General features: G+C 34.9%; 1 protein-coding gene across 1 annotated transcript; it reads right to left on the bottom strand.

Annotated features, from left to right (window-relative positions):
- Positions 1-28,142: 28,142 nt before the first annotated feature.
- LOC145255637 (lysophospholipase D GDPD1-like) lies at positions 28,143-126,543 on the bottom strand. Its single transcript, XM_080114166.1, has 10 exons — positions 126,072-126,543; positions 69,173-69,215; positions 59,452-59,587; positions 54,196-54,241; positions 50,029-50,150; positions 47,480-47,569; positions 44,735-44,868; positions 44,556-44,618; positions 31,611-31,662; positions 28,143-28,690 (listed from the first exon to the last, which is right to left on the bottom strand). Exons 1-10 carry the CDS (start codon positions 126,199-126,201, stop codon positions 28,556-28,558), a joined length of 951 nt encoding a protein of 316 aa, XP_079970292.1. The 5' UTR covers positions 126,202-126,543; the 3' UTR covers positions 28,143-28,555.
- Positions 126,544-144,179: the final 17,636 nt, after the last annotated feature.

Here is a 144,179-nt window from a genome sequence, read left to right as displayed (position 1 = left end):
TATATAACTACTTCATTTACTCACATAAAATTAATATACGAAAGTATAGATTTATGGGTAAACTTTAAGTATTTACTTCAAAAGTGCTCAATACGTAGGTACAGCTAGTTAGTAATTTGTAAAATATATATGGCGATATCGCCATATATATTTTACAAATTACTATATTATTTTTAAAATGTAATTATCCACTGACACGTGTTTCGTCGTCTATGACTCATCAGAGTGGCTGTATCTAGCGAGATTCGAAATCGGGACCATATATATATATATATGTGTGTGTGTGTGTGTATATATATATAGTAAGTTATGAAAATATATATGGCAAAAAAGAAATAAACAAGAAATTAGGCGCAAGGCCACTCAAAAATTGGGGAGGGGGTGTCTATGGTCATCCTCGTGCCTGTACCTTTGCTCGTCTATGCTTGATCCTAGCTAAAGTTCTCATTCACCACAATACCTCAAAGGTCAAGGGGTCATCTTACCTAAAATTTCCAAATCATATTGTGTGTGTTATTTTGTTAACATAAAATTTTTTTAAAAGTCATTTTTTTTTTAATCCTGGCCCGAAGGCCAAGAAAGAAAAAAGGCCATATCTTGCTAATGTTACTTATATTTATAACTACTTCATTTAATCACATAAATTAATATACGAAAGTATAAATTTATGCGTGAACTTTAAGTATTTACTTCAACAGTGCTCAATACGTAGGTAGAGCTATATATATTTTATAACTTACTATATATATATATATATATATATATATCAAAACCCTTGTAGACTATTTTGCAATGTCTCAATGAAGCACAAACATACAAAACACTCAACTTTTTGCTTATGCCCTATAAAAAAAAAATATTGTCTACCATGTAAATCAAACAAATATATATTTTTCAAAATAAAAACCTTATTATTTCAACATCGTAACAAAAGTGTATAAGTACCAAAAAATATTTATTGTTAATTTTAGATGGCGGCATGCTGAATGTAAGCAATAGGCAGTTGCAATCTGGAGGTAGCTGATATGTACCTGGATACTGAACTAATACGTACAAGGCGTGTTTGAATCAATTCCCACTTTATTTATGCTGTTATATTCATTTATTTATCCATCTCATCATAAGCCTTGAACCCCTTGGAGGGGCATAGGCCTTCTACAACTTTGTAGATGATTTTGTAGTGAGGAGTTCTTTTTTTGGAGTGACGATGCTGGCCCCACGCCCAACCTTCCATACATACAGCACCTAGTCTTCCCAAATGGTTATCTATCTTGTACTGGCCAAGCTCAACGTTACTTAACTTTGATGATCTGGTGATAACCCCGATGTGTCAACATGATTGTGCCGTACTTCATTTATTTATGACTGAACAAATTAGTTTAGCTAGGTCATAAAGGGTTAATTCCTAGGAAAGTCACTTTTCAAAAAGTCATATAGATGATAGCACGATATTTTATTTCTAACTAGCTGGGGTACCCGGCGTTGCCTGGATGTTTGGAGGTGTGTAAAGTAAAGAATAAGCGAAGTAAGAACCTGTTTAAATATTTAAAAAAAAAAAACGATGTTAAACTTTAAAAAATCGGAAAAACCAAAACAAAAAAAAAAACAGCGAACAAACGTAAAACTTCTTTTAAAAATAAATCGGGGGGGGGGAAGCAAAAATAAGGGAAAAAAATGATGAACATGTTCGGAAAAACAAAACAAAACACAGCGAAAAAAAAAATAAATAAACTGGCGTGAATAACCCTTCGATTTGGTTAAGTCAATGGTGCGTTTCATCCAGTAGAAAGCATAGAACGAAAAGGAACGTTAAAATTCCATTCCAGTTTTTTTTAAGCAACTACAAAACGAAATAAATCGAAAAAAAATGGCATAAATAACCCTTCGATTCGGTTAAGTCCATGGTGCGTTTCACCCAGTAGAAAGCATAGAACTGGAAAGGCATGGTAAAATTCCATTCCAGTTTTTTGAAGCAACTACGAAGCAAAGAAAACCCAAACCAGTGTTCCTTCATAACTGTCTCTTGTGAATGATCCCGGAAATGGTGTAAGTGTAGCAAGATCTCTGGCCATACCAGATGGTCTTGCTTGTCAAATAGAGGAAGAGAAGGTAGGAGAGGGGGGTGTGATATTTGATCAAGAAAAAAAGAAAAATGTCCCTGGGACTTTTATTAAGAGAGGAAAAATATAATAGATAATAATTGTTCTTTAAGCGGTTTTAATTTCCATTTTGTACTTATGTGGCGATAAGAAGAGGCAAAAATGTCCATAAAAAATAAAATATTTCAATGGAAAAAAAAAAAATAAATATCATAATGAGATTCTTGAGTTTGGCAGAAAAACAATACAGGATCGTTTTCTGGTTGAGTTTTGAAAAACAATTCAAATATTATGGAAACAATGACTTGGGTTCAAAATGTCTGCTTTGGTGTCTGGGAGATGTTGTCATTTGGGTCCACCTGCTGTATTTAACTACCAGGCCACCAAGCCAGTGATAAATTAGTTAGACAGATAAATAAATAAATTGAACCTAGGGAGAGATATGGTCACGAAAGAGAAAGAAGAGGTTCACAAGAAAAGAGAACATAAAAAGAATATAAAATAAGGGGATAGAGAAAGGAGTTTACGAGAGAAGAAAAAGAATAAGATAATGGGAAAGAGAAAGAAGAGGTTTAGAGGAAAAAAGAAAAGAAAAGTAATCTTCAAATGACAGAGGAGGGAAAGAGGCCAGTTATAAAAACGATTGGCTTTTTAGAATTAGGGTCTTTTTGCTGGCTGGCATTGGGACGTGCACATCGCCGTTGCCCGTCTGGGGGGGGGGCGAAACCCTCATAAGAGCTAAGTTGAAAAGCTCTTGTTCTTAGCTGGGAAATTAATTAGATGAACTTAAGTTCTACAACCTGCATCATGAAGCTCGGATCAAAGAACTCGACTTTAAACAAGTATAAAATCTGATAGGCCCTGAACTGGCATCTAAGCTTCAGCCTCTGTCCCATCGACGAAACGCTGCACCCTCTGCTTGTTCTACAAGTATTTTAATGGTGAATGCTCTGACGAACTGCAGACACTTGTGCCCCCATGTCGCAGACACCCTCGACAAACCCGACAGGCAGCTAAATCCCACCCCCACACAGTAGAGATCCCTAGATGTAAAAGATCTTTCTACTCCAGTAGTTTCTTCCCCAGAACCGCTAGACTCTGGAATTCCATTCCAGGATCCTGCTTCCCTAACTGTACTGACATGCAGAAGTTCAAGTGCAACGTGAACCGACATCTTGCTGCCCAAATCCCTACATAGTGCCCCAGTAGTTGCTGACCCTGATAGTAGCCCCCTACACCAAAGTGGCAATGTGCCTTGTTTGGGGTGAAAATGTAAAAAAAAAAAAATAATTTATGAATAATTATTTTGTTGGTTTTTACGAAAATGAACCAGAGTTTTTCTTTGTTTCTCGATTGCCGGCCTGAATGAAGATGCAGTTTATTTCAGGTATGCCCTGATGCCAGATTATGAAAGAGATAGACTGGATCCAGCACGAAGCCAGAGTCACGGCCGAAGTGGACGATGTTGCCACATGGACTTAGGGTGATGCACATTTCGCGTGCCCTGAGCAGCAGAGAGATATTTTCCAGTGACCAGTGAGAGTCTGGTCACCCTTGAGAGGCCCACCACTAGACAAGTAAGAATGTAGCCCTGCTGGGTTGCATCTATGGTCCTGTGAGCTGGGAGCGATGAACACGGCCAGAAGTACATCACAAGTATGTTTACGTGAACCAGGATAGCGACGGATGCGGCCCGGCCTTTGGACAACAGAGGGCGTTAGGGTTATATAAGTGGTGGTGGGGTAAGTAGGAATTAATTATAGAGAAAAGATTTTACTACTTCCATTGATTTTAATCGATTGTGGCAGTTAACTCTCAGCAGAAAAAATATAGGAATCTACGATTATCAAGGAAGTGGAGAGGTAATATGCCTGTAACACACCTCAGATATTGTGCTGCAGATCGTGCATATGACATTCGCATGAAAAGTCTTGATTTTTAATCCTATTAAGGTCAAAATCATAGGGGAAAAATGAGTTCATTTTATATATATAGGGATGTTAAGTGTTGTGAGATTATGTTGAACAAAGATGGCGGCGTAGTTCAGATCAGATCCTGACTGTAATTGGCAGTAACCAAGATGGCGGCCAAGAATCAAATGCGGCCCGTGACGTATTTAGCGGCGAACTGATTGAATCCAAAATTCAACAATTTTTATGCGAACTTTGGAAGGTTTTATTTGTTGTTCAGCACAGCCGGTGGTTATAAAAATGATTGGCAAATTTATTCGTCTCATAACCCCATTAGGAGTCAAAAATACTTTACAAGGGATTATTTTCTCTTCTTCCTATACTCAACAAGATAGGGAACTTTTACACATTTGAGGCATTTTTCCAAACCAGTACGGTCCGTGTTTATTTTTCATTACAATACATTTGCCATTAGTTCTTTTCAATATGTATGACATAATCGTGTTGACACTGCAGTTCTTGTCAGATCACCGAAGTTAAGCAACATTGAGCCTAGTTAGTTCCAGATGGGTGACCATTGGAGAATTCTAGTCGCTGTCTGTGCTCTCTACTTATCTCGGCATTTGTTTCCAGTCGTCCTGAACATACACTCCACTTGCCACTCGTATTTAACAACGTCGACTAAGGAGAGGTGTGGTTGGAGATTGTGCACCTCCTGCCACAAAATTTCCATAGTCTGTCAAAGACTGAAGAAGCCTATGCAGTTCTTTTCAATTAAAAGCTTAAGAACCCTCCCTTCAAAAATTCCAGGCAATTTCATTGACTGACCAGATGTTATATTTTGTAATGGGGGGTATCTTATCTACTTAGTTGCTTATGTTTCTTTTTAAATTTTTTTTTTTTTATGGGGGTCACCACTTATCAAGGCCCGAAGGCCACTCAGGGATAAAGGTTATTGTGTGTACAGTAATCAATGAGATAGTATTGTAGTAATCATTAGTATTGGGGGTTTTGATAGAGTGTCTTACTTAAGAGGGCGGTTTGTCAGGAGTTTGTTTATGTTGGACTTGAAGACGTCCAGGTTGTAGTCAGGTGGGAAACAGGCAAATGGCAGAGAGTTCCACTGGCGTGCAGTTCTAAGAAAGAAGCTTTGTTCATGGAATCTACGTTTGGATTTAGGCACAGATAAAGAGTGGGGAAAATTATTGACAGTAGTTCCAGACGGGCGTTTCTCGTAAAAGATTGGCGAGGGGTGACAAGGGATTGGAGTTCAGACGAGCACCTGCCATGGAAATAGCAATAAAACAAAGACAGGCTCGCAACGTCTATTCTGTGGGAGAGAGGTTGCAGGGGAGAGAAAAGGGCATCCCCCACTAAACCACGAAGTCTATTTTGTACTCTGTCAAGGCAGGATAGGCTGTTTTTAGCAGCTCCTACCCAGATGCGGCAGCGGTACTCCATCTTTGGACGTACTTGGCTTTTATACAGATAGAGAATTGCATCAGTAGTGAGATATCTTCTGGAGCGGTAGAAGGATCCCACCATTTTCCCAGCGTCCCTGGCAACAGATTTGATGTCCGTGTTCCATTTCAGATCAGGAGTAAAGGTCTAACCCAGAAGCTTGTCAAAACATGGAGCTTCTCCAAGACGAGAGCCATGCATTTCAATTGATGCCAGATGGGGATCAGAGCGTTGATGATGTAAAGATAGAAGCTTGGTTTGGGATGCATTAAAAGTGACCAGCCACCTCTTCCCCCATTGTACCATGTACTCAAGATCAGAGGAGAGAGAATTAGAGAACTTTGTCATTTACAGCCTTTAATGTGTTGCCATAGATAGTCGTGTCATCAGCATAGATGTCAGCGAATGATTTAAGTATGTGTTTTGGGAGATCATTGATGTAGATCAGGAAGAGAGTTGGTCGCAGGATGGACCCCTGAGGGACTCCAGCATTAATACTGTGGGCCTCTGATTTCTGCCCATCAACCACTACTCTTATGAATGTATCGGAGAGAAATGATTTAATGATTGAGAAAACATTTCCAGTAATACCGTAGCTGGAAATCTTGTGAAGTAGGCTCTTATGCCATACCTTATCAAAGGCCTTTGATATGTCAAGAGCAATTGCCCTAGAAAGGAAACCTTTGTCAAGAGATTCACTAATCCTGTGTGATATAACCGTTAGCACATCTGCTGTAGATCTTGCAGAGCGGAAACCATATTGCATGTCACTAAGAAGGTTGTTTCTGTTGAGGTGGTTGACTACTTCTTTATTTAATATGGATTCCAACAACTTACTCATGACACACAGGAGACTTATTGGTCTGTACTGAGAGGGAGATGACTTTTCACCTGAATTCTTAAATACAGGGCATACTGATGAGGTTTTCCATGGTGTTGAATAGCACTTCTCCTTAAGGCAATGCTTAAACAGTTTTGTAAGTATGGGGGCAAGTTCTGGTTGGAGCTTTTTCAGTACTATAACTGGAATGCCATCAGGGCCAGTTACTTTACTGGCAGTCCTGAAAGCAGCTTTAGTCTCAGTACATCTATTACGTTGGTAGCTATGGAAAAAGTGATTTCTATGCGCGATGGCAGCAGCACATTCAGGGGAGAACCATGGCTGGCTGTTAGGTTTTTGTAGGAAGTTTTGGATGGTATGAACCGGTCTATGCCTATAATTAACCATTTGGTCAGGTCTGATACTATAGAGGACACATCCTTTTTAAACATGGAATGCAGAGGTAGGTCAGATATGAATGTACGGAAGCTATCCCAGTCAGCCATAGAGTATCGATATACAGTACGGTGGAGAGGTATGTCTGAAGACTTATTACATTTCATTTTTATCTTAACTGTCAGAGGATCCCAGAGGAGATAGAACGGAATATGAACACAGCTCAGGGGAAGTTGTGAGGAAAAGGTCTAGAAGGCTTGCATATTGACCGGGTGTATCGGGCACACGGGTGGGTTTGTGAACAATCTGAGTGAGGTCATAGGCAATGGCAAAATCCTGACAAAACCTCCCCTCGTCATCGGTTTTATTTGAGTGGGTCAGCCATTCCACATTATGGACATTGAAGTCATCGCAAATGTGAATGTTAGCCGAAGGATGAGCAGACAGGATGTGGTCAATTTTCTCAGATATGCTCTTAAAGATAGTAACTCCACTGTTGTGGGGGCGATAGAGGGCAAATATAAATGCAGTGGTGCAAGCTAGTGCAACCCGGAAGAACATATAAAATTCTTTAACTCTTTTGTTATCAGCTTCTTATCAGCCTTGTGACCGTCTAGTGGTTGTAGACGTCTAGTCTCTTGAGTGTGGATGTGTGTGTGTGCATCAGATGGTTGGTTGCTTTTGTTTTACGGCACATCAACCCTTTTCAGGTTATTTAATGCCGAATCCAAAGATTGAAGAAAATTTTTTTAATAACATATATTTGTTGTTTTCAACCCTAACAGGTACTACCACTCTGAGTCAGAGTGGACCTGGGAGCAATGGCAATTAAAGGGTGGCTCCACACTTCCCAAAACCTGCAAGCTGGGACCTCACCACTGGATATAGTTTAAGGTCATATCCAGGACCGTGTGTCCATCAGAACATAGAATGACACACACATTTGACGAATGTGACGACATACCTGTTTTCTGCTGTCTCTTGGGAGCTGGTTCTGTAAACAAAGACGCTTTCAAGATGAACGCAAGACGCTGGTTGTTTATTTCATTTTTTTTTTTTAGATATTTCATTATAGTTTTGATTTGTTAGGCAAAAAAAAAAGTTTAGTTTCTCCTTCTCTTGATTTTCTGATGTGATGCCTGCTACTCTGTTGAAAGAAGTTATTGAAAAAAATGGTCGCATCAAATTCAGTGTCTGTATTATTTGGATTCTTCGAATTACGATTCTCATCTTGAGTGTTATTTTCACAACGTTTCAGTGAATTGTGGCCTCTGATCTTAGAAATTCTAACTAGTCGTGGCTGATAGAATGGGAGCATGTTACCTCTGTGGATTAAATAAGAGATTCCATTCAAAATTCCATCCAAATTCCTGAGTGCGACAAGATACACCTGAAGAAGTTGAAGTTTACATCAATCAAAACGTTGCGGAAACGACACTTAAGATGAGAACAGTAATCCGAAGAATCCAAATCCAAATAATTATCGATCCTCATCTCCAAAATTAATCATTTGTTTTAAATTGTATTTTAACTCTGGAATAAAATGCTTTTTTACTTTTTAAAGTTATTAAAATTGAACTTTAATTCAATGTTGTAATCGCTGGCAGCCATTCTCTTGTGGTAGGTGTTAAGGTTCAAACAAAACTACCTACCAGCATAAATAAATACTAAACGTAACACAAGTACAATAGACAAATATTTATTGACAAACACGAACAAATGTGAACACTGCAATACCAAACAACACAATAAAACATTACTCACTTCAATAGTGGGTTTACCGGCTGAGTGGGGGGGAAATCAATCAGTCTAGAGTCCTACTCTGGTTCATCCGAAATTGTTTCACAAGGAAAGAATTTACGTGCAGGCTCTACACGTCCAAACTCTGTGTCTCCCGTGGGCGTGTTCTCTTGTCGATGCTCAAACTCATTCTCTGTTGTCTCTTTTCAAGGGACATAACTCCTTAACTCCTTACTCTATACCATAACCCGGCGTTGTTTCTTTTATTCCTGTACACTCTTTTTCTTTTTTTTTTTTTTTTTTTTTTACACAGTGATCACCACTTATCAAGGCCCGAAAGCCACTCAGGGATAAGGGTTATTGCAAGTACATTATGTTAGTGTGGAGATTTGATGAAGTGTTTAATTAAGGGGGCGGGTCATTAGGAATTTGTTAACATTGGACTTGAAGACATCCAAGTTGTAGTCCGGAGGGAAGCAGGCAGACGGAACAGAGTTCCACAGGCGTGCAGTTCTAAGAAAGAAGCTTTGTTCATGGAATCCGCATTTTGATTTAGGCACAGATATAGAGTGGGGGAAATTTTTCACAGTGGATTCAGCTAGACGGGTGTTTTTCGTGAAAGATTGGCAAGGGGGGACCAGAGATTGGAGTTCAGGCGAGCACCTGCCATGGAAATAACAATAAAACAAGGATAGGCTCGCAACGTCTCTTCTGTGGGAGAGAGGTTGCAGGGGAGAGAAAAGGGCATCCCCCACTAAGCCACTTTTCTGCATTAAAATACTTTTTATTGTTCGACAGTCGTCAGTGAGAAAATGACGATCCGGCCATAAGAGGAATAGTCGAACGAAAAATCCACGTTTCATTTTTTAAATTTTTATTGTACACAAGATTATTTCTTTAATTTAGAATTGTAATAATAAAAGATTAACCTTAAAACACGAAACAATAAAATTTCCACAAATGTAAAGCAAAAAATAAAACATCTGGTCTGGTGCATCTTCTACTAGTCTCTCCCTCGTGAACAGGGTCCAAAAAAGAGTCTTCAATGTAATACGTCCCACTTTGTCCACTATAACCAGATGTACGTGGCCCCCGACAGATCGCTGACTCTCAACGTCGTGTGTCATGGATTTTTCATTCAACTACTCCTCTTATGGCCGGATTGACATTTTCTCACTGGCGACGTGGTTTTTCAAAGTAGAAATATTAAAATAAAACAAACACGAAAAACACAGCACCAATGCTTCACATACATATCTGTTGGAATCTGGGTGTGTGTGACACTATAGTCCTCACCCGCGTACTACCAAGGCTAGGCTCGTCTGTCAGTCGCAATTTGTCTCTATCTCTGTTTCGCAGTCAGCTCTAAAAACTATCCATACGTGTCGCTATCAGCTCTCAACTGTCGCAACTGGCAGCTCGATGTCAACTAACTGTCTTCTATGTGTCGGTATCTGAAGTTGCCCCCATCCTCGGTCACCTGGAAGCTGCCCTTCTCTTGTCATCTGTAGGGTTCCATTGTCATTGTCAAATCTGCAGGCTCGATCTAAAAATACCTACACATTCATTGTTTGCTACTTCCTATTTCATTGTTTACTGTAGGGCATTTCCTATTTCATTGTACATTTGTATGACACTTCCTATCTATTGTACACTTGTATGACACTTCCTATCTATTGTTTCCCCCCGCACTTAGTGACTCCTGGGTCACCTTCATAGTATCACACTACTAAGCTCCAACCCCTGTCCCATCACTGCAATGTTGCATCTCTGTGCCTGTTTTACAAGTATTTTAATAGAATGTGCTTCCATTGATTGAGATTCTCGGACTGACTTCCTCATCTTGTTTGTTAACGTAACAACGTTTCGGCTGTTTTGCCCTCCGGCCTTCATCAGGTGTTTCGTATCGAACTGGGGAACTGTTTGTTAGGAGTCTCGAACCCAACCCTTTATTATTATTACGGGGGTACCGTGTTCGGACTCCAGCTAGGCTCTGGGACATAGTTGCTGATTCTCTGTTTTGAATGTTACTTTTTCACTGCCTTCATTTAGGATTGAACTCAGCACCTTTTGGGTAACTGTAAACTTTGATACAACGTCTAGGACCACTCGGCCATAAGTGACATATGGCCGAGTAAGTATTTTAATAGAATGTGCTTCGTTAATTTTTCCTAGGCATGGTTCCAAATAGTAGCCCCTTACATCCAAGTTGCGATATTCTTTGTTAGATTGAACGCAAGTAAAAAAAACAAAAAACACACATTGTCTATATAATAAGAATATCTGTAAACTGATTTGTTTTTTTAAATAAACTTTTTTTTTTTTATATATATATATATATATTCACAGAAATAATGATTATTGAATGCAAAATGTTATGAATTCTTTTTCATGCCAATCGCTCCTGACAAAACATAAGGCCACTTGATCTTAAAAGCTAAAAAAAAAAAAACCCACAAAAACAAAACATAAACGATGATTATCACAAAGGCAGGTAGATACCTACTGACCTTAGTCTTTTGAAGACTAAAGCAGAAAGATAAGGTAGGAGGAAGAGAGTTCCACAGTCTTGCAGATAATAACACAGGCTCCGTCAGCCTTTGACAGACTATGGATACCCATGAAGGGGTGCCTGCGCATGAAATATTTGTGGCAGGAGGTACACAATCTCCAACCACACCTCTCCTGAGTCAACATTGTTAAATACCAGTGGCAAGTGAGGTGTATGCAGAGGACGACTGGAAACAAATGTTGAGATAAGCAGAAAGCACATACAGCGCCTAGAATTCCCAAATGGTCACCCATCTGGCACTAACCAGGCTCAATGTTGCTTAACTTCAATGATCTGATGAGAACCTATGCGTCAACATGATTGTGCCGTGTACAGATAATACTGGAAGAAAAATATCTGTTTGATGGATGATGCAAGGCACCTGTAAGGGAACCTGCAGATGCATTGGACAAAATCATAACTTTCTGTTCACTAGATAAACAATACACAGTAAATGTCAAAGGTCGCAGAGAAAACTAAAAAACTAAAAGAAAAAAATTAGTATAGACATTAAAAATGGTTTTATGCTGTTTGTTAATGAATAATCATTTTGAGTTAATCAATGGTTTTATGCTGTTAATCAATGAGTTAATCAATGGTTTTATGCTGTTTGTAATGAATAATCATTTTGAGTTAAAACTCGGGTTTCGTTGTCAAGTGAAATTCAATGGCCATTTTGTTGCTTTTTTTTTTATTAAGCTTAATCACATAATGTAGATGCTTTTCAAGTGTGCTTTTCTCGATTTTACATGCATAATACTAAACTGATTTTTAAATGTAAGCGATTCCTCATTTAGTAATATCTAACAAAAATATAACCATTTGTAATCTTTACGGAAGTTTTTTTGTTTTTTCACATGCTTCTATGACTGCGACCGTTACTGTTTACTCTTGAATTGGAAGCCATGTTTAATTTCAGAAGAGTTTCTGATGGGTAGCTATTCTATGCAAGTGCTGGATATGAAAAATTTTCAGTTGGTCGCTGTTCTGTACAGGTTCTGAAATTTATAATTATGCAAGCAAAAAGCAAAAGATTCTTCTTGCGTTGACACAAAAATCATGTGCTGGAATGTTACAAGATTAAATTTTAATGGAGCAATTCTGGTTTCTGATTTGTTGATAACAGAACATGATCGGCAGCGTTTATAAATAGAATCACCCAACTTCCAGAGAGCATACCATATTACAAATGAAAAATATTGCAACGTTACCCAAACACATCTGAAAGCCACATGCTGTAGAGGTGTGACTACATTGACTTGATTGACTCGATAGGCAATTTCGCCTATCGAGTCAATGTAGCACCACCTTTCGCTCTATGACACATGACTTCCAGCTGTGTATTGTTTGTCTTCCCCCCAAAAGAGAGCATCCTATATGTTTACAAAGCCACAGTTTGAGAATTTTTTTTTTTTTTTTAACCCTCTCAACCATCAAGCTGTGCAAGGGTGGGGATGGAGTTTCGATTGTTTGGCTGGACTGCACTTTTTAATTGATTAATCCTTCCTCTCGTCTGCTTACTGGCGTGGCTGAGAGGGTAGTAATCAACTGAGGGTGAGGAAGGGGGTGTTTGAGGAAGGCTTCCTCCTGAATTTCCTCCCAAGCGAGCAGTTGAGATTCTTGAACTCGTGTGTGTGTGTGTGTGTGTGTGAAATACAGGGTAGTCACTAGAACAGCGAGAAATTTGAAGGTCAGATTAAATCATGAATAAAATATGTGATTGCTATTTTCTGATTGGTTCTTTTATTGGTTTTCTTGGCTAAGACGCTGCAGTGAAGTGCACGGACGAGATTTTGAGTATCTATGAGTATAATATAACATTTGTCTTTGAAAAACTTTGTAAAAATTATTCTTTGTAAAAATAAATTGTTGTTTGACAAATTTCCTGCTTTTCTAGCGACCACCCTGTATAAATGTAAATCCGGCCAGAAGAGAACAAAATGTTCTCGGCTGTCTCCAGTATTTTGGAAAGAAGATTCTTTCCGTCTGGAATAGAGAAAAAAAAAAAAAAAAAAAAAAAAAAGAAATTCCTTTATCTCATGAAAATTTCTAAAAGTTTTTTTTTTTTTTTTTTTTTGTGAAAAATGACGAGAGAGTCATACCCAATCAATTTCCACATATTTTATTGCACTCCCCATTAATTTAAGGGCAAATAGACGCTACCAACGGAAATTATTTATTTGTGTCACACATTTAATTAGATAGCAAAAAGGTATACTGAAAGGTGATATTATTTGAACTATCCTTCAAAGAAGGACCGTTTTTATTTCAAGAAAAAAAACAAAAAAAAAAAACATTAGTCCCAGAAAATTGAAAGAGCGCCTCTCAAAGAGAAAGACTAACAGAAAAAGACATTTTGAAAAAAAAAAAAAGATTTTGTATTTTTTCATGTACCTTTTTTTACAGTATTATTTACAATATCATTTCTTAGTTTGAGTAGGAAAGCAAAAACTTTCCTGTTTTTTCTCTTTACCTTTACTGATCCAGTCAAAACTACTTATTTCTCAGAGACACCCCCCCTTTCTTATGCATGTCTTTCTGTATTCTCCTTTTACTTATAGTCTATATGTTTCATGTTTTAATTTTGTAGTTGGTACTTAAGGGTAACTTAACCCTTGCTTTGGGAAATAAAAGCAATGCCTCCAATAAAGTTTGGACTAAATTAATTTACATTATGGGTCTAGATTTTATTTGCTCCTTTTTTTATTACTCCCCCTTGCCCTTTTCATTTTTTTTTTTTTTCATTTATTGTTTTCCAGAAGAGGGAATTTGATGCAAAAGTTAATTTTTCCCCCCTTCAACAGTTCGCCTCATGCATGGAGTATTGTTGCCACATCTGGACTGGCGCATCCATCATTAATCTCGCTCTTGATTGGCGTAGCAAAGGGCTTATCCCAGCCGGCACATGCCAGTGGGCAGCATTTTGAGGGGGTATAAATACTTTTTTGTTTTGAAAAATCTTTGGTTTTCTTTGATGACGGCTGTATACATATATTATCATAACATGAAACTCTGGGACTAATAATGGCAGTCTAAAATTAGATCCTTGATTGTAATTCCATGAAAATAAATATTTTGAGGACTTTCTGGAATTTTGAAACTTAACAAATTATCAATGGCCAAAAGCAAGAGGGGGGGGGGCGAAAATCTTACAACCACTCCTGGTGGCAAAAATAGTCGCTATGCCACTGTCACTCTTAAACAAGGTCCAAAAAAGATAGGCTTCACACTATCAATCAAACTCCAACCCCTGTCCCATCGCCACATCCATGTGCCTGTTTTACAAGTACTTTAATAGAAAGTGCTCAGATGAACTCGTAGCACTTGTGCTCCCTTAAATTACAGGCCTCAGACTAACCTGACAAACAGCAAAATCCCACCCCTTCACTGTTTAGGTCCCTAAATGTCGGAAAACTCACTATTTTCTTCCCTTGAACTGCTATACTTTGGAATTCCTTCTGTTTTCTAATTTCCTTACTGTACTAACCTGCAAATGTTTAAATGTAATGTGAACAGACATCTGGTTGCTCAACTCCCCAGTCCTCTGTTAGGCATGATCCCAAATATTATGCCTTGTTTGGGTGAAAAAGGGTAAGCAAAAAAAAATAAAATAAATATAAAAAAAAAAATAAATAAATAAAAAATAAATAAATAAAATACAATGTTAGATGCATTTTGCTAAAACGCATCCACTTTTATTGGCCATTTTTCAATAAATATACAAATATAAATAAAATGTTGGGGTCGTTAACATACAAATAGCATATTCTATTTATTATTTGGCACTTTTGCATTTTTGTTATTTTGAACAATTTTTTTTTCAATTTTTAAGAACTCCTTTCAGAACAGGGGGAGATAATTCAAGAAGACCCAATCTGAAAATGCCAAAGTTTTGTGTAACTTTTAGTTAAAAAAACTAAACCAATACACTAAAGTAATACAATAATACAAAATATTAATTATCTGAACATTTGTTGAATTAAAATTAAATTAAGAAATTTCTGAAAATGCTTTCGTTTATTATGAAAGTTTAAATTTTGTAAAAAAGAAAAAAAAAATTAAAAAAACAAACAAACTTTCTAATAATAACTGTTCAAAACTATAAATTTTATGTCAAATTTTCATATAGTGAAGTTATCATCCATTATGATTATGCTATTCCTACAGTGCATACCTAAAAAACAAAACAAAAAAATAAATAAATAAATAAAACACATTTAACCTGAGAGTAATGTGGGACAAAAAAAAAAAAAAAAAAAAAAAAAGAGAAAGAAGCAACCTTAGAAGTTAGTGTCCCCAATGATGCGGAGTTAAGCAGAGCTCAGATGGAAAAGATAATGAAATATCAAGGTCTTATGTATGACATGAAAAGAAATTGGAATCTTAGGAAGATCTCCATCATTCCAGTTATTATAGGAGCAATCGGACTTATGAAAAATAATTTTAATAAAATTACCTGGTAAATATAACCAGTGAACCAAGTGCAAGAGATAAAAGCAATTGCACTTAAAAGGAATGGTTAGAATCTTTAAAAAATCTTTCAGTTGGAATGTATGAGATAATGGGTGAATGTCTTGGTAGGATACCTAATTCCCTGCTAGAACAAAACAAAAAAAAAAAAAACTTTCGTCCGTTTCAGAATTTTCTTAATTACATTTTAATTCAATAAATGTTTTAATAATTAATATTTTATTTTGTGTTACAGTCAAATCTCACTACTATGCCACTTTTGCTTGGTCCCGACAAAATTCAATATAAAATAAATTTACTATGCCACCCCATAATCTCGCCACTATGTCACTATCGTGTGTTGTGTTTTCGAATTAAATTTTTTTTTTTTCCTTTTTTTCTTTATTCATTCATTTTTCAGATTTAGTCCACAGGTGTTTTTATTTAAGAAAATAAGATCGTTTTTTTTTTTTTACAAACCCTCGGAACTATGACACACTGGCTCAGTCCCGACGGGTGGCAGAGTAGAGAGATTTGACTGTAATATGTTACTTTAGTGTACGGGATGAAATGATAAAATTGTTCTCCTAAAAGAACACTACAGCTTTATTTTGAAATTTATTGAAAATAATCAATTCAGGTAATTTGATTGAATAGAAGTCAGTTCTACTACACAATGTAGCTGCCTTCAACCTCAATCACTGCCTCAATATGGGTCCAGAACTGGAAGCATACCTTTTCCACAAGCACTGGCAAGAGCTCGATGAATACTCGGTAGATGGCAGTGATCAGGCTGGCTTTGGTGTTGTGGGAGGTTATGTTGGTGATGTTCTCGACATCTGACCAAATGAAGTAGTCCATTGGGTTCAGGCTAGGGGTCCAGTGAGAGAAGGGTACAAAGTTGTTGCACTCTTTCTGAAGCCAAGCCCGAGTCTCTTTGGACGTATGGATCAGCGCAGAGTCCTGCTGCCATACCCAAAGTCTGCCATGTTATTGCACCAGGGGATCACTACACTCTTCAGCACATCCAAGTACACTTTGGTGTTGACTTTTAAGCTGACTTCTAAGATGTGAGGTGGCATGCTGTAGCTCTCACTTGACAACTAAGACCATAACTATGGCCGGAAACTGTTCTCATCACCCTGAGCACATCCCTGATATTCATAGCAAACCAGTGATACATTTTGAGGGTCCTGTTATCATACCTTGGATCGGTAGAGAGCATGAGTTTAACAGTGGCACATCTCTGATCTCGCTTGTTGAACACTGTGTCACTTTCAGACATGATAGAAGGCTCCCATCACTCTTGGAATTTGTACACAACTGGCCAACTAATAGATGGTCTGCAACGAAAAAAAACAAACAAAAAACAAAAAAAAAAATTGGTTTTCATCAAACGGAAATGGAATCATATCTTTTATAGGATGATAATTTTATCATTCCACCCTGTATTTATTTTGTTTTTAACTGAAAGTTACACAACACTGATATTTTCAGATACTTTTTTTTTTTTTCTTGATTTGTCCTCTTATCTGGAAAAAGTCTAAAATAACAGTAATGCACAAGTGCCTATTTTTTTTTTTTTTAAATCACAACCGATGACGTCATAAAATAGTGTAACCTCTACTTTTGCTGCTATTGATTCGACACAATAGTGTGGTCCATAATTATTCGAAATTTGTCCAAGTACCTGTCTGTCAAAGTTAGAGAGTATAATTATAATATCTCAAATATAGATTTGAATCATAAATTAAAATCACGTTAACAGCATTGAATATAAACTGTTTTTTATTATCCTTTTAAAAATAATGTATTAAAAATAAATATGCGATTATTTTCAAGGAAGAAACGATTATTTCCTTTCTTCTTCATCTCTTATATTTCAGCCCTTTTTTCTCTCCAGTGGGTCATACTAATTTACAGAATATGAAATATATACAAGTAAAATTATATAAACATCAGAAAATCCCTACAAAAGATCAACAATGGATAAAATAATTAAATGAAATAGTAATATAATAAATAAAATTAAAAGAAAATAAAAATTGAATTTTTTTTTAATCAAATAAAAAAATTAAATAAAATTATAGAAAAAAAAAAACACCTTTTAAAGTTATTTATTTAAAGATGACATGTCTAAAATAATATCACTCTATTCTGCCTCCTAATATATTTGTCAGACATACACATAACAACCAACTTTGGAGGTTTCTGATGTTTACAGAATGTTACTTATAAAAGCTGTACATCTGTTAATTTTATTTATTGTAGACTTATCCTCATCTTTTCTTTGTTCACAACGTTTCGGCCAACTATTCCTCTGGCCTTCGTCAAGTGGTAACCGCGACAGGATAGGAACTCTAAATTTGACTACATCCGCTGCAATTATTGCCGTCTGTAGTTGTTGTCGTCTCACCACGTTTTTTTGGCCAAGTAGACGACAACAACTACAGAAGGCAGTAATTGCAATGGATGCAGTCAGGAGATTCAGAGTTCCTATCCCGTCGCGGTTACCACCTGACGAAGGCCAGAGGAATAGTTGGCCGAAACGTCATGAAAAAACAAAGAAAAGATGAGGATAATAGTCCACAATAAATAAAATTAATAAATAATACTCATCTCAAAAATGAATTACAACTAAATAATATACTCTACATCTGTATTGAGCACTTTTGAAAACGATTTTTATTTAATATATATATATATATATATACTAGCAAAAGTACCCGTCGTTGACTGGGTTCAAAAACAGCCTACAGAAAATGGACTCTGATTTATGAAAGTATGATAGGTTATGAAAAGGAAAGGTTGTTGTAAAGAGATAGCTTCGAATTTGGGGGTATCAACACCAAAGCAAAATATGATGAAGGTAAAAATAAAATAGATAAACCCCATAATTTATTATACCATACCTGTTCACACTGAAACACTTATCACAATATTTTGTGGATTTATATTAAGAAACATTGTTAAACTTTGTGACATATTTCCATTCTATGGAGGTCAGGTGCGAACGAACACTCCATAATTTTATTATACCATATTTCTTCAAACTGAAACATAATTATCAAAGTATACTTACGCAGATAGATATGAAAAGTCTTTATTAAAGTTTGTGCCTATTTTCATTCCATGGAGGCCAGGCACGAACGCAGACTCCACAATTTTATTATACCATCCCTATTTAAGTTAAAACATACTTAAAAAGTATTCTTATGTACATCTATATCAAAAACACATGTAAACGTTTGTTTTTTCATTTAAAATTTTTTATTTCCATACTTCGTGGACCAGGCGCAAACGCAGACCCCACAATTTTAATGAACCACTGTTCTGCCAGATCAAACATACCCATTCCTGTGTCTCGATACATCTATCATTATATGTAATCAGTTTTTTAAAATAGTCAACCATATAGGAGCCTATTCGTGACCAGACATACACACACACACATTCAGCTTTATATTATAGATATATATAGTACTGAAAGAGACTTTAAAAAGTCAAGGTATATGCTTTCTTGTATATTTTATTTCTATTTTTTGGAATCTTGAGATGAGGATTCATAATTTATGTATTCATTTTTTGTGGACTGTTATCCTCATCTTTGTAATTGTTGCTGTTTCACCACGTTTTGAACAACTCATCCTCTGGCCTTCTTCATGTGGTTAACCACGACGGGATAAGAATGCCGAGTCTTGTAACTGTACCCCCAATAATTACTGCCTTCCATAGTTGTTGTCATCTCACCACGTTTTGGCGAACTAATCCTTTGGCCTGCTTTGGATAGGATGGAAACTGCTATTTCAGACAATGCTCACCTGGAACTGTAGAGACTCAACGCCTCTATCTGCGGTGCCACGTGAGCATTGTCTGAAGATAGCCGTTTCCATCCTATCCAAAGCAGGCCAAAGGATTAGTTGGCCAAAACGTGGTGAGATGACAACAACTATGGAAGGCAGTAATTACTGGGGGTACAGTTACAAGACTCAACATTCCTATCCCGTCGCAATTAATCACCTGAAGAAGTCCTGAGGATGAGTTGGTCAAAATGTGGTGAAGTGGTGAAATAACAACTATGAAGATGAGGATCACAGTCTGAAAAAAAAAAAAAAAAACTAATATATAAATATACGCTTTCTTTTATTTCATAGATTAATCTATGAAATTTCAGAGACTGTCTTCCCTTATTTTGTCCTTTAGTCTCATATTCCATGGGTGATGTTTCTGACAAAGAGGGAAGAATTGCTGTCTTCCGGGTCAGAATCTATTTCATCTAACACTTATTGTTAGCAAGTTTTTGATTTTGAAGTGGTAGTTTTTTTTTTTTTTAGCTCCTTACATCAAATGGCTACATGCCTTGTGTGGAGCGAGTTCAATATTTTTATTTTATTTTATTTCTTTTTCTTATCAGAATTGCCTTTTCTCAGAGCCAATTTTTTTTTTCATGGACAGTGATTTAACCGTGGAAACCATTCTCTTCTAAATCTTAATACATTGCTTGCTTACTACCTAGTAATGGTAGTAGTAGTAGTCCGCTATGATAAGGAGGCTACTCTACAAGCACAAACTAACATATCTATGTCAATTACAAAATAAAACTGGAGAATAGAAGGACGAGTCTCATTATTTGAACACTGTAAGTTCAGTCCCTGTACAGAGCAGTGTATTTTAATTTTCAATTATCTCTACCTCAAATAGTTTGAATATAAATAAATTTTATTTAGATATAAAAAGTATTGTCCATTCATTTTCAACTTGTGTGCTTAGCACCAGGTGGCATTTCTGAGGACAGCATTTTGTATGGGACTGCTTCCCTGCATGTTACAACATGGTGATATTCAAATCCAATGTAAACAAATACTTGTCACAAACTGTTCCCCAAAAGTAATCATATTTTTTGTCTTTCAACTGGCAAATAATTCCAGCTAATTGACTTATTTTTGAATGGCCTTGATAAAACAATTTAAATGACCAATTATATATATATATATTATTCCACAACTGGAAATGGATCTGATGCGAGTGGTTTTGGTTCTTTCTGAATTTTATTTATTACATAGTTATGGATTTTTCTCTAAGATAAGTTTGTTTTTTCTGATGAATCCACAGAGGAAATACTCATAACATACAAATATTGGTTCTCTCATGAACAAAACAGATCTGTAAAATGTATTGAATTTTTTTCAAAAATTCAAAAAAATGATTGGTAAGATAAATAAAATCCTGAACTTTGGAATAAAATTATGTATTTATATATACTCTGTTGTTAACTCTAAAACATCGATCTTTGGATAAAAAAGGTTGGTATACTTGAAGAGAAAATCTATGCAAAAGTGTACATTTTCACAAACTACATACATACATACATGATGATTGCTACTTCTTGACAGAAGTTTGCTATCTCTTCCTGAAGTGTTATTCTGTCCGTGTGCACGTAGATGACTCTTTAATCCAGCTTTAGTTCTACATGAAAGTTCACAAATGTGGCATAAAAACTTTCCTTCTTGTACAGGTGATCTATGGAAAGCAGTAATTACTGGGGATACAGCTATGAGACTTAGCATTCCTATCTCGTCGCAGTTAATCATCTGAAGAAGGCCATACATACATACATACATACATGCCATATTGATTTGTTATCAAGCTGTTGTAATAATAACAAAAACTTGTAGCATGCCTAGATATAAATATATAGTTACTTATGGCAGACATTGCATACTTTAAGTGATTTTAAAAAAAATTTTAATCTTTGTTTTAGTTTACAGTTAAAATGAGATACTCCCTCCATCTCCTCCCCAAATTACTACTACTACTAGGTAGTTAAGAATATAAATGAGATGTGAACGTTAAAAGAAAAGAGAGAGCGGTTAGAAAATAATAAATTTGGGCCCTATCTAACCATTTGTTTCCATGGTTGATTTAAGAAACTGTCCATTAAAAAAGAACTGCTGAGATTAACGGGCAGTTTAATGAGATTTTTTTTTTTTAACCATATAGTTACCACTTATCAAGGCCCGGAGGCCACTCCAGGACAAGGCTTAATGCATACCGTGATGGTTGGTGATGCTGAAATTGATTTATTAATTCGTTTTAGAGGATGGCTCATCAAGAATCTGTTTATGTTGAACTTGAAAACAACCCTGTTATAGTCAACTGGGAAGCAGCTCTGCAGTATTGTGTTTCACAGACGAGCAATTCTAGGAAAGAAACTTTGCTTATGGAGTTTTCACTTAGTTTTAGGCACAGATAGAGAGTAAGAGAAATTGATGATAGTGATTGTAGCTCGTTGGGCGTTTCCCCGTAAATAGAGGGGAGAACCAAAAAGTGAAGTTCAGTTGAGTATCTGCCATGCAAATAACGATAGAGCAGAGATAAGCTTGCGACATCTGTTCTATGAGAAAGAGGTTGCAGAGAGGAGAAAAGAGTGCCAGCCACAAGATTTCAAAGTTGGTTTTGTTCCGTGTCACGGCAGGAAAGAGTGTTAACATCAATATTGATTTAATGAGAATTAAATATGAAAACAGGAAAAAAAAAAAAAATTACAAAAAAGATGAAAATTAATCAACTATTAAAATGAATAGGAAGTAATTTATTGGGAAAAACAAAACAATTTTAGACCAATAGTTCTCACACACACACAAAGCAGAAAACAAAACTGATTTCCACACACACACACAAGTCAAAGTTGTGTTTTATAAGCCAAATAAACACAATATTATGTAAAATAAACAAATATTTATTTGTTTAAAATTAATAGGAAAAAAAAGAATATATAAAATTCTTATGATAGTGTACATCACAAAAATATTTTAAACAAATGTTTATTTTACATAATATTGCATTGTAATTTGCCTTATAGACGTATTTAGTACATTATTTTTAAATTTAAACAATGCTTATATCATAAAAAACACAACTTTGATTTTCATATCATGCGCACCAAGTGTAATCTTCCGGCATTAGAAAATATCACCGCTGATGAACAACATGCAGATTCTTCACTAACTTTTTTTTTCTTCCATTCACCACCATGGTTAGGAAAAAAAATGTATAAAATTCTGATGATGGCATATATTGCCAAAATATTTGTTTATTTTACATAATGTTGTGTTGTCACTTGGTTTATAAACATATTTCATACGTATTTTGTGTGTGTGTGCATATATGCATACCATATGGATTTGTTAAAAATAAAAATTAACTGTTCTGTCGAGAATGACAGAAATATTAGTGTACGATACAGACACACAGATTGGGCAGATATTTGTTTCTATTATTCTCACCATATATATATATATATATATATATATATATAGTAATATTTGTTTATACAAGCTTTGCTAAACTGGCATGAAAAGCTTTCGATCTGTAGTTATTAATAAATCAAAGTCCGCCAACACCAGACAAATCTTTAATAATGTCACACGGGATGACGTTATCCACTAAAACAGAACACACACGACCCATCACCCAAAGAGTAACGAGTCGTCTATGTCAACAGTGACCATATATATATATATATATATATATATATATATATATATATATATATATATATATATATATATATACTAGACAAATCGTCTAGACCTGGAGGGTCTAGTATACTATTAAAACTTTGGATATTAATCGATATCATGTTTGTTTGTAATGGATGACATCACAAACGTATGCCGTCATCCACTAAAACAAGTTGAACATATTAAGATTCTTTTTGACATCCTAAATTCTGAAGTAATAAAAGGAAGATATCATTCATTAAAACAGAAGATAGATGACCGGTGTTATATAAACGAAGCAGAGGGTCTAGTATACTACTAAACCGAGTATTTCTTGCTTGTTTGTTCCTGTGCACACTGGATGACGTCATCAAAATGATCACGTCATCCGTTAAAACATATGGGGGATAACTGTCCACAGCAGATGACGTCACCATAGAGTGACATTATAGACGGACGTCTAGATCCTGGGTGTAATACTAAAAGTAGTTTGGAGCTTGTTGTCTTGCTTGTATCTTGTCACCATACCCATTGGATGACATAATAAAGCAACCATTCCTTCCTTTATGACGTCAGCCATTTTCCTTAAATCCTTCTAGATTAAGGCAATTTTTATTTTTGTTCCTATCAAGAGTGCTCTTGTTTGGGGAGCTGGATTTTCCCCACATTAAAAACCGACTTAGTGTCTAACTCTGCCCTCATGAGGAGGCAAGTGAATAGGAACATTCAACACATTAATTTACAAAAGGTTTTCAACAGAAAATTTTGTGCTGTTAAATTTACTTACGGGAAGAATTTTGTTTATTCTGTTTTTGCATTGTCTCCTTTTAATTAATATTTAACCCTTTCAGATGTTTTGAATTCTTTCATGGCCAATATTTTTTGTCATATTTATTCATTATTAGCAGGGATAACTGGTCTTTCCTCGGGCAAAAGTGTTACATAGTTCTATCAAAACTTCCAGCTCTCCCTTTCCACTTCCAGAGAGAGAGAGAGAGAGAGAGAGAGAAAAGAGAGAGATAAAAACACATACAAACACCTCCTCTTTATATTGATTCGAGGAATGGAAATAATTCCTTGATAAAAGAAAAATCAGTTACTTCCTCTTAATACATAAAATTGCCCCCCCCCCCCCAAAAAAAAAGAAAAAAAAAAAAAGAAAATTCTGATGAAATCCATACCAGTTTAGTGTCAAAGAACAGCATTTTTTTTCAAGTTTTAGATATCCGGGGCAACACTGATCAAGAATATATCAACTTTGTGGGATTTTGTTTTTGTAGTTTTTGACTTAGTTGGACATCCATACACAGACAACTGCCTTTTCATATAATAGACTAGAAGGTGTTGCCCGGATCAAAAGTGTGATATATTTCTATTAAAACTTCTATCTCAACCTCTATTCATCTACATCTTTCACTCTCACTCATTCTAACCTGACCCTGCCCTCTTCCCTCCATTTATTTATATATCTAGCCATGCACATAATTTTTTCTCATAATAGACTCTAGGAATGAGTCAGCATTTCCTTTACAAATTAGTACATAATAATTTTGAGTTAAAATCTATTGAGAAATACCCACCTTAAATATAAAAACCTTAGGTAAAGAATAACAAGTTATCCAAAATGGTTGTCTCATTTGGGCCATATTGGATAACTTTGCCTAATGCTTACATATTTTCTCAATACAAAATGTGTATTTCTCAATAGATTTTAACTGAAAATCATTTCTCATACAAAAAACAAAACAAAAATAGAACAAAAAAAAAAAAACCACACACATTTTTAATGTCTACACAGAATTATATTTTCTTGCAACCAACTCACACCGTAATTTAATGACCTTACAGATCTTTAAATTACATCCTACCTAGTCCTAAAGCTAATTGGCAGTCACTGGGTTGGTTGGTTTTTGTTTTACGGCATATCAACCCTTTTCAGGCTTTTTAATAGAATATATTTGGGTTTTTTTTCAAGTCTGTTTCTATTTAACCCATAGTTGGGACCCTAACAGGTACTACCACTCTGGGTCAGAGTGGACCTGGGAGCAATGGCAATTAAAGGGTGGCTCCACACTCCCCAAAGCCCGTGAACAGGGGCCTCACCATCGGATATAATTTAAGGTTATATCCAGGACCCAGGCAGTTACTGGGATTTGGGTTTTATGATATAAAAATTTGGAATTGATGATGGCTAAATGGTTAACAACACAAACTAATAACTTGAATGTGTTAAGTTTAAATCCAGTTTTACAGAAACACTTCCACTTAGGATGTTGACAATCGTGTGGTCCCTCCTGTAAGTATCTGATGTCTTAATTCTAACTGGAAAGATATCAGGGAAACGAATGCCAACAATAATTAAAAGACTGAATGAAAGAAATAAAATAAGTTTTCATTGATGAATTATCTGGTGATTAGATTAGCAATATAATGGCTAATGACTATACGGTTAGAACTGCTGCGTCATCATCTATATGTATGGATAAAGGACGATCACGGGCAAAAGTTGAATGAATAATCTGCTAATTAGGTTACTGAAAATATGCAACTTTGCTTAAATGACATACGCGTGTGAAATATAAAGATTTGATATGCCTTAACGTGAACAGAGTATATAGATTTAACGAAAATTATAAATTCTTTATTGCTCCCTGTTATGTAACACTAGAAAAAATTCTAACCAGAAAGATACCAGAAGAAACAAATGCCAATTGACACTAGAGTAGAATGGCTACCTCCAATAATCATCTCATTACTAAGTTCTACAAACTCAATGGCTATTGGCTACAAGAATTTAAAAAAATAAAATAAAAGATTTTCAATTTAATATCTTAATTAAAAATATGCTTTTTATTAAATTTAAAAACATTTATATTTCCAAAATTATTTTTTAAATTAGAAAAAAAAAAACATCTACAGTGTATAAATGGGCATGAAATAAGTGATGAATACATAATTAAAAAAACAAAACAATTAAAATATTTAAAAAAAAAAAAAAAAACAATTAAAATATTTAAAAAAAAAAAAAAAAAAAATGAGCACTTGTACATTTGTGTTATTTTGAACAATTCTTTTGCTTTCATTTTTTAAGATGAATGAATTAATCTCAAGCGAGGTCGGTCAAATGAATACAGACACCCTACAACAGAATTGCCATCTCCAACAACCATCTCATTATCAAACTCTGCAAACTCATCAGCTCTAGAAAAGCTGTTTTTGAAGATACATAACTAATCTCAAATAAACTCCAGAAAGGAGGTCAACACTACCGGGTTATCTATACCTAATGAGACTCTCATATAGAGTGATCCCAATGGCTATTGGCTACAAGCATTTTCTAAATGACAAAATTTTCAATTTAATACCTTAATTTAAAACATTTTTTACTTAAATTTAAAAACACTTTTTGATAATTTCAAAAATTATTAAAAACAAAAAAAATCTACAGTGATTGAATAATCCTGAAATAAGTGACGATGAAAATTTAATTTGAAAAAAAAAAAAAAAAAAAAAAAAAAAAGTTTTAAATTTAAAAAAATGTTCAGATATAATTGTTAATATATGTTTAATTATTTGGATTCATCAAACTATGTTCTCATCTCAAATGTTATTTTCACAACGTTTCGGTCGATGTACCTTCCAATCTTCTTCAGGTGTATCATACAGAACTCTGGAATCTTTATCAAACTCAGGAATCCGCACGGAATTTCAAACGGAACTTTTTATTTAATATTTAAATTTATGTAGCATGCTCTCGTTCGATTACTCATGTTTAATTGTATTTTGATTGTCGCTTGCATTAATTCAGCAAATTCTCTGAGTCTGACAGAGAGGTTCCAGAGTCTGACAGAGAGGTTCCAGAGTCTGACAGAGAGGTTCCAGAGTCTGACAGAGAGGTTCCAGAGTCTGACAGAGAGGTTCCAGAGTCTGACAGAGAGGTTCCAGAGTCTGACAGAGAGGTTCCAGAGTCTGACAGAAAGGTTCCAGAACTACACCTGAAGAAGGTCAGAGGTTACATTGACCAAAACGTTGGGAAAGTAATAAAGATGAGAACAATAGTTTGAAGAATGAAAATATGAATAATCAATCCTTATCTCAAAAATTCAGAAAATGTAATAAAAATATGTTGATAAAAATAAAAGCTAAACAAAAAATGAAATGAAACATTAAAATCAATTTAAATTATAATTCAAGAAAACGAAACTAAAAATATAACATTTCTTTTGTCATTATTAAAGTTTGCTGATAAAAATAAATTAAAAAATAGAAACATTTGTATATAAATTTATTCATATTTATGTATAAAAATGTATTATTTCAATAATTTAATTAAAACTCACATTATGCTCACCCTATCTAAATGAATATTATTTTTAACTTTCAAAAAAAAAATTTTTAAATAAAAAAAATAGAAGCTCAACATTTCTTGATAAGATAAAACAGTTTAGTCAACCCGGTTTGTTTCAAATCCAATCTCAAATCCATTCTGTAATCCTGAGAATTAATGATGGTTCTCATCCCTTTCATGGTACTGTTTCATAAATAGATCCTTATCAAGAACTCGTTCAACCAACACTAGATAGAACTCTTCTGTATATGTATACGCAAACGAAATTTCCATGAACAAAGTTTCTTTCCAAGAACTTTCCATCTGTGGAACACATTACTGCAGGAGTGTATTCCTAAAGACTACAACATGGTTCTTTTCAAGTCCGTCATCAAATATCATTGTGCGAATTAAACAGTACTATGATTAATCATACGACTAAATCTTACTAACACTTATCCTTGGGTGGCTTTTGGTCTTGAGAAGTGATGAACCATTAAAAAAGTGCCTGAATAATCCACATTACTAATTCTCAAACAGTTTAAAAATAAATAAATAAATAGAATATAAATAGTTTAAAAAAATCTCTCAAAAGTTTTGTTCTCACTGGGAAATTTTTGTCCAGAATACCCCACCCCCACATCCGTGGAAAATAAAAACAAAAAACAAAGAAAAATCAGTATGACCTATGTACCAGTGATGGAAACAAAATCATACACCAAATGATCAAGTCATTTTATTATTAAATTAGAAAATCAAATTTTGTGGCTAAACGAACAGCGACAATATCGCAACACTATTTTAAAAACGGATAGAAGGAACAAGGGAGATAATTCAAAATTATTCATACTCGCAAGATGTTAGGAAGCCATTCTTAACATGGAGAAGGTTGGGACAGGACATTAGAAAAACTCAAATATGCTAAAAAATGATTTTCTTTATAAAATAAAAACTACTTCATCAATTTACGTGATTTTAGGAATATGATATTTTAATTTCATCATGCATACACATCGTACAGATTTTTCTTTATTTCCGTTTTTTTTTTTATTGGAAGTGGGCAAGTTCTGGACAAGCTCCAATTTTTTCTTCGTAAAGCTTTTTTAGAAATAATATTAATATGTTCAAAGTCCCCCCCCCTCCCCGAGTGCAACATAAATATGATAATGGCCAATCAAACAAAGGGTGGACAAAATATGTGGATCAGACCAGGAGATTCTTGAATTAGTAAGAGAAGGAGGCAAAGAGAGGGGGAGGGGGTAACAGGTCGGTGGTCATTCTTTTGATGGTTTGACAACATTTAACGATTCTGGTACTGTGGATTTTTTTGAAGGAATTCCTGCAATTTTGTTGGATAGTCCGTCATGATTCCTGTCGCTCCAAGACTAAAGCCCCGGGAAAATTCTTCCTCGTCGTTCAGAACCCACAAGTAAACCTGTTTAAGAAAAAAAAAATTTTTTTTAAATTTAATTTTTTTTTTTAAGTAAAAGATGGTCACACACTTTTAGAAGACCTTATTTTGAATAAAAATTAAATGAGAAATTTTAAAACTTTTAAGTGTCAGAAATAATGATAAAATCATTTTATTTACTTTTATTGTTGTTATAAGTCTGATATATTTTGCTAAAAATAACTTCAAGGTAGAAAGTCCGATCCAAGATTGTGTGTGACCATCTTTTTACTTTAAATTTCTTGCTTAAAACTAGAGCAAAACACACGCGGAACCAACAGAATAACACATATTTCTCTTCTACTCCAAGGCATTACCTCCTCCATAACACCAAAATGAAGAAAAGAAAAAAAAAATCTCAGACCGGACTTCCTACCCTGATGAAACTATTTTTAGCGAAATATATCGGATTTACGACAATAAAAGTAAATAAAATGATGTTATTATTATTTCCAACATTTCAAAGTTTTCAAATTTCTTATTTAAATTAAAAAAATTTTTTAGCATTGTTAACTATTAAAATTTTAAATTTTAATGATAAATGTTAAAGTTTTTTTGTTTTTTTTTAACAGGTTTTTTTAAAGAAATGTAAATAAATGAATAGTTTCATTTAAATAAATAATTTCTCCCACTTTTAGTGGTAGTTTTGTTTGCTTAACTAGTAGAACACCGGATTTAACTTGTGACACCATATGGCCCCCACCGACAAGTAGCCAACTCCATTGCCGTGCACTGCGGACTTTTCGTTCATCTTATCACTTTGGCTCTTATGGCCATGTCATCTTTTACACATTGGTTACTGCCAAGAGAAGCACACGGGTTCGCAAGAATAAAAATAAAATAAACACAGGAAAACAAGAAAAAAACACAAACTGACATTTTACATACTTCCAGACTTTTTTGTACAGGCATTTAAAAGAATCAAACTCATGAGAATTCAATATGTTACTGCTATACATCTTATGACCAATCGTTGGTCGGTAGATCATTTCTATTCTTGCTGACTCATAGCCACTCTTCAAATCTAAAAATATCTAGGGTCCATTGCCATCTGTCACACCAAAATTTAAACCCTACCCTTGCCTCTCTTTAGTCTCTCTTAGTGAACAGCTTCTCATCCACATTGTCTATTGATAAATCCTTTTCTTATTTGCTAAACTTACTTCCTTTTCATTTGTCACCAATCCTTTTTTCTTTTACTTCCCAGCATAGTATCAAAATTCCATATGATGTTTTGGTATATATCATGTATCTTTGTAAGATATGAAAAGAGATGTTTTCCATAGGAATCTATAAAACCTATACTAGTAAATAACACCAGAACATATGACTAATGTATTTGTTAGAAATCCGATATCACAAATAAGACATGATTTAGTAAACTCAGGACTGTTGTAAAAACTCATTGGCTGTCATTAAGTCCAGCCTTGTCATCCTTCAATAGTTTCTATTGCTGCTGACTCATAGCCACTACCGAAGGTGGAGCAAACTAAATTTAAATATATCTACAGGTCTCTTGTTCGATATCTTCATTACAGTCATTTGTCACACACGACTTTAAACCCTACCCTTGCCTCTCTTAGTAAACACCTTGTCTATTGATAAAACCTTTTGTTATTCGCTAAAAAACTTCCTTTTCTTCATCTTTTTTCTCTTATTTCTTAGCACGTAATGGCAACGGGTCGACCATAGTATCACAAACCACTGAAGTTACGAATCTTGCTACATCTAGCTACACTGACGAATAATAAGAGACAAAAAACAAATGTTTATCATATTTGATTTGATGTCGGTTTTACATGCTGGCATACATTGGACAGCATGACACAATCACGTTGACACACTGGTTCTCGCCAGATCACCGAAGTTAAGCAATGTTGAGCCTGGCCAGTACCAGATGGGTGACCATTTGGAAAGGCTAGGTGCTGTATGTACCTTCTGGGAAGGTTGGGCATGAAGCCAGCAGCCCCGCCCTGTAAAAAAGACTCCTTGCTACAAAAGAATCTACAAAGTTGTAGATGGCCTATGCCCCTCCAGGGCATGATGGATGCATTGGACAGCTGTTAGATTAGTTTGGAATTAAATTTCTATCTCTGGCCACGTCTTTATTTACCATTCCTCTTAAATCCATTCATATCCTCTCCTATTTTCCTTGGCTTTCCTCTGCCAACTGATCCTGCTATCTCAACTGTTCTACATCTACCAACCCAAGAATTCTCATCCATTCTTCAAATGTGACCATACCATCAAAGTCTCCTGTTCTGCACACATCTTATTCTGCCAAGATTTCATCTTCCTCTGAGATCATCAGATCTAAGCCAGTTTTAAGATTTGCATTACACACCCATCATATCAACCCTCATTCTCCAGGTTTCTCTTCCATACATCATCACATTGCATACGCGTTGCACATGCCCGATAGATTCCTCCTTTGATCAACTGGTAACACTGCTGATTAGCAATTTCTCTGAACTTATTCAATCAACTCATAATTCTTGCAATCATACTGGCACCTGCTCCACCTTGTGCTCCAATGGTAACACCGAATTGAAACTTGATACATTAAATATAAATAGGAAAGCAAACATCCTTCTAAAATCTGAAATATTAAAAGAAATCAGGGAATTTTTTTAAAAACTAAATAGTTCACCTCTGCAAGAAAAAAAGTAAATAAAATGCTTTGTTTCTGTTAATTTAAAATTGAGATAATTTAATTAGAAGAAGAAAAAAAACAAACAAAAAAAAAACAGCAAGATTCTAAAATATTTAATAGTCATGTAATTTGTTTTATAAATTATTTTAGAATTTTCAACTTAGAATCATCTCATGGTTGTAACCTTACAAACGGTTCATAACATGAAATACATTTTTTTTTTTTTTTTTATGTCAGTTTTCAGCCACGTACCTGAATGCCTCGGTTTTCTAAATGTTTGAACAAAGTTGGTCTCATAAGAAGTCTATTAAAAAAAAAAAAAAAAAAAAAAAAAAGAAGTTAATTCTTGCAATTAAAAAAAAGGAAGAGAAAAGAAATCAAATGTTAATTCATATTCAAAAAATGTTGCGACCATTCCATTTCATAGTGTGCCCATTATCGCCGAAAATGAAGAAAACAAAAATTACTGTCTGAGAAAGGTTGAGAGTGGACTTTAATCGTCTTACTGAAAAGAAAAATGATTGGTGCTTTTGCACTTTTGTTACCATGCTAGTTTTTTAAAATAGTATTTTCAAGTTAAATTCAAGTTTTACGATATCTTTTATTAAATTAAGTAAAAGTAGAGAACAGTTAGAAAACACTCCTTTCCCCATGTTAAGAATGGGTTTCTAAAAATTTTAGCACAGTGATAAAAGTGCATAAGTACCAAAAAAACTTTTTTTTCTTTTAATAAAACTCAAATTGCAAGAGTTTGCACTGGAATGACCTCATTTGGACTTATTCGGCAAAAAAAAACAAAACAAAAAAAAAACTCATTGTTGTCATCATTACTTGACTAAAATTTATCGTCTGCCAACGAGAATTTTTTGGAAGTACAATTCAATGTTTTTACTTTCTATAATAGACTATCATGGGTGCCCGGCATTGCCTAGGTGTTTGGAGGTGTATGTTGAGCAAAAAAAAAAAAAAAAAAAAAAAAAAGTGGTAGTAGGAAGGCAAGCTCGAACCCATACTGCGAAGGAGGAAAAGAACGGGAAAAAAATGACATCTTTGCTGTTACGACCACCGCCAAACCGGAAGTGATGTAGGTTTAAATTAAGGCTAGACAATCGAAAAGAGGGGATGACTTTTGAAAATGTCTGTGAAAAAAGCGACTTCTCCCTGTAAAAAAAGTGCCCAGTTGAGGGTGAAGAAATTAATGTTCTTAGCCAATTTTTCAATATTTGTTGTCTGATGAGTTGAGCTTTAAAACTATACTGATCTTGCGAAAATTCGTCGCCTCTGTTGAAAGTTTTAGGCAGACATGCAAACACACATACATTTATATACTTGTAGCTCAAATTTTCGATCCAAACCGATTAAAAAGCTTGCCCTATCTCTGAATACCCTTTATGGAAAATTTCAAATGTTTAGCCCAGAAATTGTCTGAGTAATTTGGTAGAGACCACAGAGGTCAATTTTTAAAAAAATACTTTGACCCCTATGATGACTCCTTAACATTTATTGTTTTGGGCTCAAATCAAGTTATTAAGTTAGATCCATGTTCAAGGAATCTATATCTAAAAATTTGAATTGTTTATACCCAAAATTGGCAGAGGAGTTTGGTAGGGTTCTCAAACGTGAAATCGTTGAACTTTGACTCCTCAACAGCCAAATTTCTGGCTGAAAACGGATTACAAAGATTTTCTAAAATCTCACTACCCTGTATATCAAATTTCGAGTCTGTATACTGAAAATTGACAGAGTTATTGTGTAGGGAAATATACACAGAGAGACAGACACTTTAACCTTTATAGATATTCTAGCATGGGTGCCCGGCGTTGCCAGGGTGTTTGGAGGTGTATGCTGAGCAAAAAAAAGGTCAATTTTTTTTAACTTTGAGCTCTATTATGCCCTTTAAAATTTATTGTTTTCAGCTCAAATCAAGTTATTAAGTTAGATCATGTCTAAGGAAAAATTTCAAGTGTTTAGACCCAAAATTGTCGGAGGAGTTTGGTAGAGTTCTCAAAAGTCAAATCGTTGAACTTTGACCCCTTAACAGCCAAAGTTCTGGCCGAAAACCGATCAAAGATTTTCCCAAATCTCAGTACCCTGTATATCAAATTTTGAGTCTGTAGACTTAAAATTGAGAAAGTTATTGCGTAGGGAAATGTACACAGACACGGTCACTTTTATAGATATACTAGCATTTCAGCCTGGCGTTTCCTGGGTGTTTGGATGCGTCTTGAGCAAAAGAAAAAAAGTGGTAGTCGGAAGGCAGGCTCAAACCCATACCATGAAGGATGAAAAGAGCGGGGAAAAACCTGATGTCTATGCTGCTACGACCACCGCCAAACCGGAAGTGACATTTTTTAAATTAAGTCTAAACAATCGAAAGGAGAGGAGGACTTTCAAAAATATCGCCGAAAAAATCGAACCCCCCACCACTGTAAAAAAGTTCCTAGTTGAAGGTGAAGATAATGTTTTTAGCCAATTTTTCAATATTTTTCGGCTGAAAACGATACTGAGCTTGGTAAAATCCGTCGCCTCTATCAAAAGTTTTAGGCAGACATGCAAACATGCATACATACATTTATATATTCGTAGCTAAAAATTTGACCCAAACTGATTAAAAAGCTTGCCCTATCTCTGAATACTCTTTATGTCAAATTTCAAATTTTTAGACCAGAAATTGTCCGAGTAATTTGGTAGAGACCGCAGAAGTCAATTTTTTTAAAACTTTGACCCCTATTATGACTCCTTAACATTTATTGTTTTGGGCTCAAATCAAGTTAAGTTAGATCCATGTCCAAGGAACCTATATCTAAAATTTCAAGTGTTTAGACCCCAAATTGTCGGAGGAGTTTGGTACAGTTCTCAAAAGTCAAATCGTTGAACTTTGACCCCTTAACAGCCAAATTTCTGGCCGAAAACCGATCACATAGATGTTTCAAAATCTCAGTACCCTGTATATCAAATTTCGAGTCTGTAGACTAAAAATTGACAGTTATTGCATAGGGAAATGTACACAGACAGACACGTTCACTTTTATAGATATATAGATAGATTAAACAAAAATATATATGTATGTATAAATATATATGGAAACAATGTGTATCCTGTAAACTTTTTACGCAAATATTATGCAAGTATAAATCATGTAGAATAACTGCATGAATATAATTACACATAATAATTAACTAAAGATGTTCATCCCATAAGAAAACCGAAAATAGGGAATTAATTGAAATGAATGTTTAAAAGAATATACAAATTAGCTAGATATTTTACCGAAGAATTCCATGACCCATATATAAGAAAATTGTATTTTCTTTTTAAATAAATAAGAGGGTTTTTAATATGAATATCAATACACACAAAAGAAAAACGAATTTATAGGAGTATAGATAGATAGATAATCACGTTGACACACTGATTCCCGATCACCAAAGTTAAGCAACATTGAGCGTGGTCAGTACTAAAATCGGTGACCATTTGGGAATTCCATGTGCTTTGAAGCCTGGATTGAGATGGAGCCTGCATGAAATAATGCAATATACGCACGACCTCAGCAGGTTAAGAGGACTCATCCATCATCATCCACTGAGGAAAAATAGAAATTATTGCAGTTTTGCAAGCATGTTATCTAATTTCTATGATACTATATGGCCCAACGAATTAATAACCAGAAATTCAATTGCCAAATTTGTGGAAATTTTTAACTTTGCTTAGCACTGGGCTAAAATACCCAGTCTTATATCACTCGTCTGTAAACCAAATGCCCCTTCTCATCTCAAATTTATGTTTAGACTGCAAAAATAGCTTTATAAAGTTATATGCATTATTGGCACTTATGTAGAACACAGACTGTTATCGTCAGCCGGTTGTATGCATGTATATGTATATATATATATATATATATATATATACACACACCCACACATGGCATAATCATGTTGACACACCGGTTCCTGTCAGAACACCGAAGTTAAGCAACGTTGAGCCTGACTAGTACCAGATGTGTGACCATTTGGGTAGGCTAAGCACTGTATGTGCTTTCCGCTTATCTTGGCATTGTTTCCAGTCATCCTGAACCTCCACTCGCCACTAATATTCAACAATGTCGACTCAGGAGAGGTGTGGTTGGAGATTGCACAACTCTTGCCAAAAAAATTTCACGTGCTGGCACCCTTACCGTGGGTATCCATAGTCTGTCAAGACTGAAGGAAGCCATATATATATATATAACTTATGGGAAAAAAAATAAAAAATAAATAAAAAGAACCCTTCAATCTCTGCTGACAGATTTTCTAAAATCCGAAATTAAGATACATTTCAACTACAAGAACTATAGAAAAACAAAAATGTTGAACGAACTATAGAAAAACAAAAATGTTGAACGAACTATAGAAAAACAAAAATGTTGAACGAACTATAGAAAAACAAAAATGTTGAACGAACTATAGAAAAACAAAAATGTTGAACGAACTATAGAAAAACAAAAATGTTGAACGAACTATAGAAAAACAAAAATGTTGAACGAACTATAGAAAAACAAAAATGTTGAACAAACTATAGAAAAACAAAAATGTTGAACAAACTATAGAAAAACAAAAATGTTGAACAAACTATAGAAAAACAAAAATGTTGAACAAACTATAGAAAAACAAAAATGTTGAACAAACTATAGAAAAACAAAAATGTTGAACAAACTATAGAAAAACAAAAATGTTGAACAAACTATAGAAAAACAAAAATGTTGAACAAACTATAGAAAAACAAAAATGTTGAACAAACTATAGAAAAACAAAAATGTTGAACAAACTATAGAAAAACAAAAATGTTGAACAAACTATAGAAAAACAAAAATGTTGAACAAACTATAGAAAAACAAAAATGTTGAACGAACTATAGAAAAACAAAAATGTTGAACGAACTATAGAAAAACAAAAATGTTGAACGAACTATAGAAAAACAAAAATGTTGAACGAACTATAGAAAAACAAAAATGTTGAACGAACTATAGAAAAACAAAAATGTTGAACGAACTATAGAAAAACAAAAATGTTGAACGAACTATAGAAAAACAAAAATGTTGAACGAACTATAGAAAAACAAAAATGTTGAACGAACTATAGAAAAACAAAAATGTTGAACGAACTATAGAAAAACAAAAATGTTGAACGAACTATAGAAAAACAAAAATGTTGAACGAACTATAGAAAAACAAAAATGTTGAACGAACTATAGAAAAACAAAAATGTTGAACGAACTATAGAAAAACAAAAATGTTGAACGAACTATAGAAAAACAAAAATGTTGAACGAACTATAGAAAAACAAAAATCGAATGCTTTTTTTATTTTGTTTTTTTCTCATTCAATAAAATGTTTGCACCTTTAAGTGATTTTTTTTTAAATCACGTATCTGTTCATTTAAACTTTTTAATACACACACACGAAAAGAATTTCTTGCATGGTATGAAAATGGTTAAAACGTTTTTTATAAACTTTAAAGATTAAGGTACAAGATTCAATTTTAAATTTATCAATTTTAAAAGTGCACTTTTATACACTTTACAACAAGATATAACAATTTAATTTAAATTGAATCTATAAATTACTGCAGATGTACATTTCATTGCACTTAAAAAAGTTAAATTAATCTATCATTTAGCAATTAATGATATAGATATAATTTTTAACTAATAATTTTTTTAATCGAATTATTCAGCTTGAAAAAAAAAATCAAGAATCCATATCTAATTTGAAACAATAGTTTTCCTTATTTTGTTCTTTAATCCTCAATTTCATGAGTGATGTTTCTGACAAAGGGGAGAGAATTGCTGTTTTCTAGGTTGGAATCTTTACATTTAACACTTATTGGTGCCAATTTTTAACCTTGAAGTGGTATTTTATTTTGAAGTTTCTTACATCAGGTGGTTTCACGCCTTGTCTGGAGCAATTTTCACATGTGACAATGTTGACAGATAAAAAGGGCCGATAGGCCATGGAGAAAATATTGGGATTCAGATAGTGAAAAAGAAAAGGCAGAAAAAGATGTGGAAAGAAAGAAAAAGTTTGCCAAACTGCATTGAATACTTGTAGGGGTTATATAAAAAAAAAAAGGATTGATAAAAAAAATATTCTGCTCTTAAAAAAAAAAAAAAAAAATCTTTGAATTATTTTGGTTGATAAAAAAGGACATGAAATCTGATAAGGAAAAGAGAGCCTTGTCGGATTCACTTTTCCTAAGGATTTGTGAAATAAAAATCGGTTGATGTTTTCATAAAAGTAATAGCTTTTATTAGGTATGGGCAAAAATAAACGAATAAGGATTGGGGACCTAGTTTTGAAAGCCGATTTATCATAAATTTTTTTGTAGGTTTCCGACTACTTTTTGATTGTATTTGAAAGATTAAGGACTAAACTTAATTTCCCAAAGAAAAAAAAAAAAAAATGTTTTCACGGCGAGCTAACCAATTGAGCTAAATTTTGAAGTTAAATTCATTGTAAAAATCCTTTTAGAGATAAATATAAGTTGCTGGGTCTATTTCAAAGATAAATCGTAAATCCTAAGATATTGAATTAAATAAAAAAAAAATAAAAATAAAAAAACTTGTTTGCACAAAAAATAGCTGAATTAGACCCAAAACCGAGTGTTTTTGCCGTTTACAAAATCACAACAAACCATACTAACAGAATATACAGAGGCCCAAAATCTGAGACAGTCGAAAAGCTGTCTGAGAATGACGTCAAGGAAGGAGGGATGCTGGGTTTCTTTTTTTCCCCCCCTAGACGGGCATCCATACATTTCTATTGTAAATGTTTGTATAAATTTTACCATTTTTTAATTTAATTATTTTTCTATGTTCCTGTTTTTAAATGAATTTTATTTTTAAATTATTGGCCAATATTATATAAAAATTATGTTACAAAAGTTTCACATTCTTGCAAGCAAGGAAGTTAAAATCTTTCATATAAAAATTATGCGAAATCTGTAATTTAAAAAAAAAGTAGAAATATTTTTGCTATTATAATTTTTTTTGTGAAAATATTAAATAAATCATACTTAATTCAATGATAATATTGGTAGTTTGAGAAATTCATTTTTCTTCGAGTTATATCGAATTCATTAATACGGACTTTAGGGGCTTTTTTCGTAATGTTCTTGTAAAAATTATTTTATTTTTATTGTTACGAATTATGATGCTTTATTTATATAAAAAAAGCAAAAATAAATTCTTGCGTTTTTTATTTACTACTGAAAACAATAACTTTAGTAAAGGTATTTTTTGTTTAAACAAAATAATACATTTCCACTAAGATTTAAAATAAAAATAATTAGTTCATTATATTCCGCGATCATTCTTTGATAAATACTGAAAATTTTTGGTGAATTTTTAAGTAAAGGAAGGGTTCAAAATACATTTTGAGCATCCGCATTCATTTTGCCAGTACCTAGCCTTTATCTAGGCATGTTAAACATCTTCCACAGAGGGTGTTCATATCAAGCAAATCTGCTGGGGTTCTGATCTCAGAGGGAAGAGAGAAATTTAACCATTTTTTTTTTTTTAAATTATAAACAGAACAAGAATCTTAACAGAGTTTTCTAAAATGTTCCAAATGGTAAGAATTGCTTGTCAAAAATTAAAAAGGACTACACACATTGCTGTGTTGATAATTAAATTACCTACCAAAAGACCCTTTCCCATGGTTAGAACTTTGATAACAAAGTAAACAAAAAAGCATTGCGGTTAATGGCAATTAAGCAAATGCATTTGTCATTTTGGGGGCCCGGCCCAAAGCATGGAGAACCTCATCCCTTGTCATGGTATCAGGGAGAGATGAAAAATAGAAAAAGAGCATGTTGTAAACATGTTGATCATTGATTCTAGTTTCAGAAAAGGCAGATCTTTACATATTAGAAAGAGTTGTAGGGGACTAGGATATATAAATACCCCAATCCCGTTACAAAAGAATAATGAAACGAATGGGAATTGAAGGAAACAAAGACTCAAGTAATGGATAAGATAAACATCATTTATTTGCTGTTGAAAGAAATGAACATTTCAGTTATAACATGTCAGCGCATATGTAACCAATGTCCGTTGCAAGACTGGTGTTGTAGCAAGAAAAGGAAATGTGTTTTCATCTCAAGTTTGGGTCACTATTGTTTGTTCGCGCGTGGGAATTGAAGTGAGTGTTGTAGTGGAAATGAGAATCCAGCGTGTAGGCAAGGAAGAGGATATTAGAGTTGTCATCAGTTAGTCGTCAGCTACGCGAAGGTGTCCTTAGTGGCCAGTAGTAGATGGAGAGAGAAAGAGGGAGAATGTATACATACAGTCATTAGCTCGTGCCCCATACATGGTAGGAAGTGGGCGTGAGGTGCGCGTGCGCCGAAACGGCGGCGGCTTGTTCGCCCAACCTCTCTAGTTGAGAGTTGGTCCTAAAAAGAGGATTAGAAACAGCTTGTCTCCATGTTTTATACTCGCTTCTGGAGTGTCTTTTGCGCATGTGTATTTCCTTAGAAAGCGGAAGTGACGTCGTCCATGTGTGTGTTCGTGTGTGTGAGTACATGTGCATACGTAAGCGTGTGTGTATATATATACGTGAATGTGAGTGTATGTACGCGAACGTGAATATGTGTACATGTGTGTACGTGGGCGCGTATGTTTGTGTGCGCGTATGTATATGACAGCTTGAAATATGAATGTGTGTTTTGTGTGAGACTTGAAAAAGGCTCGTACAGAGAAAACATGACAAGAAATTAAACCAATAAGGTATATTTGAGAATTATGAATTAATTTCTGGGGGGGGGGGGGCATCCCCAGGTATTCTATGTACATATAAAATTGATTTTTTTTTATCACCCTGACATTGATATTAAAAGCTTACTTTTTCTATTTAAAAATTAAAACAATATAATCAGATGGCCCATCAGGAGGTTGGGATGGTCGGAAGAGGGATCTGCTCTGAATGGAGTTGGACACCAGGTTCGAGTCATCTCTGACCTGGCGATTGGCCCAGAATATGTTGCCTCTCAAGGCTATACAACAGTTCCAAAATAGTGGATTCACCCGGGTGTCTCTGTTGTGGGACTACAGCAGAAGAAACACCTGAACATGCTTTCTTCAAATGCCACAAACTCTAGCGATACTGGGAGTATGTCAATGAGATAACGGCTTGTACCGATCCTGAGCATCTTTGCTTGCTAAATGTACCTTATGTAGTGGGGCCACCATGGGACGGGGAGAGACAAATGGTTTTTCTCGCAATCGCAATCCTGACCATAGCATTTGAAGAATAACAAAGAGGTCTGAATCTTTTGTTAATCAGGTTCTGATCGCATTTTTCAAACACAAATTGAAGGTCAATATCAGATGTAATAGAAAGAGATTACATTCTGCAGTTTTTGAAAGAAGGTGGATACAAGTAGTGAGCTTCTTTTCCCTGCAACTATCTTTCTCGTTGAGAGCCTGTTTCTGTTTCATCGTTATTTTCATGGCAAGTGGTCGTCTGAGCTCTAATCTATAGTTCCCCCTCGCCAAACTTCACAAGAAACACTCATTTGGCTGAAACCACTATCAATAATTTCCTCCACTCTTTATCTGTGCCTAAACCTAAATGTAGATTCCATGAACAAAGCTTCTTTCTTAGAACTGCACACCTGTGGAACTCTTCCGTTTACCTGCTTTCCAGCTGACTACAATATGACCGTCTTCAAGTCCAATGTAAACAAATTCTTGATGAGCTGTTCCCCCTTAAGTAATCCAATTTACCAAATTTATACTTCTAATGATTACTTTGATATTGTCCTTTTGGCCAATGAACACTCTTTAAACCTTATCCTCGAGTGGCCTCTGGGCCTTGATAAGTGGGGACTCCTTTGTAAAAAAAAAAAAAGAAAAAAAAAAAAGAGTATGTGTTCCCTGGCTGAGCATGGTGCACACAGTTCCTGGTCCTCTTAGACCACAGCCCTTTGAATAAGTTTTTAGCCTCTTAGCTAGTAGAGTGAATGAAACCCCTGCCTTGCCAATAGGAAGCTTCAGAGATGCCCACTCCCCTATCTAAATATTTTCTTTTCACCCATGGCCTTTTCCAAAGTGAATTCATCTTGGAAGACTCACTCTTAAAAGTTCCTCACACCATTTTTTCTTGTTCTTTCTCATTTAGATGAAACCCCCTCCCGTTAGAAACTGGCCTGCTTGTTTTCATACAAAAACCAAAAAAACAATGGGCAGTCTATTATTTGGAAAGTGTTGGAAGGGTCTTATTAGCCAAGTTTTTTTTTATTCTTTGTTTTTTTCCCCACTCCACACTAATAAAATGATTGTGTATAAACATCTTTATAGTCAAAATACTTTTTTTCGATTTTGGAAATTTAAGATGGGCCCTGGAGTAAATGTGGTATTATAGTGATTAATGACTAGTTAAGAGTAAGATAAACATTTTCTAGTTATCGTGACAAAGGATGACCAAAGACACCAATTTTTTACCCACACTTGTTTTGCAAATTTTTTTTATTATTTTGGCAAATAAATATTTGAAAGTGTATTATCTATTCCATTCTCTGTCAAAGAGAGATTCATCTTGACTGGGGCAATTTTCATTTTTGACCCATTTAGAGTAGGGTGTGTATATTTACTCCACATAAAAGAAAACCTGTATCTAATTGGGAGGCAAGTAAAAATGACCTAATGCCATCCTTGGCCTATATAAGAGTCATATACATCTCAAGATGGAGTACCGCTGCCACATCAGAGTTTTCTTACCTGCCTTGACAGAGGACAAAGTCGACTTCACAATCTAGTCGGAGATGGTCTTCTCTACAATCCCTTTCACACAGAAGAGATGTCCATAATCTTCCTCTACTCTATCTTTATTTCTATGGAAATTACTCGACTGAGCTCCAATCTCTAGTTCCTCTTTGTAAAATTTTCCCGCAAGAACTCTTCTTCTTACCACCACTGCAAAGAAGCCTTCCTTCGTTCTTGTACCTAACATCAAACAGAATTTTCATGGAAAGAACTTCAGAAACTTTTCATCTGTGGGACAGGTTAAGTACATTTTTTTTTTTCAAAATACTGAGCAAAGGTTTTTTTCGACTTTTGTTTGTTCCGTCATCTTGCAGTGAGACATGGGCTCTTAACACTTTTCACTTGGAACAGCTTCCGCATAAAGGCCGTGCTACGATTGGGTAAATGTACAGCATCAGGCTACAGTCAGCTGCTGATTTGGGATACTTTATGCACTCAGCGTCTCAAGTGGTTTGGCTATATATAACGTACTACTTCATACATCAACACGCATGAATACCACAGGCACCAGGGTGTATAGGAGATAGAGTAAAACCTTGCTTTAGTGCATACAAAGTGATTTCACTTATTACAACATGACTGATATCGACCCTATGGATCAAACCGCATAAAGAGTAGACGTTAAATATTACCTAATATTGCCCACTCTGGAGTCCAGGACACTTGCAGCACCTTAACTACCAAAATCAGATACTACTATTACTTCTACTACTGCATACAATACGCACAAAGTTTTATGCAAACTATGGCTTTCTCTTCAAATTTTGCATAAAAGTATTAAGATTAGTTCTTAATATATAGGTTGGTTGGTTGGTTGTTTTTGTTTCACTGGATATAGTTTAAGGTCATATCCAGGACCAAATATGTAGGAAAAATGAATCCAACGCGTAACAGTTTCTGGTTCCGGGCGATATCAAGCAACCTTGCTGATAGAGCAAGAGTCAGGTGTGGTAGTGGGTATTTGACACTTAGTGAAAAGGATCTTAGATTGTAGAGAAATGATGAAACAATTTCTAGTTGGACATATCAGAGGGGTAAAATCTCAGTGTTAAGTGGGAGTTGACAGTTTTTGGAATGGCCCTGGCGAAATATCACCAGGGTTGCCACGATGTCAGTTATGTGTCTTATGTTGGAGAAGAATTTAAAGACAAAGTCTAGTTTTGATAATGGCTTAAAAAAGCAAACAAAAAAGAACCATTGTCATGTTTCAGTAGATCAGGTTAAAAGGACCAACTGATATCAGTGAAGGCATCGTTCACAGCTTAGTACTATAAAAACAAAATGTTCAATAATAATAATCAAAAAAGTTCCGACTTCATTTTTCCAATAAGGGAATCAGCGGCGGACGTGTGTCAACTGATGGACCCCACCCTCTGCATGAGTTGATAATAAAATTCTTTAGAACAAAGGAAAAAAAAGGAAAAAAAAGGAGAAAAAAGGAGAAAAAAAATTCCAGAAGATGGGAGAGAAAGAGAAGGATTTTGGGAGAAAGAAAAGAGAAGGAAAAAGAGAATAGAAGAAGAAAGGGTAATCTTAGGATGTTGGGAGGGGACATGGTGTTTTTCATAAAACTTGATGCCAGGAGGAAAAAAAAGTCTTTTGGTGAACTGACCAGCATACAGGTCTCTGCCCTGTCTTGGCTTTTTACCTCCGATCAACTGGGGATGCAGGTCTCTGCCGCCCCGTGAACATAAAAACCAAGAGTTAATCTTAATCCTTAAATTCAAAAAACTAATTGAAGAATTTGATTTCAGCTGAAAACCCTGCACCCAGAAAATAGTCCATTACCTTAAACACAAAGAGGCTCAAAATTTTTACTTTCCTTCGCACAAAATGCTTAAAAAATTATTTTATGCAAATAATTATTTTTGTTAAAGAAACTGATCTCTGGTGTTTTCATTTATTATAAATTGCCGGGTAATTTGAGAATAACCGTTTCCAGATTTATCCTGATACCCAAACTGCAGTTGAAAGGAGCACATATGAACTGTTACCAAAGCCTCTGCAAAGAAAGAACTAAACCACAACATTTGACAATGAAGGCCAACCAACGAGTTAAAGGTATTGCCACTCAGACTTAGGGTTGTGTATATTTTGTGTTCAGAGCAGTATTTTCCAGTGACCAGTGAGTATCTGGTTACATTTTCAAGGGTCCATCACTAGACGAGGTAAAAGTGTAACCATTGGGACTTAGGGTTGGCGCACATCATTTTGCTGTGTATCCAGCCCATCGATCCTAGCACTGTTAAAAAATGTGACCCCCCCCCAAAAAAAAACAAATTTCAATAAACGCTTTCTTTCCTTCTGAAATCAAGTCAAGCATTAAAATCTGCGCATTTGAATGATATATAACAAGTTTTGTTTTAATAAGTAAAAGCTGCTCGTAATGAGAGAACTTACATATCACAGAATTTGATGAACAGCCTTTTCTTCCGACTGAAATCCATTAATGATTTGGTCTCACTGGGGGGAAAAAAAACAAAAATGAATTAATTTGGAGATTGGACTGTGAGAACAAGTTTAAAGAATTTGAACAAATCATTTTCTTCAAAATAAGAAACCGACGGCATCTTACTTACTCTAAGATAATGCTTGGCATGACTATCTCCAAAAAGGTCTCCCTTAAAGGTACAAATGGAAGCAGACCACTGTAGTATAACGCAAGCAGAATTAATACTCGCCTCATTGAGAAAATCAATGGAATGGATGGGTTCTGAAATTAAAAAAAAGATTTAAATTTTTTTTTTTTATCTGTTTTCTTTTTAGTTACTTACAGTTTCATGCTATTGAGATCATCAAAAACTAATGAGCTGGAAGAAGTCAAAGTATTCATTTTTGGTGTTTATTTAGTTTACGGCAGAAGTTTCCAAACTACAGCCATGGGCTAAATCTGACCTGCCAAAGTCTCTAATCCAGCCTGCAAAGTTTTTATAGGAAACTTGAAAATATTCAGGGAAAACTTTTTAAATGGAAATTTGTGAAAATAGTTTGGTGATTTTTCTTTTTGTTCAGAAAAAAAAAAAAAAAGAATGTCTGGGAGAATCAGTTTCACTAAAAAGCAAAGTGAATTAGCAAAACAGTATAAAACACAATACAAAAAAATGTGCAGGTCATTTTTTTTTTTTTTTTTGATCCACATAGACCCAAAAAGTCAGTAATATGCCCCCCCCCCTCCGAGACCCCCTAGCTTATGGCATATCAACTGGTTTCAGTCATCTTGGTAAACCTTTTTATGCTTTGAGTTTTTAATATTTTCATGATGTTAATTTATATCGACCCAATGACCTCAGGGTCACAAAGTCAAAGTCAGACGTTTTGGAAGGTTGGTTGGTTTTGTTTTACGGCATATCAACCCTTTTCTGATTATTTAATGCCGAATCCAAAGATTTTGAAGAAAAATTTTTTTTAATAGAATATATTTGTTGTTTTCACGTTGGTTTCTATTTAACTCATAGTTGGGACCCTAACAGGTACTACCACTCCGGGTCAGAGTGGACCTGGGAGCAATGGTAATTAAAGGATGGCTCCACACTCCCCAAAGCCCATAAGCTGGGGCCTCACCACTGGATATAGTTTAAGGTCATATCCAGGACCGGTTTTGGAAGGAGTCAGACTCATAAAAATGCCAGGTGCTATACTCATTACATTTCTAAAATTTTTAGATGGAGATTGATTATTTGTATTATATAGATTCAGACGACTATATTGAGAATTTTTTAGATGAAGATTGAATCCATATAATATGAATAATCAGACGACTATATCGAGTGTTATTTTCATGTTTTGTCCGATGTAACCTCCAACTTTCTTCCATCACTCATGACTGGATAGAAGTCCTAAGCAATTTGCAATTGTATTTTGAGGATTAAACCTTCAATCTCCAGAAGAGTAACTTTAAAACTGAATTTTATCAAGTATTCTATCCGCTACACAATGGGTTATACTCCTGTGGAGGTCGAAGGTTTATATTCTCAAAATACAATTGCGAATTACTTAGGAATTCTACCCAGTCATGGCTGACAGAATGAAAGCATACTATACCCATGGATCAAATAAACAGTTCCGTTGGAGATTCCGTGTAGATTTCCGAGTTCAACAGAAGAAACATACTAGCTAGTCAGAATCAAATATCGATTTGACATATATTGCTATAGGAATGTAATTTCACAGTAATTTGACAGATTTAATTTTATTTATTAGATGAATTCAGCAAAACAAAAATGCCAAGTATTGATATTGTGGAAATTTTAAGCACAAAAGTCATGATTTTTTTTTTTTTTTTTTTTTTTTTTTTTTTTTTTTTTTTTTTTTTTAAATCATACATCCACTGGGAAAGTAAGTGAAATATCGGATAAGAAATTGGCAAGGGATGTGAATGAAATGCAGAGAGCATAATCTTATGGATTTTAATATCTAAGATTATATCTTGGCAAGTATTCTTATGGAAGAGTCAAACGGTAAAAATTTACTAAAAACAAACACTGAATAAACTTGTGGCAACAAGCCAACTCTTCTTTCCTTATTGAGCTTAGGTTTGATTGTTTTGTTTTATGCCATATAAACTTTTTTTTGGGGGGGGGGGGTTATGTAATGCCGAATCCAGTAATTTAACAAGTTTTTAGGCTTCAAGTTTTTTTTTTTATATCTATCTTCAAATATTTATTCAGTGTTTGATTATTTTGTTTTATGACACATCAACCCTTTTGGAGCTATTTAATGCTGGATCCAATAATTTTTGGAAAAGTTTTTATATCTTCAAAATGTCACTACTTTGTTCTGGTCTCAAAATACTGTTAGCATGACCTTGCCATCAGAGGGGTTCACCTTTGCCTTCTTTGGGAGTCTAAGTGCTTCCACTGCATTGACTGGCCTTTGGTCCCTGGATCATGGCAATAAACCCAGGTTTCATCCTGTGTAATCAGTCTTTTCAAAAACTGACTCGTCTTGGTACATCTCCAAATTTCTCCAGAAGCATTAGACGCATTCTTGCTTCTGAGAAAAATGTCAATATAAGAATCAATCCGGCAGCCACTTTGCACATGAATAATAGTTTCCACAGATCTTGTACTAATACTGACATCTTAGGTTAATTAGCAAATAGTCATGCACCAATCTTCCAAAATGGTAGCCTCAATTTGATTGACAGTTACCACATCAATGGCCAAAGAAGTCTGGTGACCAAGTCTAAGAGCCATATTTTAATTTTATTCTTTTATGTAATTTTATCTCAAAGTAAAGTTTATTCTGTGTATTCATGGTTTGCTATTTCCTTTCTATTGGTTTAAGCAATACAAAAGAATCACAAATAAAAAAAGGTTACTTACGCATTTGTAACACTTTGCACTAATAATTTGTTGCTTGTTTCCCCACACAGTGATTTCTTCTCTCCTGTACTTCTGGATAAGTGATGAAACCTTAAAAAAAAAAAAACAAAATTGTAAATGAAAAAAAAAAAAAAAACAAAATTGTAAATGAAAAAAAAAAAAAAAAAAACAAAATTGTAAATGAAAAAAAAAAAAAAAAAAACAAAATTGTAAATGAAAAAAAAAAAAAAAAAAAATTGTAAATGAAAAAAAAAAAAAAAAAAAATTGTAAATGAAAAAAAAAAAAAAAAACAAAATTGTAAATGAAAAAAAAAAAAAACAAAATTGTAAATGAAAAAAAAAAAAAAACAAAATTGTAAATGAAAAAAAAAAAAAACAAAATTGTAAATGAAAAAAAAACAAAACAAAATTGTAAATGAAAAAAAAACAAAACAAAATTGTAAATGAAAAAAAAAACAAAACAAAATTGTAAATGAAAAAAAAAACAAAACAAAATTGTAAATGAAAAAAAAAACAAAACAAAATTGTAAATGAAAAAAAAAACAAAACAAAATTGTAAATGAAAAAAAAAACAACAAAATTGTAAATGAAAAAAAAAACAACAAAATTGTAAATGAAAAAAAAAACAAAATTGTAAATGAAAAAAAAAACAAAATTGTAAATGAAAAAAAAAACAAAATTGTAAATGAAAAAAAAAACAAAATTGTAAAAAAAAAAAAAAACAAAATTGTAAATGAAAAAAAAAACAAAATTGTAAATGAAAAAAAAAACAAAATTGTAAATGAAAAAAAAAACAAAATTGTAAATGAAAAAAAAAACAAAATTGTAAATGAAAAAAAAAAACAAAATTGTAAATGAAAAAAAAAAACAAAATTGTAAATGAAAAAAAAAAACAAAATTGTAAATGAAAAAAAAAACAAAATTGTAAATGAAAAAAAAAACAAAATTGTAAATGAAAAAAAAAAACAAAATTGTAAATGAAAAAAAAAACAAAATTGTAAATGAAAAAAAAAACAAAATTGTAAATGAAAAAAAAAACAAAATTGTAAATGAAAAAAAAAACAAAATTGTAAATGAAAACAAATTGTAAATGAAAACAAATTGTAAATGAAAACAAATTGTAAATGAAAAAACATTGTAAATGAAAACAAATTGTAAATGAAAACAAATTGTAAAGAAAAAACATTGTAAATGAAAAAACATTGTAAATGAAAAAACATTGTAAATGAAAACAAATTGTAAATGAAAAAACATTGTAAATGAAAAAACATTGTAAATGAAAAAACATTGTAAATGAAAAAACATTGTAAATGAAAACAAATTGTAAATGAAAACAAATTGTAAATGAAAACAAATTGTAAAGAAAAAACATTGTAAATGAAAAAACATTGTAAATGAAAAAACATTGTAAATGAAAAAACATTGTAAATGAAAAAACATTGTAAATGAAAAAACATTGTAAATGAAAAAACATTGTAAATGAAAAAACATTGTAAATGAAAAAAATATTGTAAATGAAAAAACATTGTAAATGAAAAAACATTGTAAATGAAAAAAATATTGTAAATGAAAAAAAAATTGTAAATGAAAAGTTTTTTAATAAATAAAATAAAATGTTATTTTTATCCCAAAGTTTATTCGGTGTATGCATTGTTTGCTATTTCCTTTCTACACTTTTAAGGTTTAAGGGATTTTTAAAGTTTTGAATTTCAAATTTCTCATTCAATCTACACAGATTGTTTAAATTTTTACAAAGACTGGCCTGTTGTACTATTTCCACTTGACTATTGGTTTGTGTCTGTTTTCTTTGACCTTCCAGCAATAGGTTACTAGCTGAATAAAAACAGCACTAATGACCTATTACTGGCAGCTCAAACAAACTGCACGCTCACTGATAGTCGAGTATGACAGGCTAGTATTTGTATTTCAAGCAAACAATAAAAATTTGATTTTCCTTAAGTTATTAATAAAGTTAAAAAATTTATTTCGGATTTAAAATAGCTTTGTATATAAATTTAACATAAAATGATTACCGATTTCCATGTCAGCAGTTTCTATCTGGATAATGTTTTAAGGACATACCTTTCTAAGAAATGTCAACAGGCTGTTTTAGAAGAAATGTATTGAAAAAATTTGCTTGAAAAAAGAAAAGTAAAAAAAGCCATTTTTGACAAAATGTAAGATGACTGTAGGAAAGGAGGAAAACCATTAACCTAGTTTGGATGGCAATAGAAGAGAAAGCATAAAAACAACTGTCCAATATACCCACATCTACAATTGATGTTCAAGAAATCTTTTAAAAAATGGGCAAGATTAACTAAAGGTAAAAAAAAAAAAAAAAAAAATTAAAAATACAACTCGTCCTTAAAATACTATCTGGTTAGAAAGTTGATGAGAATTTTATGCTAAATTTATATAAAAAATGTTTTTACATATAATAGAAAAAAAAAAGTAGAATCTCATTTAGGTGAAGTACCATATCATATACTGATACAATAACACCAAGAGATCTTTAAAATAACATTTAATTGGAAATCTGAAAGTGTTACCTTTTCTATAAGATTGTCATCGTTGATTTTGATGTCAATATTAATTGGCAGGTTGGGGAAAGTTTGGAAGACTTCCTCCAATAAAGGAATGCGACGGTCAGTTGAACCAACAATCATCAAATCTGAAAACACAAATTTGAAACATCAACTCATTCATCATCATATAAGTCCAAAACAAAAATCAACGAAAAGCTTAACCTGATCTTATAATTTTATTTCAATATTAGGGCCTTCTCAAATGAGATGGCTAGTCAAGTTTTATTGCCAAAATCAGACGTAGCTTAGATAAATCTTTGTTTTTACAGGTAATGAATAACAATGGAGATACATGAGAACTCAGATGTGGAGAAAATACAGGGTGTTCAAAAAAAACAAACAAAAAAACTGACGGATTTGAAATTTGAATTCAACTGATGCTACCATTATAATAAATACCCACTCCTTTGTGGTTTAATGGCTCATGACTTTGGTAGGATTACTCTAAATGCTCTGAAATCTTTTTTCACTGGTTTGCTGCTTCTGCTGTTTCATTTTATATTTGATCAATTCAGTTTCTTTTGAAACACCCCGTATACCTGGATGGTGAAGATATTGTGGTTGAGAAGTTTTGTTACCTAGGTGATACCATTGGAGCACAGGGTAGAGTAGGGCTAGTATAATTTTGCTAATTAAGATCAGATGAAGTTAGTTAAGGGAACCTCTACCATTACTAACCAGCAGTAGATATCACTCATACTGGAAGACGAAAACACCAGGCATGTCCTCTACCACGTTGCTCTCGGTACAAGATGTGATAATGGCAATCTGTTGGTCAACTTTGCAACTGCTAATCACTTTGTGGTAACCAACATCTGCTTCCAGCCCACACGTTATCATCTTATCACTTGAATGACAGCCAATCAGATTATATTTGCTGTATGTGCATAGGCCAAATTCTGTTCTTGACTCCTGCACTTTTGGAGGCATGGTTACTGGTAACAGATTCAACTCAGACCACACACTTGTTTGAGTAAGTCTTCGCCTTCAGGTGAGGCGAATGACCAAACAGCCAAATCAGGTCACCATCACTAATTTTAAGTTGGATGCTGGTGCCCAATTCAGAGTAGAAGTTCATAACCGGTTCTCTCTTCTGCTGATGAATGGAGATTATCAACCCAGGACAGAATGACAGGTTCTTAAATCTTCTGCTATCAAGCACCTTGGTGTTACAAATCGCTGTCATTGGGACAGGATAACGAGACTCTCCACCTCACAGAGCAAGTGTGTGAAGCAGAGGTGTGCCGAATTCTTGTGATCTGCGATGCTGTGTTACTCGGTCAATCCATGCTGATAGAAATGCGTACTGGCGAGTTTGCAAAAGAAACCGAGCATGCAACTATCTGTAGAGACTCCCAGAAATTTTATCAGATGGTTAAGCAGACAAACTGAGGAGCGACAGGTGTCAGTGAAACAGTGTTTGCATGACAGTGCTATTATTACTGACCTAAGTGAATGATTGAAGCACTGGAAAGAGCACTTTGACAAATGCTATTCCCAAATGGTCACTCATCTGATACTGACCAGGCTCAATATGATTATGCCATAGTTGAGTGTTCAGAGAAACAGAGGTGGGTTAGTAGATGTAGAAGAGTTAACAAATTCAGTTAATGGGGGGAAGGAAGTGATAAAAGTGAACCTGACAGGAAAATAAAGACTTGATCAGAGATAGGTTGGAAGTTAACTTTTTAAAGTTATCCAATGCATACAAGCATATAAAAACTGACGTTAAATCAAATATGATGAATACAATGAGAATGAATTGGCAAATATTTGTTAATACTGAACTTGATAATGAGCATGTGGTAGCCTATAGGAAAATATTCCTGTGGTAACATGCTTCACAGATGACCATTCAATGTAATAAGGTAGGGAGGATTGCATTACAAATTAACTTCTCCTTCCTAGCGCTGAACTGAACAAACATCAATACAATAGAAAAGATAACAGACTTTAGATTGAGGTGTAGGTAGAGAACAATAGAGATAGGGTTGACTCATTGGCAAAGTGTAACAGAGCCGCTGACGTTGGTAGCAGCAACAATCATATGCAAATAACAAAGCCGACTGTGTGATGTGACATCACAGTTATAAAAGGATACACCTGAATGGAAACGAGTGTCCAGAGAAAGAGAGGTGTTCAAGACACGGGAGTGACGTCACAGAACAGAAAAAAAGTCACATGAAGCTAGAGAAGGAGATATGAACTTTAACAGATTTAAAAAAACAAGTCGAGCATGTGGGGTTCCCCTTCACGAGTGAATAAATCTGTTCTGGTAAAAATTTACTTTCACTATGACTAATGTTTGTGCAAAATTTCAAAAACATTCAAAGCTTGGTTATTGAGAAAAGTGCAAACAAACGAGAGTGAATTACGAGGTTCAATCCCTCCTTTGTCGGGGGGACCAAAAATGCGTTATTTTTGTTAAAGAAAGTCAATTTTTTTTCCTTCTGTTTCCTTGCGATCAAGTCTACGTGTTGGGTCCATTAAAATGTAACAATGTTAAAAAAAAAGAAGCTATAAAATGTTGGCAATGCAAGTAATTGTCAAAAACTTTCAGATTTGCCAATCAACCACTCATTAACCATGTCTTGCAGTTATAGAGGAGGATCAACTAAATGACAGATTGGGTGACATTGTGATATTTTAATATGATCATAATGACCCTTTAACAGGCACAATGATAGATTAAACAGCCACAACTTGATTAAATAAGTGTTTATAGAAAGAATTTTTATTTTTCATCCTTGCATCATGTATTTTGCTTCAATTTCTTAAAAAAAAAAAAAAAAAAAAAAAAAGACTTATACTGACTAGGAAGATTGTTAAAATGGAGACATTTGTTTTCAATAATAACAACCTCAAAAGCATCAGCAGCTTATCAAATTAAAATAAAATTCTACATTGCTGTATTTGTTTAAAATACATTTTAAATGTTTAATTTATTAAAATTACTTGTATATTAAAATAGTTGATAAAATAACTTGATTTAAGATAACTAATTAAAAATGCTATTTCAATGAAATAATTGGCTGTGATCAAGCTCGATGTAAATCAATAAATGCAATAGCTGAGGAGGGCCATATTTAAGTAGAAAAATAAGCAACAGTTTCAGGGAATAGGTGATCCCAAATGAAACTCATGAGATTATGTGATGTGATGGAGATTTTCTGTTTCTTGACTAGTATGACTTCAAAGAGTCAAGATATGTTTAGGGTGCCATCCACAATAATGAGGGGAGGGTCATGAACAATGTAACTAGGTGTAATGTGACGGTATTATTGGATTGAAAGGGTTAATGAAAACTTGTTTTGTTTTTTCAGAAAAAAATAAAAAAAACTTATAAATTAGAAAAAAAAGCAAAAATCTAGCAAAAAACAAGTAGGTTTTGTGTTAAGATTTTGGTGAATAAGAAATTGGCAAACTCACTGCTGGTATTGTGTAAATGGGAATTGGACCAGCTGACTTTTGTAACTAGCGCAGGTCATTTAATTTCATGAATGGCAGTGATGACTAACCTTAGAAAAATATCTCATAATTTGGAAATGATTGAATAAATTCAATTTTGGAAAAGTGCATTTGTTTAAAAACAAAAATACAGAAAAATCTTCAATGTATGTACCCACCATGGAATAAAAAATGTCATATTCCAAACATCATAAACTGATCAAGTAGTTGTTTTATTAATTTATGCCAAAGCAAGATGTATCTTGATCTGCCATAGGGAAACAACTCAATGCAAACTAAGATTTTAAAATCAGTTTTGTAATAGCTACAACATACTATTGATTAAAAAATCATAAAAAAACTGATTTTCGACATAATAAAATGACCTGACAATTGACATTTTCATTCCATGAGTATGTACATCATAAGGATGTTTCTGTATTTTTTAATTTTTTTTTTTAATTAGGTTGAATTCTGGATAAGAACCCAACATTAAAGCTATCGATGACAAAAAAGAAATGATATAAAAAAAATGATTTTGATTCATATATTGATTTATTTTATCAATTGGTCCAAAAATACCTTTATTGGAACAAAACTGACCCCAACAAAAGTGACGTCACAAATTTGGAGCCACTAAAAAGTTTGTTTGAAAAAAAAAAAAGATACAGAAAACAGACTTACTAGGATTAAAATCTAGTGGTAACTCCGGTTTTAACAATGGTAAATCCTGAAATAAAGAAAGAAATATTGAATTGCAAAAAATCTTACAAGAAATTTACTTTTACAAATAAGTCCATACTTGGCTTGCTAACATTCAACCAAGATGGGTTTAGCTGCTTCTTCCATAGAATACACAGCATCTAAGATGAACACAGACCATGCATGACGGTTCAAAGAGGCCAGAATAGTTATAGGCAGCCAGTTCCAGGACCAGCAGCAAACTCTGTAGATCTGTGGATTGGAGGTATGTTCAACGTAGACTTTGATGGTGTATAACTGTCTTCAGCTGGCCTCCAAGCATCTTCGTCTTTGCCTTCATTACCAAACCGGAAGTGGCCTTTCGAAAATATTGGTGAAAAAAGCGACCCCTCCCTGTAGAAAAGTGCCCAGTTGGGGGTGAAGGAATCAATCTTTTTGGGCAGACATACAAACATACATTTAAACAGACAAGTGAGATTTATACTATAGACAACATTTTACAAAATTAGTTGTCATCAGTTCTTATGCAGTCAAAATGCTATGAAGAATAAAATTGAAGATGGTTCTCATGGGAGAATGATATTTTATTTCCAGTACATTTAATGCACACAACGTCAAATAAGTTTCACATAATTAAATACATATTTTAAAGAACATTTAAAATTGCATATCTTAAGCATTAAATTATTTCACTTTCTGGTGGAGCAAGTTTGTTGATGGACATCTCGCACAACATTACACTTTAAAGACATCTTGCATAACATCACATCTTACTAAAGACATATCTTACAAAACATTTTAAAACGCATGCAGGCATATCTATAACTGGCTTCATCTGGCTTTTGTCAATCAATTATGTCTAAGTTTGACATAGCACTTTTAGAGGATTGTGAAGCTTCACTTGAAAGTACTATTTTGTACCAGTGATTACACATCTCAACAATAGACTTTGTTAGTTGGTTGGTCCATTACGTGCAAACTGTGAATAGCATAGTCATTGTTAAACCCCAAAATGATTAAGCACATTTAAAGAATACACATTCTTGTTTAAAGACCCCTAATTTCTGGCTCCCATCTTATCTCGCAATTACTTATAACGTCACCAACTAACTTCGGAAGAACCCCCCCCCCCCATCCGATTTTGTTTTATATCATAAGTTGTTTAAAACGTGATTAGTTAAAGTTCAGAATAAAATCACGCTTTCTCTTAACGGTTAATTTAAAAAAAAAAAAAAATCTTCTGAACGCTATTAAAAGTTAAATTCTTCACTAGTTTGGAGACGGAAGCGTTGTTGTGATAAGTGATTTTCTCTACTAATTCGCACTTTTTATTTTAAGATTCAAATATTAATAACTACATTTTATTTCAGTATTTAATTTATGTATTTCTGTTGTATTAAATGCTAGCTTTTTTTTTTTTTTTTTTTTTTCTCGTCCATAAATGTTTATTTATCTACCGAGTTGATTGCAAAAATAGATTACCTAATTGTACTCATTTTTAGTTCGTGGGAGGGGAATCTATCACCATACTTTTCCTTAAACATGTCCGTTGGATTTTTATTAAGTACAATACTCAATAGTTTTTTTTCTTTTTTTAATGGAGAGTAGAAAACGCATTGTGGATGCATTATCGGCAGCTCCTGTTACTCTCGCTTCTTCTTATTTGTCCCTCAGTCCTCATTTTTAAATGAGTGATTTTTCTGACAAAGGGAGAAGAAAAAGCTGTTTTCTAGGTTGGCAGTATTTTTGCACGAACAGTTGGCAGAGTTGGTGGAAATTTTCTGTTTCTATGTCTATCCTTGTAGCCATGTCACTAGTAAGGGTGCTGGAGGTAAACGTTTTGTCTGGGCTGACGTTATCCGCCTGATAGTCAGGGACCCGAACTTTGGATTAACCACTAAGGAGGCTGTCCTATCAGCAGGTGCAAAGTACTGGGGCTGCTCTATTGCCATTTGGTGAATGGAATCTGGACCATGCAGTAGCTTCTGGTGGGGCCTCTCGATGCCATACTAGTCGGTAATTGTTACGGCTTTACCTTATCATGTGGTCCAAAAAATAAAAAAAAAATTCTTCGTTTCTTTTTCTCTCTTAGTTTCCCCTCTCTGTCCTGCTCTAAGTAAATCTGTCGACCTAGTCCACAAATTCCAAAATTTCATCATGACAAGTTTCAAGAAAAAATACACGATTAAACCCGGTTCTCCAACTTCCAACGTAGACCCCTACTACCATGTCTCCTTCTCCAACATCAGGGGTCTACGTTCTAACCTTCCAGAGGTTGAAACCCAATTACAGGAGACTAAACCAGACCTTTTATTTTTAAGTGAAACTGGCATTGGACAGGCTATTTCCCTAGATGAGTTTGCAATTACAGGATACTCTAACTTAACTTCTAAATCTGACCCCCAAGATCGCCATGGGCATGGAATATGTGCCTATATTAAAGATAGCTTTCCATGTGGGAGGGACATCTCCAGGGAAGATCCTAACTTACCCTATATGTGCTTCCGGGTTGCTTTAGCTCACACTACTGCATTTATATTTACTCTCTATCGCCCCCACAACAGCGGAGTTACTATCTTTCAAAGCATATCTGAGAAAATTGACCAAGTCCTTTCTACTTATCCTTCAGCTAACATTCACGTATGTGGAGACTTCAATGTTCACAACGTCGAATGGTTGACCCACTCAAACAAGACCGATAATGAGGGGAGGTTCTGTCATGATTTCTCCATTGCCTATGACCTCACTCAGATTGTTCAGGAACCTACCCGTGTGCCCGATAATGACGGCCAGTATGCGAGCCTACTAGACCTTTTTCTCACAACTTGCCCTGAACTATGTTCAGTTTCTGTTCTGTCGCCTCTTGGATCTTCCGACCACTCTGTTGTATCAATTAAGATAAAAATGAAATGTAATAAGTCCCCAGACGTACCTCTTCATCGTACAGTATATCGATACACTAAGGCTGACTGGGATAGCTTCCGTACATTTATATCTGATCAACCTCTGCATTCCATGTTTAAAAAGGATGTGTCCTCTATAGTATTAGACCTAACTGAATGGTTAATTGTAGGTATTGACCATTTCATACCCTCTAAAAAGTTTCAGCAAAAACCTAACAGCCAGCCATGGTTCTCTCCAGAATGTGCTGCTGCCATTGTGCACAGAAATCACTTTTTCCACTGCTTCAAACGTAATAGATGTATGGAAACTAAAGCCGTTTTCAGGACTGCCAGCAACCATTGTAAGAAAGTAATAAGGAACGCAAGAGAGTTGTATGCTCAATCTGCTAAGTCCAAAGTAGCTGAGCAGCGGCTTGGTTCCCACCAGTTTTGGCAAATAGCAAACAGAATCCTGAACAGAAGCGTGTGCTCCATCCCAACTATTATCAATGGACCTGAGGTAATCTCGTCAGCATCAGACAAAGCCAAACTCTTTGTCAAGAACTTTGCAGCTAATTCTACCCTTTGCGACCAAGACCGCCAACCCCCAATATTTCCTCCTGTATCAGAAAACACGCTATGTGATATACGTATATCTGTACATGATGTTGCAAAGCTAATCAAAAACCTTGATTCCAGTAAAGCAACTGGCCCTGATGGTATTCCAATTATAGTACTCAAAAAACTTCAACCTGAACTAGCGCCCATACTTACAAAACTGTTTAAACGTTGTCTTAAGGAGAATAGTTTCCCATCTCCCTGGAAAATCTCATCAGTATGCCCTGTATTTAAGAATTCAGGTGATCGCTCATCCCCCTCTCAGTACAGGCCAATAAGTCTCCTGTGCATCATGAGTAAGTTGCTAGAATCTGTGTTAAATATAGAAGTAATCAAACATCAACAAAAATAACCTTCTTAGTGACACTCAATATGGTTTCCGTTCTGCTAGATCTACAGCAGATGTCCTTAAAGTTATATCGCATAGGATTAGCAAATCTCTCGACGGTGGCAATCTTTCTAGGGCAATTGCTCTTGACATATCTAAAGCCTTTGATAGGGTATGGCATAAAGGTTTACTTCATAAGATCGCTAGCTATGGTATAGCTGGAAAAGTCTTCTCAATTATTAAATCATTTCTTTCTGATAGGTTCATAAGAGTAGTAGTTGAGGGGCAAAAATCAGAAGCTCACAGTATTAATGCCGGTGTCCCTCAGGGATCCATCCTGGGCCCAACTCTTTTCCTGATCTACATTAATGATCTTCCAAATCATATCCTTACATCATTTGTAGACATTTATGCTGACGACACTACCATTTATGGTAGCACATCTAAGACAGTAAACGAGCAAGTTCTCTCCAATTCTCTCTCCTCTGATCTTGAGCACGTAGTACAATGGGGAAAGGAGTGGCTGGTTACTTTTAATGCATCTAAAACCAAGCTTCTCTCTTTACATCATCAACATTCTAATCCACATTTGTCATCAATTGAAATGAATGGCTCTCGTCTTCAGGAGGCCTCAAGTTTTGACAAGCTTCTGGGCTTGACCATTACTCCTGATCTTAAATGGAACACGTATATCAAATCTGTTGCCAAGGCTGCTGAAAAAATGGTGGGATCTTTCTATCGATCCAGTAGATATCTCACTGCTGATGCTATTCTCTATCTATATAAGAGCCAGGTACGTCCAAGGATGGAATACTGTTGCCACATCTGGGCAGGAGCTGCTAGAAAGGCCTTGTCCTGCCTTGATAGAGTTCAAAATAGACTTCGTAGCCTCGTAGGAGATGTCCTTTTCTCCTCCTTGCAACCTCTATCTCACAGAAGAGATGTTGCGAGTTTGTCTCTGATGTATCGTTATTTTCATGGAAAGTGTTCAACTGAGCTTCAATCTATGGTCCCCCCCTCTCCAAACTTTCACAAGAAACACTCGTCTAGCTGTAAACACTATCAATAATTTCCCCCACTCTTTATCTGTGCCTAAACCTAAACGTAGATTCCATGAACAAAGCTTCTTTCTTAGAACTGCACGCCTGTGGAATTGTCTTCCGTTTTCCTGCTTTCCGGCTGACTACAATATGGTTGTGTTCAAGTCTAAAGTAAATAAGTTCTTGATGAGCCGTTCCATATAAGTTATTAAATTTACCAAATTTTCATTACTAATGATTACTATATTGACCAACTTCTACTGTACACTCTTTAACCCTTATCCTTGAGTGGCCTCTGGGCCTTGATAATGTGGTGATGCCTTTGTAAAAAAAAAAAAAAAAAAAAAAAAAAAAGACTGGTTCGGATTACCTTATAATCTGTTTGTGAGATGAGCATTTCACAACCACAAATACGCAGGAGAGAATTGTCATGAGAGACAACGACTTGACCGTCAAGGGTCAAATGGCAGTCAAGCTCCAACATTTGAGTCCCAAGGTGGTTTGCACTACAAAAAGAAAAAATTATTAAAGACATCTTCAACAATAAATAAAATCCATATTTCAATAATAATTACAATTATTAATTGATTTGGTTTCTCATGGAAAGAATAAAAATGAATTGTGGAAAACCATATCTATATCACTGTTACAATTTGAAATGTAAATTATTTAAAAACAGACATTATCGACTTCTTTGTTCATAGATTTTTTAAAATTACTAACTATAATTTAGTCTTGTCGAATTTCTACATTGTATAATTAAACCCCTTCCCATCTTTAATTTTATCATACTTACTTTTGTAAGTTGGCTAATGTAGTTTCAGAGTGTGTGAGTTTATATATATATATATATATATATATATATATATATATATATATAGGGAGTGAAGGCGAGAGAGAGAGAGAGAGAGAAAGTGCGCGCGCGAGAGAGAGAGAAAGTGCGCGAGAGAGAGAGAGAAAGTGCGCGCGAGAGAGAGGGAAAGAGACACAGAAAGCGCGCGAGAGAGAGAGAGAGAGAGACACACAGAGAAAGTGCGTGCGAGAGAGAGAGAGACACAGAGAAAGTACACGAGAGAGAGAGAGAGAGAGAGAGACACACAGAGAAAGTACGCGCGAGAGACACAGAGAAAGTACGCGCGAGAGACAGAGAGAAGGCGCACGCGCGAGAGACAGAGAGAAGGCGCACGCGCGAGAGAGAGAGAGAAGGCGCACGCGCGAGAGAGAGACAGAGAGAAGGCGCACGCGCGAGAGAGAGGCAGAGAGAAGGCGCACGCAAGAGAGAGGCAGAGAGAAGGCGCACGCAAGAGAGAGGCAGAGAGAAGGCGCACGCAAGAGAGAGGCAGAGAGAAGGCGCACGCAAGAGAGAGACAGAGAGAAGGCGCACGCAAGAGAGAGACAGAGAGAAGGCGCACGCAAGAGAGAGACAGAGAGAAGGCGCACGCAAGAGAGAGAGAGACAGAGAGAAAGCGCACGCAAGAGAGAGAGAGACAGAGAGAAAGCGCACGCAAGAGAGAGAGAGACAGAGAAAGCGCACGCAAGAGAGAGAGAGACAGAGAAAGCGCACGCAAGAGAGAGAGAGACAGAGAAAGCGCACGCAAGAGAGAGAGAGACAGAGAAAGCGCACGCAAGAGAGAGAGAGACAGAGAAAGCGCACGCAAGAGAGAGAGAGACAGAGAAAGCGCACGCAAGAGAGAGAGACAGAGAAAGCGCACGCAAGAGAGAGAGAGACAGAGAAAGCGCACGCAAGAGAGAGAGAGACAGAAAGCGCACGCAAGAGAGAGAGAGACAGAGAAAGCGCACGCAAGAGAGAGAGAGACAGAGAAAGCGCACGCAAGAGAGAAAGCGCACGCAAGAGAGAGAGAGACAGAGACAGAGAAAACGCGAGACACACAGACAGGGAGAAAACGCGAGACACACAGACAGGGAGAAAACGCGAGACACACAGACAGGGAGAAAACGCGAGACACACAGACAGGGAGAAAACGCGAGACACACAGACAGGGAGAAAACGCGAGACACACAGACAGGGAGAAAACGCGAGACTCACAGACAGGGAGAAAACGCGAGACTCACAGACAGGGAGAAAACGCGAGACACACAGACAGGGAGAACGCGAGACGGACTAACAGGGAGAACGCGAGACGGACTAACAGGGAGAACGCGAGACGGACTAACAGGGAGAACGCGAGACGGACTAACAGACATTGGTTTTTATGAAAAATTGTACACCATTTGGAAGACATTTAATCTCAGGTAATAGCATGAAGCTGGATACTCTACGACTAGATGAATTTTTGTCCTGGAATCCCGTAAGACCAAAAGAAAAATATACTATAGCATATTTAAATCATCAATTGGGTATAGGAAAATTATGTTCCAACTTCTTTACTACCTCAGTGTTTCAAGTTTGAAGATGTAAAAGAGAATTTAATAGAATATTTTAATATCTATGTGTCACATGTATAGATCAAGTGTTTGTCCCCAGATTTCTGAGAGCTTTGCCTGAAGTAAAGTGAAGGAAAAGTAATTATATATAAACTACATTAGCATTTTGTAGTTTCCGAACATATATGCTTGTACATATACATGTTTATATATATATATATATATATATATATATATATTCCAATATGCTACTTAAGCAGCCCCTCCATCTACAATCATACAACTAACAATGATGATAATAATAATAATAATGAGAATAATAATATTTCTCCTAACAGCCATCCTAACACTAACAACACTCATTATCCCCTCCAAAACAGTCCTCGTACAATCATTGTCCCGCCCTTTGCTCGTTTGCAATCTAGCGGGAAATTCTAGAAAATCTGGAGGTATTTCGCACCCACACACCCGCAAGCGCTTGAAAATACTTTAAAACATAAAATAAATTCATTCATGTAAGTAACAAAAAAAAAAAAAGTAGCATTTATTGCCTTTGGTAACAATTATTTATTGATTATTTGTTTTGTTTTTCACCTTTTTTTCGGCTAACAATTCTTAAATCTCGCTATAAAATCGATTTTTCCAAGTACATTTTAGGTGGGGGGGGGCATTCCAACCTTCGAAGTTTAGTTTAAAATACGAAATTTAGAAGTATTTAGTCGAAAATTGTAAAAAGCAAGAAACAACAGCAAAAAAAACCAAAAAAAAAAACAACCTAAATTCTTTTAACATGCTAAAAAAGTGTTTTTGTTTTTCTAATTTCAAAATATGTTGCACCATTATTGTGATGTTTAATTTGCAGTATATTTCAATTTTATAAGGCCAAAAAAAAAGTTTGTCGCTTGCTTTTTGAGTTTTTTTTTTTGTTTTTCGATATAAGATTGGTAAGGCACTACCAAAAATGGCCGAAAAATCAAGTTGTTTTTTAAAACGAAATTACATTTATTAAAATCCATTATTCTGAGTAACTTTTTTTCCCAGAAAGATAAAACCCTGACTTTTATCATATAGAAAACAGAATAATGTAAAACTCTTTCTACTATTTTTAATTAAATTTTAAATGGTATTCATTGGTGGTGTTCATTCCGAAAGCCGTTTTAACATGGGGAAGTTAGGGTGTTTATAATATGCTGGGGCAAGTCGTAAAATTAACGAAGTTGCTATCTATTATTTATTGCAAAAATTGCTTGAAATTTATTTATTTGACAAAAAAAAAAATTACATTTTGGTACTCCTTGGGCGTTGAGTTCCATGGCGACCAGCAGAAAAAATAATAGTCGCTCCCTTAGTCCCCCACCTCACCCCGCACATAACATATTTTATTTACTGACGTTGCCGTAACTAAACGATTATTTGTCACATTTACAAACATTTATTTATTTAGAAAAAAGTTTTACTTTTTATGAATATTAAAAGAAAAATGGGTACTCATGCAGAGAGTGATCCATGCTGAAATAATAACGTTATTATTTAAAAAGCCATTCTTAACATGAGGGGGGGGAGAGCGTTTTGTACCTATTCTGTACTTTAACCTTGCAATTGAATAAAAAAAAAACACAATTTAAAAAATAGCACGGATCACTCTCTGCATTAGCACCAAAAAATGTTACTAAACATTTATTAATAATTTCTCACTTTTACAAACATTTGATTTTAAATTTCTTTTTAAATGACGACTTTTATCGACTTTTTTTTTAAAATATCCCCCCCCCCAATGGTGTTTATTCCGAAATCCGTTGTTAACATGGAGAGGTGGAGGGTATTTATTCTGAAAGCCGTTCTTAACATTTGTGGAGGTGGACCTAATGTAAAAAAGAAAAATAAATAAATAAATTAAAAAAAAAAAGACTAAATCATTTACTGATAACTTCTCACTTTTACAAATTTTTAATTTACATGCGCGGATGAACAAATTGTTGAATAGTGTGAAAACAAAACGTTTTTGCAATAAACTTTGGGATAATTTTTTTGGTAAATATTTACATTTAGGTCCACCTCCACAATTTTCTTTTTTAAATGACGACTTTTATTGATAAATAAATTTACTTCTCCGCAACTTTTATTGATAAATAAATCTACTTCTCTGCCACGGGCACTGAACCCCTCCCTTTTTTTTTTAATAGTATTTTCGGGTGGGTATGCTGACAAATATTAGTTAAATTTTGCAAATAGCCCCCCCCCTCCAAAAGTGGTGTTTATTCCGGAAGCTGTTCTTAAGAGGAGGAGGTTTTGGGGGGGGGGGGTGATTCCAAGGTGGACCTAATCTAAAAAAAAAAAAAAAAAAAAAAGTTTTTTATGCGCACATAAGCAACTTTTTTTATTAACTTTTTTTTACTTTTTTATTTAAAAATTAGTAAATTTCAATGAATAGATTAATAAATCATTTATCATTAATATGTGTTTTTGGTTTTGTGTTGAATGAAATTTTATTTTTTTCATTACAACAATAATGAACCAATTTAAATCTTCCGGCATGCGTTTAAGGGTTACGAAATTATCAATAAATCGTTTAGTTACTAAGCCAACGCCAGTAAATAAAAAAATGTTACGTGCGCATGCATTAGCCTTGACTAGGGGGGGGGGGGTCTAAGGGAGCGACCATTAAATAATTATGCTGGTCGCCATGGAACAACGCCCAAGGAGTACCTAAAGTGGCACTTATGCACTTATGTTATCGTGCTATTTTTTTAAAATAGTATTTTCATGTTAAATTCAAATTTTACAATATGTTTTTCTTTTATTAATTTGTTAAGTGAAAGTACAGATAACCCGGTCTGTTTCTAATGTGAGGAAAATCTAGCCCCCTCCCCCCCAAAAAAAGGGGTACTCTGGATAATAACAAAACATTAAAATTGCCTCAGTCTCGAAAGATTTCTTCTCTACTGAACAAGGAAACAAACGGTGAAGTGTAGTTCACCTTCTGTTTCTCTCCCCCTCTCTTGATATCTCTCGATCCATCTCTCCCTTTCCCTCTCTCAATCTATCTTTCTCTCTATATCACCCTCTCCATCTCTCTTTGAGCCCCTTTCTCTCTCTAACTCCCTCTATCTCTCTCCTTTCCTCTGTCTCATCCCTTTCTGTTTCTAACTCTCCCCCCTCTCTCTGTTTATCTATCAATCCCTTTATCTCTATCTCCTTCTCTTTCTCTATTTTCCTCTCACTTTTTCTTTTCTATCTATATATCTTCCTCTCTATCTGTCCATCTCTAATCCCTCATCCTATTTTAGTCTCCTAAATTAATTACAGTGAATAAGGCATTGTCAAAACATGGATAAATCCTATTTTAGTCACCTAATTTACTGACTGTGAGAATAGAAGTTATTTGGAAATTACTGCTACCTTGAACAGCACCAGAAGTAACTGGTAAAACCTTTCTAATTAAATTGATTTTGGCAGCCATTTGCTAACAAAATGACATAGCCTTAGCCCTTGCTGCATGAGGAATACCTGCGACCTTGCTGCCAAGTAGAAGAATTATTTATTCTACTTTAAAACATTCAAATTTTCAAAAATCTCATGTTCGACATCCCCAAAACATCCAATATGGGGAAAAATATTGCAGAAATACAAACTTATTGTTTAGGATGAATGCACAATGGTACGCAAAAAATCACTTGAGGCTCTTGGTCAATCCTTGCAAGATTTGCGTGGCAATGTCAGACCATTTGGGAATGCAGTAATATTGCTTGCAGGAGATTTCAGACAAATGTTACCTGTTATTCTTCAATCAACACCAGCAGATGAAATAAATGCTTGCCTCAAATACTCTACTTTGTTGTTCCATGTGAAGACATTAAACTTAACTAAAAATATGCATGTCCAGTTGCAGACTGTTCGATCCGCGAAAACTTTTGCATCACTTGTAGGAAATTGAGTACGAAAAAGTGCCAGCTGATCAGAGTTAAGGGCAAAATTCTTTGACTTAACTTCTGTAATTTTATTTCATCAAAAGAATAGTTTAAAAGGTTTTTGCAGATATTCAAATTATAAGAATTCCATTTGACTGAGTGAATGAGCTATTCTTGCAAGTCAATACAAAGATGCCCATGAACTTAACGCTATAATTAAATGTAAAATTCCAAGTGAGGTAGTCAAATACAAATCCATTGACACTGTTGTGAAAGCTGATAAAGTGGTTAATTATCCAACAGCTATATTTGCCAGGAATGCCACCGCATGTATTGCAACTGAAATTTGGTGTACTAATTATGTGAAATATAAACCAATCCAAGCTTTGCAATGGCACATAGCTTGCAGTAAAAAAAATTAACAAACAATATCATAGAAACAACAATCTTAACAGGACTTTTCACAGATGAATATATTTTCATTCCATGCATTCCTATGATTCCACCGGATACATCATTACACTTTAGGAAATTGAACTTTCCAATTTTATTGTCATTTGCAATAACCATCAACAAAGCACAGGGAACAATCTTTACAATTGTGGGCCTTACAGTTACACACTGATTGTTTTTTCACATGGACAATTTATGTTACGTATTCAAGAGTCACCAAACCGGAAAATCTCTATATCAGCTAAGAAAATGGAACAACAAAAACTGTGTACCCATGCAAAATGGAAAATTAAACCTATAAGAAACATGCTTTTTCTCATTTTGGAACTTTTTCCATTGCGCCAATTTGAGCCACAGCAACACGTGGCAGGGTACAGCTAGTCTATATATATAAAAATGTACAGTTGGTTCGTTCTAAACGAATAAAACCATATTTCTACGTTACCAATTTATTTGAAATTTTCAGACCACCCATTTTTAGAGTCGAGGTATGTTTTTATGTTATTAAAATAAATTTACCTCGTGAATTATTAAAATTAAAATATTAAATAAAATAAATATATTTTTTTAACCGTTACTGCGAATCTGTTCTGTTGATAAAACTGAACTTCCGGTTTGATTCATTTCACAGCCACGAATTGACGAAAGATTTCATTTTCTGTTAACTCGATAAGTAAAAAAAAAAAACAAAAAAAAAAAATTTCATTTCTTTATCTTCCAAATTTTTTAATTTACACATCTTTTCTTTATTATATAAGGCCAAAAAAAAAGTTTGTCGCTTGCTTTTTGAGTTTTTTTTTTGTTTTTCGATATAAGATTGATTGGTAAAGTACAGTTTTTTTTTTTGTCCGCGCTATTTTTTAAATCGTATTTCAAGGTTTAATTAGTTTTATATGTTTTTTTATTCAATTGTAAGATTAAAATACACCATCCCCTCCCCATGTTAAGAATGGGTTTTTAAATAACATTATTATTTCAACACGGATCACTCTCTGCATGAGTACTGTACTTTCACCTAACAATTTAATAAACAAAACATGGTACTTATGCAGAGAAGATACCGTGCTGAAATAACACTATTAAGAAAGCCATTCTTAACATGGGAAAGGGAGAGTGTTCTGTAACTATTTTATATTTTCACCTAACAGTTTAATAAACAAAAGATAGTACTTATGCAGAGAAGGTACCGTGCTGAAATACCGTTATTTAGAAAGCTATTCTTAACATGGGGAGGGAGTTTTGCATCTATTCTAAAATATGAATGCTTTTTCTTTAAATAAATTGGGTACTCATGCACTTATTGATCCGTTCTGAAATAATAACGTTATTATTTAAAAAGCCATTCTTAACATGGGGAGAAGAGGGTGTTTTGTAACTATTTTGGACTTTCACCTAACAATTTAATAAACAAAAATTAAACTTAAGCAGACAAGGAACAGTACAGAAGCATTAACATTATTTAGAATACAATTGAATAAAAAAAAAAAATTTAATTAAACTTGGAAATACGATTTAAAAAATAGTACGGATCGGTAAGTGCATTAGCCCCATAAATTTGTCTAATTCTTAATTTCTTATGTTATTGGAAAAAAAAAAAAAAAAAAAAAAGAAGAGGTAAATATGAGGAATTACTCCATCCTCGAAAATTCCTTTAAAACTACCACTCCTATAGGTTTTCGGGGTCGCTGAACACGAAAATAACCTTTACAATTAAGGCAAACGAGTAGTTTCCAAGATATGAAGAAATGTTAGTTAAAAAAAGTGAAGGATCACTTTTCCATAATAATTTAACGTAAAATGATAACCCACTTTGTGGCCACGATATTTGGGGTGGGGGCTTTCTTTCTACCCTTGGAAAATCCTTTAAAATTACCTGCTTAAATTGATTGGAGGGGCGGGGGGTCGCCCCCCCCCCCACACACACAGAAAAATGCCCCTCTCTCAGGTGGCCAGAAAGTGGGTGCTCATTCTAAGTTAAATTTAAATTGAAAAGTGATCACCCACTTTTCGAAAAAGTAATTTCTTCATATCATGAAAACTTTCTTTTTGCGATGGAAACGGTTTGCAGATTCGTTTTTAGTACACTGAAATCTACAATAAAATATTTCGTTATATACGAACATGACACGGGCCTTAAAGTAAAATAATACCGGATTTTGGGGGCAGATTTGCCATTTAGTTGTATAATATCCTCAAACCAGGTAATCACTAAAAAGGACTCTTAAAAGTCGTTACCTGTATCGATCAAAATTTAAAACCACTGATTATATGTCAGCCTACATCACAGTAACATATATTGAGTGAGTTCCTAACAGTATTTTGTATAGTTTTTTAGTTTAAACTCATTTTCCCAAAATTTCCCCAAACTTAACATGTTCGATACAGTCTGCCGCCATTTGTATTTTTCAAATATACCAATAAACACTGCATGTTTTTGAACTGATTAAACATCATACATTACATAAAAACACTACAATCTTATCCAGTTAGGTAGAACATTTACTTTTCTTGCCTTTGATAACATTTGTTATATATTCATTTTTTGACAACTTCTTTGTATCTGTTAATACAAACCCTTTTCATTTAATGTAACGTTTAGTCAGCTCGAAAAGCAGTGTTTATCGGTGTATTTGAAAGATACAAATGGTGGCGGACACTGTTGATTATGTTAAGTTTGAGAAAGTAAGTTAAAACTAAAAAACTACACAAAATACTGTCACAAACCCACCGATTATGTCAGCCTATGTCATGGTAACATATTCGGTGGGTTTTTGACACTGTATTGTATATTTTTTAGTTTTCAACTTAATTTCCCAAACTTAACGTATTCAACAGTCTGCAACCATTTCTGTTTTTCCAGCCGATTAAACATTTTACCTTACATAAAGACACTAAGCAATTATCCAGTTAGGTAGAAATGTAACTTACCTTACCTTTGCTTTCATTTGTTTTTGGACAACTTTTTCGAATCTTTGTATAGTAAAGCCCCCCCCCCCACATCACTCAAATATTAATTACTAACTCATATTTTTGTATACAGAAAAAAAAAAACATTTAGCGTTTCAACGTTAGTTCTATCCACTGATTGTTGGTCGAGCCCAAGCAATGATTGATGGTAATCCTGAGGATCAGGATCCAATTCTGCAAGAGTACCATTTTTTTCATTTTTTTTTTTAGAGTAGATTGCTGTACTAAGAATATAAGAAACATGCATTTTCTCTTTTTATTAGAATTTTCCATTACACCAAATTTAGCCACAGCAACGCGTGGCAGGGTACAGCTAGTATATATATATATATATATGTGTGTGTGTGTGTGTGTAGATGTCCATACGTGTACACTTACTGTTTAAATGCAGTCATTGTATTCTCAAGATTTTCTCCTGCACCTAGAAAAGAATAAAAATAAATTAAAAATAAACTGCATAAAATACTCCATTTTATATAGATAGAATGGCTATGTTGACTTATCACGTCCAATGGCCACTTATGAGTCACATGACTAGTGACTATGTAAAACCCGAACCACTGAACTGAATGAAACAAACGAAATAAATACACTACAATTTTCGGTTTGGTTTTGTTTTACGGCATATCAATCCTTTTCGGGTTATTTCATGCCAAATCCAGTTATTTTGGAAATAGCATTCATGTTGCATCCAGTGATTTTGTAAAAGGTTTTTATTCTTCAAGCTCTTTGTATCTTCAATCGCTGTTTTGTCATGTTTAGTTTGTTGTTTTATAATGGATTTTGTCGTTTTGTTCCCTGCCCTTCAGAAAATGAATGAGTTTTGCAATGGGTGAAGGAAAAGGGTTACAGCATTAATGTTGGTACATTTTAAATTAGGAAACTAATCAAGAAGTGGGGGAGATGGAAAGAAAAAGGGGAAATGAGAAGAAGGAAAAGAGGGAAAAGGTGGGTTATTTTTGGTTTTTACAGAACATAATTAAGTTTTGCAAAATGAAGTAGAAAAACAAAACACATCAATGTTAGGTGCACTTCGCCTCAGGAAGCCAATATCTTCAGACAGCCTTATCCGGTAGCACCAGACAATTTTCGGACACTGTAAAGATTACACCAAGACATTTTAATAGCTTTTTATATCAATGTTGACTTATCGAATTTTGACAGTGGACCCACTGAAAGCCATCAGATCAGATACATGAACATTAAAGCAAGATGCAAAAAGTATTGAGCAGTTTTGCAGTAATCTTGACAGTGTTTGATAATTGTAATGTATTCATTTCGTTTCAGTTTTATTCAGAGTTTTACTTAAACATGAGTCATGTGGACCATGGGTGGCCATCAGACATAAGTCAACCTGACAGAACATTCAAATACCTGAAATTAAAACCTCATTTTTATCTGAAACTAAAAAACACTGCCATTGCCTATTTGCGTGGTATAATCTGTATGAATGTGTGTGTGTGTGTGGTGGTGGTCCTTCTGGCTTATTTTCTCCTCCCCGTACCAGGCACTTGTTTGCATTACTCTTCTCTATGGGTACAGAACATAGCCCGTGCGATGGACTCACATTCAAAGAGTGGAAGTCTTCAATCGATGGTGTTTTCAGCGCATTCTCAGAATTTGTATTTCCAACCATGTCCCAAATGCTACAATCCACACACAATGTAAGCTTTCTAAACTTGAAGTACTTATCAGGAAACTCTGATGGTTTGAGCACATCCTCGTCTACCAATCGATATGATTCACAAGGCAATAGCACTAACGCTGCTACCAAGATGACACAAGAGGAGTGGTGGTAATTTCAGGAGGTGTCTTGCAACGGTCCAACAAAGCTGACTTGGAAGTTATAACTGACCCTCACGTCTGGTGTGCAACAATGAAATCATAAATAGCTGAAGTATGGTGAAGATTCAGCAGCAGACAGACCTGGATGGACTACTTTGAATCATGATATGACAAATTCACTTGGAACCAGCTCAACACACCCTGGGTGAATGCCATCACAATTACAAGTCTCTCCCCCTCCCCGAATATTCTGTTTTACATGATTTCTACTACAATTGGGGGGGGGGGGATATCTACGATTCTCTTAACTACTGTCAGCACGAGAGTCATAAGAAATAATGTTAAAATTGGTAGAGAGGTGAGACTGCTTCAGTTTCCTCTCTGCCGGATCTTGCCTGTGGTAAACATATTGGCAGTCAGAAGGCACTTTCTAACTGTTAGAAGAAAAATGAAGTATTTTAGAAAACCACAGTTAACTATTTTCATTTTTTGTAGAAATATAAACTTGTGAACCATATAAAAGGTGTTGTTTCTTTGAAAGTTTTTGTTCCAGGTCAACACCTGTGGTCTTAATCCAAGAAGCTGTCTTGGAGAATGAAGAACTTACTGGACCAATCAGATCAGAGTCGAATGAAAGCATGGAGGCAACACCAGCTGGGTATCTGTAACAATAAAGATAAAATTAAACACTTACCAGCTTCAAAGTTTAAACGTTTCTCATGTAGGAAAAAAAAAACTGTCCTTCATGTAAAGCATCTAATACACTTCAAAGCTGCATCTGTGTACATTTACTGCATAAGCAGTGACTGTCCACCTGTCTTCATCTGAAGTTTGTGCTCGATGCCAACACTAGTTGTAGTGTCAATTGTGGTCTCTACAGCAGAAGAGCTCTTTCTTCGAATAAAACCACAACTCCAATTTAAAAGACAAGTAACAGTGTTTAGTCTGTGAGAAATTACAATGATATGCGTTTTCCTCTGAAAAACAAGCCTGCAAATCAAGACAAGCATTTCCAAACTGTTAAGTGTTAAGATATTATGTTGAACAAAGATGGCAGTAGTAAATCAAATTGGCAAAGAATCAATGAAGTCATGATCTCGAGTGTTAAATAATTCGTAATAAAGATGGTAGTGAAGAATCAATGCAGTTACAATTCAGTCGTTTCAAGATGGAGGCTGGCAGCGAACTGAATTGAATCAAAAGTTCGATAGTTTTATAATAAAAATGGAGGCTTCTAATTGGCTGATTGTCCTAACCGTATGTTATAAATAAGATCGTCAAAATCATTGGGGTCATACCCTCATTATAAATCAAAAACATTTAAACACAACCAAACACAATCCATTAGCTCCTTTTTTGTTGGAGAAGTGCAGAAACCAAAACTTATTTCCTCTGCTGGTAAAATTTTTTTTTTACACAGGCATCACCACATTATCAAGGCCAAGAGGCCACTCAAGGATAAGGGTTAAAGAGTGTACAGTAGAAATTAGACAATATAGTAATCATTAGTAATGAAAATTCGGTACATTTGATAACTTATATGGAACGGCTCATCAAGAACTTATTTACGTTAGACTTGAACACAACCATATTGTAGTCAGTCGGAAAGCAGGAAAACGGAAGAAAATTCCACGCGTGCAGTTCTAAGAAAGAAGGTTTATTCATGGAATCTACGTTTAGATTTAGGCACAGATAAAGAGTGGGGGGAATTATTGATAGTGTTTTCAGCTAGACGAGTGTTTCTTGTAAAAGTTAGGCGAGGGGGGACCATAGACTGAAGCTCAGTCGAACACATTCCATGAAAATAACGATACATCAGAGATAAACTCGCAACATCTCTTCTGTGAGATAGAGTAGACCACACTAAAGAGTCTACTTGAGATTATCAGCTTTTAATCGATAGACATAAAAACTGACTAACCATGAAGTTCACCATCTGATATGAACATTAATTTTGGAAAATCTCAAGACGGTTATAATCACAGCATGAAACCCTGTGTTTGGAGGGACATTACTTTTTCAAAGATTTTAAATGATTTGATTTTTCAACATGGCCCCCTCCCATCCGTTTAAAGGGTCAATAGTTTTTCCATACGTAGAAATCAAATTTGGAATGGTCAAACCTAAAGTCAGATATATTTCCCTATTTCTTGGGTGGTTTCTCTTCTGCCACAACAAGCCTGTCATTAGCATGCATTGCAACTATACAACCCATGAAACATTAGAACTTTAAAGCTGGTAAGTGTTCTTTTGTGATACTATCGACTCCCCCGCCCTCCCAAAGTGCTCGGAAATTAAAATAAAAAATACTACGTTAATCAGCAAAATAAAGGAATAGGAAGTGAGTATAGTACAAAGACAATGGGGAGAAAGTTGCACACAAAGGCAGTTGAAATAGAGTTGTTAATCAAGGTGTGGCAGTAACTGAAACAAAGAATGGACATAGTTGATCTAGTTAGAGTTAGTTAATGGATAGTTTTATGGGTGGCGATAAGTTTTGTGACAGTGCAATACTGTCAACCTTGCTCCCCCTCTAAATGTTGGCAAGTAAAAAAGAAAAGGAAGAGAACAAAAGAGGAAATGGGTTTATTTGTCAACAATTGATAGGAAATTGTTGACAAAGGGACACAAAGGAAAGCTGGGGTGAAGTTGTTAGTCAAGGTGTGGCAGTAATGATAACTAAAATATGGTTGCTAAACAAATTGTGGCAGTTATTTTAGGACAAATGGAGATCAATATATTTTAGAGTTAGTTTTAGGAGTGATTGAGTTTTACAACCGTTTTACAACAGTTGATGACAGTTACAAGCTTAACACAATATCATGGTTCAAAGGAGATGGGAAAATTAATTGATCAACCAACTGATGAACACCACCTCGACAGTAGATGTGGATGTGAACCTTAGCATATAAAAGGTTGATAGCGTCATACATGCACCTAATGTGCAACTAATATTTACAGAATGTATTGGAATTCGTGCTTCATTTTCATACTCGTGAGCCTGTGTTCCCCCCCCCCCTCCACAGCGGTTGTCAATGCGAAAATAGTGACACAACCATAAGAGGAGGAGATGAAAAACCACAGCTGACATCGTTAGGGTTGATGACGGCAGGGAATAATATGGATTTATCACAACAGTTTATAACACTTTAGAATAGTTTATGGAAAGTCTTGAGTTTGCAACAGTTGAGGACAGTTTCCAGATTGTGACAGTTGGTGGCTCTGAAGTCCCCTTCAGAGAGATCAGAGAGTTTGGAGTTTAAGTTGAGCAAGAGTAGATCATAATGTAATGTGTTTACTTGAAATGCGTTGGTTTTAAAAATGACCATGTAAAAAGCATCACCATTTATTATTCAAAACTTTGAAGCACATAACATGCCAGGAAAGTATTGTGAGAATAACATTCCTTTCAAGCATCTTTGAAATTTTACATTTGAAAATTGTAAAAACAACTGAAACTAGGAATAAGATTCAGAAACGTTCTTTTAACTTTAATCTTAAATTTTGGTTTATTTTTACGATTATCGCTCCCACCTTGGCCATCCCTATGTTAAGAATGTATTGTTTTTTCTTTTTTGCTTTTTTTTTTTTTATTTACAAAAGCTTTTAACACAGGAGGTGCTTCCTCCATCTATTCTGTACTTTCACCTAATAATTTAATTAAAAAAAAAAATAAGGTATGGTAAAAAAACGGTATAGTAAAAAAAAAAAAAAAAAAAAAAAAAAAAAATCAATTAAAAACGAAGGAGCAACCGGAAGTGATGTGAAAACAGTAATTGTAAAGATAACGTACATTTTTCAAGTAAAAGTCTTCCTTCGGTTTCATATTTTGCTCAATTCTTAAATTTAAAATTTAAGTTTATACTTGGTCATTTTATTTTTATGATTATTTTCAGATTAGCTGAACTTAGAATCATACAAGGACAAAGGCTTAAGCATGGTTATAAGGTCAGATTAGTCAAGTGTGGAAATGGCTAATTAGAAAAATCAAAATGGAGGGTTTCTTTTGTTCTCCAAAAATAACTCAATCTCAAAACTAAGGAATATCTTAACATTTGCTTTTCACAATTAGAATATGCAAAAAAATAATAGTCTTAGGGAAAGAAACATTGATTAATTCAGTTTTAATGTGAAAAATAACAAATGCAAACCAGAGTATAAAATCAATTAAAGAGTCCCTAAATTAGAATTGAGGTGTTATCTTAAAATTATCCTTTGGTACATGTATTTCTCAACAAGATCCACCCAAACGTATCATTCTACTTTTTATGGATTTGTTAAGTTGTCCATACAAGCTACAAACTGTATAAATAAAATAATTCATAACCGTTGTAATAAATCAACACTAAAGCCTATTTAACGGATTAATTACAAAAGTAATAATTACAAGTTGTCAATATTTAGATGACATCAAGTATCTCTCTCTCATTATATATATATATATATATATATATATATATATATATATATATATATATACTTAAAGGATAGAGCAATTTCTGTAAGAAATCTGAAGTGCGAGATCTCAATGCATAATAGAGCAAACATAAAAAAGAAAAAATTAGCCTGATATCAAATTTATATAAACTCAAATAGAACCTTCTCTCATTTGAAAAGGCTCTATTTTGATTGAAATAAATTTATAAGATTGGGCTAAGAGTTTTGGTTTTGTTCTTTTAACTTGTATATTATATAAAATCATCTTGATTTTCCCCTGAAATTCAGACACAGCAAAATAACCAAACATTTTCTATGCGATTCTCATAAACTCACCACCTTTAGCGTGTTTCGCAAAAAACATGTTACAAAATATTAGATTTATCCCCAGACTCAAATCTATAAAATGTCTTCAAAACAGAGGGTAGCAATCATATTCCCTCTCTATAAATTATCTACCGACATGCAACCACTCTATACGAGATCAGTTGCTTACATATAGGAAAAACTTTCAGAGGGACCCTACATTTCATGACAGCTACTCCTATTCTTTAATTCTGACTGGTTAGTAATGTTCTATGCAACCGCATTCATTTTAAATGAATACACTTGTTGCATGCCATATTTCAATTAACAGGCAAGTAGACATTGCAAGTTATTCTTATCTATTAATTCAAACAGTATTTTTGTATACACTACTTTAAATAATATAAATAGCTCAAATGTAATTAGTTCCTGCATATATGGTGTTAATTCATGCTAGCACAACAAAATAAAATTTCATTCCTTCATAAGGCAACAGCCGGTTTGTTTTGGTCCAAATTCTATAGAAGCAGATATTACTTTTTAATATTTTACCACTTCACCGAGAACAGATGCTCGTTCAAAAAAGTTCAGTTTATTTACTATACAAACCTACAATTGTTTCATTCCATACTGATATTTTTATATGTGCATATAGTTCTCTGTAGATATGGTTTTATTTTTATTCCAGCATGGAGGGGGCAGAGTTCATCAGCGTTAAGAATATACATAAAACAAACAAAAAAAATCACATCGACCATTAGGATACTTCTTCCTTTACAGCGATCTCTACAGTTACAATTTGAAAGTTTTTTTTATCGGTCTTTCATGATTTCACATCGTATGCTATGTGCTAGTGATATAGTCCTATATCACCAGTGCAAAATAAGAAATAAGTTTTAAAGTACAATTATTTTCAACAAATGTACTAACCTTAGATGTTCATATTTCTGGTGTATTTTTGTTTTTGCAGGGGTGTAACCTTATTTGCTTTGATTCTTGATTCGGCCACTGGTGTTAATATTACAAATTTTTTTTCTGGGAATCTGCCTTTAACGTTGGCTTTGTTTGCAATGGATAGTTTAAGGTTGATCATGAAATTTCTTGACTGGGTGAATGTGACAAAGTTATAGCTGTGATGGTGTGTTGATTGTAGTATCCACTCTTTTTAACAGCAGCGGTTGCAAAAGTGATCAACAAATTCGATTTCAATTTTGTTTAATTTTTAAAATTTTCAATTCCTCTAAAGAGGGTTATGCATTAATGCGCCTTCCCTGTGAGGGTGGGTGAGTAGATGAAATGCCCAGAAAACATGTTCATTCATCTTATTGATCAAAAGCCAAATAGAAAGATCTTACCGGTTTATTCGCTATGTATCATCCAAGACTTCTTGTAACGTCACTTCCTTTAACACATTAACTAAATTCCTAACCTTAATTTCTCGCGGAAATTTCCTATTTATGTTTCTAAAACATCCCACATTCTATATTGCTACATATACTCTTGCATACATCATTTAATGCTCGGCCATTAAACGATGTATGAATGCAGGTGTATACATAGCAATATAGAATGTGGTGTGTTTTAGTCGATATAGAAATAGAAAGTCTATTTTTCAACTTTAAAATTTTTTTATATTTTTACTCTTTTCCACCTCAAACAAGGCATATTGCCACTTGAACGTCGGGGGGGGGGTTACAATTTGGGATCATGTGAGGAGTTTAGTAGCAAGATGTCCATTGACATTACATTTAAAATTCTGCATGTTAGTACAGTCAGGGAAGCAGGAAACAGTCACTGAATTCCAACAACCTGATAGGTCCTGAACTGTCATCTAGGCTTCAGCCTCTGTCCCATCGACGAGATGTTGCATCCCTCTGCCTGTTCTACAAATACTTCAATGGTGAATGCTCTGACGAACTGCAAACACTTGTAGCTCCCCGACGTAACTATCCCCGACAAACCCGACAAGCTACTCATCCCTTTACAGTAGAGATCCCTAGGTGCAAGAAAGCCTTTTACTCCAATAGTTTCTTCCCCAGAACTGCGGGTCTTTGGAACTCCCTTCCGGGATTCTGCTTTCCCAACTGCAATGATATGCAGAAGTTCAAGTGTAATGTTAACAAACATCTTTCTACTCATCTCCCTTCATAATGACCCCGCTAATTAAGTTCCTGATAGTAGCCCCCTGCTTCAAAGTGGCACTGTGCCTTGTTTGGGGTGAAAATTGAATTAAAAAAAAAAAAAAAAAAAAGTCTAGCAGTTTGTCGGAACAAACCATTAGAGTAGAAGGCTTTCATTAAAGTATTTGTAAAACGGGCACATGGATGCAACACTGCAGTGATGTGACAGAAGTTGAAGCTTGACTGATAATGCAGGACCTATTAAATAGGAGACTCATTTTTGAGCCCTGAGACTAGCAGTAAATGCACCAGCCCAGATGTGACAACAATACTCCATGCGTGCACGAATGGTGGCTTTATAGAGATATAGAATACATTCAAGTGTTAGTGATTTTCTCGCACAGTAATGAGCCCGCTATCTTAGCAGCAGCCTCGACAATGTCCTCAATTATTTTTAATCTGAAACATTAAAACTTTTGCCTTATTGAAGATGTGGTATCTGTTTCAACTACAAGGAGTGTTCCAAAAGTAATTTTTTCCGCCTAAATGGCTCAGAGAGGATTACAAATGGCAGTGTTATGAATATATAAGTTCAGTCAGCATAATCTGAAAGTTTCATCTTTCTGTTGCAGATATTGACAGTTTGAGACTAAGAAAGCAACCCCTGTCATGGACGGGCATCAGAAGCTGAGATGCATCATTGAACGCCTGGCAAAAGTGCATTGACAATTCTGGAGTAAAGAAAGGTCAATGCTACCACTCCCATCTTCATAGCTCTTCAACACTTTTAGTTGAAAAATAAAAAATAGGAGGCTTTACTTTCAGAACGACCCTTGTATACTATTACTTCTATTATCAGTACTATCTTTTAATGCTTTATTTAGTTTACTGATATTTCAGATTAATGAACAGTCTTTCAAGTCTCAATTTGAAGGAAGGTAGTGTAGTATCTGTCATGATACCATCATCCTTGACATTACTGTTTCTATCTTTTTTTTTAAAAGGTGATAATGTATCTATTCTGTTATCATGATACAGTCTTCCCAGGCATTTTTGTTAGTATGTGTGCATCATATTTTTACTATTGTCAAATAATCCTCCCAAGCATTGCCTCCTTCTTTAGGGGACCAGTAGTGTACCTATTTACTATGCCTCCCCACGGGACAGAGTTAGACACCAGGGTCGTTTTTTAACGTGGAGAAAAGGTACAAAAATAAAAATTGTCTCAGTCGTGAAGGATTTCTCCTCCAACGAAAGAGAACAAGAAATAGAAGTGCAGCACTACACTTTGATCTTGTCCCGAAGGCCAAGTAGTGTAAATCGACAAGCTATTGTTACAAATGGCTGTTCATTAGTAAACTTAACATTTGCATTATATATATACGAGCAAAATTATGACGCTTCAGATTGCATATTTTTACTAGTTTAAATAATGTTATGTTAATATTATATTAATATATAACGTGAATGCAGAGTTAATTTAATCCACAACAGACTATAATTAGTATTTGTTATTGACATGCAATATTTATTATGCAACATGTGTACACTATGGAGTGCAGAATTATCCATACATCTAATACCTTGGCCTGCAAGAAGTTCGGACCTGAATCCAATAGAAAATTTGTGGTAATAACTTAATGTTATAGTGTATTGAAGATACCAGTATGTATATACTCTGAAAAATTACGGGAGGAGGAATAAATTATGCTTTGATAGTGTTCACATTTAGTATGTTATTGAAGTATGCATATGCAAATCATAGAAATATGTCAGTAGTTGAATTTTTTTGCAAATATAAATTTCTCACGCCTAAGAAAAGAGAAAGGGAAAAAAGGAAAAAGAAAGGAAAAAGAAAGGAAAAAGAAAGGAAAAAGAAAGGAAAAAGAAAGGAAAAAGACTTTCAACTTGCTGATATTTCTGTACACGGCATTCATCCATCCAAACAAAGATTTTACTCATTATAAACCACCCTTGGCGCATGATTACTTTTTCCTGCTAATTCCAGTGTGATGTGACCTGTAGTTTAAGAGTTTATTGGTTAAATATGTTCACACACATACATACATCTACTGTTTTATATATAGATAATGTGTGTGTGTATGTGTGTATGTGTGTGTGTGTGTGTGTATGTGTGTGTAGAGGCATGACAGGACTGATTAATATGATCGGCTCTGACCTCGCATCTAATCAACTACGAACCAAAGAAGAGTGCTTTTAGTTCCATAGTTATCAGCTGCTCAGCCATCAGGATCTTGCCCTTGGTTATCATGGTAAACAAGTGACCACATGTGGGGAGGGGCTTCCTTGTCTTCTGCAGATGTGCAGTAGAAATATTCTACAGTCTCAGCTGATAGAGCATGGGTGCCAGAAAATGAGAACATATATTTGAGTGTGCGCACCAGTAAAAAATTTTTTTCAAATATAAAACTAAAAGTAAAAGCTTAAACCTCTCAACCAATGCCTTAACAATGGAATTTCATTCCCATAAAACATAGTACTGGTTTAGAATTACACTTTAAAAAATATAAAAATCTTCATGATATACGTACTTGTCATAGAATGAAGAGGTCATATTCCAAAAATCACAAATTGATCAAGCAGTTTTTTTTTGTTTTTATTAAAATACAAATTTATGATTTTTACTGATTTAATACTTAACTATCCATTACAAGGTTGATTTTTATCTCAATAGTTAGAATTGAGTTGTTTCCCTTTATTTATAAATCATGGCCGATCAAAACACGTTTTGCTTAATCATAGAATTTGATCGTCTTAGTTACCTCACCTCCAGTGCACTCCTAAATTTAACCTTAGCGAGTTTCTTTCCCCACCACAACTACCATAATTTGAAGAGAAATGTAATTTCTGAAAGATTTCTAGGAATGAGTCAACAGTTTCTTCAAATTACTACAGAATTACATTATTTGCTTTGAAAATTACTACATAATTACATTAAAAATCCAGGGAAAAACGAGCACTTTCACAAAAAGAAAAAAATTACCCAGTTAACCTAGAAAGAATGTTTTATTTTCTAAATTTTAGATATTATGCATCTGGAACATCATAGACAGTTCAAACTGTATGCTTTTTTTTTAGTTATATTTTCAAGTTTTAGCTTGGTATGCAAACACCTACGCACAGACAATTGTCCTTTATATAATAGATAAATGATAGCAAAGATTTTTATCATAAAAAAATGAGTACTTATTCCCAGTAATTGATCAAACATGCAAAGTTCAAAACTAGAAGGAAAGCAATTAAGAAAAATTTAAAAAAACAGTAAAGAAATTATGAACATTAAACGTTTTCTGTTTTTTGCTTCTTACCAATGACAAAGTTTTATTTGAATATGTCTTATTGCTAAATTTATTTAATCATGTTAATAGATTAATCTTAAGAATTGGTAAAAATTTAGTTGACAACCACTTATCAAGTCCCAGAGGCCACTCAAGGATAAGGGTTAAAGAGTGTACATTGGTCAAAAGGACAATATCATAGTAATTGTTAGAAGTGTAAATTTGGTAAATGTGATTACTTAAGGGGAACGGTTCATCAAGAACTTGTTTACATTGGACTTGAAGACAGCCATATTGTAGTCAGCTGGAAAGCAGGTAAACGGAAGAGAGTTCCACAGGGGTACAGTTCTTAACAAGCTGTGTCCATGGAATCTACGTTTAGGTTTAAGCACAGATAAAGAGTGGGAGAAATTATTGATAGTGTTTACAGCCAAACGAATGTTTCATGAATATTTGGCGAGGGCAGGGGACCACAGATTGGAGCTCAGACGAGCACTTGCCATGAAAATGACAAAACAGAGACAGGCTCACAACGTCTCTTCTGTGAGAAAGAGGTTGCAGGGAAGAGAAAAGGACATCCCCCACTAGGCTACAAAGTCTATTCTGAACTCTGTCAAGGCAGGATAAGTTCTTCCTAGCATTCCTGTCCGAGTTCAGAGTATTCCTGTCCAGATGTGACAGCAATACTCCATTCTTGGATGTACCTGGCTCTTATATAAGTAGAGAATTGCATCAGCAGGTAGATATCTATTGGATCGATAGAAGGATCCCATCATTTTTCCAGTGACCTTGGCAACGGATTTGATGTATGTATTCCATTTTATATCAGGAGTAAAGGTCAAGCCCAGATGCTTGCCAAAACATTTTTCCAAAACGCTGGTCTGAATCAAAAGTGAAAAATATCTTTAATATTTTTTCATTTAGACAGAAGGTGTTAAAAGATAAGTTGTTTAATTTTTATGTTTTGTTTTATTCTAGGCAAATGTTAATTATTTTTATATTTATTGCAGATCTTTAATTGATATATTTATTATTTTACTTGTTTTATTTAGCAATAGATTCTCTCGTCAATGCATGTATTCATTACAATCTAGCAAACCGATTTGAAATATAGCATAAATGGATTTTAAAATTCTATTTTTTTTTTCAGTTAGAGAGTATCCTAATTACCATACTCTTCCTTAAACACGTAAATTGGACATTAAGTATGTTACTTTTTTTTTTTTTTTTTTTAAATGGAGAGTAGACAATGCATTGTGGATGTATTATCGGCAGTTTCTGTTACTCTCGCTTCTCTTTATTTGTCACTCAGTCCTCATTTTTAATGAGTGATTTTTCTGACAAAGGGAGAAGAAAAAGCTGTATTCTAGGTTTGCAGCATCTTGCGTGAACAGCTGCCAGAGATTTTCTGTTTTTATATCTCTCCTTGTCACCAGTAAAGGTGTTGGAAGGAGACATTTTATCTGGGCTGATGTTATCTGCCTGATAGTCAGGGACCCGAACCTTAGTTTAACCACTAAGGAGGCTGTCCTATCAGCAGGTGCAAAGTACTGAGGCTGCTGTATTGCCATTTGGTGAATGGATTCTGAACCATGTAGTAGCTTCTGGTGGGGCTTCTAAATGTCATATTAGTGCATAATTGTTACGGCTTTACCTTATGTGCTACAAAAAAAAAAAAAAAAAAAAAAAAATATATATATATATATATATATATATATATATATATATCTTCGTTTCTTTTTCTCTTACTTCCCTTTCTGCTCTGCTCTAAGCATGTCTGTTGACCTATTCCAAAATCCCAAAAAACCATTATGAAAAGCTTCCAGAAAAAACACGATTAAACCCAGATCTTCAACTTCCAACATAGACCCCTACTACCATGTCTCCAACATCAGGGGCCTACATTCCAACCTTCCAGAGGTTGAACCCCAATTACAGGAGACTAAACCAAACCTATTATTCCTAAGTAAAACTGGCATTGGACCGACTATTTCCTTAGAAGAGTTTGGAATTAAAGGATTAACTTAACATCTAAATTTGACCCCCAAGATCGCCATGGACATGGAATATTGCCTACATTAAAAATGTCTTTCCATGTGGTAGGGACATCTCCAGAGAAGATTCTACATTACCCTATGTATGCCTCCGGGTTGCACTTGCTCACACAACTGCGTTTATATTAACCCTCTATCGCCCCGAAAACAGCGAAGTTACTATCTTTATGCTTTTTAAGAGCATATCTGAGAAAATTAACCACATCCTATCTGTTCATTCTTCGGCTAACATTCACGTCTGTGGAAGCTTCAATGTTCACAATGTGGAATGGTTAACCCACTCAAACAAGATGGATGATGAGGGGAGGTTCTGTCACGATTTTTCCATTGCTTATGACCTCACTAGCTTTCTTTCGTCTGTTAAGGAACAGATTTCAATCCATTGTCTACTGATAAATGCTATTCCCTTTTTCTTTTATTATATTTCTTTCCTTTTGTTTTTTAACTTCTCAACACTCGGGGGAGTCAACGTCGATAGTATCACAAAATTATATACACTAAAAGGTAAACAAATAAAGGCATGAATTACTAATCATAATAGGAAAAGACAACAGTCCGAAGAGAGTTAGTATTTATCAGTTACTAAAAAATTTTTGTAATTTAAAATTCTTCATCCAGGAGAACGGAGTCAAATAAATAGTTCCGGTAAATTCCTAATTTCTTTCCCTCTTCCTTTCTTGTCAACATAAGATATGTAATGTTGATAAAGGCAAAGAGTTATATCAGTTAGCAAAATTAATACAGTAATCTTAGAATCTATGATCCCGGATAACACCAAGAAAAAAATGTCCCCAGTAAAATTCAAACTTTTCACCCCCTCCCATCAATGTCACCATTAAGGTATGTAATATTGATGAACGCAATAGTCCGAGAGGTGTGAACATTATATATAAAATTGAAATTGGTATATTTAGGCAGCATTTTTTCATTCAAGCAAACATTAAATGCAATGGAGATACTTTGTTTTATGATTATTTTTTCAATTTTTCATATATTCTTTTTATTTTATATCAAAATAGAACACATTAATAAAGGTTCCAATATGGTCACTGTTACGAGCACTTTATTTGTCCACAAATCATTTTCAGGTGTTGAAGTAAAAATGAAAAGGAGCAAAAATGGAAATTAAAAAGTGAAAAGTGAACTATACATAAAACCGCGTTAGGAGATGCAAAGTTTAAATGTATAAAGTCGATGAGAAGTCAAATATAGGTCGATTAAAAATTAGAGGATTAAAATCAGCAAGTTCGTGAGCATTATTCGCAAAGTCCGTCCATTATGCGCTACGAAAGACATTTTAATATATTGCTGCTTTTCTCAAATGCAATATTATTTCTAGTAAGGTGAAAAATTCTAATGTATGACCCTTCAAGAATCAAAATTTTTTAAAGATTATTTCCACGAGCAAAAGAGGGAGCAAAAGAAAGAGTGAGAGAGAGAGAGGGAGCGAGGGCGGGAGAGATGAAAGACAGAGCGAGGGCGGGAGAGATGAAAGACAGAGAGCGAGGGTGGGAGAGATGAAAGACAGAGAGCGAGGGCGGGAGAGATGAAAGACAGAGAGCGAGGGCAGGAGAGATGAAAGACAGAGAGCGAGGGCAGGAGAGATGATAGAGCGAGGGCGGGAGAGATGATAGAGCGAGGGCGGGAGAGATGATAGAGCGAGGGCGGGAGAGATGATAGAGCGAGGGCGGGAGAGATGATAGAGCGAGGGCGGGAGAGATGATAGAGCGAGGGCGGGAGAAATAGAAAAGAGAGAGAAAAGAGTTGTGCAGAAACAAGAGCGGGTATGGGAACGACAATAGAGAGAAAAGAGAAAGTTTTAAAGTGAAGAAGTCGAAGGAGATGAGATGAGGAGTAAACTTTTCCATCTTCTAAATATGATACTGCACTTGTTTTATCATGAGAAAAACGGAAATAATAAAATGACATTTTTACTTTATTCTGAACACTTTCTAAGATGATTGTGAAAAAAAAAACAATAAAAATGTCTGCACTTAAAGTGATTAACTTTTTTCATAAAAATAAGCGAGTTTTAATTAGATTAAAAACTACTTATATATTCAATTTATCAACTTGTTACTTATTTTGTCTGGAAAAGTAAAAGTAGAAGAAAAAAAATGTTAAAAAGTTGAACACAATGAATGTGTTCATGTCACACTCGATGTGATTAATCAGGTCATGCTACAAATCAATCATGATAATATACAATCTCTTTGCTTCCATGCACACAGACATATTGTGAGCACCAGGTAATATCTGATGAGCTCTCAGAATCCATATCTTATGATAGTACATTCAACATCAAGAAACAAGAGCCAGCAAAAAAACCTCCATCACGAAACTTGCTAAATATGTGCCTTATAAAGGAGACAGAATAAGAAAGCAAGTCTGCTACGGAAATAGCTCAAAACAGTCGCGGGGGGGGGGGGAACAAAAAAAACCCAAAAAACACCAAGACCTATTGAAAAAAGGATTCTTTAAAATGGAGTTTTTGATATAATAAAAAGCTCAACATGCAGGAGGGGCTTAGATACAAGAGGAAAATATATTTATAATAGAAAAATATATATACTGGTGTATTTATAGATTTATTAATCAATTTAAAACAAGAGAATACAATAGTAGGGATTATTTGTATTTTCCTATGATTTTACCCTCACTTCCATCAATATTTTCTGTATATACTAGAATATATCCCGCTTGTACCAAACCTGTCCGATTATCCCGTTACCATATAGCACCATATTAACGCCTGTCATCAACCCTTTTCACCTCTCGCCTATAAATTTTTTTTTATTACATTATTGATTAATTAGTTAATGAACTCCTATAACATAGTACCTACCCCCAAAGCATACTCCATACCTCTATCGCCCAAACCTACTAAAGCCACACTGTAGCATATTTAAAGTAACATAATTATTTAATAATCCGCTAGACAACCCTCTCCTCCCCTCTTATTCAACCTATACAAAATCCTCTAATATGCCTATTGCTAGACGTCATATCTTTATCTTGTTACCTAGGATTTCCCCTCTTGTAATGAGAAATATTAGGCTTTGAAATATCTGGCATAAAGAGCTTTCATAACCCCTACAGACTATTGTATTCCTTGTTTCAAATTGATTAAGAAATCTATATGCACCAGTATATATTTTTTTCTATTAATATATTTTCCTCACACACTCTCTCTCTCACACACACACACACCCACACAAAAAGGAGAGTAGAAAACACATTGTGGATGCGTTATCGGCAGCTGCCGTTACTTTCGCTTCTCTTTATTTGTCCCTCAGTCCTCATTTTTTAAATGAGTGATTTTTCTGACAAAGGGAGAAGAAAAAGCTGTATTCTAGGTTGGCAGTATTTTGCGCAAACAGTCGGCAGAGATGGCGGAAATTTTCTGTTTCTACGTCTATCCTTGTAGCCAGGTCACTAGTAAGGGTGCTGGAGGTAAACATTTTATCTGGATATACCTTGGATTAACCACTAAGGAGGCTGTCCTATCAGCAGGTGCAAAGTACTGGGGCTGCTGTATTGCCATTTGGTGAATGGATTCTAGACCATGCAGTAGCTTCTGGTGGGGCCTCTCAATGCCATATTAGTGGGTAATTGTTACGGCTTTACCTTATGTTCTACAACAAAAAAAAAAAATTTCTTTATTTCTTTTCCTCTCTTAGTTTCCCCTCTCTGTCCTGGTCTAAGCAAATCTGACGACCTAGTCCACAAATTCCAAAATTCCATCATGACAAGTATCAAGAAAGAATACACAATTAAACTCGATCTCCAACTTCCAACGTAGACCCCCACTACCATGTCTCCTTCAACATCAGGGGTCTACGTTCCAACCTTCCAGAGGTTGAAACCCAATTACAGGAGACTAAACCAGACATTTTATTTTTAAGCGAAACTGGCATTGGACAGGTTATTTCCTTAGATGAGCTCGCAATTAAAGGATACTCTAACTTAACTTCTAAATCTGACCCCCAAAATCGCCATGGGCATGGAATATGTGCCTATATTAAAGATGGCTTTCCATGTGGTAGGGACATCTCTAGAAAAGATCCTAACTTACCCTATATGTGCTTCCGGGTTGCACTAGCTCACACTACTGCATTTATATTTACTCTCTATCGCCCCCACAACAGTGGAGTTATTATCTTTAAAAGCATATCTGAGAAAATTGACGAAGTCCTATCTGCTTATCCTTCAGCTAACATTCACGTATTTGGAGACTTCAATGTTCACAACGTGAAATGGTTGACCCACTCAAACAAGACCGATGATGAGGGGAGGTTCTGTCATGATTTCTCCATTTCTTATGACCTCACTCAGGTTGTTCACGAACCTACCTGTGTGCCCGACAATGACGGCCAGTATGCGAGTCTACTCGACCTTTTTCTCACAACTTGCCCTGAACTATGTTCAGTTTCTGTTCTGTCGCCTCTTGGATCTTCCGACCACTCTGTTGTATCAATTAAGATAAAAATGAAATGTAATAAGTCCCCAGACGTACCTCTCCATCGTACAGTATATTGATATACTAATGCTGACTGGGATAGCTTCCGTACATTTATATCAGATCTACCTCTGCGTTCCATGTTTAAAAAGGATGTGTCCTCTATAGTATCAGACCTGATGGAATGATTAATTGTAGGTATAGACCGTTTCATACCCTCAAAAAAATTCCAGCAAAAACCTAACAGCCAGCCATGGTTCTCTTCTGAATGTGCGGCTTCCATTGTGCACAGAAATCACTTTTTCCACTGCTTCCAACGTAATAGATGTATGGAAACTAAAGCCGCTTTCAGGACTGCGAGCAACCATTGTAAGAAAGTAATAAAAAATGCAAGAGAGTTGTATGCTCAGTCTATCAAATCAAAAGTAGCTGAGCAGCGGCTTGGTTCCCACCATATGCTGGATTCCCTCAGGGGTCCATTCTGGACCCAACTCTTTTCCTGATCTACATTAATGATCTTCCAAATCACATCCTTACATCATTTGTAGACATTTATGCTGATGACACTACCATTTATGGTAGCACATCTAAGACAGTAAATGACCAAGTTCTCTCCGATTCTCTCTCCTCTGATCTTGAGCACGTGGTACAATGGGGAAAGGAATGGCTGGTTACTTTTAATGCACCTAAAACCAAGCTTCTCTCTTTACATCATCAACGTTCTGATCCACATCTGGCATCAATTAAAATGAATGGCTCTCGTCTTCAGGAGGCCTCAAGTTTTCACAAGCTTCTGGGCTTGACCTTTACTCCTGATCTTAAATGGAACTCGTACACAAATCTGTTGCCAAGGCCGCTGGAAAAATGGTGGGATCCTTCTATCGATCCAGTAGATATCTCACTGCTGATGCAATTCTCTATATAAGAGCCAGGTACGTCCAAGGATGGAATACTGTTGCCACATCTGGGCAGGAGCTTCTAGAAAGGACTTGTCCTGCCTTGATAGAGTTCAAAATAGACTTTGTAGCCTCGTAGGAGATGTCCTTTTCTCTTCCCTGCAACCTCTATCTCACAGAAGAGATGTTGCGAGTTTGTCTGCTGCATTGTTATTTTCATGGAAATTGTTTGACTGAGCTTCAGTCTATGGTCCCCCCTCGCCAAACTTTCACAAGAAACACTCGTTTAGCTGAAAACACTATTAATAATTCCCCTCACTCTTTATCTGTGCTTAAACCTAAACGTAGATTCCATGAACAAAGCTTCTTTCTTAGAATTGCACGCCTGTGGAATTGTCTTCCGTTTTCCTGCTGACTACAATATGGTTGTTTTCAAGTATAACGTAAACAAGTTCTTGATTAGCCATTCCAATTGTTAACAAATTTACCGAATTTCCATTTACTAACGATTACTATACTGTCAAATTTCTACTGTACACTCTTTAACCCTTATCCTCGAGTGGCCTCTGGGCCTTGATAAATGGTGATGCCTATGTATATAAAAAAGTATATATATATATATATATATAATAAATTCTAAATAACTAGCAAAGATACTTATCAACAGCAAAGATACCCGCATTTTGCGCAGAACTTTGTTGTATGCCTGCAAGAAGTGGATGTTGTAAGAGCCGCACCAAATATGTCCTTAACCTTTGATCATGACCTTGAAAAATGGTGTGCACCATCTTTAGGTCAGAGACCATCATGTCAGGTTTGGTCATGATCGTTCTAGTGGTGTAGACTGTAGGAGAGTATAGATACAAAGGCTATTACCATTACTTTTGATCTTTACCTTGGAAAATGATGTGCACCATCTTTAGGCGGAGGACCATCTTCATGCCAGGTTTGGTCATTATCGATTCAGTGGTGTGGACTGTAGGAGAGTTGTACACACAGACAAGCGCTACTACTTTATATATATATATATATATATGAGAGAGAGAGGGATGATAAGTAGTAAAGATTGTACATCTAAAAACAAAAATAGATTTAAGTCTAAAATGCATGGAATAGTAGATAAACTACTTGGCAAAATGCAGTTGTAAGTTACACTCTTCTGGAGGTTGAAGGTCTAGTGCAGACGACACAGAATACACTTGTGAATTACTGAGGAATTCTACCTGGTCATGGCTGACGGAATGTAAAAAAATCCATGCACATTAACGAGTTCGCCAAGATACATCTGAAGAAGGTCGGGGGCTGCACTGAATTAAAAGTTGTGAAAATGACACTCAAGATGAGAACAGTAGTTATCCAAATAATCAGTCCTCATCTCAATAATTCAGAAACAAACACAAAAATATTCTCTTTTTCTAAAAATAAATAAACTGTCCATTAATCTGTTAAAGTATTTTATTGCTAAATTAACAGATTGGTCAGACCCAATTCAAGAACACCAGTCTTGTTAAGCTAGGATATTCCAGAATTGCATTTATTTCACGTACAAATACTCACATGATGCGAACACCTTAAAAGTCTTTTAAATCAGTTGCTTTAACAAAAGATTAGAATAATTAAAACATTACAATAATAAAAATGATAATCTGATTTAGAAAAATCTGAAAGCAGACACAGAGCACTAATATCTCATATGAGGCTGAAACGGTGTCATTTCATTCAAAACGCATGTTAACAGAAAAGATGAGACTGGTAACAAAGTGAAGCACCCGCGGATTTCCGTTATATTTTGTTTGATTGCTTCAACTTTTTACATAGTCGGATTTGGTACCTATTTCTTTTTTTTTTTTTTTTTTTTTTTTTTTTTCTCTCTCTCTCACACACACACACACACACACACACACACACACATACACATACACACACACACACACACACACACACACCCCGATTAAAGACCAGAAGCCGAGAAACAGAAAGGATTAGACTGGAAGCCTAGGGAGACTGAGTGGGAGAGGATAGAGGGGAAACTCGAGGAGAAAGAGAAAGGACCAACTGGACGTTGGTGGGGGGGATGAGAAGAATAGAGGGACGCCAGGGGAAAGAAGAATGGGGAGGGGGAAAGGAGAAGGATAGACAGGACGCTGGTGGGGGAAGGGGGAAAGGAGAAGGATAGACGGAACGCCGGTGGGGGAAGGGGGAAAGGAGAAGGATAGACGGAACGCCGGGAGGGAGAAGGGGGAAAGGAGAAGGATAGACGGAATGCTGGTGGGGGAAGGGGGAAAGGAGAAGGATAGACGGAACGCTGGTGGGGGAAGGGGGAAAGGAGAAGGATAGACGGGACTCCAGGGGGGGGGAGAAAGGAGAAGGATAGAAGGGACGCTGGGGGGGAGGTAGAAGAAGGATAAACAGAAGGCTGGGGGGGGGGGAAGAAGGATAGACGGTATCCAGAAATGGGCCGGAGGATAGACGGAATGCCGAAACGGAGGGGGGGGGTCCGATAGACGGGATGCCGAAACGGAGGGGGGGGGGTCCGATAGACGAGATGCCGAAACGGAGGGGGGGGGGGCGATAGACGGGATGCCGAAATGGAGGGGGGGGCGATAGACGGGATGCCGAAACCGGGGGGGGGGCGATAGACAGGATGCTGAAACCCGGGAGGGGGGGGCGATAGACGGGATGCCGAAACGGGCAGGGGGGGAGGATAGATGCGATGCCGAAACGGGCAGGGGGGGAGGATAGATGCGATCCCGAAACGGGCAGGGGGGGAGGGATAGACGGGACACCGGTGGGGGAAGAGATAGACGGGACACCGGTGGGGGAAGAGATAGACGGGACGCCGGTGGGGGAAGAGATAGACGGGACGCCGGTGGGGGAAGGGATAGACGGGACGCCGGTGGGGGAAGGGATAGACGGGACGCCGGTGGGGGAAGGGATAGACGAGACGCCGGTGGGGGAAGGGGGAAAGGGGAAAGATAGACGGGATGCTTGTGGGGAAAGGGGGAAGGATAGACGGAACGCCGGTGGGAGAAGGGGGGAAAAGAGAAGGATAGACGGAACGCCAGTGGGGGGGAGGGGAAAGGAGAAGGATAGACAGAACGCTGGGGGGGAGGGGGAAAGGAGAAGGATAGACAGAACGCTGGGGGGGATAGACGCGATGCTGAAACGGGGGGGGTGGAGGGATAGACATGATGCCAAAATGGGGGGGGAGGGATAGACACGATGCCGAAACGGGGGGGGGGGATAGACACGATGCCGAAACGGGGCGGGGAGGGGATATACAGGATGCCGAAACAATATATCAAGATAAGACGCTTGCAAGAATCGAATTCAACACCATAACTAATACATAAGTGTTTAAATACAGTACTTATCTGATAGCTTTATGTTTTAGTTTCGATTCTAGCTGATGGCACTCCAGTCATATTTCTTTTTAAAACTTCTGAAATCACTACTATACATTGGGTACAATATAATAATCACTAGAGGATTGGCTCCATAATAATACAAAACCTGCATGAATTAAAATATATTTAAGCATATTTTATGACTGGGCAATAGAGGGTGTTAAATTTGCATACGTGATTACTGAAGAGATTTGTACACATATGTTCACTTATACAGATTAGACATTTTTTGATTCACACTAGTCAAATGAGGTCATGATTCTACCGAGTTTGCATCAAATTTAGAGCCAGTTAGCCCAGACACAAACGATGGTTGGTGACCCAACAGCATGACAGTTTTAGAACTAGAAAACTACTTATATTGAATATCATTTGCTTTGGCCGTTTTACATAAAGAATTGCAAAATTGCTGCCAATTACGACACCGCAGTTCAGTTTGCAGAGACCAGAAAAAAAAAAGAAAAAAAGAAAAAATGAAAGACAAATATAACTCATCAACCGTTTCATTTTCCAGCCTTATTAGTAAAAATCTCAAGTGCCCTCTGTTCCAATACGACTACACGATTCATGAGAGACACTGGATTAGTGATAGTCATTTGTAAAAATAAGCCCCGGGAGACTACTTGGAAATTTTCTACAAATTCTTGCATTCACAAGAGGTGCAGTGGGCTACAAGAAAGAATTTTTTTTTACTTGATGGGTTACCACTAATCAAGGCCCAGAGGCAACTCGGGGATAAGGGTTAAGATTTAGGTAGGTGATGAGACAATATCGGTAGCAGTGGAGTTTGGATAGGGCTAGATTATCTGAATGGACGACTCAAAAGGAATTTACATTAGACTTGAAGACGACCATAAATTCCTATTGAAAAACGTCTCTTTAGAAGATATGCTCGTATTGTAGTACTGTTTATTCAACTAAAAGCCAGACCCTGTACAGAGTCCTGCAGATGGTCTGCAGAAAGCTGCAGATTCATTTTGCTATCTTTGCAATACAATCCATGTTGGTAGGGAGCAGGGATCAAGTTCAATTTTGCGTGTACAGACTGCTTGGGGCAAACCTTGAGAACTTTCGATTTTAACCTGTCGTTTTAACTCACTTTTTACTCTAAGTTGAGTTTACAACAGAGTCAATGACCATAGTACCATGTTACATGAAAGTGAATGTTGGGTTCCCACTATATCGGTCTTTCCGAGCATGCAGAGAAATGACATGCCATTGTTTGGTAGATGTGTAGTGTATGGCTTGACAAAGTTACGACTGCTATAAAGGCAGAAACTGAACTGACGTCAGCTTTGCATTAGAACTTTTTATGGTGTATTAGACATGTTGAACGGAGCTCTGGTTGGACAAGCAGATGTACACACAATTCAATTGAGGATAATTGAGGAAAGTAAGCAGGCAGAGAAAGACTTGGAATGATGCCATCAAAGATACTGTCCAGCTATGGCACATCAAAATTAACATAAATAGTAAAATTTAATGGAGAAAGAAATTTTGTGCCGCTATAGCCAACATATAACCGACATCTCGAGTGAAAGAGACGTTAAATAAAAACTAAGAGATTAATTTACTGTGATCTCCAAATCTACATACTTCTTTAAATAAATGAAAAAAAAAAAAAATGTCATATTTTGATAATTTAGAATACTATTGTCCTAAAAATTATTCTCACTGTAATGTAGTCTGGTTCTTTCATTAAAATGATGTAGCAAGTCAACATTTTAAACTGTGACAAAGGCATAAAATCATGGAGCGGAATGCATATATAGACAGAGATTAGATGGGAAGATGAAGAGAAAAAAGAGAAAGACATGTGGTGAATGGGAAGTTTCTCAAACAATCACAAGACGATATTGAAACACAGAATTGGATTGGGTTGGGCAGCTTTTCCAAAAACACAGTATCATTCTAAAATTAAAAAGGGTGCTGATAACTGTTAAAGTAAAGATTTATTTATGTCCTCCCAGTAGTTTTATATGGCCTTGATTGTATCACATGGACTAAACAACTAGCTAATTGCATTGAGATGTTTCAAAATCACATAATGCGTTTCATTACGAGACATCGCCTGATGAAAAAAAAAGAAAAAAAAAGTTCACCCTCGGTCAAACTACTTCCCTATCCTCTCTATTTGATAAAATTAAAAGTAAAACCCTTAAACTTTTTTGCCATGCCAAAACGATCAACCATTGGCTTGTCAAAGTTATACTTTGAGGGTATGTTAGAAGATTAAAGAAGCAGAGGAAAGCCAAGGAGAAGGCGGAGAGAAAATATTTTTGATTGGACATCTCTTGGCAGTTGGGCAGCCATCAACCAACTTGCCCGGGATCAGAAGGAATGGAGAAAAATAAGTTACATGTGTTCGCAATCCACAAAAAGTGGAAGATGCAACTCATGAGTGGGAAGTTACGCAGCGGTTCTTCCCTTTACATTTTCAATTGAGATCTCTATGTCCGGTGTCATTTTTTTTTTTTTTTTTTTTTTTACAAGGTGGTCACCACTTATCAAGACCCGGAAGCCACTCAGGGATAAGGCTTACTGTAAGTACAGTACGTTAGTTTGGAGATTTAATAAAGTGTCTACTTAAGGGGGCGGTTCATCAGGAATTTGTTTGTGTTGAACTTGAAGACATCCAGGTTGTAGTCAGGTGGGAAGCAGGCAGACGGAACAGAGTTCCACAGGCGTGCAGTTCTAAGAATGAAGCTTTGTTCATGGTATCTACATTTTGATTTAGGCATAAATAAAGAGTGGGGAAAGTTTTTGACAGTGGATTCAGCTAGACGAGTGTTTTTCATAAAAGATTGGCGAGGGGGGACCAGAGATTGGAGTTCAGACGAGCACTTGCCATGGAAATAACGATAAAACAAACACAGGCTTGCAACGTCTCTTCTGTGGGAGAGAGGTTGCAGGGAAGAGAAAAGGACATCCCCCACGAAGTCTATTTTGTACTCTGTCAAGGCAGGATAGGCTGTTTTTAGCAGCTCCTGCCCAGATATGGCAGCAGTATTCCATCCTTGGACGTACTTGGCTTTTATATAGATAGAGAATTGCATCAGTAGTGAGATATCTTCTAGAGCGGTAGAAGGATCCCACCATCTTTCCAGTGATCTTGGCAACAGACTTAATGTACATGTTCCATTTCAGATCAGGAGTGAAGGTCAAGCCCAAAAGCTTGTCAAAACATGGGGCTTCTCCTAGACGAGAGCCATATATTGACAGCCGGACGGCTTCACATCCAGAAAGAGAAAACACTTGTGTTAAATACATGTTGACAACTAGCGTGGTCAATAAAGAAAATAACCTTTTCTTGCACCTGGAAAGTGTCAAAGTTCTAATTTCCTTTGCGACTGTGTCTACATACGTTTCGATCTGTTGGGGAGAACAACGTTACAATGTTTTGCTTAGCGTAACATTCTATTAATTAATTAATTTCTTTTTTAGTAAGGATTTAACTACATGGACACATGGCACAACAGATAAAAGTGTTACATTAATCAGATCTTAGTTATAGTCTTCTGGAGGTTTTAGGTCCAACCTTCAATATTTTTTTTAATAGCAATCACTCCAGACAATGTATGGAGCCGCTTGATGTAAGGAGCTTAAGAAATAAAATGAAAAATGCTTCAAGATCAAAAACTTGCCAACAATAAGTGTTAGATGGAATAAATTCTGACCTAAAAAACATCAATTCTTTCCTCTTTGTCAGAAAGATTTTTAAATTGCTCAATACTTCTACCCAGTAATGGCTGATTGAACAAGAATGATCTACTCCAGTAGATTAAATAAAGGGTTCAATTCAAAATGTGCATACATTCCAGAGTTTGAGAATTTGCATGCGATGATTAGAGGTTACATCAGCCAAAACGTTGGCAAGAATAGCAACGAAGATGAGAACCATACTCCTAATAATTAAAATACCAATTATCAATTGAAAAATACATTTCGGTTTTAGTTAAATACTAGCAAGGTGACCTGACGTTGCCGGGATTGAATGATTATCAATGAACGTTTCACAATCCGATATTTTTATTGTCATTAAAATCTGGTTAAATCGCCCATTTTTCAACAAAATTAATTGATTGTCTGCTCTAGTTGGGGACCCATCGTGGTGCACCAGGAAGAAGCTTCACATGCCTCTCGTAGTGACTAAGTCCACAATAAATTAAAATTTACATTGCACTGCAGAGAACCTACTGTTGATTTTATAAAATTATTTTTTATATATAATTGCTTGAATTAAAGTTTAAACTGAAAAAGTCAAGTATCATGCTTCAGTTGTGTTCTAAACAAACATTCATTTTGAATCGCCCCTGTCATATCAAAGAACCTACTGTTGATTTTATGTTGAGCTTTTCGGCTTGTGTGGTAATAAAACTTCTCAAATAAAATCATGTGTTAACTTTGGTACAAAATCGCCTGTTCCTTCTTTCATTGGATTATTTTGATTATTGATATTTATTGAAGACATTCCGATACAAAACCTATCTAACAACACTGCCAGGAACATAAAGTATCTTCGTATGAAATTTCATAAAAATCGGCTCAGCCATTTTCGAGTCCATAGGGAACTCACTCATACACAAAGTTCGTTTTATATAATATCTAGTAGCGATTTGAAACATTTTTATGTGTGCCAGGCTTATAGTGACACAGAATTGGATGTTCATTACAATTTTTTAAAAAATGCATAAAATAATGTACACGTGACTCCATGCAGAACAACATCTGGTAAAAAGAAAAAAAAAGGGAAGGGGGCATTTTTGGTAATAGCTAACAAAACCAAAATACATAAAAAAAAAATGTTACCAAAGGCAAGATAAGTTACTCTTCTATCTACTTGGATAAGTTTTGTGTTTAAACTTTTTTAAAAACATTTTTCAATTCAAAGGAAACCCACGTATCTGCTGTTCAGCTATAACAGAAAATAATCATGGCTGCCATAAGCAGTGCAAGGGGACCCTTGATAATCACTCAAAAACCAAAAATTAAATAAAACGCTGGTTAGAACATTACATTTTCATACAATTGGCGACAATTACTGGGTATGTTTCTACCAGTATTTTGCTTAATTTCCGACTTTTGAGTGATTATCAAGGATCCCCATGCACTGCTTATGGCAGCCATGATTATTTTCTGTTTTAACTAAATAGAGTGAACACACGGTTTCTTTTGAACTGAAAAATGCTTCAAAATAAGTTAAAATTTTTAAACAAACTTACCAAGGTAGGTAGAAGAGTATCTTGCCTTTGGTAACATTTTTTGTATCTTTTTTGGACCCCTTTTTATTTTTGTTGGCTACTGTAAAAAAATATTAGAAAAAAAAAAAAAATGCCTAAAAATGTTTATATCTAACCAATGCTTGACTAAAGAACTAATTTATCCTTTTCTTGCTTGTGAGCCAATATGAATTTACAAACACTTGTCGCAGTGTGCTTACACCGTGGTTCATATTTTTGCTATGCCGGCCATTTTTTTCAGTTGTGAACAATCTTCTATACGCCGCCCGGTGGCAAATAACCCTTTTCTCGTATCGAACTGAGATGAAAAATATAATTTCAACTCTTTCTCCATTAAAATGGATAGCAGAGACTTTGATTCCGAGCTGAATCAAACATAAACACATTCAATTTACACGTGGAACTCTTTTGGTTGTATTCGATTCGGCAGAGAATTAATTCTATTAATTTTTTTTTTTTTTTTTCTAAGAACGGCGCTTGTTGTAACAATACCTTCTAATAAATACAGCGCGTTAGCGGCCTGCCAGTCAAGCAGGTGAGGGAGCAGGAAGTCTCCCGAGATGCGACTTTAATGTTCCCAGTCAGGTCAAGCCCAGCAGCCAAAGAATCTCTAGCAGCAGTAGTTCAAAACAGCCCTTTTCAGAGCTACCTTTTTTCCACATTAATATGCGATTCTCAAACAATTCTTATGCGACCCACAAACTACTACTATGCGACTACTACTGCCCGTCTGTTTCCAGAGACCTCTCTTCAACCAGCGGCCTCCAGCTCACTCCTACCGTCTTCCAGCATCAGCCACACCCTCCTGCAGCATTCCTGCACCCTCCCAACGCCAGTCGCATCCTCCTGCACTCTTCCAGGGCCTGCCACACCTTCCAACACCACTTGCAGCCATCAGCAGCTTACATTCTTACTCCCTTTTTGTAAGTAAAAGGCGATTTGTTGTCTTTAAACTGACTTCAGCCCTTTTTTGTCAATCTTCCTTTTGTTTGCCGTTTTTCTTTTTGCTCTGTGTCTTAATATTTTAGATGTACGGTCAATTGGCTTTTATAACTGGTTAAACCCTCTGCAACACACTATAAAAAAAAGGCAACAATCCAGAAATTTGACAGCTCAATATCATTTTGTTGCACTCCTAGTTTCACTTACTAAACCATTAAAAACTTCTATTACCTTTCAAACATCTTCCGGTCACCACACCTCTGAATTCAAATTACTGATCAGCATGTCACATATTTCTATGTAGTAAATAAGTTGACCAACTACTTTTATTTAATTTTTCAAGTTTTCAACCCTGATCACTACTGACCTTGAATCCATATGAAAACATTAATTTCATGTTTTCTTAAAATGGTAGTGCTGAGTAACCTTGTACTGTTTGCAGCTGGACACTTGTTCTTGCAAAACTGGATGTTCATTTTTTTTTAGACAGTTTTGGCATATGTGACGAGGATAAACACGAGTTTGTAACTCTACACATCATTTTCACTGATCAAATGGATAACATTGAAGTGACGCTATTAACAGCAACTGTATAATACGTTTTGGATTTTATTATTTCTGAACTTTTCCTCAGAATCACCCTCAGATGACATTGTAGTCCACAAGCAACAGTTTTCTGACCCTATCTCCTCCAGTGTCAGTTAGCACCAGCAGTTCCAAGTTTTATACAAGGCGACATTTGTATACTATAATGGTGTTGACTTCACTTATTAGTGTTATGTTTTATTACACACACACACACACACACACACTTACGCTTGCCCACTACCATCAGTTCCTATGAACAAATAGTAGCAGCAATCCTGCCCTTTACAACTAGCAGCAGTTTCCGATCCTGCCTGCAACAATATCATCAGATTCAGAAGCTATTTTCTAGAGATGTATTTTATTTCTATGAAACAAAAACACTTATTTTTATTGTACACTCGTGCTGTCTCTTGCGTCAGTCACATTCATCAGATTTTTTTTTTCTTGTGTGTAGGGTTCACTGGACAACCGGTCATTATTCATCTCATTTGTACCAAAACAACACTAGATCTCTGTCCACTATCATCATCGGTTCCTATGTACAAATATCAACAGCAATTTTGCTCTTTACAATTAGTAGCAGTTTCTGATCCTGCCTACATCAATATCCTATTCAGCAGCTCTTATTTCTATGAAATAAAAACATTCATCAGCTTTTTTTTTTTTTTTTTTTTTTCTTGTTGGCAGGATTCACTAGACAATTGGGCATTATACATTTTAACAGTGCCACTGCTGCGACTGACCTTGACAACTTTACATTCTTTCTGTCATTTTTTTTTTCAGCTAATTTTGAAATAAACTAAAAAAAAAACAAAACTAAATTTTTTTTTTCAAATGCGACCCATTTAGTCTCCCACTGAGCTCAGATGAGCCCATGTATGAAATATTGTTGTCACATCTGTGCTGGTACATCTACCACTAGTGTCCCATTCTTATACAGGTTCCAGAAAAGAGTCTTCAATCTAATAGTTCCCACACTATCAAACTCCAACCCTTATTCCATCACCACAGTATGCACCCCTGTGCCTATTTTACAAGGATTTCAATGGAATGTGCTCTGACATACTCGTAGCTCTTATACCCCCCCCCCATTCGATATAAATACTCTCGACTAACCCAATAATCAGGAAAATCCCACCTAAAGATCCGTAGATGCCAGAAAGTCTCTACTTTAATAATTTCTTTCCTCAAACTGCTAGACTTCATAATTTCCTCTCGGTATCCTGCTTCCCTGACTGTACTAACATGCAGAAATTTAAATGTAATGTGAACAGACATCTTGCTGCTCAACTCCCTACATAGTGTTCCTGTAGATAGGGTCCCAAATAATAGCCCCTTACATCCAAGTAGCACCGTGCCTTGTTTGGGATGAATAAGATTAACAAATAAAGATTGTTTCAATAAAAAAATTGAGTTCACTAATTCAGTTATATATACAGGTCAGTTAAATAGATGTATATAAAAAAAAGTTAGTCAGAGATGTATAAAAAAAATTAAGTCAGATATATATATAAAAAAGTCAAAGTGTGTGTGTGTCTGTACATTCCCCTACACAATAACTCAATTTTTAGTCTACAGATTCGAAATTTGATATACAGGGTATTCAGATTAGGGAAAATTTTTGTAATCCGTTTTCGGCCAGAAATTTGGCTGTTAAGCGTCAAAGTTCAACGATTTGACCTGTGAGAACTCTACCAAACTCCTCCGCCAATTTTGGGTATAAAGAATTGAAATTTTAGATATAGGTTCCTTGGACATGGACCTAACTTAATAACTTGATTGGAGCCCAAAACAATAAATGTAAGGGGTCATAATAGAGGTCAAAGTACAAAAATATTTGACCTCTGCAGTCTCTACTAAATTACTCAGACAATTTCTGGTCTAAATATTTAGAATTTTACATAAAGGGTATTCAGAGATAGGGCAAGCTTTTTAATCGGTTTGGGTCGAAAATTTGAGCTACCAATATATAAACGTATTATTTTTGTATGTCTGCCTAAAACTTTCGACAGCAGCGACAGATTTTCACAAGAGCAGTATTGTTTTGAAGCCTGGCTCTTCAGACGACAAATACCAAAAAATTGACTGAAAATGTTAATTTCTTCACCGTCAACTGGGCACTTTTCTACAGGGAGGGGTCGCTTTTTATCGCCGATATTTTCAAAAGGCATCCCCTCTTTTCGATTGTCTAGCCTTAATTTAAACATACGTCACTTCTGGTTTGGTGGTGGTCGTAAGAGCAAAGACGCCCCCCCCCAATCTTTTCCTCTTTTGCTGTACGGGTTCGAGCCTGCCTTCCTACTACCACTTTTTTTTTTGATCAATACACACCTCCAAACACCCAGCCATATATATATATATATATATATATATATACACATACACACACACACACACACACACAGAATAAATGACAAAAAGTTATATTCCAAAATTCATGATGTTGACCATCTTATATTTTATTCGTTTAATTCAGTTGATTTACACAATTCTTCATTATAAATTCTTCATAATAGATTCTCCGATGAGTTAAGGGCATAATAGATTCACTAATTGATATAATGATTAAGTGATTGGTTTTGAGCTACGAAACAGATACTGTCAAGAATTGTATAAGTAAACTGAATTATAGGAATAAATTATAAGATGGTCCACATCATGAATTTTAGAATATAACTTTGTCATTTATTCTCTTTATTGCTCTGTAATTACATTGAGCTTCTTATATGAGGATTGATATATAATAAGAAAATATATTTCTACAGAAAAATATATATATACTAGAGCCGTTGGATCAGTATGTTATATAAGCTATGGAATTCATGTATGAGCGTGACACTTGTGACGTAAAGAAAATAGGTTGTTTTTTTGACATAACAGAAACATTTCTATGAAAGTATATTAAAATAAAAAAAGAATATAGATAGATTTCTATGAGTCGTTCTGTTTATTATAATTGATAATTTTTGAGAAATTTACAGTTACTGAATTATAAGTGGTTGGCCACACTTATAGATAAATATGCACTGAACAGATACCATAATACTTATTATAGTTAAATTCAAATTTTGGCATTTTTTTTTTTTTTTTTTTTTTACATCGTTCATTTCTGTACTAGGTTTAAGTTATTTTATTTTAAAGCCCACTCTTCCCATATTAAATAATAATTTCGAAATAACGTTCATATTTCAGTGCGCAGGTCATGTCATAAACGGGAAAGTGGGATACATACATCGTTACAAGGTCGTTTGAGTTATATATATGACATATATATATATATATATATATATATAAATAAATGTCATATATATATATATATAAATGTCATATCTATATATATAAAAATGTAATTCTTGGTTCGTTCAAAGTTGATACAACCATATTTCTACATTACCAATTTATTTGAAATTTTCAGACAACCCATCTTTAGAGTCGAGGGATGTTTCTATGTTATTAAAATAAATTTACATCGCCAATTATTGAAATATTAAATAAATATATTTTTCGTAAGCCGTTAGTGCAAACCTGTTTTGTTGATAGAACTGAACTTCCGGTTCGATTTATTTCACACCACGATTTGACGAAACGAATTAAAAGATTTCCTTTTCTGCTTACTCGATAAGTAAAAAAAAACAAAAAAACAATTCATTTGTTTACCTTCCAAATTTTTTAAACATTTTTTCTTTATTATATTAGGCAAAAAAAAAAAAAGTTTGTCGCTAGCTTTTTGAGTCGAAGTCGTTTTTATTGTTTTTTTTTTTTATTTTTCGATATAAGAAAATATGAACTTTTTGGATTATTAACACTATAAATTGTTTGGTAAAAGTACAGGTTTTTTTTTTTTTAAGAAATTTTACGGCTTGGTAACGTGCTTAAATAATATTTGGTGCTAATGCAGAGAGTGGTCCATGCTATTTTTTTAAATCGTATTTCCACGTTTAATTAAAGTTTTTTAAATTTTTTTTTTTATTTAATTGTAAGGTCAAAATACAGATTAGGTACAAAACACCCTCCTCTCCCCACGTTAAGAATGGCTTTTTAAATAACATTATTTCAGCACGGATCACTCTCTGCATGAGTACCATACTTTCACCTAACAATTTAATAAACAAAAGATGGTACTTATGCAGAGAAGGTACCGTGCTGAAATAATGCTATTAAGAAAGCCATTCTTAACATGGAAAAGGGAGGGTGTTCTGTAACTATTTTATACTTTCACCTAACAATTTAATAAACAAAAGATAGTACTTATGCAGAGAATGAAGAGAAGGTACCGTGCTGAAATAATACCATTATTTAGAAAGCTATTCTTAACATGGGGAGGGAGTTTTGCATCTATTCTATACTTTCACCTTACAATTTAATAAACAAAAATAGATAGTATGTATGCACAGAAAATACCGTGCTGAAATAATGTTATTTAGAAAGACATTCTTAACATGGGGACGATATTTTGTAACTATTCTGTCCTTTCACCTAACAATTTAAAAACAAAACATGTTACTTATGCAGAGAAGCTACCCTGCTGAAATAATGAACTTATTTAGAAAGCCATTCTTAACATGGGAATAGGGGTGTTTTGTAACTATTCTGGACTTTCACCTAACAATTTAATAAACAAAAGTTAAACGTAAGCAGACAAGGAACAGTACTGAAGCATTAACATTATTTAGAAAGCCATTCTTAACATGGGAGGGAGGATGTTTTGTAACTATTCTGTACTTTCGGTGCTAATGCAGAGAGATATCCACGCTATTTTTAAAATCATATTTCCACGTTTAATTAAAGTTTTGATATGTTTTTTATTCAATTGTAAGGTTAAAGTACAGAATAGGTACAAAACCCCCTCCCCTCCCCATGTTAAGAATGGCTTTTTAAATAATAACATTATTTCAGCACGGATCACTCTCTGCATGAATATCGATTAATGTTTTGTTGTTTTCTTTTTTTTTTTTACCGTATTTTGTTTTTTTTTAAGAAAACCTTTAACAAAAATTGAAAGTACACATTTTTTTTTTTTTTTACAGAAGTTGTTTTTATATAAGAAAATATGAATGCTTTTTCTATATTAAAGAAATTGGGTACTCGTGCACTTATTGATCCGTGCTGAAATAATAACATTATTTAAAAAGCCATTCTTAACATGGGGAGAAGAGGGTGTTAGGGTTAGGGTTAGGGTTACAATGAAAACTTTTGTAGGTTTTCGACTATGCTGAATATGGAAATCACATTGAAATTTTGCAGAAATAAGTAGTTATCGAGATATAAAAAGTTGTATAATGCATTATAATCTCTGGCGGCCATCTTTTTTATGCGCTTACGCGCGTAACAAAAATGGCCACCAAAGAATACAATGCATAAAACATCTCGATAACTACTTATTTCTGCAAAATTTCAATGCGATTTCCGTATTCAGCATAATCGGAAACCTTTAAAAGTCGTCATTGAAAAGAAAATTGTGGAGGTGGACCTAATCTAAAAAAATACCAAAAAAACATAACTTTAATTAAGCTTGGAAATACGATTTAAAAAAAATAGCGCAGATCAGTAAATGCATTACCACCCATTAATCGACTAACGTGACTTTATTGCCAAATAAGCTCCGGCTACAATGTTGAACGCGCCGTTCACATTGTTTTTTGTTTTTTTTCAAGTTAAATTCAACTTTCCCAATATCTTTATTTTTTTTATAATTTCACAATATCTTTTTTTAATAATAAATTGTTAGTTAAAAGCACAGAATAGTTACAAAACACCATCCCCTCTCTATGGTAAGAATGGCTGAAAAAAATATTAGGTACTCATGTAGAGAGTGATCCGTGCTGAAATAATAATGTTATTATTTAAAAAGCCATTCTTAACATGGGGAGGGGTGGGTGTTTTGTACCTATTCTGTACTTTAACCTTACAATTGAATAAAAAAACATAAAACTTTAATTAAACTTGGAAATACGATTTAAAAAATTGCGCGGATCAGCAAGTTCATTAGCACCAGAAATTGTTAGGTGAAATACAAAAAAGTTTCTACCAAGAAAACCATTATTTCTTTTTGTTATTCTTACCAAGGGGAGGGGATGGTGTTTTGTCACTATTCTGTACTTTCAACTAACAATTTATTAAAAAAACAAAAACAAAAGGTAAATTTTCACATTAGGTCCACCTCCACAATTTTTAACATGGGTAAGTTGGAGGTGTTTATTCTGAAAGCCGTTCTTAACATGGGGAGAGTGGTGATATTTATTCCAAAAGCCGTTTTTAAAAGATGAAAGACAGGTAAAAGGTTAAAACACGTGGTTAGGCATGGGTGTTATTTATTCCGAAAGTCGTTCTTAATATGGGGAGGTTGAGAGTGTTTATTCATGGCCATCAGTGAATTATAGTGCATAGTACAGGTCTTTATATCTCGAAAACTACTTGACTCTGCAAATTTTAAATAAGATTTTCTTATTCAGCATAGTCGCAAATTGTGGAGGTGAACCTAATGTAAAAAAATACCCTCCCCCCAAAAAAAGATATAGTGAAATTTAAATTTAAGCAGGGTACTAAAAATAAAATTAGACAGAAAAATACACCTTTGGGTTTGTACTTGCACAAGGACTTGAAAAAGTTGTCAACAAACACAAATATATAACAAGTAAATATTTTCAAAGGCAAGATAAGTTACTTTTCTACCTAATTGGATAATTTTTAGTGTTTTTATTGGGTTTGTATATATAGATTCGAAAAAGTTGTATAAAAATAAATGTAAAACAAATATTATCAAAGGCAAGATATGTTACTTTATTACCAAAATGGATAGTTTTTTTTGTTTTTTTAATGTAAAATGTTTATTCGGCTCGAAAAACACAGCATTTACTGCTATATTTGAAAATTACAAATGGCGGCAGACTGTTAAACACATTAGGTTTGGGAAGATGAGTTAAAACTAAAAAGTATACAAAATACTGTTAAAAACCACCGAATGTCTGCCTATGTCACAGTAACATATATGGAGTGAGTTCCTAACAGTATTTTGTATAGTTTTTTAGTTTTAACTCATTTTCCCAAACTTAACGTGTTCAACACAGTCTGCCGCCATTTGTATTTGTCAAATATACAGATAAACACATGTTTTCGAACCGATTAAACATTTTACACTAAATAAAAACACTAAAATCTTATCCAGTTAGGTAGAAAAGTAACTGATGCCTTTGCTAACATTTATTTGTTATATTTATTTTTCAACAACTTTTTTGTTTCTGTGTTTAATAATACAAACCCGTTTTATTTACTATAACGTTTAGTCGGCTCGAAAAACCGTGTTTATCAATATATTTAAAAAATACAAATGGTGACAGACACTGTTGATGATGTTAAGTTTGAGAAAATGATTTAAAACTAAAAAACTACACAAAATACTATCAGAAACCCAACGAATATGTCAGCCTATGTCACACCACAATAACAAAATCAGTAGGTGTCTGACACTTTTGTATAGTTTTTAACTGATTTTCCCAAACTTAACGTATTCAACAGAGTCCGCGACTATTCGTCTTTTTCAAATACATAGATAAAAACCGAGTTTGTGGAGCCAATTAAGCATTTTACATTAAATAAAAACACTAAGAAATTATCCAGTTAGATAGAAACGTAATTTACCTTAACTTTGCTATCATTTATTCATTTTTGGACAACTTTTTCGAATCTGTGTATAGAACCCACCCCCCTCTTTACCCAAATATTAATTAAAAACTCACATTTTTGAATACAATAAAAAAGAAAACTTTGGTGTTTCAACGTTTTAGCAACTTTCGACTTAATCCACTGAATGTTGGTAGAGTCCAAGCCATGATTGACGGTAACTTCCGAGGATTTGGATCCAATTCTGCAAGAGTACCATTTTGTTTTCATTTTCGCCTTTTTTTTTTTTACTTTTGGAGTGGATTGCTGTACTAAGAATATAAGAAACATGCATTTTCTCTTTATTAGAATTTTCCATTACATCAAATAAAGCCACAGCAGCGCGTGGCAGGGTACAGCTAGTATATATATATATATATATATATATATATATATATATATATAAAAAGTCACACACACACATATATATATATGACTTTTATATATATATATATATATATATATATATATGTGTGAGTGACTTTAATATATATATGTGTGACATATATATATGTGCGACATATATATATATGTGCGACATATATATATATGTGCGACATATATATATATGTGCGACATATATATATATGTGCGACATATATATATATGTGCGACATATATATATATATATGTGTGACATATATATATATATATGTGTGACATATATATATATATATGTGCGACATATATATATATATATGTGCGACATATATATATATATATGTGCGACATATATATATATATATGTGTGACATATATATATATATGTGACATATATATATATATGTGTGACATATATATATATATATTGTGTGTAACTTTTATATGTATATATGTGTGTGTGACTTTTATATGTATATATGTGTCTTTTATATGTATATATGTGTCTTTTATATGTATATATGTGTGTGACTTTTATATATATATATATATATATGTGTGTGTGTGTGACTTTTATATATATATGTGTTTGACTTTTATATATATATATATATATATATATATATATATATATATATGTGTGTGTGTGTGTGACTTTTATATATACAAGAATAAAAAAGCATTGGAAATGCAAAAGGATATAGGGATGGTATGCCAAAAAGTATACAAACAAGATAGCTATGAATGGCTAGGCACATGGAAATAGAATTGCATCCAAAATATAGCCCTATAGTTTTTCTCCAATCTTCATTCCGTGCCATCATTACGGTTGTAAAAAGCTATAGGGCTATACTTTGGATGCAATTCTATTTCCATGTGCCTAGCCATTCATAGCTATCTTGTTTGTATACTTTTTGGCATACCATCCCTATATCCTTTTGCATTTCCAATGCTTTTTTATTCTTGTTAATTAGTATTTTTACTTACAGTCTTATTTTTAAACTTACATTCATGATAGTATTGTCTTTTTTAGGAGGCGGCTCATTGCCGCCTCCATTAGTAGCAGGTCGCTTCCTGCTGGGTTTTAGGTCTTTGGGCCTTAGGAGTTGCCTCTTGGTCCTCCATCGGTTCTATATTACATAGACAGTGCTACCGCCTCTCTGATAAAACAGTTAGAGTATTATAAAGTTCTAAAATGTTCATACCTTCACTATTAAATTTTTCTTGGTTTATTCTTTGGCGTTTTGGCAAAGATTTTGGCAGTTTTTGATATTTATATTTATAATAGTTTGTGCATGAGGCAGCTTTTTTCCCCTTGGGATCCCTGTTATTCCGTGCTTTTGAGTCAGCACGTGAGGCAGCCTTCTTTTTTTTCTGGTTCTTTGTTATAAAGAGCACGTGAGGCAGCTTTTTTTCCCTCGGAATCCCTGTTATACCGTGCTTTTGAGTCAGCACGTGAGGCAGCCTTCTTTTTTTCTGGTTCTTTGTTATAAAGAGCACGTGAGGCAGCCTTCTTTTTTTCTGGTTCTTTGTTATAAAGAGTATGTGAGGCAGCTTTTTTATCGTCAGAATCCCTGTTATACCGTGCTTTTGAGTCAGCACGTGAGGCAGCCTTCTTTGCCTCAGGATTTGCATGATACTTAATTTTTATTATTTCAGCATTTTTCTGATAGTATTCTTTTTGCTCAGATAATACCTTGACTTTGTTTTTTTCATAGTCTATATTTCTCTGAGCTTTTTTACTACGTGCTGACTTTGGCATTTTTTATTAAATGTAAACATATAACACTTATGTGTATCTTACTATAATATCACTTATCTTATAGCAAGACAACTCTCGTAGAATTGAGATACTGCCCCGTCACCAATAGTTAAAGTGTGGAACGGTATATACACCAATAGTGTAGTTGTTATCTTTATATGAAGTCCTAATCAGTGACAGTGTGAGGTTACTTGGTTAATTTATTGTAGTTTATTTTAGAAAACTTACTTGTTTTTATTAGTAGATTGTGTATAGTAGCCACAATATCTAGTTATTTTTGTGGCTAGGGCTTGGATTTTGATTCTTTTTGGTCAGCTTTCAGTGAGTTCTTAGAAGATGACTTTCTTGCAGTTTCTTTTGCGGTTAATTTAACTTATTTCCTTTGGCGTTTGGTGAGTTCTTAGAAGAACTGGTCTGATCTACTTTTCTTAGCGAGCGAAGAGATTCAGCTGCATTTAACAATGGTTGCTATAGTGTATTTTTGCGCATGCGTGAGAATTTCAAGTTTCCTCCTTATTTTTCAATAGTTTGACAGTAGTCATGTGTCTTTCTGCCAAGAGCGACAGACGTCAGTGTTAACCGTGATCGTCTAGAGGTTAGGACCCCATGTTGTGGCCGTGCTAACCTAGGTTCGAATCCTGGTCACAGCATTGACATTTTGTACATATTTTACAGTCCAAAATCTGAAGAATTATTTGTTTATATAACATTGTTTTTTGACGTCGTACTTGCTGATAGGTTACTCTTATAACAATTTTGATCAACTGAGATAAAGATTTTGTGGTGTCATTAACGCTGGTGGGTTACTGTTTAAAGAAAAAACCTTAACGTTCACTTCAAATATTCAGCGTCCAAGAAATATAGGCCACTGGCAAACTGGAACGTCTGTGAGCATCCGGTGTATTATTTGGAGCTGTCCCTTTTGAGAGAAGTTCCGTGTTTGAAGTGGTCTATCGACATTGGGTATATAGTGTTAAAAATTTGTTATTACACGTAATCTTATTTAATTATGGAGTTAGCTAAAAAGCGATGGGTCACTGCACTTCATAATAAAAATAATCATTAAAAATTATCAACTTTAAAAACTTCATGAATTGTTTCCTCCTTGGCATTCTTCAAAAATTCCCCCCAAAATTGTTCTTTGAATGTAAAATACACAAATGCAAAAACTTCCTTTTGTACTTCGTCGTTTTGTTTTGAATTGTCGACAAAATCATAGTACCAAAAAGCGAAATTGTTGTCTGCTGATGTTCGCCTTTTTCCATGATTATATTGTTGATAAAGTGGATGTCTGCTGCAAGGGCATTTATAATGTACCAGCAGAGAGAACCGATGTTGTCTGGGATTGAATGAGGATTAACAAATACTAAACACTTTCATTGTGATCGAAATCAGTGAAATCAACCATTTTTCAATCAAATCGATTAGTCTGCTTTAGTCAGAGACTCACCGCAGTGTTCAGGGAAGAAGTTCCATATGTCTCCCTGCAGTGACAATCCACAATACATTTTACTACAATGTAGGTTCTCTACAGTGCAATGTAGACTAAAATTTTCATTGTAGGGAACCTACTGTTGAGTTTATAAAATTATTTTATATAATGGATTCAATTCAAGTTTAAAATGCAGAAGTAAAAATAATGGTTCAATTGTGCTCTAAAAATAAACATTCATTTCGAATGTGCCAGTCTTATCAAAGAACTGCTGTTGATTTTATATGCCGGGTCCTTCTGTTATTTTTAGTCAAAGTTAGACTGTTTTTTCTTTAATAAGATTTTTTTCAATTATCAATTTTCAATATTTATCTGAGGCATTCTGATACAAAACCTATCCAAGAACACTCCCAGACACATGAAGTAGATTTGTATGCAATTAAAAAAACTGCCAGCAGTTTCGGAATCTATAGGGAACTCACAGTGCCTTTTATATATAAATAGAGAGATATAGAGATTCTCTTCATGATTGCCTAACAAATGCCCGTTTGTATGATCATCTGTATCTCCTACAATATCTGATCTAGTTCGAAAGTGAATGGCCATTAATGTTTTTGCCCATCAGGTGGTGGTTGATCATTCATTGTACATTAAATTTATATAGGAATGTGAACCCCAATTCTAAAAATCAAAATTGGAAGTGAGGGGTGGGGGATAGACAATTTTATACAATCACTCCAGTTACCTATTGAATGTTTTTAGTGTTTTTATGTTTTTTGGTGTTTTTATTTTTTGTTTGTCTTTTTCTTTTTTTTTTTCAAGTGACTCTGGAATGATTTCGGCATTGAAACAATCCTAAATTCAAAAAGCATATTTTTTATAAAAATCACTCCAGTCTTCAGACATGGCTCGAAAACGATTTGAACATGGGAGTGATTCTATATTGTTGTTTTTGGAATCCTTTGGGATAAAGCTTCATAATTTATGCATTTATTCTTTTTTGTGGACTGTTTTCCTCATCGTTGTTCCAAGTTTCAGCCAACTCGTCCTTCAGGTGATAAACCGTGACCGGATAGGAATGCAGAGTCTTTTAACTGTATTCTCAGTAATTACTGCCTTCCATATCGTCTCACCATGTTTTGACCAACTAATCCTCTGGTCTGCTTAAGTAGGATTGAAATCACTATTTTCAGACAATACTCACCTGGAATCCTAGAGACTCAATGCTTCCATCTACTTTGTCTACATGGTGAGACAACTATGGAAGGCAATAATTATTGGAGATACAGTTACAAAACTCAGCATTCCTATCCTGTCGTGGTTAATCACCTGAAAAATGCCAAAGGATAAGTTGGCTGCAATATGGTGAAACAACTATGAAGAGGAGGAAAACAGTCAGTAAAAAAAAAAGGATGAATAAAAAACATAACTCAACCCAAGGAATATTTGCTAATGCTATAGAATTGATCTCCTCCCGTTTTCAATAATCTAATTCTAACTACCCAAAAAGCATTTAGAAATAGGAAGGATACAAAAAATATTTTTTTGCTCTCATTTTTCCATGCAAAATCTCATTTGTAATTTTTAGTTGGGGGGAAAAAAGAAAATTTTATTTGGTGACCAGGCTAAGAGTACACATACTCTCACTAAAATGTATTTTAGTAACATTTTCAAAATGGATTGGGATGTGAGGGGGAGGGCAGTTAATTAAGAGGAAAAGGTTTCCATTATTTGGTAGAACAGGAGTGCTAGAAAATTAATGGTTTTATTTAGTTTAGGAACACAAAAGGATTGTAATACTTAGCTGTAACTTTTAAACTTTTATTCAAGCCACAAATCAATTCCTGTTGCTTAAACACTTCAAAATAACGGTTTACTTATAAATAGACAATCATTGCCGTGCAGAGGGAAGGAGGGCATCTAAATTAGTGAGAGACATCTAACCTACAAAATTTATTCAAACTTAGTTTTTACTGATAAACTCCAACTACATTAAAAGGGATAATCTGAATTGGGATAAAAATTAAAATTGCCCCAGTTGAAAATTTGTGTGACCATTTGTGAGAAAATGTGACCAGCGACGCCCAGTGGGATATCCAAATTGGGGATGCCCACAATCATATTCAAACTAGCTCTTTCTTGTAATATATTTCAGTACTAGAACTTATGCTTTGGAGCATACAATTAACAAGTTGGCTTTGAGCATCACCTCTGCTCGCAATAGCAATAAAGAGAATTTGGACACTGCAGGGTGGACATCCGGTTCTCTCTACATCATACAACTTTGGTATTTAACATACTCTTGTTCCAAACTCTGATGTGGGTAACACCATGCATCGCGTGTCTGCTCTCCATGCGGGTTGATACCAGTCATGTTTCAATCAAGTCATTTCATATACCGACTGTGACAAGGACTAAAAAAATTCAACACATGATCACCAAGGGTGGAAGAAAAATGTTCTCCTCAAATTATTTTTATTAATTTCATTGAACACCTTAAACCTACACAGAATTTTAGAGTAAATCGTCCAAAATTAATGTCATATAGACAAATCTGACAAGTTATTAGATGACTGTCAATAGATATAGGTAGCTTATATAGAAATGTGTGTTGACAGGATCAGAGCAACAACAACAACAAAGAAGAATAATAAAACTTATTGCCAGCATGTCAATTACAGACTTCCAGAAAGAGTTAAAAGATAACACCTTAACTCTGGAAGAAACTTAACATCGGTAAAATGAAGCTTTTAAAACCCATTTAGAACAACTTAGGATGATGCTGAGCGATAGAGGATCGAGACAATATATAAGCAATAAGAACACTAACAGGTTCTAAAAAAAAAAAAAAATCAAACAATTGCTTCAATTGTGGAAAAAGCCATGTTTTGCACGGTGAAGCTTATCCAGCATTTGGATCAAAATGTGACATGTAAAAAAGTCAACCACCGAGCAACAGTTTGCTTATCAAACAACAACTCAAAACAAAGATATATCTAAGGCTTTTGACAGGGTATGGCATCAGGGTCTTCAAGAAAATTAGATCATATGGCATCACTCGAAGAATACATAACATAATTAGATCCTTCTTAGATAAGAGAAAAATCCAGGTTGTCCTCGATGGTCGTACATCTAAACAATATGATATAAATGCGGGAGTGCCTCAGGAGTCTATCCTTGGACCTCTGTTATTCCTAATATTCATAAATGACCTTCCTGACAAAATTGTCTGTGAGATGGGTATGTATGCTGACGACACCACGCTCTATAACAGACATGACAGGAAAACAAATGAACACATATCTAGAAATGGCAGAAACACTAGAGGACAACCTCCAATGGGGACAAAAATGGATGGTCACATTCAATGCTGCCAAGACTAAACTTGTTTCCTTCAATAATTACAAGAAACCTTCCCTAACACCAATAGCAATGGCCAAAGACTATATATGAAAGTACATCTTTTAAACTCCTCGGCCTAACGTTCACAGGAAACAGGAGTTGGAACAATTACATTGAGAACATTGCCAGGACTGCTGTGAAGAAGGTGGATTCTCTCTACCGTGCTAGAAAGCTATTAACGCCTGAAAGTATCCTATAGCTCTATAAGGCCACCATTCGCCCATGTATGGAGAACTGTCATATTTGAGCTGGTGCATCTGCCACTAGTCTCTCGCTCCTAGACAAAGTTCAAAAGAGAGTCGCCAATTTGATAGGTCCTGAACTGTCAGCTAAACTTCAGCCTCTGTCACATCGACATAATGTTGCATCCTTCTGCCTGTTCTACAAGTACTTTAACGGTGAATACTCTGACAAACTGCAAGCACTTGTGCCCCCTCAACGTAAATACCCCCAACAAACCCGACAAGCAGCTAAATCCCATCCCTTCACAGTAGAGATCCCTAGATGCAAAAGAGCTTTCTGCTCCAGTAGTTTCTTCCCCAGAACAGCTAGACTTTGGAATTCCCTTCTGAGTCCCTGCTTCCCCGACTGTACTGACATGCAGAAGTTCAAGTGCAACGTGAACCGACATCTTGCTGCTCAACTTCCTACACAGTACCTCTGATGCTTATGTCCCTGATAGTAGCCCCCTATAACAAAGTGGTAATGTGCCGTGTTTGGGGTAAAAAAAAAAAAAAAAAAAAAAAAAGTCATAAAGCAAAAGACTCATGTTATAACTAGGACCAGGATAACAGCATATTCTTTTCATTATCCTGACTCTCAGGTGTGTATCTTATATGCTTTTATATAGAACGATGTGGTTCTCAGTTGATTAACTGTGTGTGGGATATATACTCGAGAGTTAAAACAATAAGAATATTCTGTTGTCATAGCTCTAGTTATAACAACTACAATATAGGAGGAATCAACATAAAAAGCAACCCATCTGAACCGACACAGTAAATAATACACAAACACGAGAAGAACAAGTCGAAAGCTTAATATTTGATAACAAAAAGACATTCACTATTACTCAGAGATGAAGCTTTTGTATATGTGAACATAAAACTGCCAAACAAAAATGGAGTTCATAGGTTGCAAGTAAAAATTGATACAGGAACTCAAGGAAACACTACCAATCTGTTTCATAGAATGTCCCCACAAAAGTTAGACACTGATGATTTTCCAAACCAGTAAAATTTTATGGTAACATCAAAATACCATGTAAATATAACAATTCAGACTGACAAAGCAGCATTTTCTACATTGTAGATGTACGAGGGCCAGCAGTTCTAACATCTACCATCGCCAGAACAGCTTAAACTAATTACTCTTCATTGCACAATCAAAAGAACATTAATGAAGACAAAGCAAGCAGGAGGAAATTCAAACTTAGCAATGCTATGCTTGCAAACGACACCAACCAACCATCCAAGTTCAGCTTAACTTTTGAACAATCACATAATGAGAGCAAACATAGTTGCAAAAATTCTAACCTTAAGATTTTCCAACACTAATCATATCCATGAAGAACTAAAACACAGACACAATACACAGAAAAGATATGATACAGCAACTCATGATCTACCAGCACTTGTCCCTGGACAAAAAAATTGGATAACTAAACACGGAAATGAAAACCCGCAATAATTATTTTTAAAAAAATATGCAAAACCAAGATCCTACATCCTTCAATTAGATGAATCATAAAAAAAGAACAGAATCCAAATAAGAGCAGCAGAAACACCCACTCATAAACAGATTCATTTCAATGACCATATCACCTGGTTGCAGATAGGATACTATCAAACAACATCTCAGAGAAATCTAAAACGGCCTATATACAACAACAAAAACTGGCTGTGAAATACATAGGTCAAAACGATATAACATGTATCCAATAACACAAATATGAGAACAATAGTTTTTTCTTTTCTATCTGGTAGGGAGATATAGTGATATAACTATCTAGTAGGGAGATATAGTGATATAGAACTACTTTCCTATGCACAAGGATTGTAACACTTTAGTGTAGGAATACGGTCATGAAATAATATTAACAGCATGCCATAACGAACATGTCTGATGTTATCTTGTGTGTGTGTGTGTGTATATATATATATATATATATTAAACCATTAATATGACAATACATCTGTTATAACTATTCACCTTTTTCAGTGCTAGTGCACTTATTGATCCACGCTATTTTTTTAAAAATAGCATTTTCAAGTGCTAGGTTTTATGATGTCCGTTTTCATTAAATTGTAAGGTTAAAGTACAGAATAGGTACAAAACACCCACCTCTCTCCATGTTAAGAATGGCTTTCTAAATAACATCAGCATGGATCAATAATGTTCATTAGTACCCTTTTTTTATTACACACATGGATATAATTATTCAGCATTTTAGCAAATAAACACAGATGTTATGTTGCTACTTTTTCAAAAAATATGCTAGTACTCAATGTTTTATTTTGCAAAATAGTGTTGGGATGATGAATTGGAATTGAAAAAATTGGAACTTTTTGGATATTAGAATCATAAGAAAAATTTGTGCCTATTTTCCAATGCCAAAAACGATTCCTTAATTATTTTTATTTGTTTAAAAACAAAATTTTCCATAGCTTGTATTAATGAGGACATGATAAATACTTATTGATTTTAAACTAATAGTAAAACTAAAATCTATAAATCACCCCAACAAATGTCTTGCGTTTGTGAAAATACATGTACATATTACATTTGGGTTTTTGAAGTAATTCGCTTCTCCCGAACATAAAAAAAATTAAAAAAAAAAAAAAAAAAAAAATTTTTTTAAAATAAAAAAAACTATATCTGGAAATTTACAAACAATCAGAATCGGTAATTGTATCGGAATCAAGAAAAATATTGGAATCGTCCCATCACAAAACAAAGATAAATCCTATTATAAACACTAAGTCCATGTGGCTGCCAAGAATGGAGAGATGGAGCATTTGAAACCTTAAATTTGAGTTTACTTTATAATTCGGAGGTGGCGGTTGTGAATAATGGAAACCAAGGTCAAGACCAAAATTAAAAGCGGTGACATTACGCAAGCCACGATATGACTCACAGGCACCCTCCTCCTCAGCAAAGTTTTTTTATATTTTTTTGTGGGGAGAGGGTTGGTTGGTTGTTTTTGTTTTATGGCATATCAACCCTTTTCGGGTTATTTAATGCCGAATCCAAAGATTTTGAAGAAAAATTTTTTTAATAGAATATATTTGTTGTTTTCACGTCGGTTTCTATTTAACCCATAGTTGGGACCCTAACAGGTACTACCACTCTGGGTCAGAGTGGACCTGGGAGCAATGGTAATTAAAGGATGGCTCCACACTCCCCAAAGCCCACAAGCTGGGGCCTCACCACTGGATATAGTTTAAGGTCATATCCAGGGGGGCAGTCGGCATATTCTAATGCCCCACCGACAGGGCCATGTGGGGAGAGGGAAATACTTCTTTCATTTTCTTTATCAATATAACTCCCAATAAATTCACCAATTCTTTTAAAAATGTCACCTGAAAGTTCCCAACAATGTCGAGTTCCCATAGGCCTTGCTATCACAAACATGAAATTTTATTTTTAAAAACTTATTTATGTGAAAAAAAAAAATAGATAAAATTAATTGGTCATGAATTTTTTTTTTTTTTTTTTTTTTTTTTTTACAAAGGCATCACCACATTATCAAGGCCCAGAGGCCACTCAAGGATAAGGGTTAAAGAGTGTACAGTAGAAATTGGTCAATATAGTAATCATTAGTAATGAAAATTTGGTAAATTTAATAACTTATATGGAACGGCTCATCAAGAACTTATTTACTTTAGACTTGAACACAACCATATTGTAGTCAGCCGGAAAGCAGGAAAACGGAAGACAATTCCACAGGCGTGCAGTTCTAAGAAAGAAGCTTTGTTCATGGAATCTACGTTTAGGTTTAGGCACAGATAAAGAGTGGGGGAAATTATTGATAGTGTTTACAGCTAGACGAGTGTTTCTTGTGAAAGTTTGGCGAGGGGGGACCAAAGATTGAAGCTCAGTTGAACACTTTCCATGAAAATAACGATACATCAGAGACAAACTCGCAACATCTCTTCTGTGAGATAGAGGTTGCAAGGAGGAGAAAAGGACATCTCCTACGAGGCTACGAAGTCTATTTTGAACTCTATCAAGGCAGGACAAGTCCTTTCTAGCAGCTCCTGCCCAGATGTGGCAACAGTATTCCATCCTTGGACGTACCTGGCTCTTATATAGGTAGAGAATAGCATCAGCAGTGAGATATCTACTGGATCGATAGAAAGATCCCACCATTTTTCCAGCGGCCTTGGCAACAGATTTGATATACGAGTTCCATTTAAGATCAGGAGTAATGGTCAAGCCCAGAAGCTTGTCAAAACTTGAGGCCTCCTGAAGACGAGAGCCATTCATTTCAATTGATGACAAATGTGGATTAGAATGTTGATGATGTAAAGAGAGAAGCTTGGTTTTAGATGCATTAAAAGTAACCAGCCACTCATTTCCCCATTGTACTACGTGCTCAAGATCAGAGGAGAGAGAATTGGAGAGAACTTGGTCGTTTACTGTCTTAGATGTGGTACCATAAATGGTAGTGTCGTCAGCATAAATGTCTACAAATGATGTAAGGATATGATTTGGAAGATCATTAATGTAGATCAGGAAAAGAGTTGGGCCCAGGATGGATCCCTGAGGGACACCGGCATTAATACTGTGAGCTTCTGATTTTTGCCCCTCAACTACTACTCTTATGAACCTATCAGAAAGAAATGATTTAATAATTGAGAAGACTTTTCCAGCTATACCATAGCTAGCGATCTTATGAAGTAAACCTTTATGCCATACCCTATCAAAGGCTTTAGATATGTCAAGAGCAATTGCTCTAGAAAGATTGCCACCGTCGAGAGATTTGCTAATCCTATGCGATATAACTGTAATGACATCTGCTGTAGATCTAGCAGAACGGAAACCATATTGAGTGTCACTAAGAAGGTTATTTTTGTTGAGATGTTTGATTACTTCTGTATTTAACACAGATTCTAGCAACTTACTCATGACGCACAGGAGACTTATTGGCCTGTACTGAGAGGGGGATGAGCGATCACCTGAATTCTTAAATACAGGGCATACTGATGAGGTTTTCCAGGGAGATGGGAAACTATTCTCCTTAAGACAACGTTTAAACAGTTTTGTAAGTATGGGCGCTAATTCAGGTTGAAGTTTTTTGAGTACTATAATTGGAATACCATCAGGGCCAGTTGCTTTACTCGAATCAAGGTTTTTGATTAGCTTCGCAACATCACGTACAGATATACGTATATCACATAGCGTGTTTTCTGATACAGGAGGAAATATTGGGAGTTGGCGGTCTTGGTCGCAAAGGGTAGAATTTGCTGCAAAGTTCTTGACAAAGAGTTTGGCTTTGTCTGATGCTGACGAGATTACCTCAGGTCCATTGATAATAGTTGGGATGGAGCACACGCTTCTGTTCAGGATTCTGTTTGCTATTGCTTAAAGTTTAGGCATGATTTAAAGCATGGTCTTGAAGAAAGTCAACAAAAGGAAATTTGCTGCTTTCGAATTGTGGTGCTACCCTAGACTTCTTTGTGCAAACTGGGTTGACAAACATACAAACAAATGGGTTCTGGAGAAGATTGGATCATACCAAAGACTGCTGGATAACATCAATGACAGGAAATTGTGATTTTTGGAATATGTGGCCAGAACATATAGCCTAACAAAAGATCTGCTCTTTGGTATAACCACCAGCAAAAGAGGACGTGGAAAACCAAAAACAAAAATGTCAAATAACATGAAGGACATCACGGATATTAGCTTGGCTGAGTTGCTCAGAATGGTGCAGAACCAGAGTCGATGGCGATGATTTATGAAATGCTATGGCTGGTCAGTAATGACCATTCCGTTAAAGAGAGATGTTTTACTATAGACAACTGAAGTGGTAAAGAAAAATATATAGCAAATAAATGTTACCAAAGGCAAGATAAGTTACTCTTCTACCTACCTAGATAATTTTTGTGCATTTAACTTCTTTTAAAGCGTTTATTCTACTTTGAAACATAAGTAGTGCCGAGTTTCTATGTTAGAACGACCACAAGATGGAGACAATGAAGACGCCATTTTCAGAGTCGCAAGAATCACTTAAAGCTTGAAAATAATTAAAAATACTGATATAAATACACACTAATTAGAGCATTTTGTGCTGTCGCCTGTCATGAGTTGCTTTGGAACTGGAGTCCCTTATATATATATATATATATATATATATATATATATATATATATATATATATATATATATATATATATTATATTATATTATATATATACACACACGCGCGCGCGTATGATACAGCATTTCCAGCAATGATTTTTTTGTAAAAGGACGTGTACTGTATAATAATCATTTCTAATTCCAAAGAAAATTTTCCACTTTTATCTCTAGATAGTATTCAAGGAAACTCGTGATTCTGTGGGGAGTTTGAATTCGTAGTTGTGAACTTGAAGAAAATACTGTTTCAGGTCAACTTCTGCCATGGACTATAAACTTTTCAATCATACGGTGTATAAATCCTATTCTTCTAAATTCTCGGCTTATTTCAGTCATGGGGATGGGATGGACTACTTGGAAGGCCACTACCAGCCCTGAACCATGCAAAGACGCATCGTTATTGAAAACACTGACTGAATCGAGAGATTCGTCCAAGCTTTGCGAATTTCGTGTTTTCAAGGGTCTTTCACCTGAATTTTCTTCGCGATAAACGTGTAGACACAAGAGAGATAGAAAGAAACAAATAACTTACGAAACCTAAAATTTAATTTTTAAACTTGAAACTAAGTTTTGTTATTTGAAAAAAAAATTTTTTTCACTTAACCAAACATAGGTTCTTTTTTTTTTGGGGGGGGGGGTAAAAAAAAAAAACTTCATTCTTTTCTTTTGGGGGCAAGAATTAAAGTTTGAATTAAATTTCTTCGAATTCTTGAACACAAAAAACAAAATCGCCTGCTTGCATTCTTATTGGCACGGCTATATCTGTGGCCGTAACTAAAGCCCCGGCCCCCGACACTAGCGCCGCCTTGTTGGTTCAGCGTTTCTGCATTAAGATTGGCCTAAGCGTTCCTAGCAATGTGATCGATCGACTGTTTCCGGTTACTCCCGTCAGCGGCCGGGCACACCCGAGAATTTTCGTGAAATGCGCGGGTCAATAAATGCAGAAGTAACTTTTTGTTGTTGTTGTTGTTGTTTTTTTTTTTTTTTTTTTTAAGGTGATCACTAATTTCAGGCTTAAAAATAGTAAATTCACAACACACGCATAAGTGCCGGAGTAGTTTTCAGTTTGATTTTGGATAAACTCTTATTGACCAGCTCAAAATCGGCTAAGTGACAATAGTGAAACAATTTTTAATTCTTGTCCAGAATTTTAGATTAAAAAATAAATCTGCATGTACATTTACATGACGGAAAGATATATTCCAAAAATCATGAGCAAGTGGTTTTATTTTTATGAAGAAAATCGTTTTTTAGCGACTGATGGGAATTCGTAGGCATTACAAGATAAATTTAGCATGAATTGAACTATCTCCCTTTGTTTCTTGAGATTTTTTTAAATGGCGGATAGTCACTCCTTGGATACTCAAAATTTTATTTTCTCTTGAAAATCACACTGCTTAATCAATTTACGTGATTTTTGGAATATGATATGTTGTTTCGTAACGGGTACGTACATCATACAGTTGTTTTTAATATAACGAGAATTCTGGACAAGAACCATTTTTTTTTTTGTATTGATAATGATACAGCTTTTGAACAAGACAAAAAACTGACTAGGTTAGAGTTAGTTTAGAAGTTTTAAAATCAGTTTCCTGGTTTAAGAGTGTACCTACTATGTGTATTATTATTATTATTATTATTATTATTATTATTGAACCCAATTCTAAAGTCATTTAAAAAAATATATGGGCGAAATTAATTTAACGACCGCGTTACAGCCGTTGCGTTACACCCACGTTGTGCGGATCTTTCCTATGTTTTTCGTATTGCCACCCACACCTTGAGTTAAGAAATGGCATGCGCTTTTTGTACTAATTTTAACATTGACATTACCACATTTTTTATATTATAGGAATATTAATTTCTACAATAGATTGTTCGGGGTCGTTAATAAATTTTGTCCAAAATATTTCTTTAGAGAAAAAAAAAAAATTACAATAGTCAACAAAAGTAGCCAAAAAACAAATATACAACAAATAAATGCTACCAAAATAACATACTCTCTTCTATCTACCCGGATAACAATAAATTATTTTCTATTTTGAACTTATTTTAAAGCGTTTATTTACTTGTAAAACAAAAGTACTCTCAAAGTACTGAGTTGAAAAGAATGGCGGTTTTGTAAATCGCTCAAGAATCGAAAATTAAACGAAATACCGATAGAAACTAATCGGTCAATTTTTACGACGTGCCCCCAGCCCAGCATATTATAAGCACCCCATCCTCCCCATGTTAAGAACGGCTTTCGGAATAACCCCCCAACCTCGAAAGCCGTTCTTAAAATGGATGTTGAGGGGGGAGGTTATTCCGAAAACCGTTCTTTTGGGGAGGTTGGGGTGCTTATAATACGCTGAGGCAGGTAAGTCGTAAAATTGTCCAATGTCACCAATCGTGCGAGAACGTAATGCTCTTCCAGTATTTTGTTTAATTTTTGATTTTTGAGCAATTATCGAGGATCCAAATGGGCCAGTTGAAGCACAAAACTTATTCAGGTAGGTAGAAGAGTAACTTGTCTTTGGTAATGTTATTTTGTATATTTGTTGTCTATTGTAAACAATAGGGGGAAAAAAAGGTCCAGCGATTAAACCAAAATTATATTCTAAACAAGTTAAAAAGTAAATTAGACAAAAGTGTAGTATAGTTAACAGAAGTGAATATGGGTGGAGGGGGGAGGGGAATATCCAATAAATGACTATTGTGAAACGCTAGAAAATTTTATCAATCTTTTGAAACTATTTGAAAGCTTTATTTCAAAATGTTCGTACTGGTAGTGGTACACTGGTACACTGGTACAGTGGTACAGTCTGCGATCATTAGGGCTGTGACAACAGCATATTCTTTTCATTGTTTTGACCCTTGAGTATATATTCCTTAATATCTTATATGCTTTTGTGGTTCTCGGTTTATTAACTGTGTCTGTGTCGGATATATATTCGAGAGTCAAAACAATGAAATAAATATTCTATTGTCATAGCCTGAGTGATCATTAATAGTGACAGGTTTTACAATAGTTAACAGAACTAAAGTGGTAAAAAAATAAAAAATAAAAAATAAATAAAGTATACAACAAATAAATGTTACCAAAGGCAAAAAACAAATTAATCTTCTACCTATCTGGATAAGTTTTTCGTGTATTAACTCGTTTTTAAGTGTTTAAGTGCATATTCTTAAGTTAAAACAAGAAAAAAGGCTTTGTATTGTACACATAGATTCGAAAAAGTTGTCAAAAAAAAAAAAAAAAATATAAGGCAAGATAAGTTACTATTCTACCAAACTGGATATATTTTTCGTGTTTTTATTCAATGTAACATGTTTATTCAGCTCGAAAACCATACAGTGTTTACCGATGTATTGGAAAATTCAAGATGGCGTCTTATTCTCTCTTTAACACGGTAAGTGTGGGAAAAGATGTTATAAATAAAAAAACGGATAAAATATTGTTAAAAACTCGCTCAATATATGTTACCGTGACATAGGTTGACATATATTCGGCGGGTTTTTAATAGTATTTTGCAGTTTTTTTTATTTATAACACCTTTTTCCCTACTTACGGTGTTAAAGAGGGTGTGAGACGCCATCTTGAATTTTCGAATACATCGGTAAACACTGTATGTTTTTCGAGCTGAATAAACATGTTGCATTGAATAAAAACACAAAAAATATATCCAGTTTGGCAGAAAAGTAACTTATCTTGCCTTTGATAACATTTATTTCTTATATATTTGTTTTTTGACAACTTTTTCGAATCTATGTGTACAGTAATACAAACCCCATTGTTGGGAGAAAAGTATCCAATAAATATTACGTTGAGTATAACGTTAGAAATCCATTCTTAACATGAGGATGGGGACTTGTTATACTATTATGTACTTTTACCTAACGACTTAATAAAAAGATACGATAAAAAAAAAAAGTCTATAAACTGCAATGAATTTTACGATTTATTCAATTTAAATTGTCGTCTGCTAATATCTGGCTAAAAAAACACTTCGATATCTTCTGGCCGTTTAACTTTAATTGCCGAAAGATACCGGCGAAAAGTATGGGTCGCAAACTGTACAAGTACCATAATTCTTAACCATAAACTATTTTTGCATTCGTATGTTTTTTTTTGTCTGCTGGTTGCTGGTCTGTTTTGACTTTTTTTTTTTTTTTTTTTTGCAGTTTTCAAATCGTAAATTGCTTCGACCATTTCGGACTTATGCCGTAAATCGCAATCGGAAACATTCAAGTCTATATGGGTCCCTTTTCTATTAAAAGGGCTACCAAATTTACTATTCAAAAATGTCAATATTGAGACAAGGTTACACTCAGAAATGTGCAACAATCATTAATTCAAATGTTTGGTTTTTGTTATGAAAATAAACGTTTAGTATCACCCCCGGAGTTAGGGTTATTATGGGGGGGGGGGGAGTATAGACAACAAACCGAATAAGGAGTCGAGAAACAAATAGAGCAAATAATTGTTATCAAAGGTAATATAAGTTACTCTTTCACTTAGTCGAAAAAGTTTGGTGTTTTAATTTATTTTAAAGCGTTTATTTGGTTTGAAACACAAATAATGTCGAGTGTTGCTTAAGTTAGAACAAAATGCCTGTCATCTTTACAGTCCCGATGATCACTCAAAAATAAGACAAAAATACCGATAGAAATCTACTCGAAAAATGTTATTGGGTGAATTTCTATTTTTATTTTGTTTAATTTTCGAGTTTTGAGCTATTATCGAAACTCCAACGATTACCGTCTCGTGCGTTTTAAAGTAAATAAACGCTTTAAAAATAAGTTAAATCCCTAAAAGCTTATTCAAGTAGGTAGAAGAGGAACTTTGATAACATGTTATATATTTGTTTATTTTTTCCCTTTTCGTTTTGTTGTCTATACTAATAAATGCTCTTTCAGAAATTCCCTTCATCGACTCAGACTCACCTGAAAATGTATATAAACACCCTCGGCTGGCTACCCACCCATAAGGAAAGGAGATTCTACTTTTTAAGGCGATTACGTGTGAACAACTTGAAAATCTTTACAGAAAAAAAAAAACAACAACAACAAAAAACAGAACAAAAACAATCGGTTAGAGGATCAGTTTCGATTGTAAATTTAAATCCCCATTTCATGGCCATTCTAGCAATTTAAAGCAGCTAACCATTTTTTTTTTTTTTTTTTTTTTGCAATGGGATAAATTCTGTGTATTTCTTCTTTTTTTTTGTGCGAGTTTTTTATGCGATTACGTGTAGTTTTACGACCTTGCTAGTCGGACTTAGGGTTAGTGGTGAAAAAAAATGTTCTTAACTGCCCTAAGATGTTGGAATGGGCTGGAAATACAGGAACATTTTACGTTAAATTTATAAACTAAACTGATTGTCCCTTCCCCCTTTGGCAACTTTCCGAGGGTGTACACGTGTAATCGCCCGAAAAAGTAGAATCTTTTTGGAGGTCTCAGTGGAGGAATAGGATACCAACAAAACATTAAAAAAATTAGCGGGACCGTTAAAAGTCGATTTTACGCAAGGATTGCAATAACGTGAAAATAAAACAAAAATCAGACTTTTAAGTCTGATTTAAAAACCAATTTAATGACGAAATAAAATCCACCAGAATGCATTTCGGTTTATTCATAAACAAGTCAGTTATTTAGTCTTGTTTATAGTAAAAAAAAAAAAAAAAAAAAAAAAAAAAAAAAAAAAATGGCACTTCGAAATTTGGAAGTTTTTAAATTGGCTTTAAAATTCTTAGATAAATATATATATATATAATTATACTTTATTAATAATTTAATTTAAAAAAAAAATAGAATAAAATTAGGTACTCATGCAGAGAGTGAGTGATACGTGCTGAAATAATAACGTTATTATTTAAAAAGCCATTCTTAACATGGGGAGGGGCGGATGTTTTGTACTTATTCTATACTTTAACCTTACAATTGAATAAAAAAAAAACTCATAAAACTTTAATTAAACGTGGAAATACGATTTAAAAAATAGCGCGGATCGGATCTCTCTCTACATTACCACCTAAAATTTAACGTAACAATCCTACTTAAGAAAAATTTAGTTAAAAAAAAATTGTTTAAAGTAAAAATGAAAATAAAAAGATTGCCAGATCGAACGGTTTGAATGAATGAGAAAATTGGTCCTAAAATGGGGGTCTTATTTCTAACACATACGCATTGTAAGTCGAACCCCCATTTGATGTCCACATCGTATATAAACAAAACAGATCGTGCAGATAATGTCAATACAGGTGTGACGATTGAAGACAGAAATGGGCTGTTGTCCAGGATCGAACCTAATTTATAAAGGAAAAATACAAAACAATCTTTATGGGGGTACGTACCCGTCACTCAACGAAAACGTCATATTCCAAAAACCGCGTAAGTTTTTTTTTTGTTGTTGTTTTTTTTTTAATATCAATACAAAATCATTTTTTACGGTTTTAATAGTAAATTGTATCCATTACAATGTTGATTTTTTATTTCGGAAGTTCGAATTGAGTTTTCCCATTCATTCAAAACAACGTGGCGGATCAAAACAAATCATAAATTTGATTTGATTTCAGTTAAAAAAAAAATACGTTATTAATTTAGGTCATTTTTTTAATATGATATCTTCGAGTATACTCATCTTTGTTAGGTAATTCATTTTTTTTTTTTTTAATTAGGTTGAATTTTGGACAAGCATCCCCAAAATTGTAAACATTAAAATATGCTTTTTTTTTTCTTTATTGTAAAGAATAGATGACTTACCTCCACGGTGACTGATGTGTCGAGCACAAAATTTGACATTTTTCTTCTTGTGGAGTAATCCAGGGTATTTTAGAAATAAGAGAGAGGTGAGCACATACCCACCGACAATTGCCATAAGCACCATGGCCATGGGTATATTTCTTTGTCGCTGCTCCGACAACGATTGAAGGAACTCACCTTGCAAAACTTGGTTTTATATAGAACTCCAGCGGGGTGGCGAGCGCTTAAAGGAACAGCCTTGAAATAAATAAATAAACCTGCGTCCAAATTTCTCATGGAAAAAAAAATATATTTGAAAATTCAACTCATTAAAATCTTAACATTTTTAATTCCTCGAATTTATCCGAGGGGGAAAAAATGCAATGCTTTCTTTAAATAGAATTATTCATTCATAGATTTCGATAGTTTGACGGTTTCGTGGGAGTGTCTTCAATTACATAAAGAGCGTCTGCAGATTCGAGAAAACCTGGGTGACGTAATAGACTTTTTGTATGGAAGGTTCTAAATCACCACCACCGAGAGAGGCCGTGGCTAAATACTATAATTAAGTCCACATAGATACTTTTTTTTTTTTTTTTTTGTTAACAAGCGAGTCACCACTTATCAAGGCCCGAGGGTCACTCGAGGGATAAGGGTTAAAGAGTGGGCGGTGGTTACCGGATCAACAGCGTAGTAATCGTTAGTGGTGAAAATTGAGTATAAGGGGACGGCTCAACAAGAACTTTTTTTTTTTTACAACGGAATCACCACTTATCAAGGCCCAGAGACCACTCGAGGATAAGGGTTAAAGAATGTACAGTAGTCAAATGGACAATATCATAGTAATCGTTAGAAGTATAAATTTGGTAAATTGGATTACTTAAGGGAAATGGCTCATCAAGAACTTGTTTATTGCACTTGAAGAGGGCCATGTTGCAGTCTGTCTGAAAAGCAGGCCAGCGGAACAGAGTTCCACAGGTGCCAGTTATAGGAAAAAAGCCTTGTTCATGGAAACTGCGGTTAGATTTAGATACAGTTAGAGTAGAGAGTGGGGGAAATTGTTGATAATGATTGTAGCTAATCGAGTTTGGTTTGTGAAAGTTTGCAATAGGGGACCCAGGATTGGAGCTCAGATGAGTACTTGCCATGAAAATAACGATAGAGTAGAGACAGGTTCTCAATGTCTCAGTGGAAAAGAGGCTGCGGGGAAGAGAAAAGGGTATCACTAGGTTTCTAAGCCAGTTTTGTCAACGCAGGATAGTGTGCTCTGAGCAGCTCCTGCCAAGATGTGAACATAGTTGGCTTTTATATAGATAGAGGATAAAATGTATCAGCATTAACACTACACATGAATAACAACGCGCAAGACAAAATTAACATCATAGATGAATGAGCTGTTAACACGTGCCGAAACAAAATGGCTGTTGCCCGCTCGCTTTTTAAAAAAACACTGAAAGACCCTGTTACGCCCTCTAGTGATAAAGAGCATCAATAGTTTCATCGGAGTGTATGGGAGATAACTCTGTCCAATATATTACAGAGGATAGCATCAATGGTGAGATATCTGAGTAGAATGATCCAACCAATTTTTCCAGTGACTTTGGTATTGGATTTGATGGATATGTTCCATTTCAGATCAGGAATGGAGGTCAGTCCAAGAAATTGTCTAAACATAGTGCTTCCCCAAAACGAGAGCCATTCATTTCAATTGAGGGCAAAATAAAATGTTTTAGCAAGGGAGTGCTTCAATACTCTTTTGCTGAAGTTAGAAAATGCTGAAAGTAAAAGGTTAAGAAAACACACAATACTGAGATAAGTATAGTACTCATATATGTATTGAATTATTAAATTGAACAATAATACAGAAAAGTCCTTGCAATATTGATTATGTTTGCAGCTTTGGAAGTCCAACTATAAAATTCTTTTATGTCGGTCCTCTGAATGCTCAAAGACAGGTAGTCGCATTAAAGTTAAGGAGGAACTATCTCTTACTTGTTGACTGGACTGCTTCACATTCGGAAAAGAGGGAGAGTAAGGGATTTTTGCATTCAGCCTGACAAATAGGATGTCTGCTGATAGGTTAAGGAGAATCACCTTGATCAATCAGAAAAACATTTTTCTTTTAGAATAGTATGTTTTTTTTTTTTTACAAAGGAGTCACCACTTATCAAGGCCAAGAGGTCACTCGAAGATAAGGGTTAATGAGTGTACGGTAGTCAATGGGAAAACAAGTAATTGTTAGTAGCGGAAATTTGGTAAATTGGATTACTTTGTCGCAGTTTCAAAATCGCCGTCTCCATTTTTCTTTGATTTTCTTTGTTCTTCACTCCCCGCTGTTTCTCTTTGCCTTCCCTTCCCTTAAACAAAGGACGCAATAGGTTAACGGCAGCTAAATGTATGAACATATCTGGGTTCAGTGAATACATTCACCTTCCTTTCCTTTCCGCTAGCCAAAGAATTTCCAATAGCAGCAGCAGCAGCAGACGCCTTAGCAGCTGTTCAAACAGCCCTTATCAGGGTTAAACAACCAGCCCTTATCAGGGCTAATAAGTTTTTCTACTAATGCGATTTACTACTGCTTGCCTCCTGAGACCCACCAGCAGCGAACTTCACTTTTAGTCTCCAGCGGCTTCCTGCTCATTCCCACAACCTTTCCAGCCCTTGACGCTTCCAGCTCACTCCTGCATCTTCCAGCTCCTCCTGCAGCTTTCGGCAACCTTGCTTGCACCTTGCTCCTCCGGCCTGCAACTTCATCTACACCTTCAGCCTGCAACTTTGCCTGCACTTCGCTCCTCCGGCTTGCAACCTCGCTTGCACCTCGCTCCTCGGTCTGCAACCTTGCCTGCACCTGGCTCCCTACCGACCATCCATTCTTTAACACTGACCCTACATTCTCAGTGTCGTCCGTTCCTTAACACTGACCCTACGTTCTCAGAGTCCACCATCCGTTCCAGATCACCCTGATGTCCAGCCGATCATTTCAGACCCAGCGAGCAACTCTAAACCACGCGACGTCAAGAGTACCTGTTCCAGCCCTCCAGACCTTAGCCTCCGGTGACATGCGACCTTCCGGACAACCAGCCTCCAGATCATATAATTTTTCGCTTCCTTTGCAAATAAAAAGTGAACCCTCGTCTTTAACCAAACAACCTGTGTCTGTCATTCTTCTTTACCTTTTTGCTGTTTACTTTTTGCCCGTGTCTATCTTGTTAGTTGTTGGGTCAATTGTCTCTGGACGACCAGCTACGCAACAACTTGAGGGGACTGCTCATCAAGAACTTGTTCAAGCTTAACTTGAAGATGACCATATTGTAGTCACTTAGAAAGCAGGAAACCGGAATAGAGTTTCACAGACATGCAGTTCTAAGAAAGAAGCTTTGTTCATGGAATCTATGTTTAGGTTTAGGCACAGATAAAGAGTGGGGAAAATTATTGATAGTGATTTCAGATAGACGAGTGTTTTTCATGAAAGTCAGGCCAGAAAGTCAGGTCATAGATTGAAGCTCAGACGAGCACTTGCCATGAAAATAATGATAAAGCAGAGACAGGCTCACAATGTCTTTTCTGTGGGAGAGAGGTTGCAGGGAAGAGAAAAGGGCATTCTCCACTAGACTACAATGGCTATTTTGAACTCTGTCAAGATAGGATGAGGTGCTTCTACCAGTTTCTGCCCAGATGTGGCAACAGTACTCCATTAAGAAGATAGGCAACCAGAGAATTATTTTAGAGGAGAAAAGAAACAAACACTTTTTTTATACGATGGGGGATCAGAGTATTGATGATGGAAAGAGAGAAGCTTGGTTTTAGATGTGTTAAAACTGAGATTAAGCTTAGGCAAAATAGAAGAGTACTCGACTCAAAAATCAGCCGCTAACAGTGTTTGGTCAAATTTAGTTCCTGATATCAGACTTACCCTTTTGGTTGCTTATTCTTCTGCTTAGTTTTGTACTAATTTTTATTTATTAATTAATTTATTAAATTTTATTTATTAATTTATTGAATTTTATTTATTAATTTATTAAATTTTATTTATTAATTTATTAAATTTTATTTATTAATTTATACAATTTTATTAATTAATTTATTAAATTTTATTTATTAATTTATTAAATTTTATTTATTAATTTATTAAATTTTATTAATTAATTTATTAAATTTTATTTATTAATTTATTAAATTTTATTTATTTATTTATAAAATTTTATTAATTAATTTATTAAATTTTATTAATTAATTTATTAAATTTTATTTATTAATTTATTAAATTTTATTAATTAATTTATTAAATTTTATTTATTAATTTATTAAATTTTATTAATTAATTTATTAAATTTTATTTATTAATTTATTAAATTTTATTAATTAATTTATTAAATTTTATTAATTAATTTATTAAATTTTATTTATTAATTTATTAAATTTTATTTATTAATTTATTCAATTTTATTTATTAATTTATTAAATTTTATTTATTAATTTATTAAATTTTATTAATTAATTTATTAAATTTTATTAATTAAATTATTAAATTTTATTTATTAATTTATTAAATTTTATTTATTAATTTATTAAATTTTATTTATTAATTTATTAAATTTTATTTATATATTCATTAAATTTTATTTATTAATTTATTAAATCAATGAAGTAAAAAAAAATAAAAATTAGCTACCTCATGTATATGGATAATATTTTAGCAACCCCCTTTCCCTGTATATGATTCGGCACTCTTAACAAAACCCGATGCTTGATCATTCAACAGCTTAGTCACGGCCAGCATAAAGTAGACCTGGTCACTAAAAAACGATGTCATGTCTGAGGTACAAGCAAGTAAGATCTGTCAAACAGTCAGACTGTTGATAATGAATAAGAATATTTTTGTGTTTACAAAAAGAATCACAAAACTTAAAAAAAACAAAAAAACAATGCCTTGAAAAAAGAGAAAAATGAAGAACACTATCTAGAGGAATAACAAAAATGAACACCGGTTGCTAAGACATTGGTGGGTTACTTCCCCTTATTCAGAAAGCGGGAGGTGAAAGCGGATTTCCCCATTTGAGTGAATGCAAGGTGGCGCTATACTTGCTCCTAATCTTACCTGACATGGTAGCAACAATCCACGAAAGTGAGAAAAGCCATTCTACCTTGCATGGTAGAGTATATTCATTTTCGCATACTGAGCGCTTTCCAGTATTGGCGGAATATCCTCATCCTATTTACGATAAAGATTCCACCCAGGTAGTGTGTTAATAAACATTTGTATCATTTCTCATTGTAAAATGTTATACGTCCTTCACATTTGTCGGTGTATTTAATAAATGTGTGCAATTAAATTGGATTTTACTTGTGCGAATGGAAATTTAATTAACCTTCTTGGATTTAAATTTTTGGATTTTATCGTCATTAGATAATTTACCTTTCACCAGACTATCCATTCACGTGAAATCACCTTTTTCTTCACCATATTCCCTCTGCTTCACTTTTTGTTATCAAGTAAGATCTCTGACTTACTTGCAGTTTCATCAAATACTTTTGTATGCAAAATCCGATCCCGCATTTTGCTAATTCCTACCTTCTGATGAGAAGGAAAGTATTTCTTTGAAACTCTGCGGATTAAGGACTATCCGCTTATTAAATGTTTCCTTTTCAGATTAAATATGTTTTTAACTCTTTTTCAAAGTGTTTTTTAACATGTTTTATTAACTATTTGCTTTTATTATAAGCTCTATATCCTATTTGGTTTTATCAAGCTTTTACATCTGGTTGAGATTAATTTATAAATATTAATTTTTAATAATTATAATAAACTTTAGTTTTACCATCTTGGATCATTTTGGTAAATTTAATTGTAATTTTTATTTTATATATATATATATATATATATATATATATATATATATATATATATATATATATATATATATAAACTTGAGTTCCTTCAGCTATAGTATAAACCAAAACTTATGAAGAATTCTTGATAAAATTATTTATAAAAAGATAGATTACCAGTGTGCCATCAGCTCTAATCCAAACTGAAACCAAAACTTATGAAGAATTCTTGGTAAAATTATTTATTACAAGAAATGGAAGTCCATAACAATTAAATGACAGTCACTCGGATGTAAGCGTGACACACAAAGTAAATAGCACACGCGCTATCCTATTAATATATAGATTGTTAAGTATTTTCTAATTTAGGTTGATTCAGTTAACTAAGAGACACTTGCACTTGCAACAACGGTTTATACTGAAACTGAACTTATACAATAAAATAGAAACGAGACTTAATTCAAAAGAAAAACTTGTGCGTTATTTCTGCAGTAAAAGTAAAACATTTTGTTGTTTTATGTATTTTAAAGACTAAAATTCGTTTATTATTTACCTAAAGATTGCATTTTAAAAGAAAGTGTTATATTGGTTTTGTAGGTTAACTTTGTTGTTACTGTGACATTTTCATACTTCGCAAGCGAGCGTTTTTATATTTGTTTATGTTTTGGAGACTGGCAGGAAACAAGCTCAGCATCGGTGCAGACACATGGGTGTCTCGCTTTCATTACTTTACCTCACTATTTATTTATTGTTGTATATGTACATTGTTCATATGGCACTGTCTTTACAATATGTCTCATGAGCGTTATGTTCTTTTGTATTGCAGGCTGCACCTTGGGTTTAAGTTGAGTAAAGCTTGGTCTGCACAACTAAGTTTCCTTACCCTACAACATGTTTCTTCTTTGTCTATACGAGTCGGGGGAACACAAAAATTCAACCCCTTAGACATATGTTGTCCAGAAAATGCCTCTCGGTTTGCCAAATACTTTAATAGTCGAAACCCTAACCCTAATCCGACGGTCTGCACAACCAAGTTTCCTTACCCAACGACAAAAAGAAAGAGGAACATAATTCTATTCATACTGAAACTAAATTTTATTCAATATTAAAAAAAAAAACAAGAATTATGGTTGTAAAATTATGAATTTAGGAAACAAACAAATTAAAATCGAATGAGGAATAATAAAAAAAATCAAATTAAACAAAGAAAATGACCATCTGACATGTCTGTTTAAATTTGTGTATGTATGTATGTATGTATGTATGTATGTATGTCTGCCTAAAACTTTCAACAGAGACGATGGATTTTTACGAGATTGGTATCATTTTGAAGCTCAACCCTTCGGACGACAAATATCGAAAAGTTCGCTAAAAACATTAATTTCTTCACCCTCAACTGGGCACTTTTCTACAAGGAGGGGTCGCTTTTTTCGCCGATATTTTCGAAAGTCATCCCCTCTTTTCGATTGACTAGCCTTAATTTAAACCTCTGCCACTTCCGGTTTGGCGATGGGCGCAACGGTAAAGACCTCACAATTTTTTTTTCACATTTTTTTCCTCCTTTGCGGTATCGGTTCGCATCTGCCTACCTACTACCGCCTTTTTTTTCTCAACACACACCTCCAGACATCCGGGCAATGCCGGGCACCCAGGCTAGTCTATAATATAAATCTCACTTGTCTTTTAAATGTTTATATGTATGTATGTATGTATGTTTGCCTAAAACTATTAACAGAGGCAACGGATTTTCATGAAATCAGTACCAGTTTAAAGCTTGACTTATCGGATGACAAATATCGAAAAATTGGACCAAAACATTAATTCCTTCAGGTTAGACTCCCTAGCAAAAAACGATATGAGAGATGATGTTACATGCTGAGAGAACAGAGTTTCTAGTCAACCTAATTCAGGAAGCTGTACAGACGAGACGCATCCAACAATGTAGGGATAATCTAGACAGATGTTACCTTGAGATTCTGTCTGTCTGCATCTCTCATTTCCCAAGTAAGAAAAATAAGTTAATAAAGAGTTCATTTTAGTGAGGTAGTCTCTCTGTCAATGAGTAAACTCTCTCAAAATGAAACCTTTGAATACTCAGCAAAGTCTTCATTGTGTTTCAGGCACGAGTAGTTTTGTTTACCAACCATCAGTGACGATGCAGAGACAAAAAAGACCAGCACCTGTGCATCTCTGTATATAAAACATTTATTCTATTGTTTTCTTGATCACTCATGATTGAGAACGGAACATGAGCGATTTCTTGTGTGAACAAGAATGAGAGAGTATGATTTGCTTGCTCACTGGTGAAAACAAGCAGGTACAATCTATGCATTTACGAAAACTACCACATACTACCTCTTTGTTTAATGTAAAATGCGCCAAAACTTCCATGAAGAATTTTTTTCCTAGACCATCCCATCTATGGAACAAAATACCACAAGACTGGTCACTTCAAGTCTAATATAAGCAAATACTTGTTGAGCTGTGCTCTTGATATAAATAACAACTCAGCTTAAGAAATCTGCGCAGTTGCTTTTCACATGGTGACGTTCATCATCCAGCAGACGATCTTTTTAACCCTTATTCTTGAGTGGCCCCTGAGCCTTGATAAGCAGTTACTCATAAGTAAAATAGAAAAAATACTCTTAAAAATACTCTAAAAACAAAATATACTCTAAAATATACTCTAAAAATAGTCAAAAATATACTCCAAAAACAAAAAAATAATCTAAAAATATTTTTTAAAAATACTTTTAAAACAAAAGATACGCTAACAAATACTCTAAAAAATACTCTTAAAAACACTCTAAAAACAAAAAATACTCTAAAAATACTTTTAAAAATCTTTAAAAACACAATCACATTTTTCATGCTGAATAAATATGGCAGAATATTTACATGCAGGAATGTAAACAAGACAGATATTTCACATACACGTGTGATGCATGGGTGGGTCTTTATTATATGTCCGCCATGACAGTCCACCTCTGCCTGGGAGCATTGCCCCACGTAAATGTAACAGTTTCCCATCAAGTGCATACAACTCGGTTATTATGCAAAAATCGGCTCCACACAAGAATTTAACAAAACAGCTAAAATAATATTCACATGTGTAAAAATCACTTTTCCCTGATAAAAAGGTAAATTAACTCTATAATCCAGTCTAGCTTTTAACTCTATAATCCAGTTTAGCTTTTTATTCATTTAATTAATTTTTTAAAAACTTTTCTACTTGGAGCATAAGGGGGTTACTATTTAGGATCGTAGCTAATAGGGAGCTCTTGGGAGTTGAGCAGCGAGATGCCTGTTCACATTACATTTAAACTGTGCAGATTAGTAAAGCCACGGAAGCAGGAAACAGGGAGGGATCTCCAAAGTCTAGCAGTTCGAGGCAAGAAACACATTTTTCCACACATTTTCTCACTCTGTGTGACCATTCAGATCTGATCAAAGCATCGTTTATAATTCTGTACATAATATTTTGATTGCAGTGTAATAATATTTTGTTGTGTGGATGACTACTATTCACCGCAAATGAGCTCTCTTATTTTGTATTAAACAGAAACATAATACACCTGAAGAAAGTCGGAGGTGATATCGACCGACACATTGTGAAAATAAGACTCAAGATTAGAACAGTAGTTGGAAAAATCCAAATAATACGAATAATCAATCCTCATCTCAAAAATTCAGAACCATAAGAAAAACAATTATCAACTTTTTGTCTGTTCATTCCCTTCCTCTCTGTCTGTCTGTCTGTCTCTGTCTGTTTGCTTGTCTCTCATCCTCTCTCTCTCTCTCTCTCTCTCTTTTTAGTGAACATCTTTTAACAACGATTTAAGATTAGTGATTAGGTTGCTATACGATTTTCTATTTTAGGCAGGAGAAAAACGGTCATAAAACCGTGGCCACCAAGATATAGAAGGCCTGTTAACTGAAAAAAATGTCTGCAAGCAATGTACAGTGGGGGTCAAAAGTGTTTGCAAATTGTATAAATTGATAAATTTATGCTTCAATATTTTCCAATATAATAACTATGTTGCTCACTGTTTGATATGCAAATATATGAAGTAAATTCATAGAAACGGAAACCAAATAATCATATTCTGGGGGGGGGGGATATGGATCTTTAAATGATTTCAGGAAGGAATATGGGCCAAAAGAGTTTGCAAGCACTCATTTATCCGCAATAAATACCATTTTTAAACATGATATAATTCGAAAAATTGTGTCATCATGATTACAAGAAAACAACAGTTATTACTCAAATAACAATTAACAGAACAATACGAATTTATGAAACTATTTAACCCTTTATTCGCTTTCCTCCATTTTTAATCAAATCAATCAGCCTCCTATCAACAGAGGATGTTAATGTATGCACTTGCTGAGGTGTGATTTCAGAAGATACCTTCTTGATTCTCTCTCAAATGTCTTTTTTACTATGGAATTGATGCCCGTTTTCGTAAACCTTTCTCTTCAGAATCGACCAGAGATTCTCTATCGGATTCAAATCCGGGCTCTGAGGTGGCCAGTCCATCAGACGTTCACCAGAGATCCCCTTGTCTGAAAGCCAAGCTTTTGTGAACCTAGAAGCATGGCTTGGGGCATTGTATTGTTGAATAATTAGATTCTGGTTGAGAGCATCATTTTGTGAATTCAACCAAAGCAATAAATTTGCTTTCAAAAACTTGCAGTAGTTCACAGAATTCATTTTGACACAGTCAGGGGCAAGAAAAGGACCAACAATCTCACTTCCAATAATACCAGTCCAAATCATCACTCCTCCTCCTCCCTGTTGATGTCTGAATCTCAAGCGTGGGTTATTGCCTTTAAGAAGCTATCCCTTGGCCCAATCATTGGGGCCGTCAAGGGTTGCTCTGGCCTCGTCAGTCCAGAGAACATTTTGAAAATTGGTTTTCAAATATTTAGTGGCCCATGCTAGTCGCTCCTGACAGTTTATATTACTCAAAGGAGGACATTTTGCCTGTATTCTTTGGTCGGCTATCTGTTTCAAAATTCGATTTCGGGTCCTTTTAGAGATGCCAGACACTCCTGCATGGTCGAAAATAGCTTTGCTTGTGCTGTGTAGGTTTGCTAGCAAACTCCTCTTGATTTTTCTAATATCTCGTGGTGAAGTCACCTTTGGTCTGCCACCTTTATGCTTTTTTCTTCCATCTTTGCCGTCAATAATGAAACGTTTCACAGTTTGATGATCTCATTTCAAAATTTTCGAAATTTCCAATGTAGACTTCTTTGCAGCAAGAAATGTAACAATTTCACCCTTCTCCCTATCTGTCAACATCTTTCCTTTAACCATTATCAATAAATTAAGATTACCTGCATAAACTTTTGGCTCACCTGAAAAGTGGAAAATGTCGAACTATTATTAAATTCTGGCTTTTATCGTAAAATGTAGTAATGGAACGAACCAGAATGGCAACCAGCAAATGATGGAAGGGTCCAAAATGAAAAATAAAGCAAAATTAATAAAGAAATTGAGAAAAAATAGGTCTGCAAACTCTTTTGACCCCTCACTGTAGGTAAGATTCATCAAACTGTTAGTGCCGATACTATATGATGGCATTTTTAAAAAGACCATTAAAACATGTTAAAAAAGAAAAGAAAGGAACCCAATTCGATTAATAATGAAACTGAACTTTATTCAATATAAAATATAAATATTATCTATGTAAAATTACGTAATTTTAAAGCAATATGCAATCTATTACTGATAAAACTGAATTATGAATTTAGGGAACAAACAATTAAAGAAACATAAAACACAAACAATTCTTGGCCTTCGAGACAAGATCACAGTGTAGTATCTGTCCTGATGCTACAATTTACCTTTTCTGTCTTTGGCCGGTAGAGGAGAAATCTTTCATGACTAGGACAAATTTTTTTTTTTTGTTCCTATCCAGAGTGCCCCTTATTGGGGAGCTGAATTTTCCCCACGAGATTATATGTTGAAATATTTAAATGATTATTACTTTAAGTACAGAAATCATATTTAAAGGTTTGGTTTTCTGTTCTTCTATGTTCATATTTTCCCATGTTTTTCATCAAAATGTGTAGCATATTTTCATCAGTTACATGGTTAGGAATCCTATACTCCACTATAGTCTTTATTTTCTTATCAGTGCAGAATACATGAATACAGAAATGAAGTTCACATAACTACTAAAAGACAATCATATGTGAACATTGGTTAAAAACTAAGAAAATATAGTAAACATCTACTATATTAAATCAGGGTAGTGATGAATTTGGAAGGGGACATTATTATTATTTCATTCACTAGAAGTTGTCTCACAGGCCATCATCAGTTACAACAAGTCTCTGCAGATTTCCTCTGTTTTCCACCTCTTGACCACTCGTGCAGATGATGGCATGCAACGGCCGTTTGCCATTGATTTCTCGTTGGCATTGGCCATTGGTGTTTCCTGCAAGTTACGTGACAAAATGCCTCCCCAAGGTACCAGATTTGAACTGTACACTTCCAGTGGAGGTCTGGTTAGTACTCTCCCACCTCGGACTTTCCATCCTCCCTGACCCTTCACAACTAGTTGGTGTGGCGCCAGTCGATGTCATCTACAGTATTTTTTGGTACTTTACGGGGAACGTGGACCCTGCTTAAACAAGTTTTAATTTAATGGCTGATCCCTGAGGTTTTCTTTCACTTTCTTCGTATATATCTCATACACTTCTTTTGTAATCGAGCATGTATTTTATTTTATGAATTTTTTTTTTAGTTCTTTAATCAAATTTGATTCATACTTTTATTTTGTGCTTGTTTTTATTTTATTTTCATTTTGTTTTAATTTATTTTTATTATTACACTAGCGGGGGGGGGGGGGTACCCGGCGTTGCCAGGGTGTTTTTGGGTGTGTGTGCTCGGGCGGGGTGTTAATCAAAACATAATAATAAGCGAGGTAAATATTTAAATAAAAAAAAAAAAAACTAACGTAAGGCAAACGAACGATGTTAAATGTAAAAATCGGAAAAACAAAAACAGAAAACAGAAAAACGCACGTTAAAACTTCTTTAAAAAATCTGAAAAATAAAAAAAAAACATGTGAAAAATGGCTTTGGGGGTTACCCGGCGTTGCCCGGGTGTTTTTGGGTGTGTGTGGACGGTCGGAGGTGGGGGGGTGTTAATGAAAACCTAAGAATAAGCAAAGTAAAAAAAACAGAAAAACGAACGTTAAAAATCTGAAAACACGTGAAAAATGGCTTAAATAACCCTGCTTCAATATTAAAATTTTAAAAAATTGTGTCGCTTTTTTAAATCTTTAAACTAAATCAGGTTACAACGTCATTTGCGCATGCGTAGAACCGAACTTGTCATGAAAGGAGGGTTGTTTCTGACCCCCCCCCCTGTAGAAAAGTGATGATTTCAGGGTGAAAAAATTAACATTTTTGGCCAATTTTTCGATATTTGTCGGGCGAAGGTTGGAAGTTTAAAATGATATCAATCTGTCGATAATCCGTGACCCGTGTCGAAAGTTTTTGCGAGACATACAAACAAACATACATACATACAAACACACATTTTCGCTTTTATATATATAAACTAGCAAGGAGTACCCGGCGTTGCCCGGGTGTTTGGAGGTGTGTGTGGAAACTCCGGGGGTGGGGGTGGGGGGGTTAAAAAAAAATGTTTTTGTAGGTAAGGATCGAACCCGAACCGTTGAGGCAAAGTTGTAAATTAAAGTGTGAAAAAAAAATGTGCAACGTTAATGATTGCCCCACCGCGAGATGCTAACGGAAACACGTTTGAATTTATTTAATTACTTGGATTTAGCAGGTGTCCGTTTTAATGAGTTAATGAGGTCAAGTTTGACTGCGGGATTTTTATTTTCCCAAGATGTTATAGGAAAAAGACTAACCCACATGCGGTGAGCGACAAATGTTGAATATTTATCTTCCCGAAATCGAGCAAATTAAATAGACAGGCGAGCTTCGTTGTTAACTGTGAGATATTATGATTTATATGTGATATAAAAAGTTTTAAAAAGTTGTGAAGCGACCGACCGCTTCTCTGAAAGAAGCCTTTTGTAGACACACAGAAAAAGTGAACACACATACATACATACATACATACATTTTCGCTTTTATATTTATAAATTTTATTTTCCACATTAATATTTTTATTTGTCAGGACAAGAAGGGAATTTTTGTAAAAATGTCTTCCAACACGATCCTTTTTCTTTAATAACATGTGCCAATAAACTGCCCGTCTTGTCTCACTGGCCAGCAAATTAAATTTTTCTATCTTACAGAAAAATATCTCAAAAACCAAACGGTTCCTCCGTTAGTCTTTTGAGACTAATAATTTCCCAGTTGGTAAAACCTTGTTGCGTTTTGATCAACTGAGAATGAAATTGTAAACGTTTTTCCCTAAAGGAGAAAAATCCAGAATATAATATTTAACGTCAAAAACTTTTAACTTGATGGAGTTACGGTAAGCGCGTCCTTCACAGGCCAGCGAAACTCAAAAACTGAAGAAAACAGGCAAACGCCCTTCTTCCCTCACCGCCCTGCTTCTGACAGGGCAAGAGGAGATGACTGCTGAGATAGTTGACAATAATAATGATTATGATACCAGTCACACTAGGTCAAGAAGTGTAGGCATTCCACTTAACAAAGGCAAAACAGGCCAAATTCCACCCTACCTCCTAGCACCGCTTGATGGCTGTTATAATAATAAAAAGAATTCTGAAACTTGTTCTTCATGTCCTACTGGTGCTTTTCTGCAGCAACTTTCCTGTCACTTTCATATTGGCAGACAGTAGCTCGCCTCTTTGTTCTATCTGAAGCAGTCTGCTCCCATTATAACGAATCAGCATTGAATGCCTTCAGGTGTCTTTAAATCGTTTTCTCTGACTACCATGCAAGTGCTTGCTGTGCTGGAGCTCATCAAGCAGAAACTTTCTCGCCAATCTGTTAGTCAGGAAAGGGAGAGAGAGAGAGAGAGAGAGAGAGAGAGAGAGCGATAATGACAGAGTTTTTCAGACTTAGCACACTTAACTTTTTCATTATATGTCGTTAATAACTTAGTCACAGTCAGTCTTAAGGAATCGTTTATCCTAGCAGGACACATGAAAATTCCACGGAATAAGAAATATATTTAATCAACAAATGTTTTGATAAAGCTGATATTTTTCAGGATGGTGCCAAAAATTAGTTTTCCAGATAGATATAAAGATATTTGTTTTTGAATATCATATATTATTGTAACGATATTCGAAAACGAAACAACAATCAATGGGAAGTCACTCTCATTGTCCAAGATTGTCAGATTAGTCATTTTACAGCCAAATTTTGAGAATTTGAATATTGTTGAAGCAGTTGGGCCTTCAAAATTTGTATTTGGCCCTTTTTTTTTTTTTTTCAAAGCGTAACCCGACGGACTAACTCAGGAAGGAACAAGCAGAATATTATATAGATTGCTCTTTACAAAAACGCTTTTTTCTTGCTCTATGTTTTTTCTCATGCATGAAATGGGAAATCGCAACGTCATGTTTAGTTTTAAAACAGTTTCCAATGATTCGTTGTTCTACACAAGTCCTGGGAGGTGACTTGTTTGCAGTAGACAGTTCTCGAGTTGGAATCCACAGAGCAAAATATTCTTCCCATGTTGACACGAAGAAGAAAACATATGCGAAATTGCTCCATAAAGATTTAATATTTATGGAGCAATTCTGGTTTCTGATTGGTTGGTAGCAGAACATGAATTAATTCGATTTGTCAGTACTTAGCAGCATCTTTTATAAATAGAATCTCCCGACTGTGCGGGATCATACCCCATTTTTGGCTGAGATCAAAGTGTAGTATCTGTTCCCAGGTGCTGCACTTTGAGTCCATTGCACTTGTGGCAATTGGTTGTTGGTACATGTATATACCATCCCCTCCCCCTTCCCCTCCCCCTACCCCTTCCCCCCACATAAAAACCGACCTTGTGTCATATTTTGCTTACGTGGGGAAGCAAATAAATACCTACCCCATTATGAAATGATGGGACGTATCTCCTAGTGGCTTCGAGTGCAGGGAGACAAGGTAGAGTACTCATCAAGGATTCGATCTTGACACACAGCCCGGCAGGTGAGGGGGCCGGGAACCAGCCCTGCACCTATCGGACTGAGGTACACCGCCTGGGTAATATACAGGAGGTCCACCCTTCTAGGCCTTGCCACTGGGCTTTCCAGTGGGGCAAGTTTATTGCTTGTCGCCTGAGGCGCCCCGACCGGGGAATGCCGACGTGGTTACTCAGGCAATTTTTGCAATTGCAGGAGTTCCCCTCCTTTAGGGGAGCCTGCTTGGATCTTCACTTTCGGGCCTTGTGCCAAATATTGCTGTGGTGGGTAGTAATTAAATATCTACCCCATTATGAAATATTGCAACACAATGCAACCGCTGTCAAAAGATATCCGCTAAAGAGAGAGGGAGAGAGAGAGAGAGAGAGAGAGAGAGAGAGAGAGTTGAATGAACAAACCAAACGTCAACAATTGCGCTTTAAGATGAGGATTTGTATTATTTGAATTCTTTGGACTATTGTTCTCAACTTTTCACAACGTTTTGGTCAATGTCACCTTCAACGTTTTTCATGTGTGTTTTGTTGAACTTGGAATATTTCTGTCACACTCAGAAGCCTTTCGATCAAACTCGAGAATTTGCAAGAAATTTTACCAAATACTTTATCCACTAGACAATGGGTCCATGGCGTAGTGGATAAAGTACTTGGTAAAATTCAGTTGTAAAAGTTACACTCTTCTGGAGTTCGAAGGTTCAATCCTCAGCTGAAATGCTCCTTATTCGGCCATTGTTGTTTCACTGAATGGACCTGACTTTGCTATGGTTTGATTACACCTGTGTAACATTTTACTGAAAATGACCTTTCAGATATACTTTTAATTTATCTTCTGTTTGACAATTCATCAAGTTTTTTTCTTTCTTCCCGGATTATTTTATGTTGTTTTTTATTTATATTATTTTTTGCATTTATTGCCAGGTTCAGCTTTTTGTTAAGTTGTCAGATCCAAAATTTTTATTCAAAATGATCTTTTGGTACATTTGTTAATTATTTCATGCTTTTTTTTTTTTGTATTTGTTGCCAGGTACACGCTTTTGTTAAAATAATTTCTTGGTATACAAAGTCTAAATGTTTAACAAACTTATCAGACTGACATTTTCAGGCAACATGAAATCTACATACAAGATTTTGCCAAGGTAGACTCCCTCTGTCAGTCTAGAAAACTTTGTACACCTACTAGTATTCTACCTTTCTATAAATCCATTATTCGCCCATGCATGGAGTATTGTTGCCACATATTGGCTGAACCATTAGTTTCTCCTTCTTGGACAAAATCAACAAAAAGAGTCTCTAACCTAATAGATCCCACAATGTTTGCCGAGGTTCAGCCTCTATCCTATTACTGCAGTGTTGCTTAAATGTACTTCTATAAAAGCTGAGTATTAAGACTAACTCCTATAGAAAAATATTTGCTACCAGAACAGAACAATGAAACGAGCAACCAACAAAAGATATTGTTGTTTGGAAGAAACAGCTTACCTTGCAGACATGTATATAATCAAAGTTATCAGATGTTTTAACTTGTAGGTTATTTCATTCTGGTCTCGAGATAATGTTAGGTAATCAAGAGAGAATACGCACTATTTCGGAGCCTAGCTTTCCCTGTAGACTTGTATATAATAAAGTTTATTGTTTTTCTTTTTTTTTGTGGGGGTAATCCATTTCAGTATACACAAAATTTCAGGTCGTCAGGAGAGAATATGCGCCGTTTCAGGGCCTACCTCTCTACGTTTTTTCCATGTATTGCGCCCCTTATTGAGCTGAAACTCCATTATCTGAATTCCATTTAACTGAACTGTTCAATAGATTAAAAACTGGACGTTTAATGATTTCAGTGTCTCCTGCCTCAATCAACAGCCATGTGAGTGTTAAGACCAACTCATTTATATTATTAGTGTTACAGAACTGCTGACACTGACTATAACCAAAATTTCTTTCCTGCTCACTGTTTCCTGTATCATGTATCGACATTCAAAAAGTTGCAGGTGAGGTGCTAATTTAACCAAGAAATATTTGAGACAAATTCTACAAGTGTTGTTCCAAAAGTAAAGCTTCCTATTTTTTTTTTTAACTCAAAAAGTTGAAGAGCTATGAAGACGAGAGTGATACCATTAAAATCAGCGACTTTTTTTGTTCTACAATTTATTTATTTTTTTCGTAGTCATTCTCAAAGCACTTTAGCCAGTAATTCAATACCGAATTTA

The sequence above is a fragment of the Euprymna scolopes genome, chromosome 31, assembly GCF_053919585.1.
Source record: "Euprymna scolopes isolate OS-2025 chromosome 31, ASM5391958v1, whole genome shotgun sequence".
NCBI classification, from domain to species: domain Eukaryota; kingdom Metazoa; phylum Mollusca; class Cephalopoda; order Sepiida; family Sepiolidae; genus Euprymna; species Euprymna scolopes.
This window is presented reverse-complemented; position numbering and strand designations above follow the sequence as displayed.

Excerpts from the sequence above, each read along its gene's own strand:
- LOC145255637 (XM_080114166.1), bottom strand. The coding sequence starts at position 126,201 with ATGGCCATGGTGCTTATGGCAATTGTCGGTGGGTATGTGCTCACCTCT. Across the intron at positions 59,588-69,172 it reads ACAATGACTGCATTTAAACA|TGCAAACCACCTTGGGACTC; the intron begins GTAAGTGTACAC and ends TTCTTTTTGTAG. Across the intron at positions 54,242-59,451 it reads TCTCACAAACAGATTATAAG|GATTTACCATTGTTAAAACC; the intron begins GTAATCCGAACC and ends TCTTTATTTCAG.